Here is a 144,179-nt window from a genome sequence, read left to right on the forward strand (position 1 = left end):
GTCTTCAGTTATATTGTGACAAGCACAAATACTGTTTTTTTGTCCTTTGGTTCTATTGTAACAAGCACAATACTATCCCTTTCCTTCGCTTTCTTGTTTTCTGTTCTATTATGACAAGCACAAAAAAGCTACTCTTTTCTTCAATTATTTTGTGAACAGCACAATGCTCTATTGTGACAAGCACAATACTGTCATTTTTTGTCTTCAATTCTATTGTGACAAGCATAATACTGTCACGTTTTGTCTTCAATTCTATTGTGACAAGCAGAATACTGTCACTTGTCTTCAATCATATTGTGACAATCACAATACTGTCATTTTTTGTCTTCAGTTCTATTTTGACGAGTTTAAGAACATTTAGTATATAAAGATTTCAAATTTTAAAAACTTAAATTTTAAAAGTGTAATTAAAATAAATATTAAGATTTCGAACTGAAGACGTACTCAAAAATCTAAACATGTCCATGTTCGATGATCTCACAACAAAACATTCATAAAAACTATTAGTTTATTTGTTTTTTTTTTTAATATATATAAAGGGTCATAAATATTTTTGTGGGACCATAATTTAATAACTAAATCTAACCGTAAAGAAAAGTATATCTAAAAAATACAAAAAAAAATACAAGTATATGTACTTATATTATTGTGAAATTGTTTCAATGTCAAAAAAATCTTCTTTTGAGGCATTGTATAGTGTATAAGCTATGTAAAAAAATGTAAATGTTTATTTATTTTAATAATCAAATTATAATGTAGAAATTAATATTGGTAATTTATGAAAAAACAGTGTTATTGATGAATGAATTAGAATTGTATTTTGATGTATTTTGTAAAAATAGAGTTTATTTCAACGAAGCATCAGTCTTTGATAATCCATAAGTTATATTTAGTATAAAACCTGGAATCATACTATATTTGGAATAATCTCGTGATTTGCTGGTATGTTAAAATGAATCTCGTTCACGCTGGTATATTCATTGTTGATATGTTTACATAAATCCCTTGAATTGCTGGTATATCAGCGTGAATCTCGTGAATTGCTCGTATGTTTACACGAATCTCTTGAATTGCTGGTATGTTAACATGAATCTCGTTCACGCTGGTATATTCGTTGCTGATATGTTTACATTTCTTGAATTGCTGGCACGTCAACGTGAATCTCGCTGGTGTGTTAACATGAATCTCGTTCACGCTGGTATATTCATTGTTGATACATGAATGACATGATGAATGAATTACATGAATCTTGTCAATTGCTGGTATGTTCACGTGAATCACGTGAATTTCTGGTATGTTCATGTGAATCACATGAATTTTTGGTATGTTATTATATGAATCTCGTTAATTTATTACGTTTTAACTACCCATTTATCTCCGATGAATTTATTTAAAAATATATTTATATATTCACACTTATTGTATGATATTTCATATTATACAAATATACACATAACGGCTATCATGCTACTGTAGTAGATACTTGAATGTGACTAATGTTGAAATGGTATCCTTAAAATATATATTGTGCTATAATTAAAATGCAACTTTGTTTTAAAATCACTTTAAAATAGATATTTATATCACTATAAATATCTATTTTATAGTGATTTTAAAACAAAGTTACATTTTAATTGTAAAAATGGAAAATCACAAAGTTAATGCTTGAAATATGAATTATATTTATTGTGTGTTTAATATTAATAATTCACGTATATCAAAGTAAGAAAAAAATGTACATCATGTATATTTGGCATCTACTTTCTAGAATAACATGATGATTTAAATATAAAACACTTATTTAAGACCACTTTTGCATTTATTAATGTCAGCACGACTAGTTTAGACAACTACACATGTTCTCATCAACAGACAAAATACAAACTATATTATTTTTTGACATCTCATCAAAGATGAAGAAGAATATGGAAGTCTGGGCATTTACGGGGCTGACGACCGTCATAGGCCTGTAAATGCCCAGACTTCCATATTCTTCTTCATCTTTGATGAGATGTCCAAAAATTATACGAGAATAACTCCTGTAATTGGAGATAATCCAGATTTTGTGAACAAGTATTTGGACACACTCAAAATGTTGTAAAAAAATACAAAGTGTTAATATTTTCACCTATTGATAAAAACATTCCAAGATCTGGTCTTCTTCTTCTTCTTCTTATAATAGGCCTTACGGCCTGTTTTTAAGAGGGATTAGCCTCCTGCGACGTCGATTCCCAGCTATCGGCCCATCTCTTTGGTGGTCTGCCCGGGAGTCGTCTACCATGGGGTTGGCCGTACAATGCGATGTGGGGGAGTCTGGATGGTTCCATTCTCCTCACCAAGATCTGGTGTTTCTATCAATTAACTGAAGAGTGGTCTTATCGAGTGTTTTATTTTTATATATAAATGTTTCATTTTAATATATAAATGTTTCATTTTTATATATAAATGTTTCATTTTTATATTTAAATGTTTCATTTTTATATTTGAACGTTTCATATTTATCTTAAATGTAAATAAAAGATCTCTTTATCGAATTAACATATTAGGTCATTCATTATTATACATACGTCATTAAAACATTTACGTTTTAAAATGTAATTTCTGGTAAGTTCTTATTATATTAACCTAATCTCAAATATTAAAACTGTTACCTAAACTAATATCATATAAATAACTAGGTTATTTGTTAAAAACGTTATATTTCATAACCTACATAACCGAAACTGGCCTCTAAAATATAACCGAATACATTATAACGCTTTTAACCGGTTAATAATATAACCTAATGGGCGTTTGCCCACTACATGGAATTACACGGAATTTACGTCCGGCACGTCAGTTAGCGATTTTAAAACGATGATTGGCTTGTGCTTTTGTCCGTCTTTCTTCGAATCGGTGCTCTTGATCGATGCGTGAACACGTTGCGCGTAAATTCGATCACGCTTAACTGTCGTAGTTACTTTTATTTTTATAAACCGGACTGCCGGACGGTAAAATTCCGGGTAGTGGACAAGCGCCCAATGGCGGCTACAGACGGAGCCGGAATACATATGGCGGCTGTATTTTTTTTTCTGTATTGTCTCTGGTTTATCACGTTCACATATCGCTCGCTCCTTTCAAGAACGTCATAAATCAAAAAACTTGATTTTTCAGGAGAACGTTTTTAATGTTTAAAAATATAACACAATATATTAAAAATAAATATCAAGCCACTTACTGAACTTTTAACTGTGCAACAGATCTTTTTAGGTAAAACCTGAAGGTTTTTTCTCCATTTGAAAAATATTTAGTTTATTTTAAAAAAATAATTAAACAATACCTTTTCTTTAAAATGCAAAAACAACACTTTCTGCCCTGTAGCTGAAAATTGACAATTTTTGATTTATGACGTTCTTGAAAGGAGTGAGCGATATGAATTTTGGGATGACGAGAACTACTAATTCGTTAATATTACACCGCTCTTTGAATAATGGTTGAGTGGAAATACGATGACTGACCATTCTCTGTAAATGTCTTTGCACTGTTCCGTGTCTGTCTGCTGTGCTGGTCGGGGTTGTGGGCGTCTGTGTACCGGCCAACGTCGGGTCGGAATCGGATCTAGCTGACTAATTGAACTAAATACTAATCCCTTTCACTGCCTACACCGGGGTACTTCTAGAAAATTTGGCGACCGATTTACAAACTTGTATATATTCAGATTGGCAGTGACAGGGATATTGAAAGCTTTTAAATGTAAATTCACAGTAAAATCGGGATACAATTTTACATTGTTTCATATTTTCAATAAATTTCGCAACTTAGTTCATTTAAAAAAATGCTTTGCAAGAACAGATCTGTCAGGAAGCCTAGATGCTTCTGTATCAGATCTGGGCATGCGGTGGGACAGCTTTCAATACACCGCTCTTTCACATTTATGACACGAACGTCAACACGAAATCACCCGGCGTGTTAAAATTCTTGCGTGACGTGATCAGAGACAATACAGAAAAAAATTATAGCCGCCATATGCATTCTGACTCCGTCTGTACCAAACATAATACTTTATAATATAACGTTATAATGTTTGTAACCACTTAATAATACGTTATATTTACTGACCAAATAAAACAAGAGAATTTTCCTACTTTTAAAGTTACATTATATATATGTGGAGAATATTGAAGGAGGGCTGTAGACAATAATTTAAATGTACATAATATTAGATTTATAAATGTTTATGTAAATTTGAAGTTATAATTCAAATAATTTAATGTAATGTACCTTCATGATGCGGTATGAATGCTTAAAAGATAGACATATACAATATATCACCGTACATGTACGCCAAATGTTATTAATGATGTTTTGATGATTTGGTGCGTGTAATTTTACATTATTTTTTATATTTATTTCCGCCACTATAAAAACACAATGACCAACTTGTTGTTTTAAATATATTGTAGTCGTACAGGAGAAAGTGACCAACTAACAAAACGTAAAATGTTCAGGAGGGCCATTTAAGTCACTTTTGCTTGGCAAGAAAATAAACATCAATGCAATTAGTCATTTTTAACAAGTCAATACATTATACTTCCAAGTTTATAAAATCCTTTGGGATGTTTTTCAGGGCAATATTAAGCTAGTAAGATATCAAATAGACAATCATCCCGTTTTTGTAAAATATGCACTTGGTCACTTTTTCCTGTATGAGTACGATATATATAATACTACAGTCGAACCTGAATATAAGTGAAGCCGATGAGTTTAATGTTTTTATGTTTTTTTTTTAGTGTTTAAACTAAAAGAATTTTTAACTGCCTTTAAAACACAAAGGTTTGCTTTTAATGTTAGATACATAAAGGTTTTCTATTTAGTATATCTAGCCCATAGCTCCATTTTTTTAGATGGGTGTTGCATTTACTATTTACTTTGCTTTTTATGTACAAGGTATCCTAAGGTGGATTTTTGTTTCTCTTTAGCTAAAAACATGTTTTATTAACAACACAGATTAAGATTTGTGTTGGGAACAGGAGCGATAATCTAGTGTGGGCCAATCAGGAACTTGTCAGCATTTGCTCATTGCTGGGAGGAAACCACGTTGCACTCCTCAGGAGAAGCCGGACTGCTGACTGTCCTCAACAGGCCTTCCGTTCCACTAGAAGAGGGTTCGGCATTTTGTGTCCTAGCTTGGTTTATGGTACCAATGTCCTTCACTAGTTTTATCATGTATGATACCACCTCTCGTGAGAGAGGATATGAACAAACAGAGATCCGATGTGGGATTGGTCTTCGCCCAGGCTCCTGCAATGCCCCCGCAATACCCAGCCCAAAACTCCATTATAATCTATTACAACACCCATTACTACTTTAAAATCAGCTATTTCTTCGCCGAGATGCCCATTTTTTGGCCAGGGTTAAAAGAGATCTGGCTTAACCATTTTATTCCTCTGTAAAATGCATCATGGATATATGAGGGATCATATTTAATATTTTTTTAAAAGTCCCATTCCCATATATCCATATCCGACTGTATATTGACATTGATCCAATGAGTAAAAACTCGTTTAAAGAAACGTAGATTGGTATAATCAATCTGTCATTTTAAATCAGCTGTGAAAGGAAACCGCCGCCATATTGGAGATTATTTTTCAATATTAGGGATGGCCCCGTTTTTTAAATTCAGAAACATTTCTCAAATTCCCAGGTAGGTACTTGCTTAGTATATTTTGTAGTACAAGTACTACAAGATTTTTCATAGACTTCTCTGTAAATATAATAACAGGCCTTTAATTTTTAATAGATTATGATACTTATAATATGTAACCATATTAAAATATACAACTGAAACCTTTATATCAAAGTAATCAGTTTTATTTACCTATAAGAGTTTTCTATGGATGTTAGGTGACGTTGGTTAGAAGCTTTAAGCTTAACTCTCATTAATTTGTAATAAAAAACTACTCCATGAGAAATCATTTTATGTGTGTTAACTTTTAATAAATTTGGCTAAGCCGATAAATATATTTAAACTGCTAAAATATCTAAGTTAACTTGTGTGTAATGGGTGTTTTTTTTTTGCATAAATATTAGTAAATTATGAGTAACTAAAATAAAAATTTGATTGTTTAATCTGTTCACGGTTTTATTTACCTAAAACCGGTATTATCGCTCTCCCAATTTCATCAGTCCAGTAAAGGCAATTTGAAACTTTTCCAACCGGGTGGTTTAAAATCACTTTGGGTGGTTTAACACCACTTTGGGTGACATAAACCACATTGGGTGGGTGGTTTAAAACTACTTCGGTAAGTTCAAAACCACTCTGGGTGGTTTAAAACCATTTTTTTTATTAGTTTAGTTAGCTTATATTATATTTAATTCTAACTATTTTTACACTTGATTTACATCATATATTGTATATTTACATCTTCTTACAGTGAACAAAACATTTATTTTTAAATTCTTTCAGACTCTTTTTATTCTTCATACATTCAGGCATCTCTTCATACATTTTCAAACCCTTTTACATTATATAATACAATTTTGTGATTTTTCAAAAATGGAAGTGTTATTTCATCATTATTTCTAGTACTATGTTCATGAAAATTTTTGTTTAAAACTGTTTTTTCCAAAAATTATTTGGGTAATTTATCATAAAAAAAAATAAATATAAAGATAAACATATTATATATTAAAACACTATCCTTACCATCCATTGTTTACTTTGTGTAATACCACTTCTTTATGATTTTAAAATACAAAATATATTATACATTAGTCTCTTTTTTATAGGTAACCAGTTGAGTTCTTCTCTCATGTTTTCTTTGGGTAATTTAAAACCACTTTAGATGGGTTAAAAGTACTTCGGGTGGTTTAAAACTACTGCGGTCATATATCACCAATATTGGTCAAAGACAGTTGGCGATAACTGACTGTCGTTATATAGTATTTATTTAATGTGGCGCCCTGGAATGCGAACTGAAGCACAACACATCGCTCACTCCTTTCAACAACGTCATAAATCAAAAAACTTGATTTTCAGGAGATCGTTTTTAAAGTTTAAAAATATAATACAATGTATTAAAAATAAATATCAAGCCACTTATCGAACTTTTTACTGTGCAACAGCTCTTTTTAGGTAAAACCTGAATTATTTCTCTCCATTTGAAAAATATTTAGTTTATTTTAAAAAATAATTAAACAATACCTTTTCTTCAAAAATGCAAAAACAACACTTTCTGCCCTGTAGCGGGTAAATATTAAGTTAAAAATATGCCGCTTTTGCTGGGATATAGAACATTTTCTGGGCATTCCGAAAACACGCACAACTGAAAATTGTCAATTTTTGATATATGACGATGTTGAAAGGAGTGAGCGACATGTCACCTGTGATTACATCTGTAATACAGTGCCCTATACATCATTTGACGAGGAAAAGAGTTGATTACATAACATTTTTTAAATATATTTTTTGCTTAGTGCTTTTACTCTATATTTTTTGCCTTTAGTGATATTTTTAATGACTTGATGGTGGTTTTATGTACTATATGTTAAATTTAAGAATACGTAAATATCATTAGTTCCTTAGGAAAATGTATCGAGCTGGTCTCACCTGTACTTTTAAAATTATACCTATTATAAAACTAGCCAAAATATCATATATTTGTTTAGATAATAAGTACTTAGAGTATATACCGAGCAATGCGATGGATAATTGAAAAATTAAAAAAATATGGATACCAATATTTATTGTAATCTGTTTTAGCTTAAATGGTTATAGAAAATGTACCAACGCATTTTTTTAGATGATAATATTAAAATGTTTCATAGAATTAGTGGTAGAAGAAAAAAAATATTGTCAAAATGTTATTATTTTTTGTATGATGCTATATCAGTGGTTCTTAACCATGTTGGAGGTACCGAACCCGCCCAGTTTGATATGCGCGTTCACTGAACCCTTAATTGGAAACAAATATTGCTAGATTCACATATTCCTTTCAAATAATATACTAGATCTATTGGATAAATTAATATATCATACGTCGTATCATTTTTCATGATATTTGATATATTCCTTTCAAATAATATACTAGATCTATTGGATAAATGAATATATCATATGTCGTATCATTTTTCATGATATTTGATATATTCCTTTCAAATAATATACTACATCTATTGGATAAATGAATATATCATACGTCGTATCATTTTTCATGATATTTGATATATTCCTTTCAAATAATATACTACATCTATTGGATAAATGAATATATCATACGTCGTATCATTTTTCATGATATTTGATATATTCCTTTCAAATAATATACTACATCTATTGGATAAATGAATATATCATACGTCGTATCATTTTTCATGATATTTGATATATTCCTTTCAAATAATATACTAGATCTATTGGATAAATGAATATATCATACGTCGTATCATTTTTCATGATATTTGATATATTACTTTCAAAAAATATACTAGATCGTTTAGATAAATTAGTATGTCATACGTTGTACCATTTTTCATAATATTGTACAAGTCGGGTGTGTTTTGCCCCCTGCGGGACCCGGGAGGCTGACTCACCGAACCCCTAGGGTTCGATCGAACCCAGGCTAACAACCACTGTGCTATATGTATAAATATATCGCTCACTCCTTTCAAGAACGTCATAAATCAAAAAACTAGATTTTTCAGGAGAAGGTTTTTTAAATTAAAAAAATAAATATCAAGCCACTTATTGAAATTTTTACTGTGCAATAGATCTTTTTAGGTAAAACCTAAAGGTTTTTATTTTCATTTGAAAAATATTTAGTATATTTAAAAAAAATATTTAAACAATACCTGTTCTTCAAAATGCAAAAACCGTACTTTCTGCCCAGTAGCGGGTAAATATTAGGTTAAAAATATGCCTCTTTTGCTGGGATATAGTACATTTTCTGGGCATTCCGAAAACATGCAAAACTGAAAATTGACGATTTTTGATTTATGACGTCCTTGAAAGGAGTGAGCGTAATAAGCATTAGTTTTTAATTGTGTTAATATCCAGTAAACTAATGAGAGCCGAGGGATAAACATCCAGTCTGCTTTTTTAATCAAACAAATCATGTTTTGTATTCTCTGTCTTCTATACCCTTCATAAATTGTAAGTACTGTCTCTTCAGATACAGTTTAGTTTGCAAGAACTAAATACTAAAATATGACAGGACAAATAAATGAGCTATGTGACAAATCTTGATTGATATAAGATACTGAATCCATTGTGTCTATTAAATTGTTGTATCTTTTGTACTGTCAAGAACTCCACCACTCTTCGTCGTTAAGTATTACAGTTTAGTTTGGAAGAACTCCTCTTCGAATACAGTTTAGTTCACAAGAACTCACTACGCAAATACTTAAGTTTGCAAGAACTCAGATACGGTTTAATTTGCAAGAACTTACTCTTTACATAGTTTACTTTTCAAGAACTCTCCCTTCAGATACAGTTTAGTTCGCAAGAACTCTCCCTTCAGATAGTTTAGTTCGCAAGAACTCTCCCTTCAGATACAGTTTAGTTTGCAAGAAATCTCCCTTCAGATAGTTTAGTTCGCAAGAACTCTCCCTTCAGATACAGTTTAGTTCGCAAGAACTTTCCCTTCAGATAGTTTAGTTCGCAAGAACTCTCCCTTCAGATACAGTTTAGTTTGCAAGAACTCACTCCACAGATACAGTTCGGTTCGCAAGAACTCACTGCTCTGATATAGTTAAGTTCGCAAGAACTCACTCTTTAGATACTTTTGTTCGCAAGAACTGACTGCTTACATACAGTTTAATTCATAAGGACTCTCCCTTCAAATACTGTTTGGGCGTTTGTTCACTACACGAAATTACACTGAATTTTACCATCCGGCATATCAGTTAGCGTTTTAAAACGATGATTGGCTTGGATTGGCTTGTGCTTTTGTCCATCTTTCTTCGGATCGGTGCGTGAACACGTTGCGCGTAAATTCCATCACGCTAAACTGTCGTAGTCGCTTTCATTTTTCAAAACCGGACTGCCGGACGGTCAAATTCCGGGTAGTGGACAATCGCCCTTAAGTTCGCAAGAACTCACTGCTCAGATACAGTTTAATTTGCAAGAACCCACTCCTGAAATGCAGTTTAGTTCGCAAAAACTCGCTTTTTAGATACAGTTTATTCCACAAGCATTCTCCCTTCTGATACAGGTTAGCTCGCAAGAACTCACTGCTTAGATAGCGTAGTTTACAAAAAAACTCACTGCACAGACAGTTCAGTTGGCAAGACCTCACTTGCCAAGACTTAAATACACTTATCTAAAAAAAGGAGTCTTACAAAAACAATGTAGCGTAGTTGTGAAACACTCGACTACAAAGCTATCATCGCAGAGGTTCCATTCCCACCTATTGCAAAATGACTTCTATAGTTCATAATGCACTTTTTATATTTGTTCTCAAAATTATCTTCTATCTCCAAACAAGTCTCTGAAATAGAGGCTTCGTAAGTTATCCCTTTAGAAAAATATACATTAAAATAATTATCAAAATAATTTATTTGTAAACTGTACTCAATGTTAGTAGAATGTGTAAAAGGTATTTATATTATAAAGATATGATCTTTTAATGTTAACTTCTTAGAAAATATGGGTTTTCACTAATAGGATATATATATATATATATATATATATATATATATATATATATATATATATTTATAGAGTCCAAATTTATGTGGTTTTTATGTATGTACTTATAAGGCAAATACAAATATATATATATATGTAAACGCTTGTATTAACATATAAATATTTACTAATAAATGTACCCAAGCTAAGTGTTAGATGAAAAATATATAGATTGTTTTGTTATATAGTGTTTTTATTATCCTTTTGGTAAACTACTAGTATGGAGGATAACGAAACGCCAATACACATTCTCTACATTTGTGACGCACTCGCAAACCAAGTCACATCCTTGGAGGACCTCTACTGGACTCCGAGAAGGTGAAGCTCCTGCCACCAAGACAGGTTGTGAGTTACATGACTCACGTAGGTCTTGGCAGTGAGCTGTAATACAGAGAGAGGTCACCATTGACCTAATATGGTCACAGTGACATAAGGGATGCAAGATCCCTTGACCTCAAAATAAATATAATAAAAAAAAGTATTACTTCTTCTTGGTGTAGGTCTTGTGCCCTTGAGGTATTTTTTTACAAAAATGGCGCTATATAAGTTATCCAAATTTATTTATTATTATTATTGTGGCCTTTTTATGAAGGATAAGCCTCCTGCGATGTGGATTCCCAGCTGTCAATCCATCTCTTTGGTGGTCTGCCTTGTGCAGTGCGATGTGGGGGAGTCTGGATGGTTCCATTCTCCTCACACGCGCATACCATTGCCTCCTTCGTTGCCTTCCCCACCTAACGACATCTTCCATCTCGCATATTTCCCTTATCCTGGTGTTCCTTATTCCAACTCGAAGACTCTTGCCAGATATGCTCCTTAGAGTCATCATTTCCGACACTCTAAACGCGTTTTTTGTTACTGCGGTGTCCGCTCTGCATTTGATCCCATGTGTCATGATGGGTCACACAGGTTTTATATGTTTTTATTTTGCTGCCGATCTTCAAGTCAGGGTTTTTCCATATATAATTTTTCCTTTTATTTTTATCATACACATTTCTTGTTTTTATCCTCAACAGTACCAGATGTTCCAATGGTTAAATAAGAAAAAAATGCAATTTACAACATTTTGAGTGTGTCCAAAAAGCTTCTTTTCATCTCACCAATAGATGTCTCTAGTTGTAGTGATTCAAGAGCAATGTTACTCCTGTAATTGGAGGTAATCCAGATTTTGTGAACAAGTATTTGGACACACTCAAAATGTTGTAAATATATTATCTGGTCAAATTATAAGCTTAAATAATAAAAATGAAAATGATATTTTCTGGCGTTTCTCATGTGTGTGATTATAATCCAGGATTCGGACCTCACATACTAATAAAAGAGTTTCTGCTCAATAAAAAAGCATCTTTTCATCTCATCAATAGATGTCTCTTGTGAAGTTCTAGTGATTCAAGAACAAGGTTTCTAAATTGGTTCATTTATATATAGAACTTCCAAGAATTTGAGTAGTGTGGTTGTCAATAATGGGTAGAATTGGTGAATGTTACACGTGTGTAAAGTGATCACTTAAACCAGCCTATGACGGTCGTCAGCCCTGTAAATGCCCGGACTTCCATATTCTTCTTCATCTTTGATGAGATGTCAAAAAAGAAAATGCAAGACTAGGACAAGCATTATCGATAAAATTAAGAAAGGTGTGTTGAGATGGTTTGGGGATGTGGAAAGAATGAGTGCAGAAAGAACAGTAAAACAAATTTATGAGGCGAATGTAATTGGAAAAAGGAGCAGAGGAAGACCGAGAAAAACTTGGCACGATCAAGTATGCCAAATACTTGAAAGTGGTCAGGTTAGGAGTCAAAACAATAGGCGGGTATGTATGAGGAGATGCATGAATGTGGAAGAGGCGGAGAATGTTTGCAAGGACAGAGTGGTGTGGAGTTCTATTCTCTCTGCCTACCCTTGCGTAAGCGACGTTATGGTTAGTTAGTTGGAATAATACTTGAGTGATCAGGATCGCAGAAACGGGAAGGGTGAAATAAACAGGCAATTTAAAACTTTTCTCTTACTTTAATCATAAATACATTGCAAGAAACATATTCATAAAATGATCGGAAACAATTAAGTAAAAATTAATTAATTATACATATATCGTAAGTTGACGCATGCATTTTTCCCTTCCCAACCTTGCACGGGCGTACTGGCCGCTTCACAAACCAAACGTGGAAAAGCAGGCGTATAGATACATCATATACATATATATACTTTATATTCGAAGTCGATTCATTTACGTTATAAAGTTTCCCTTAGCACATATGACTTTGAAACTACATATTAGCGCATTCGGCAGTATCTACATATGGGACGATATATTACGGTTAGCTCCCCCATACAATTCATTTAAGTCCAATTTAAAATAATTCATAGAAAAATTCAGAATTAAATATTTTACACTAATTTGCCAGTCATATAATCGAACGGAAAAATTTCAACACTTGGCAATTTTGATTTTCAAATATATTCAACCCTTAGATAACTAAACTATATTTGTGGATTCATAGTAACTAAACATTCGTCAGGTGGACTACGCAATCAAAAACGTGAATATTGTCAAAAGTCTTCTTCTTCTTTTTGTAGATCCTAGGGATCTGTTTGTGCCTCCGCATGTCGCTCTTGGGATGTCGACTCCCAGCTGTCTTTCCATCTTTTCGGAGGTCTGTCTGGGGGTCTGCGTCCTTCAGGGTTACCTTGAAGGGCGATACGTGGAAGTCTGTCTTCTGACATTCTGTTTACATGATCATTCCAGTATCGCCTTCGTTGTCGTCCCCACCTCACGATATCCTCCGTCTTACACATGCTCCGGATGTCGGTATTTCTTACTCGGTCTCGCAATGTGTTTCCGGTTATGGATCGGAGAGTCTTCATCTCGAAGGTTCGAAGTCGAGATTTTGTCCTGGAAGTATCTGCTCTTGCCTCAATCCCATAAGTGGCTATTGGTCGAACACACGTATTGTATATTTTCATTTTACTTTCTATTCTCATGTGTTTGTTCCTCGTATTTTGTTCGCCTCCGTAGTGTAATGGTCAGCACGCTCGGCTACCTTTCTGGAGGTCCCGGGTTCGATTCCCAGGGGGGGTGAAATAAATATAAATGATTTTTTTCACTGTACTATTTATTCGATATCACCCTGGACTGGTACCTGAAGCGGAGGGCTGATCACCTTTCCTTCATGTGTAAACGATCAAGATAACACTGTGTTTGTATTACGCAGTGCCCTATGCACCATTGAGGTGCGGATAAGGGTTTAAAAAAAAAAAGTATTTACTAAAAAAAGTAACTGTTTACATGACACTTAAGTTTGGTTTATTAGGACTGAATGTAAGAGACATTTAACAATAAATCAGTATTCCGCAAACAAAGCCTGGCGGGTGCGGGGTGCAGGGAAGTAAGTGCACTTGACTTGCACCCAGAAGGGCGTCGTCGCGTGGACAAATGTTTAGTTATATAGGGTTAAAATTGAGTCAATTTAATGGAATCAATATTCGCTTCCAAAACTGGCCTTGTATATTATTATATAGAGTATATAACTGTATTGGCCATAGACTAACATGATTCACAATTGTATTGTCACAAGGAGCATAGATACTAATTTCAACTGTCAAATTCTCTTGTATCGCAATGAATTCATGCTGGTTAGTCTAGAAGGACAAGGTTCCAACTCATCTCACGGTTCTGCCCGGATAATTGATATTTATTTGTTTATTTTAAACCCTTATCTGGAGATAATCCAGATTTGTGAACAAGTATTTGGACACACTCAAAATGTTATAAAAAAATGTGTAATTGATATGTTTCAGTGGTTCCGGCATGTGAATTGAAGATATTTTTTTTTACTTATTGAGATAAAAGCTGAGATTACATAGGAATACAATGAGATTGTCATATCTCTAACCCTTATCCGCACCCAATGGTGCATAGGGCACCGCATCGTAGCGACGCAGTGTGATCTTGATCGTTAATTGCAATAAGGCGAAGTGATCAGCCCTGTGCTTCCTTGTATCAGTCGAGGGTAATATTAAATAAATTTGAGAGTCAAAATCGCACATATTTATTTTGATCCCCCTGGGAATCGAACCTCGGGACCTCCGGCACGGTAGCCAAACGCGATGACCACTACACTACGGAGGTAGACAAAATTGCTATTTAGTCACGAAAAAGTTTTAGTGTAATTTTAGTATATCCGCCTCCAGCGTGTTTAGCTACCGCGCTGGAGGTCCCGGGTTCGATTCCCAGGGGAGTAAAGGGGGGGGGTGAAAATAAATATTAGTGATTTCACACTCTAGTATTTATTTAATATCACCCTGAACTGGTACCTGAAGTACAGGAGTGATGATCTTACCTTCATGTAAGCAACGATCGAGATAACATTGCGTCAATACGATGCTGTGCCGTATGCACCATCGGGTGCGGATAAGGGTTTGAAGAAGATATGAAGATATGTAATTAAAAAAAACCTTTATTATCCTTGTAAAAATATAAATATTACATTTTACGTGCAGGAATGGTTGCACTATCTTTGAGATAATATTTTGTAAAAATAAACCAAATATTATTTTTAAATATTATATAAACGCCTCCGTAGTGTAATGGTCAGCACGCTCGGCTACCATTTTGGAGGTCCCGGGTTCGATTCCCAAGGGGGGTAAAATAAATATAAGTGATTTTTTCACTGTAATATTTATTCAATATTACCATGGACTGGTACCTGAAGCGGAGGGCTGATCACCTTTCCTTCATGTGTAAACGATCAAGATAACACTGCGTTTATATGACACAGTGCCCTATGCACCATTGGGGTGCGGATAAGGGTTTTATTATTATTATTATATAAACGCAACTGAAAAAAGTTGTGAGTTGGAGCCTTGTCATTCCAGGAAGGGAGGATGGGTCAATAAACTTCATCTCGTGTTAGTTACAAAGATTGGCAAATACTTCGTAAACATGATTCTTTTACGATAATAAAGCAACAACAACACGTCTCTAATTACAAAAAAAAAAAAAACATTCTTACATGACTCAAATTAAAATTTACATACAAGGTAAAGATGATTTGAAATTATAAGTACGCTGAACTCCCATTCACACGGTAGGTACATTCCGTGTAAATAAAAAATATATATCGTAGGTATACTGGTGATAAACGTTGACTCTAAAATCCTTGTTTGAATAATCCCTGTTATTTAAAGCTTTTAACCTGAATAAAATACCCGCTATTAAACTAAAAGCTGAATTTACTTTTAAAACCACATATATATGATATTTTAAACTACTAAGTGTATTTCTCCAGTTAACCGGATCCACGCGGCTCGCATAACCGTATGTGTTTTAACAAAACATGCCCCATACGCGGCTGACATAAGCGTTTGTGTTTTTACATTGCTCCAAGTTTCGAACCTCAGTTCAACTTGGAGGGATTTTTTCATGGTGTGGAACTTTGGATAAAATAATACGTCAATCCTTGGCCTTATGACATCTGTTGAAATATCTGACTTATAACTTGTAACATCACAAGGATAAATAAAAGAACAGATCCCTGATTTTTCTTGCGGTCGGCCATAATCATGCCCTATATCTGTCTCACTCTCGACGCTACGCATCGCCAGTGGGTAAGAGTGACACACGATGCGTGCTTTGATTTATTGATGTTACGATCTAATTTGTTTATGTTACGATATATTTCAAGAATAATGTGACACAAGTGTATTATAGAGTACCAAAAAGGCACAATGAATCCCATTGAACGTTTTTGTTTAGGAAAATAAATCCTTTCTTAACTAAGTACATGATAAAAGTAATCATTTAAAAAACGGCGAAATACCGCCGCGCACGGGCGTCTCTTAGGAACAAAGTTAACGCGGTTAAAAGGTTAATAGAATTTTGAAAACTTTATAATTTGCATCATTAAGTCAAATTGCATAAGTTTTTTTCGATATGAAGGTATTTATTTACTCTATATTCAAAACCACATATATATGATATTTAAACTACTTGTGTATTTTGCCAGTTTATAGAACGTTGAAAATTTTATTATACTGCATCAATAAGTCAAAATTGCATATTTTCGGGTTAACGTTTTTTGCCAGAGCACCCACAAAATATAACACGGAGCTCAGTGTATTCTTTTTAAAAATAATAATAATAAAAAATAGTATTATGTACTAGACTTCACTATTCACACATGATAACTAAATAATTTTAAGGGCTACAATAGAACATAAGATCACTCGGAAAAAAATAATTGAAATATAGACCGGAGTGTTAAAAATAATAACACCATAAAAAAAATCATAGCACTGTTATTTTTCGGGGCAGGTTGTCTAAGATCAATATTTCACTCCTTTCAAGAACGTCATAAAACAAAAAAAAATATTTTAGGAGAACGTTTTTAAAGTTTAAAAATTTAATACAATGTATTAAAAATAAATATCAAGCCACTTATTGAACTTTTTACTGTGCAACAGATCTTTTTAGGTAAAACCTGAAGGTTTTTTCACCATTTGAAATATATTTAGTTTATTTAAAAAAAATAATTAAACAATACCTTTTTTTCAAAATGCAAAAACAACACTTTCTGCCCTGTAGCGGGTAAATATAAAGTTAAAAAATATGCCTCTTTTGCTGGGATATAGTACATTTTCTGGGCATTCCGAAAACATGCACAACTGAAAATTGACGATTTTTGATTTATGACATTCTTGAAAGGAGTGAGCGATATGACCATTTTAGTATTGAAATTTTTTCTTGCATGCTAAAATTGCATAAGACTTTTGTGCAAAAATGGTCCATTTCATATTTAGCAGACATTGGCTCACAGAATCGCGGAACAAAAGTGGAACTGGGCAGGTCATGTGGCATTAATGTCTGAGGATAGATGGACAAAGACGATGCTCGATTGGAGGCCTAGAGGAGTGGGTAGACCCCAGACAAGATGGTCTGATGGCATTAGTAGAGTAGCGGGCCTGCACTGGAAGAGAGAGAACTGCGGAAGTCCAAGAGGGAGGGGTTTATTCAATACTGGACACAAGAAAAGGGGCGAAAATAATAAGTTTTTCCTAAAAAATGTTATATTTTAAATTACTTAAATTGCAAGCTACAACAAGGAGAGTTTCGCCTATACAACTTGTTCCTCCGTTAAGAATCGGGTAGCATTTTTTTTATTATCTTAATTTTTAAAGCTATTCTAGACATGACGACATGAAAATTTTCATTACCTTACGATGCTACCAGAGACATTTCTACCGTTTCCATCCTAGAAACGTTAACCTGACAAGGTATAAAAATATCGTTATTACAAAGATTCTTTTACGGAAAAATGTTTTCTTGTCTGTGGTCAAAAATTTGCGCAATTACAACTAAACGAGTGCGTGTGATGTCACACTTACATATTTGACAATGCGGAGATCCCTCAGTACTAGCAAGTTTATCATTGGATTTAACATATTCTTTATTTTTAAAAAAAAAAGATATATTTGTATTTTTATTATTGACACAAATATTTGAATTTCATCGTATTTTTGTGAGCATTAGCAGCTCATTATTAGAAATAGGTATCAAATTGTGGCAGAACCGAGAAACTCTGACGCAAGAGTCCGCGACACTAACCACGGGACCACAACCAGAAACAACATTTATTCTCTGTCCTACTCCTCATTACTGAGGGTTGTGTCCCTTGTGGAAGCAATGACTCTTCTCCGGTTATCCCTTGACTGCGCTGCACGTAGCGCTCCAACCACCGAGGTGCCTGCTGCTGCCTTAACTTGATCAACATTTTAACTCTTACCACTCTGTAGGCCAGACATTCTGGCCCGTATGATTCTAGTAGGCAGCTCCGTGGGCCACAATGTCTGGCCCACAGCAGGTATAACTTTAATCACTGATTTCTCTAACACCCAAAAGTATATTCTACCAAAAAATGTTTCAGATAAATACAGTTAATCATAATAAACACGGTCATACGAATTGCCAGACAGGTGTCCCAAAATAAGGGAACCAAAATATTTATTTTAATGGTAGAAAAATGTCGCATTTTTTTGATCAGAGTAGCTGATCAGTTATGAGAAAAAATGGTTAAAGTGGAAAGGGTTAAATGCTTGTTGACGGGTCTGGGTATTTTCCACTTGGGAGTTGTTACGACAAGACACCACAAGATGGACCCTCAGAATCTTGAGATAGAGACCTCGGGAGAATAAGAGAGGCGCCGGAAGACCTCGAAAAAGATGGTCCGACGACATAGCCGCTGTGGGGGGTAGAAACTGGCTGCAAGCAGCAACCGACCGGAGGAAATGGAAAGAAGGGGAAGAGTCCTATATCCAGCAGTGGAGGTCAGAAAGCTGGAGAAGTTATTTTTTCATTTGGACATCTCAACATAGATGAAGGATAATATGTCCGTCTGGGTATTTAAAGGTCTTATGACCTGTCATGACTGTAGTAACAATCAAGATAACACTGCGTGAATACGATGTGGTGCCCTATGCACCATTGGGTGCGGATAAGGGTTAGAAGAAGCAATATGGACATATACTATTGAATATTTCCTACCTTACCAAGGAGAATGCCAATTTTTTAAATGAAAATATTTTTTTCGTAATCCAATACCATAATATGCTCTCATATCCAGTTTTTGATAAGCTCAATGGAATCGCTCAAATTTCAGAAGTTTCTTCTACTTCTTTTAACCCTTATCCGCACCCAATATGGTGCATAGGGCACTGCATCACATAAAAGCAGTGTTATTTCGGTCGTTAAATACACTAAAGAAAGGTGCCTTTACACTAAGGGTTTACTAAAGGTTTTGAAAATAGATGCCCGAGGCGAATACCGGGTATAAAGTGGTATGACTTCGTCAGGAATGACGATGTGAGGAGAAGAACTCAACAGCCCCTCATACTGGAAGTCCTGAAGAGAAGAAGGTGGACATGGTTGGGACATGTCCTTAGAATGCCACCTGAGGGCATCAACCCCTCATGTCTCTTCTTCCAACCCCGAGGATTCCGGCGCCCCGGAAGGCCGCTGACGACCATTCACCGACTATACTCAGCGGAACTTCGAGACGCCGGACTGACCTGGGAGGAAGCCAAGGAGATGGCGCGTGACAGTGACTTGGAGACGACTCGTGTTGGCCATATGCTCCACCTAGGGAGCGAACATGGAAAGAAGAAGAAGACACTAAGGGAAATCAGCCTTTCACTTCAGGTACCAGTCCAAGGTCATATTAAATAAATATTGTATCAAAAAACACAAATATTTTTTTTAGACCCTCTTGGGAATTGAACCTGGGACCTCCGGCATGGTAGCAGCCTAGGACGCTAACCACCACACTATGGGGGGGCATATTAAGTTTAACGTGTGCATACGACGGTTTGGAGCACAGCTGTGTGAAATATGGTGACACAATTTTGTGACATGTATGATGAAACAAATCCAATTTGTTATGTAGTGTCTCATCCGTTCAAAAGTTACCGGAATGCGTGCGTGTGTAAGATTGGCTGAGATGTCTGGACGTATTCTGAGAATGTAAACCTGACAATACTGAGGGATCACCGTTACAAGGCATTTTGAATGTCGCCGTCCAAACGAGGAGTAATTTTAAAAAGTCACGAGACATTTCTATAAATGCAAAACTAAAAAAAAGTGTCTAATAATAAGAATTTTATAATAAAGTTGAAATATCTGTATTTATTCTGAAAAATGGGAAAGATAGTAAGAAATATCCGCAATGTTTGAAAATATGAGAGATGAAAATTCGCTGTTTTTTCTTTTTTTTTTAAAGGTTTTAGTCAAGGAGCTTCACAAATCGCTCACTCCTTTCAAGAACGTCATAAATCAAAAAACTTGATTTTTCAGTATAACGTTTTTAAAGATTAAAAATATAATACAATGTATTAAAAATAATGTCCGCCTCCGTAGTGTAATGGTCAGCACACTCGGCTACCGTTCTGGAGGTCCCGGGTTCGATTCCCAAGGGGGGTAAAATAAATATAAGTGATTTTTTCACTGTCATATTTATTCAATATTACCCTGGACTGGTACCTGAAGCGGAGGGCTGATCACCTTTCCTTCATGTGTAAACCATCAAGATGACACTGCGTTTATATGACGCAGTGCCCTATGCACCATTGGGGTGCGGATAAGGGTTTTATTATTATTATTAAAAATAAATATCAAGCCACTTATTGAGCTTTTTACTGTGCAACAGATCTTTTTAGGTAAAACCTGAAGGTTTTTTCTCCATTTGAAAAATATTTAGTACACTTAAAAAATAATTAAACAATACCTTTTCTTCAAAATGCAAAAACCACACTTTCTGCCCTGTAGCGGGTAAATATTAAGTTAAAAATATGCCTCTTTTGCTGGGATATAGGTACGTTTTCTGGGCATTTCGAAAACATGCACAACTCAAAATTGACAATTTTTGATTTATGACGTTCTTGAAAGGAGTGAGCGAAACGTGCCGGCTATGCAATTATTACAAAAATGGTGTATAATTCGGCTGTATCCAAAATTCAACACTCGGTTTGTATATTAAAAGCATTGTTAACTTTGTGGTATGGTAATATAACACTCTCCTTATCATTCATCGTTCACTTTGCGTAATACCACTTAAAGACAGTACTTCATGACTACCGGTTTCGAAATAACCATTCCCTTATCAAACCCTTCCCTTCACTTTAAACCCTTATCCACACCTGATGGTGCATAGGGCACTGCTAACTGCGGTGTTATCTTGATTGTTAACATGTGAAGGGAAGGTAATCAGCCCTCCGCTTCAGGTATCAATAACCATTCCCTTATCAAACCCTTCCCTTCACTTCAAACCCTTATCCGCACCTGATGGTGCATAAGTCACTGCTAACTGCGGTGTTATCTTGATTGTTAACACATGAAGGGAAGGCAATCAGCCCTCCACTTCAGGCATCAGTCCAGGGTGATATTGAAAAAGTATTAGAGTGAAAAAATCACTTATATTTATTTGACCCTCTCTGGGTATCGAACCAGGGACCTCCGGCACGGTAGCCGAGCGTGCTGACCATCACACTATGGAGGCGGACAAATGTAGACTAAAGTGAAATTTCTACAGTATCTTATTTATATAAATACGAGACAGTAGGAATTTCACTTTAATCTACAATTGACCTGATGGCGGAATGGTTATTCTGAAACCGGTATTCATGAAGTAGTGTTTTTAAGTGGCGTTACACAAAGCGAATGATGAATGATGAGGAAAAAGTGGTTAAAAACAACTTAGTTTTTAACCACTTTCTATTCAAACCGGTTGGACAAAAAAATACCGATAAAAAGTGGTTAAAAACAACTTTGTTCTTAACCACTTTCTATTCAAACATGTTGGACAAAAAAGTACCGATAAAAAGTGGTTAAAAACAAAGTTGTTTTTAACCACTTTTTATTCAAACAGGTTGGAGAAAAAAAGTGGTTAAAAACAAACATTTTGAGTGTGTCCAAATACTTCTTCACAAATCACAAGATTTGTTAAAAATACTCCTATAATTGGAGAAAAACCAGATTTGTGAACAAGCATTTAGACACACTCAAAATGTTGTAGATAAGTTCCATACTACACCGTGTAAAAAAAAAAAGCTAAAATAAACAAAAATATGGTGGATAGGTTTCTTTGTATAAAAATCAATTCAGGATATAAAAAAATAAAATTCATTATTTCTTATCGTATCTTAATTTTATTTTTAAAATAGTTTTAAAAAATCCAGGGTAACAAAAATGATTCAGCTAGTTCCCTATGCATACCTCTCTCTCATAGCACTGACCAGAAAGTATTCGGCTGTCCAAACTCAAAACACAGTACGGGACATTTTTTTGTAGTAGGTTTTTTTTTTGCATTGTTGGACCAAGTAGATTCTTTATAAAATCAAACAACTTTGTTTTAACCACTTTTTTATTGGTACACTTTATCCAACCGGTTTCGACAAGAACCTTGCCATCATCAGGGTTTATGTTTAATTTTAAAAAACATTGAAACATTGTGAATGTGAGAGGGAAAACAGAACAAGGACGACCGAAAAAGACTTGGCACGACCAGATCAATCAGAACCTAAAATCTGGCGGTGACAAAAGTCTGCGTAATCGGAGGGCATGTAGGACTAAATGTATGGATGTGAAGGAGACGAGGAGTGTATGTCAGGACAGAAGAGTGTGGCGTTCCATCCTCTCTGCCTACCCCTGCGGAAAATGGGCGTGGTGGTAGTAGTAGTAGTTGAAATACTCATAGTAAATTATCCACCTTACAAAAAACTTCCACGCGCTCCGTACACCATATGAAAATATTATTTAAAAAAACTGCTTAATCTTTATAGTGCATTGCGTAGTAAATACTTTCATATTTTCATATGGCGTACGGAGTGCGTGGAATTTTTTGGTAAGGGTAAGGTTAATAAACTATTTCAATGTTAATTAAAATTTAGTACATAAACCCTGATGATGGCAAGGTTCTTGTCGAAACCGGCTGGATAAAGCGTACCAATAAAAAAAGTGGTTAAAACAAAGTTGTTTTATTTTATAAAGTTTATAAAATGTCCCACAAAGTATCTGCGAAAAACATTCAAGAAATAAGTAGATTCTACTTGGACCAAAAATGCACAAAAAACGTACTAAAAAAAAATGTTTCTTACTGTGTTTTAAGTTTGGACAGCCGTACTTGCAAGGGATGTAGGAAATTACAAATTATTGCTAAGCATTGTCAAATGAATGTAAGCTTTCTTTTCTCTTTACATCGTTATTTCGAAATTGTATTAGGAAAAATGCGTAAAAATGGAATTCATTGCATCTTTTCGTCAGAAGAGATTGAATTGACAATATGATTAATAATACTACACACATGAAAGGTGTGTTATGTTCCTTCAAACCCTCATCCGCACCCCAACGGTGCATAGGGCACTGTATCATATAAACGCAGTATTATCTTGATCATTAACACACGAAGGAAAGGTGATCAGCCCTCCGCTTCAGGTACCAGTCCAGGGTAATTAATATTGAATAAATATTACAATGAAAAAATCACTTATATTTATTTGACCCTGGGAATCGAATCTGGGACATCCAGAACGGTAGCCGGGCGTGTTGACCGCGCTACGGAAGCGGACGGTGTTATGCTAATGAATTTAAAAAATATATGTATTTTTAAGTTAAATTTGATAAAATTAATTTGAATTTAAACTCAAAAAAAATTCCGTCTTGAAAAATGTCTGTTAATATATTTTATATTTTACTTGAGATGAAACCTCTATCGTTAAAGAGAGTGTTATATTACCATACCACAAAGTGAACAGTGAATGATAAAGAAAGTGTAATATTACCATACCACAAAGCGAAAGATGAATGATAAGGAGAGTGTAATATTACCATACCAAAAAGTGAACAATGAATGATAAGGAGAATGTTCCATGTCTGTTAATAACCAAACGGGGAGAGTCGGAATTACTATCCTTTTAGCTACAAGATACAGATATTTACCAAGATTCGATACATAAAAAAGATAACTTCTATGATACAATTTTGAACAACGTATAATAATATAAACACACTAGAATAGGAAAAAATAAGATTGCAGAGTTAGAAAAAAGATCCATCAAACTAAACACTTAACAACCGAGACGACACCGCATCGCAGTGCCCGGCGCGCCGTCGGGAGCGGGCAACGCGCGACAAAAGGAAGAAATCAAATACAGCGAAACCTCTATCTATCGTTTTTAAAGGGACCTATTGAAATTAATCATGAATGCGGGATTAAGAGGTCCATACACAAGGAGATACCATCGATTAAAGATACCATCCTCCCAATCTGCATAACCATTGCTAGGTTGAAATTCTAAGAAGATTACAAGTTTAAGCTGTAAATAAATGTATTTATTATGATAAAATACACGGCTGAACTGGACCACAAAAAAAATTTAAGTATATTGCATTGTCCGCCTCCGCCTCCGTAGTGTAATGGTCAGCACGCTCGGCTACCGTTCTGGAGGTCCCGGGTTCGATTCCCAAGGGGGGTAAAATAAATATAAGTGATTTTTTCACTGTAATATTTATTCAATATTACCATGGACTGGTACCTGAAGCGGAGGGCTGATCAACCTTCTTCCTTCATGTGTAAACGATCAAGATAACACTGCGTTTATATGACACAGTGCCCTATGCACCATTGGGGTGCGGATAAGGGTTTTATTATATTACTATTATATATTGCATTGTAAATAATCTGTGATTGACTTGTTTTTTTACGGTTTTATTTCCGTAAGTCAACAGCATATTTTCGGCTTGGCAAATGATATTTTTTTGGCATCAGTTATTGAATATGCGTAATAGAAAGTTTTCAATCTTTCAAAGAGTGTGCATGCTTCTGAAAATGAAGGTACAGGCAGCGGCTCCTCTTCATCAATATTGACCTCTTCTGTATCCGTCAGCCTTGCGTCACACAAGCTTTCCATAGTTTCTACCCCATACGTTGGAAAATTGTCATCGAACGTAACAAAATTAAGAAAAATGTAAAAAACGCAGACAAGATCGCTCACTCCTTTCAACAACGTCATAAATAAAAAAACTCGATTTTTCAGGTGATCGTTTTTTAAAATTTAAGAATATAATAAAATGTATTAAAATAAATATCAAGCCACTTATTGAACTTTTTACCGTGCAACAGATCTTTTTAGGTAAAACCTGAATGCTTTTTCTCCATTTGAAAAATATTTAGTGCATTTAAAAAAAATAATTAAACAATACAATTTATTCAAAATGCAAAAACAACACTTTCTGCCCTGTAGCGGGTAAATATTAAGTTAAACATATGCCGCTTTTGCTGGAATATAGTACATTTTCTGGGCATTCCGAGAATATACACATCTGATAGACGATTTTTGATATATGGCATTGTTGAAAGGAGTGAGCAATATATATCAAATCAAGCGTAATCCAAACGATGAATGCGATAAATGGTGATAGAGGAACAATCGATGCAATCTATTTTTGTATGAAATGAATTCGGGGTAGGAGAAATAAACGACACATCCGGGAAAACGATTATTCGAGGAACGATAGATAGAGGTTTCACTGTATTGACTATTAGACACAAAACAATTGATGAAAGCAACATGCGTTATCAAATTTCAAATTTAACCCTTCCCTTACGGTGCTAAAAACTTCCGCGTACTCGGTGATATGTATTTTGTACACCATATGAAAATTTCATATAAAAACGGGAAAAAGACCAATATATAGGAATATTTGTTGCCTTTATTGACCATAGTTGAATTTGAAATGTGACAATTTTATAATATTAGCTCTGATAATTATCGGTAAACGAGAAAAAAGACATCGTAAATAGTCGCAATAGCTAGCGTAGCGACACGACCGTTGCACACGACGGTCTGCGCACTACTAACCTTGCAACGACATGCGCGTATACACAAAGCAACGGCACGCGCTCAAACAATGAGAGACGTTTGTATATTGGTGATTTTACTAATGATTTTTTCACAAACTATTTATTTCCGTCGCTGCAAATAAATAAGTTTATATTATAATACCTTCATGTAATACATGATTATATTACGGAGGAATACTAATTTTTTTTTTTTTTTAAAAGAACCCCTATCCGCACCCCAATGGTGCATAGGGCACTGCGTCATATAAACGCAGTGTTATCTTGATCGTTTACACATGAAGGAAAGGTGATCAGCCCTCCGCTTCAGGTACCAGTCCAGTGTAATATTGAATAAATATCACAGTGAAAAAATCACTAATATTTATTTTACCCCATCTGGGAATCGAACCCGGGACCTCCAGAACGGTAGCCGAGCGTGCTGACCATTACACTACGGAGGCGGACACAAAAATTGTGAGCCCGTATCTATTATACTTCATATTGATATTCTCGTTTGAAAAGTGGAGTTGTAGTAAATACATATCACCGGGAGGGGAAGGTTAATAATGTTCCTTTGTCCGTCGCACTAATAGTTAAAAGTTCATCCATAATTTATATCCTACACTTGAAAAGTTTACGTCAATTAAAATATAGTTACACTTAAGACTATTACTTAATTTCCCTAATGAATGTGTTGTGTGGATTTGCCTCCGTTACCGTATCGGCCCGAACATACCGCGACGAAACCAAAATCGGAGCTCTCCAACGACCACGAATTTGAATCCACGGACCCGTGCGCGATGCTCCCGCAACCAGGCGTGGAGTAGTCCGATTTTGCCCGTTGAGAGCGAGCGAAAGGAGTGATAATTTTGTCATAATATAAAAATAAAATAAAATTTGTTTTTTTTTTACATTTTGATTTATTTATACAGGCATGTGAGAAAAAACATATTTGCAATGTATATTTTTTTTTTGTCTACAACACGTGTGGTCGCGTCATATTCGGGCCGATGCGGTAAGAGCGAACTGTTTTTATTATGTCCATCCGTGGTGGTGTTATTTTTTTTTTCTTTTTCTTTTTTTTTTTCGATACAACTTTGTACCCATTTTTACCGTCGGTGAAAAAATGCACACGTTGAATATGTTCAAACAGCTCATGACGATATCAACTGGAAAAAAGAAACAAAACACATTAGACAATTATAAATTATGCGATAATAAAATAAAATAACAACTATATAGTTTTTTCCACTTTCATTATATTTAACAATTGTGGTTTCGTCCACACCAACGAAAAAATTATGATTTTTAAAAAATGGTTAATTTTTTAATCCATGGTAAATAAAAATGGATATTTTTAAATTTTTTACATCGAAAAATGGTCAATTTTTAATTCTAAAGATGATTTTAAGGGTTAATTTTTTATCCGAAAGATGATTTAAAAAACCGGTTAAATTTTATATTACATATATAATAATAATAAAAACCCTTATCCGCACCCTAATGGTGCATAGGGCACTGCTTCATATAAACGCAGTGTTATCTTGATCGTTTACACATGAAGGAAAGGTGATCAGCCCTCCGCTTCAGGTATCAGTCCAGGGTAATATTAAATAAATATTACAGTGTAAAAATCACTTATATTTATTTGACCCCCCCTGGGAATCGAACCCGAGACCTCCAGAACGGTAGCCGAGCGTGCTGACCATTACACTACAGAGGCGGACAAAATTATAAATTATGCGATAATAAAATAAAATAACAACTATATAGTTTTTTTCCACTTCTATTATATTTAACAATTCGCTCACTCCTTTCAAGAACGTCATAAATCAAAATACTTGATTTTTCAGGAGAACGTTTTTAAAGTTTAAAAATATAATACAATGTATTAAAAATAAATATCAAGCCACTTATTGAACTTTTTACTGTGAAACAGATCTTTTTAGGTTAAACCTGAAGGTTTTTACTCCATTTGAAAATATTTAGTATATTTAAAAAAATTCATTAAACAAAACCTTTTCTTCAAAATGCAAAAACAACACTTTCTGACCTGTAGCGGGTGAATATTATGTTAAAAATATGCCTTTTTTGCTGGGATAAAGTACATTTTCTGGACATTCCGAAAACATGCACATCTGAAAATTGACGATTTTTGATTTATGACGTTCTTGAAAGGAGTGAGCGAATTGTGGTTTCGTCCACACCAGCGAAAAAATTATGATTTTTAAAAAATGGTTAATTTTTAATCCATGGTAAATGATTGGTAATAATCATGGTAATATTGTCCGCCTCCGTGGTGTAATGGTCAGCGTGTTTAGCTACCGTGCTGGAGGTCCCGGGTTCGATTCCCAGGGGGGGTGAAGATAAATATTACTGATTTTACACTGTAATATTTATTTGATATTACCCTAGACTGGTACCTGAAGCGCAAGAGTGATCACCTTGCCTTCATGTAAGTAATGATCAAGAAAACACTGCGTCAATTCGATGCAGTGCCCTATGCACCATTGGGCGCGGATAAGGGTTATAAGTAAGTATAAGTAAATAAAAATGGATATTTTTTTATCCTTTACATGGATAAATGGTTAATTTTAAAGATAATTTTAAGGGTTAATATTTTATCCTAAAGATGGTAAAAAAAAAATGATGACCAATTTTTAATCCTAAAGATTATTAAAAAAAATGGTTAATTTTTATCCTAAAGATGATTTTTAAAAAGTGGTTAGTTTGTATATTACATATATGATTTTTTTTAAATGGTTAATTTTGCTATCCTAAAGGATGTTTAAAAAAATGGTTAATTTTTTATCCTAAAGATTATAAAGAAATTGTTATTTTTTATCCTAAAGATGATTTAAAAATGGTTCATTTCTACCCCAAACATAATTTTTAAAATATTTATTTTTTCATCCTGAAGATGATTTAAAAAATGGTTAATTTTTTTCCTAAAGATTTTTTTTTTTAAATACTAATTTTTATCCAATTTTTTTTTGGGTACTGATTTACCACAACTTGACCAAATATGGAGATTATCAGTAAAGGTGATATGTCCCAACACATGGCAACCCTAATTTAGTTGTACATATATTAAAAGGGTCAAATAAATATAAGTGATTTTTCACTGTAATATTTATTCAATATTACCCTGGACTGGTACCTGAAGCGGACGGCTGATCACCTTTCCTTCATTTGTTAAGGATTAAGATAACACAGCGTATATTTATATTAGAGTGAAAAAATCACTTTGACGTTAACACATGTGAAAAAATCACATGTGTTAACGATCAAGATAACACTGCATTTATACGACACAGTGCCCTATGCACCATTGGGGTGCAGATAGGGGGTTTATTATTATATATAATAATAATAATAAAACCCTTATCCGCACCCCAATGGTGCATAGGGCACTGCTTCATATGAACACAGTGTTATCTTGATCGTTTACACACGAAGGAAAGGTGATCAGCCCTCCGCTTCAGGTACCAGTCCAGGGTAATATTGAATAAATATTACAGTGAAAAAATCACTTATATTTATTTGACCCCTCCTGGGAATCGAATCCGGGACCTCCAGTACGGTAGCCGAGCGTGCTGACCGTTACACTACGGAGGCGGACAAAAAATTTTTATATTAAAAGTTATTAGCAAATAAAAACCAGCAAAAGCTAAACTGGCAATACACAACGGAGTCCCGATCCAAACAGTAATGTATGGAAATGAAGCATGGAGTTGGCAAAGGTAGGAAGGATGAAAGTAGACTGAATTCAATCGGAATACCATCTCTCAGTGCGGCAATACCATGTATGCTAGATGTTCCAATGGTGATATAAGGAAAGAGTGCAAGGCCGAGATAAGCACCATCCATCAAATTAAGAAAGATAATTTGGGCATGTGTATCGGATGAGTGAAGAAAGAATAGTAAAATAAATTTATGAGGTGTGAATAGAAGCCCTCCGCCTCCGTGGTGTAATGGTCAGCGTGTTTAGCTACCGTGCTGGAGGTCCCGGGTACGATTCCCAGGGGGGGGGTGAAAATAAATATAAGTGATTTTACACTGTAATATTTATTTAATATTACCCTGGACTGGTTCCTGAAGCGCAAGAGTGATCACCTTGCCTTCATGTAAGTAATGATCAAGATAACACTGCGTCAATTCGATGCAGTGCCCTATGCACCATTGGGTGCGGATAAGGGTTATAAGTAATAATAAGTAAGAATAGAAGCAGAGGAAGACCATGGAAAACTTGGCATGTTCAAGTATCAATACTTGGGCGGGGCGGGAAGGCTGATATAAGAAGCATTTTTCAACACATTAACACGTTGTCGGCGGGACACGGCATTTATTTGGTTTAGAAATTGTGTCAATTTTAAGAAAGCGATATATTTTTGCGCTAATCGCGATAGGTCCGCCTCCGTAGTGTAATGGTCTGCATGCTCGCCTACCGTTCTGGAGGTCCCGGGTTTGATTCCCAGGGGGGTTTAATATATATAAGAGATTTTTTCACTCCAATATTTATTCAATATTACACTGGACTGGTACCTGAAGTGGAGGGCTGATCACCTTTCCTTCATGTGTAATCGATCGAGATAACACTGCGTTTATATGAAGCAGTGCCCTATGCACCATTGGGGTGCGGCAAGGGATTTATTATTATAGGCTAGAGTCTATTGTCCGAAGCGCTCGACTACAATGTGTCAAGAAAGGTGCGTTGAGACGGTTTGGACATGTGGAACACATGAGTGAAGAAAGAACAAATTTATGAGGCCAATGTATATGGAAATAGGAGCAGAGGAAGATCTAGGAAAACTTGGCATGATCAAGTATTACAAATACTTGGATGTGGTCAGGTCAGAAGTTGGAATAATCGGCGTGTATGTATGAGGAGATGCACAAATGTGGAAGAGCCAAAGATTGTTTGCAAAGACAGCTTGGTGTCGCGTTCCATTCTCTCTGCCTACCCCTACGGAGAAGTGCCATGACGGCTAGTTAGTTAGTTAGTTAAAATAGAAATATTACAATGTATTAGTGGTCAGGTTAGGAGTCGTAACAATCGGCGGGTATGTATGAGGAGATGCATGAACGTGGAAGAGGCGAAGAATGTTTGCAAAGACAGAGTGGTGTAGCGTTCTATTCTCTCTGCCTACCCCTGCGGGGAAGCGCCACGACGGCTAGTTAGTTAGTTAAAATAGAAATATTACATTTTATTAGTAGGTCACATTTTCACAATGAACGTCCCCTTGCATTCCACACCACCAAGCTTATGAAATTTTTGTACAAATAAATTAGAATAGATATATATATATATATACAACTTATTCCACAAAGACTATTTGTTAGATGTTAATTACCTATGTTTGTGTAGATTTAAAATTTTGCTTAGATTATTTATAGAAGCGACAGATTTAAGCTACTTTTTCTTGCAGTACATGCTTGCTAACTTTTTACTTTTTCATATTTTTTATGTTTTTAAGTTTTTAATTTTATTTAAAAAAAATAATATTAATATTTTTTGTTTTCTGATAGTCAAGCATGTTTTGTATTTTATATTAACACTATTATTCTAGTTGTACTTATAATACCTATACCCTTATACCCTTTACTACGACTAAATTATATTGTATACCAACACACAGGCCATGCCTTTGTGGGATCTTTTTTCGTATGTATATTCAAATTTTATTCATATTTTTTGTATTTGAATTTATGTCATGTAATGCAAAAGAATTTTAAAAAAAGAAAAAAAAATATTTATTTATATATATATTTTTTTTAGATATAATATTCAAAAAATTTAATATTCAAAGCCAAGTAGGGTGATGGGGGAAAGAGGGTTAAGTAAAAGATTAGAGGCGTTACAGCTGGGTTAGTACCTCCCGCAAGCAAACATATAATATTTACTTATGCGTGTAAAATTAAAATAATGTACCTTATAAAACGAGCTGTGTTTTGCAGTACATTATATATTTATACTTATATTTTCATCTCCAATTCATCATTTTATATTTAAATACACTGAAATAAAGAAAAAAATAAATATAAATATGGGAAAAATATATTAATTTTACATAACGGGTGGCCGCAAAATGAATCACCCTATCGGAGGGTGTTATGATCTTTGCTAATGGCGTCCTACGTCAATCATATTTATTTACAACATTTTGAGTGTGTCCAAATACTTGTTCACAAAATCTGGATTATCTCCAATTACAGGAGCCATTTTCATTTTTTTTTTTTTTTTGACATCTCATCAAAGATGAAGAAGAATATGGAAGTCTGGGCATTTACGGGGCTTACGACCGTCATAGGCTGGTTTAAGTGATCACTTTACGCACGTGTAACATTCACCAATTCTACCCATTATAGATTCGGATCTCACATACTAATATAAGAGTTTCTGCTTAATAAAAAGCTTCTTTACATCTCACCAATAGATGTCTCTAGTGAAGTTCTAGTGATTCGTGAACAAGGTTTCTAAATTGGTTCATATATATAGAACTTCCAAGAATTTGAGTAGTGTGGTTGTCAATAATGGGTAGAATTGGTGAATGTTACACGTGTGTAAAGTGATCACTTAAACCAGCCTATGACGGTCGTAAGCCCCGTAAATGCCCAGACTTCCATATTCTTCTTCATCTTTAATGAGATGTCAAAAAATAATCATATTTATCATTTGTGTACTTAAAGGCGGCAGCAAATTAAGGGTGAAGATAGAAGCAAAATTGTTCATCGAATTTCATATTTGAATAACTTTATTTTTTACTAAATTTAAAAAAACATTTTGAGTGATGTAAATTTGTATTAGGATCGTAATTTTTTTTTTCTGTGAAGTGGAAAATATGATATGCGTCAAGTGGCTGCCGCCAGTGATGATACACATTTCTCTCACTCCTTTCGTTAACGTCATATATCGAAAATCGACAATTTTCAGTTGTGCATGTTTTCGGAATGCCCAGAAAGTGTACTATATCCCAGCAAAAGCGGCATATTTTTAACTTAATGTTTACCCGCTACAGGGCAGAAAGTGCTGTTTTTGCATTTTGAAGAAAATGTATTGAATAATTATTTTTTTAAATGTACTAAATATTTTTCAAACGGAGAAAAAACATTCAGGTTTTACCTTAAAAGATCTGTTGCACAGTAAAAAGTTCAATAAGTGACATGATATTTATTTTTAATACATTTTATTATATTTCTAAACTATAAATCTCCTGAAAAATCAAGTTTTTTTATATATGACGTTGTTGAAAGGAGTGAGCGATTTGTGCCCGTTTATCAATCTGTTTGTATACTGCAACTGTTTAGTTCACAAATGTCAAATATGGTTGACGTACTATGCCATTTGCAAAAATTATAACATCTTCAAATAGGGTGATATTATTTGCGCCACCCTGTATTATAGAGTCCATTTTATCATCAAACTGTTGAAATATTTCATTGAATGTTATCAGGGGCGGTTTTGTTCATCAACCCCTGCCCCTAATTATACTCTGGCAGTCTGCCGCCCGACCCTCAGTATACTAATCACAAGTAGCCGCAACACCCAATTCCCATCTGTACAATGTTTGCAGGCGTCTCTCGCGCTCTACCTAAAGTAAGCAAATAGAACGCTCGCAAGCGTCTCCCGCTCTCTACCGACAGTATGGAAAAGGACCCTAATTATACTCTGGCAGTCTGCCGCCCGACCCTCAGTATACTAATCACAAGTAGCCGCAACACCCAATTCCCATCTGTACAATGTTTGCAGGCGTCTCTCGCGCTCTACCTAAAGTAAGCAAATAGAACGCTCGCAAGCGTCTCCCGCTCTCTACCGACAGTATGGAAAAGGACCCTAATTATACTCTGGCAGTCTGCCGCCCGACCCTCAGTATACTAATCACAAGTAGCCGCAACACCCAATTCCCATCTGTACAATGTTTGCAGGCGTCTCTCGCGCTCTACCTAAAGTAAGCAAATAGAACGCTCGCAAGCGTCTCCCGCTCTCTACCGACAGTATGGAAAAGGACCCTAATTATACTCTGGCAGTCTGCCGCCCGACCCTCAGTATACTAATCACAAGTAGCCGCAACACCCAATTCCCATCTGTACAATGTTTGCAGGCGTCTCTCGCGCTCTACCTAAAGTAAGCAAATAGAACGCTCGCAAGCGTCTCCAGCTCTCTACCAACAGTATGGAAAAGACGCTTTTAAGCGTTTCCCGCAAACAATGTGTTAAGCATTTTTACATATTTTATTACTTTTTTGAATTATGTACTTTTATATTACATAAATTCATTAATTAAATAATAAAATAATGCGACAATTTAATTTGTATTTTTGTGCATAGAACACAAGTAGTTTTTTTTTTTGCATTCTTTATTGATTCCAATTTTTCAAACTGAAAAAACTTTTTAACTCTGTAAACTCTTTAAATAAAAAATTAATAAAATATCCTGTTTTTTTTAGTTTTGTTTTCATGAAAAAAACACCAAGAAATGTTGGTTAAATAAATTATTTTGCATATTAAAAGCATTGTTAACTTTGTGCTGCGGTAATATAACACTCTCCTTATCATTCATCGTTCACTTTGTGTAAGATCAAATTTTAAGTGGTATTACACAAAATGAATGATGAATAAAAAGGAAAGTGATAATTAAATTATTTCTTATCTGCAAAAAACTAGTTCACATTAAACCCTTTCCGGTCCCCTAAAATTACATTCCAATTGAAGTTACATTCCAATTGAAAAAAATATTTTGTCCTCTACTCCACATACTGTTGTAATAGATACGAGTGACAAAAATGTAAGCTTGGAATTTAAATAAATAATACTAATGATGAAAAAAATGTCGAATAACATCCGACATGGGACCTAGGAGCAAAAAATCCAAGTCGAATGAGATTCACATTTCATTCAGAGTAAGGGTTGAAATACTATGTACCATTCATCAAAATATTATAAAACCTTCAACTAAGCTAATATAAACACAGTTTTTTTCCGTTCAATTTTCAACCTTCAAATTTACGTGAAAAATTACGCATTCAGCGATATCTGACGGCACAGTTTGATAATAAAATGGACGGCACAGCACGAAATCGTGCGCAGACATGCAAAGGCCTTCAAATATTAGGTATTGCGAAAGCTCGGGTGATAAACGATATAAGCGTGATATAAAAACAAAGTGTTAATTTAAACAAAACTTGCGGAGAAAGCGAAATTGCGTATCGTATGACAAAAACTACACAAACAAATATCTGGCAACCTAGATATTTAAAGGCCTGTGCATTCCAGAACAAAATAAATAAATAAATGAGAATAGAATAAAAGTATGTGTCACTTTTGCGTTCAGAATATAATTGATTGATTTGACGTTAACTTTGTGGAATGACAATGATTTTTAAAAATTAAACATTTTTAGTTATTTTTCATATTATTTTTTGACATCTCATCAAAGATGAAGTCTGGGCATTTACGGGGCTGGTTTAAGTGATCACTTTACACATGTGTAACTCGGACCTCACATACTAATAAAAGAGTTTCTGCTCAATAAAAAGCTTATTTTCATCTCACCAATAGATGTCTCTAGTGAATTTCTAGTGATTCAAGAACGTTTCAAAATTGGTTCATACATATAGAACTTTCAAGAATATGAGTAGTGTCGTTGTCAATAACGGGTAGAATTGGCGAATGTTACACGTGTGTAAAGTGATCGCTTAAACCAGCCCAAGACGGTCGTCAGCCCCGTAAATGCCCAAACTTACATATTCTTCTTCATCTCTGATGAAATGTCAAAAAATAATACGAAAAATTAAATTATTTTTTGAATTGGCGTTTAATTTGTAGAACTACATTATAATTTATGTACTAATTTTTAAATCAAACACAGACTTTTCGAGTCTACTGAGTTGTATTTCATTAACAAAAACAAATAAAAATCAATATTGTGACATTTCCAAACGAGTACTCGTTTGAAAATGCCATAACTAGGCGAAACAATTATCACAATATGAATTTTTTGTGTTTTTGTTAGTAAAATACAACTTAGGAGACTCAAAAAATCTGTGTTTGATTTAAAAATTAATATGTTTTGAATATTGAAAGCATCAACTTTGTGGATCATATTGATATATTATTTTGAGAAATAAAAAGACTTTGTGTTTTGATCCACTCACATTTTTCTTAACCAACTAGTTTGGGCAACAATCCGTTGCCCTCTTCAGGGTTTAAATTAAAGGAGGTGGAGGTGTTTACCGATTTGACAGTCGCTTTGATGAAGTCCTTCTTGTGCGCGAGGTCGAAGTCGGGGTAGTGGCTGTAGACCTGCTTGCACACCGTCTTCATGGTGATCTCCTCCAGGTTGGCCCCCTCCAGGATCTGCTTCACGTACTTCTTGATCTCCTCGTCCTGCCAAACGACACACAGACCCGTCAGCTAGTGAAAACCTACAGCCGAAAGTCACGCGGCACCCAAGATCATTTTGTGCTGTAGCCCAGTACAGTTTTGAGTCGTGTAACCCAATATGGTTTTGAGCTATGACACCCAATACCATTCTGAAATATGTCACCCAGTATAGTTTTGAGTCGAGTCACCTGATACAAACTTGAGCTATGTCGTCCCATACGTATTTGAGCTATGTCACCCAACACAGTGAGTCATGGTCACCCGATACAGTTTTGTGCAATGTGACCCAGTACAGTTTTGAGCGATGTCACCCAATACAATTTCGAGTCACCCAATACGATTTCGAGTCACCCAATATAGTTTTAAGCTGTATCACCCTACACAGTTTTGAGCTATATCAGCTAACACATTTCAGAGCTATATCCCCAATACAGTTTGGAGATTGAGATCATGTCGCCTAACACAGTTTTGAGCTGTATCACCCGACACAATTTTGAGTCGTGTCGCCTAACACAGTTTTGAGCTATATCACCCAACACAATTTTGAGCCATATCACCCAACACAATGTTGAGTCATGTCACCCAGCGCAGGTTCAAGTCGCGTCACCCTGATATGGTTTGGCACTCACGGTGGGCGGGTGCTTGCCCTTCTTGGCGGGGTTGAGCGGGCGGTCCTCCTCCTCGCTGCCGTCCTCCTCCTCGCTGGCCTCCTCCTCCTCGCCCTCCTCCTCCTCGCTGCCCTCCTCCTCCTCGCTCGAGGACTGCTTGCGCTGCTTGCCCTTGCCCGCGCCGCGCCCCGGAGCGACCGCCTTCTTGCCCACAGGCGCCACCGCCCCCTTCTTCTTGGCTGCAACACACAGAGAACGGAGCAAACTGTTATACGGCCATCGGTAGAAATGGACCTAGCAGATATGGACTGCGATGTCATTAATGTATTACAACTAGAGAAATATTACGACTTTCTTGCCCACCGGCGCGAGGGCCCCCTTCTTCTTGGCTGCGGACAGAACAGAGCAAACTGTTATATGGCCGTCGGTAGATATGGACCTAGTAGATATCCAAATAGATATGGATACCGTCCTCCCAATCTGCATAACCATTAGTATTTAATTTTTAGATGTTAATAATAATAATAAAACCCTTATCCGCACCCCAATGGTGCATAGGGCACTGCGTCATATAAACGCAGTGTTATCTTGATCGTTTACACATGAAGGAAAGGTGATCAGCCCTCCGCTTCAGGTACCAGTCCAGGGTAATATTGAATAAATATTACAGTGAAAAAATCACTCATATTTCTTTTTACCCCCCGGGAATCGAACCCGGGTCCTCCAGAACGGTAGCGGAGCGTGATGACCATTACACTACGGAGGCAAACATGGACAAAATGGGCTTTTACTAAAGAAAATCAATTATTTAAAATGTACAAATATATTGTTACGTTAGGACCAAATGTGGAGGTCAGTCACCACCCTAAGAGATGTTAGCAGATTGGTCTCTAAGAGATGGTAAGTAGGTTGGTCTCTAACCAGATCCACGCGGCTCGCATAACCGTATGTGTTTTCACAAAACATGCCCCATACGCGGCTGACATAAGCGTATGTATTTTTTTTAGTCCGCGCCATAATCATGCTCTATATCTGTCTCACTCTCGACGCTAGGCACCGCCAGTGGGTAAAAGTGACACACGATGCATGCTTTGATTTATTTATATTACGATATACTTCAAGAATAATGTGACACAAGTCGGCTGTCCAAACTCAAAACACAGTAAGGGACATTTTTTTGTAGTAATTTTTTTTTGCTATTTTGGACTAAGTAGATGCTACTTAGTCCAAAAATGCAAAAAAACGTACTACAAAAAATGTCCCTTACTGTGTTTTAAGTTTGGACAGCCGAAGTGTATTATAGAGTACCAAAAAGGCACAATGAATCCCATTGAACGTTTATGTTTAGGAAAATAAATCGTTTCTTAACTAAATACATTATAAAAGTGATCATTTAAAAAACGGCGAAATACCACCGCGCACGGCAGTCTCTCAGGAACAAAGTTAAAGCGGTTAAAAGGCTAAGAGACGGTAAGCAGGTTGGTCTCTAGGGGATGGTCACCTGGTGGAGGGGGTGGGGCTTTCCTCTTGGCGGCCACGGGCTTGGGCGGGGGCTTGGCGGGCGTGGCGGGCTTGCGGCCCCGCGCGGCCGGCGCGGCGGCCTTGGCCTTCTTGCTCGGCGGCTCCGACGTCAGGGGCTGAGGAGAATACACGGATAATCAACACGAGGAGTATAGTCAGGTCGTGACCTGATGTTGTAGCCTGTGTAGAGTTATTTCATTACCATCGTCACACATGCAATCAAGGGTTCGATTCCAATCCACTTACGTCTGAGTCCTGTCCTTCGGAATCGCTGCCGGCTTCCGAGCCGCTCTCACTCTCGCTCTCCTCCTCCGAGTCACTCGGGGGCTTCCTCCCTCGTCCCGCACTCCTCTTGGGGGCCCCCTGAAATGGAACAACACACTAAATCAATTCAAGCCGGAACGGAAGCATCACTAACATTAATTGAGTATGCTTCAATAAACCTATCCAAAGACTGAAAGAGATAAAAATAGGCTGAATGCGTTGGAGATGTGAACCGGTAGAAGAATGCTCAATATATCCTGGAGAGACCACAACACTCACTCCTTTCAAGAATGTCATAAATCAAAAAACTTGATTTTTTAGGAGAACGTTTTTAAAGTTTAAAAATATATAACACCATGTATTAAAAATAAATATCAAGCCACTTATTGAACTTTTTACTGTGTAACAGATCTTTTTAGGTAAAACCTGAAGGTTTTTTCTCCATTTGAAAAATATTAAGTTTATTTAAAAAAATAATTAAACAATACCTTTTCTTCAAAATGCAAAAACAATATTTTTTGCCCTGTAGCGGGTAAATATTAAGTGAAAAATATGCCTCTTTTGCTGGGACATACATTTTCTGGGCATTCCGAAAAGATGCACAACTAAAAATTGACGATTTTTGATTTATGATGTTCTTGAAAGGAGTGAGCGGCATCTCAAGCGACAAGGTACGGCGAATAATCCAGGAAAGAAGGCGCCTACTTGCGACTATCTCCAAGAGACAAGTGGATCGGGGGACAAGGGTTTCCTGCATCTGGTAATAGAGGGAACAAACGCCAGAGGACGCCCACGCCGCCAATACCTTTGCCACTTGTGCGAGGATATGGGCTGTTCGACGTATGAGGAGCTGATGATAGTGGCGCACTATAGACCGGAAAATTTATTGCTGCAGACCAATCCACATGATTGAGACCAAAGAGAAAAATATATCGTAGTCGTACAGGAGAAAGTGACCAACTAACAAAACGTAAAATGTTCAGGAGGGCCAAGAAAATAAACATCAATGCAGACAGTCATTTTTAACAGGTCAATATATTATACTTCCAAGTTAAAAATCCTTTGGGATTTTTTCAGGGCAATATTAAGCTAGTAAGATATCAAATAGTCAATGATCACGTTTTTGTAAGAAATGCACTTGGTCACTTTCTCCTGTATGACGATATATTAAAAAATTACTTATAACCCTTATCCGCACCCAATGGTGAACAGGGCACTGCATCGAATTGACGCAGTGTTATCATGATCATTACTTGCATGAAGGCAAGGTGATCACTCTTGCGCTTCAGGATTTTTTCAGGGCAATATTAAGCTAGCAATACATCAAATAGTCAATGATCACGTTTTTGTAAGAAATGCACTTGGTCACTTTCTCCTGTATGACTAAGATATGCTTCTATGTTGAGATATCAAGTAAGAGTTTGAATACGAGCATTGTTACCTTGCCCTTCTTGGCGGGGGGGCCCTTCTTAGGCCTGCCGCGCCGGCCCTTGGCCGCCGCGCTGCTCCTCCGACCGCCCCCTGACTTCCTCTTCCGCGCCACGACGCCGCCTTCGCCTCCCGCCGGGTCAAAGTCCGAGTCCGCATCCTGCCCGGAGCCGCTCGGATTGTATGAACCCTGGGAAAAGCGTCACTTTTTTGTCAGTGTTGTACTTAACTGATAAGACATTCGTTTGAAAATGTCACAACTAGGCGAAACAATTGTCACAAAATTGATTTTTACGTGTTTTTTTAATAATAAAATACATATTATTTTTTGACATCTCATCAAAGATGAAGAAGACTATGGAAGTCTGGTCATTTGCGGGGCTGATATTTTCTGGCGTTTCTCATGTATGTGATTTATAATCCAGGATTCGGACCTCACATACTGATATAAGAGTTTCTGCTCAATTAAAAAGCATCTTTTCATCTCACCAATAGATGTCTCTAGTGAAGTTCTAGTGATTCAATAACAATGTTTCAATAACAATGTTTCTGAATTGGATCATACATATAGAGCTTCCAAGAATTTGAGAAGTGTAGTTGTCAATAACGGGTAGAAGTGGTGAATGTTACATGTGAGTAAAGTGATCACTGAAACCAGCCTATGACGGTCGTCAGCCCCTTAAATGCCCAGACTTCCATATTCTTCTTCATCTTTGATGAGATGTCAAAAAATAATATGAAAATAACTCCTGTAATTGGAGATATACCAGATTTTGTGAACAAGTATTTGGACACACTCAAAATGTAAATAAAATACAACTTAGTAGAATCAAAAAATCAGTGTTTGATTTAACATTTAATACATAAAAAAATATTTTAAAATATTGTAGTTATGCATGTAAGATAAATGATGACTTACGTCAGATTCTGCTGAATCATCTCTGGCTACCTTGGGTCCTTTCACCTTGGTCTCCGGATCCGTCTCGTACTCCTCGTCTGAATAGCCTGGAACCAATTGTGGCCAGCTCATGACTAATGCGCACACTTACTGTCCATTTCAACCACTGGGACAAAGTGGATCCAGTCATGTAAATACGACTGGGACAAAGTACTATATCCAGTCATGTAAACATGACTAGGACAAAGTGCTAGATCCAGTCATGTAAACATGACTGAGACAAAGTACTAGTTTCAGTCTAATGTTTTCATGAGTGGGGCAAAGTGCTAGTTCCAGTCTAATGTTTTCATGACTAGGACAAAGTGCTAGATCCAGTCATGTAAATATGACCGGGACAAAGTACTAGTTCCAGTCTAATGTATTCATGACTGGGAAAAAGTACTAGTTCCAGTCTAATGTTTTCATGACTGGGACAAAAAACTAGATCCAGTCATGTAAATATGACTGGGACAAAGCGCTAGTTCCAGTCTAATGTTTACATGACCGGATAAAATAATAGACCAAGATCTTTATATGACATGACAAAAAAAGTAGACCTCATGAGATTATTCATAAATTATAAAATAAAATATAAAATCTGTGCTGGTTTGAAATCATCGCTTAAATCCTTAACTGCTGTGCCGTGGTCAAATTCAATGTATTTGACATTTTATAATTTTTCATTATGTATTTTAATACACAATAACAAATTATTTTTCATAATACTGCCTATTTTTCAAAAGGTAGTATAGAATAATTATTATTGATAAATAACATTTCTATAGTCTATATATTTAACGTATATACTGTAACATTTGGTGTGTCGAAGGTGAGAAAATGTTGAGGAACACTGGCTTAAATGACACTAACATACAAACTATTTTATGATTTGCTTGATGTTTATTTTACATAAATATCTTCAAACTGAAAACTGCATTCCATTATTGAACTAAACACTAGTCCCTTTCACTGCCTACACCGGGGGGTACTTGTAGAAAATTTGGTGATGGACTTACAATCTTGTATTTATTTAGATTGGCAGTGACAGGTATATTGAAAGCTTTTAAATGTAAATTCACAGTAAAATCGGGATAGAATTTTATATTGTTTCACATTTTCAATAAATTTCGCAACTCAGTTTTAAAAAATTGCTTTGCAAGAGTAGGTCTGTCAGTAAGCCTAGATGCTTCTGTATCAGATCTGTGCATGCGGTGGGACAGCTTTCAATTCCATTATTAGAATGTTTGTCGGGAATCCACAGTCCCAAGTTTCAACCAGATTATCGTATTGCACAGCGACAATGAGAGGCGGGGGATGGTACCTCTGTTGTGGACCTTGATGGCGGCGCTGCGGCGGGGGCGGCCGCCGGGCGTGTGCGCGTCGGCCGCGGAGGGGCGCTCCTTGACGGCCCCGCGGGCGTGCGGGGAGCAGTTCTTGGGCAGCACCAGGAACCCGATGACGCGCGTCGCCAGGTCACTCGGCCCCCCTGCACATGCAAGTACAACTTGTTAGGAGGGAAGGAACAATAGATGTTGGTTTATTGGCTAATAAATAAATATGAAAAATCACAAGACTATCGGTAACATTCTTATTGAAATCTGTAGAGAACTAAGGGAGATATGAAGGTTAAACTTAAGATTTTTTAATAAAAAGAAAAACGTGCGTTCTCGCATATCGCTATATATTTCAATGATTTGTCTGGTGAAAAATTGACATTGAGATAAGCTTGTGAAAATTTACTGTCTCAGTTTTTTGCCAATAGGGACAAGAGTTTCTACGATAGAGACATAATGAAATTACCTTCAAAATGGCAACAAGTTATCGAACAAAACGGTGCATATTTGACCTACATTGGATTATTCTAACTATGATAATTAAAGACTTCAATTTCACTCAAAAATAATGGATTTCTTTTAACTAGACCTAATATTTTAATTATAAAATGTAAAATCGCAAAGTTATCGCTTCAAATATAAATTATATATAAAATGTTTTTAGACCAATACCTCTCTTGTCTAGGTCCAGCATCTCGCAGAGCATGCGCAGCTGCTTGGGCTCCAGCTTCTGCACCTCCTCGATCTTGGCCTTGTACTCGGAGGAGTCCTTCTCAAACTCGTACCCCTTGAACTTCTTGATGTTCCGCTTTATGAGGTTCGTGCGGCACATTTGCTGCAACCACAATGTCGCACCGTCACAACACCATCGGACATCAAATTCGAATATATTAACACACTATCTGCGGGAAGGGTAATTTTACCTTTTCACTCGACTCATCGTAAATTGGGTGTAAGTTATTTTTACGCATGACTTTTGCGGCATCTTTAGATCTCATATTTTATTTATTGTTTCGGCATTAACTTTGTGGTAAGACATGTTACAATGATTAAAGAAAACACTTCGTTTTTTACCACTTGAGTTTTATTATAGACTACATGTTTCAGAAGTTAAATTTCCATCATTCAGGTCTGTATAATAACAGACCTGAATGATAGAAGTTTAACTTCTGAAACATGTAGTCTATAATAAAACTCAAGTGGTAAAAAATGAAGTGTTTTCTTTAATCATTTTAGATCTCATATCGATGTATACATTATGGTTAAATGCTATCACTATGAGTGCAAATCCGCCCGCAGATAGTGTGTTAATAAAAAGTGGTCAAAACAAAGTTGTTTTACTTTATAAAGTATAAGTTAATGGTGTGCGGGAAGTCCAGACTCACGTTATAGAGGAACTGGTGCAGAAACTTGAGGTCTTCGATCTTGAACCGGGAGATGGCCACCTCCACGTTGGGGATGTGTCCCAGCGGGATGCCCTTGCCGGCCGGCACGGGAACCGGTGGCTCTGTCGGCTGCAATAATGCACTCACGTTATTTTATGACATTTACAACATTTTGAGTGTGTCCAAATACAAAGATGAAGAAGAATATAAGAATAAGAATATAATAAGCATATGACGGTCGTCAGCCCCGTAAATGCCCAGACTTCCATATTCTTATTCATCTTTAATATTTTATGTCATCCTCTCCCCCTCGACTCATCACCTGATACCACTATCTGTGCGGGAATGTGGACAGTAGAAAGGAGGACTTAGTCATTGTCATTTTTTTATTTTTATAAAAAGAGAAATATTTGTTGAAATGCGGTCCCTCAGACGAATGTGTGGAAAATCATCGTATGACAGAATTAAAAACGAAGATATAAGAAAGGAATGTAAGGCTGAACGAGTAATAGTTGAATAGATTAGGAAGAATTCTTTACGGTGGTATGGACATGTGGAGCGAATGGATAACGAGAGAATGACTAAGAAAATATATGTGGCGAACGTGAGAGGGAAAACAGAACGAGGACGACCGAAAAAGACTTGGCACGATCAGATCAATCAGAACCTAAAATCTGGCAGTGTCAAAAGTCTGCATAATCGGAGGGCATGTATGACTAGATGTATGGATGTGAAGGAGGCGAGGGGTGTATGTTAGGACAGAAGAGTGTGGCGTTCCATCCTCTCTGAAGAGTTGAAGTTCAGTTTAAATATGTTTTGAATTTTATAATACTATTCCTAAAAAAAAATTTTTGCTGTATTGTAATCAGTTTTATTTTTTTATATTTATTCGCATGCCATAGGTTCGCCATCCCTGCTATATTATATATCGCTCACTCCTTTCAAGAATGTCATAAATCAAAAAACTTGATTTTTCAGGAGAATGTTTTTAAAGTTCAAAAATATAGTACAATGTATTAAAAATAAATATCAAGCCACTTATTGAACTTTTTACCGTGCAACAGATCTTTTTAGGTGAAACCTGAACGTTTTTTCTCCTTTTGAAAACTTTTCTTCAAAATGCATGAACAACACTTTCTGCCCCGTAGCGGGTGAATATTAAGTTAAAAATATGCCGCTTTTGCTGGGATATAGTACATTTTCTGGGCAATCCGAAAACACGCGCTACTGAAAATTGCCGATTTTTGATTTGTGACGTTCTTGAAAGGAGTGAGCGATATGATATTACTATAAGTGTTAAACGCTGCAGCGAGACTAATTTTCAGATTTCGTAAACACTTTCACATCACCTGCAGACAAGCCTCTAAACGTAGAGGGCTTTGCGGGATTTTATTCAAAAAATAAATGAAATGATCTCTTTACCTCTTTCTTCTTCTTTGGCTGTGGCGCTTCCTCCTCCTCTTCTTCCTCGCCCTCCTCCCCGTCCTCCTCTTCCTCCTCCTCCTCACCCTCTTCGTCCTCCTTGTCGCTTCCCTTCGGCTCCTTGGCCTTCTTCTTGGGAGGCGCCTTCTTGGCGTCCCTGTATAGAAAAAGAAAAAGTCCATCAGACTGACGCCAAGCGCTCTACTGCGCGGCCAGTAAAAGGGTCGCGCATAATTTTTTTTGTTCTTTATTTTAAATTCTTTTGCATTACATGACATAAATTCAAATACAAAAAAATATGAATAAAATATAAATATAAATACCCTACAACTACATTCACCTCATAAATTTGTTTGACCGATCTTTCGTCACTCATACGTTCCACATGTCCAAACCATCTCAACACACCTTTTTTAATTTGATCGATAATGCTTATCTCAGCTTTGCATTCCTTCCTTATTTCACTATTGGAACATCTATCATACATCGTTTTGTCACACATTTTTCAGAGAGATCGCATTCCGACTGCATTCAGTCTACTTTCATCCTGCTTTACATCCATACATTAGGGACTCCGTTATGTACTGCCAAGGGATCTCAAGTAACGTCACAGACTGTCGCCTAGTACCCAGGTAGCAGATTACCCTTCAACGCGTTTTATTTCACGCTGATAACAAACCCGTATATTGCCGTTTCCCGCCGATAACCAACAGTCGACAACAACGGCATTTGCCGTGTCCCGCAGTTGACCGACAGTCCACGAAAAACGGCAAATGCCGTGTCCCGCCGACAACGTGTTAATATATACAGCAAATAATCATAATTAAATTATACTCTTGGTGTTGGAGGTGCATGCTTCGAATTCCATGGACAGCTAGACGAATGAGTCCATCCGCCAGGAACTACGCTTGGATGGCTTGACTCTGGCTAATACCTGTACCCGACGGATTCTCCGTTTCTTTGGAAATGTTGCGCGTGGCAACGAGGATAGCCTGGAACGACTAGTTGTGATCGGTAGCCCGGAGGGAAATAGAAGGAGAGGAAGATCCCCACACGATGGACCGATCAAGTTAAGGAGGTTGGAGCGCTACGTGCAGCGCAGTCAAGGGATAACTGGAGAAGAGTCATTGCAAGGGTCACAACCCTCAGCAATGAGGAATAAGACGGAGAAGAAGAAATTATACTCACTTTTTCACTTCCCCCTCTTCCTCTTCACCCTCCTCCTCTTCTTCCTCGCCCTCTTCCTCCTCCTCATCCTCTTCCTCCTCTTCACTTTCCTGTAAATGATTATACATAGTTAATGACAGCAAAAAATAATTAAATCAAAATTACATTAGTTTGGTGTAGGCTTTGTGGCCTGTTTTTAAGAGGGATCAGCCTCCTGCCATGTCGGTTCCCAGCTCTTTGGCGGTCTGCCCGGGAGTCGTCTACCTTGGGGTTGGCCGTGCAGTGCAATGTGGGAGAGTCTGGATGGTTCCATTCTCCTCACATGCGCGTACGATTATCTTCTTTGTTGCCTTTCCCGCCTAAGGACATCATAATCTAACTAAATAATTAACTAACCATCACGCAGATCCCGACAGTGGTAGGCATAGAGAATAGAACGCCACACCACTCTTGTCTTTGCAAATATTTTTCACCTCTACCACATTAAATTGAAAAAATATTTAGACCAAAATTATGTTAACATATTCTAACTAAATAAGTGAGTTACCATAAGATTGCTTTGCAGGGCTAGTCACAGAGAATTGAACACCACACCTCTCTGTATATGCAAATGTTTTTCGCCTCTTCCTCATTCATACAACTCCTTGTATATACTCGTCGTTACCTTAATCCTTGATATTAAAAAAAAACAGCTTATTTTGAACCCGGGATCTCTAGCAGGGTAGCCTAGCACACTAACGACAACACTGCAGAAACGCAGATACAAAACTATGATAAACAATCAAAGACTAACTTCTTTAACACTTCCCTTATCATTCATCATTCACTTTATGTAATACCACTTTAATAAACACTTATTCATGACTACCGGTTTCGGAATAATCATTCCATTTAAGTATTAATTTTAAATCAAACACAGATTTTTTGAGTCTACTAAGTTGTATTTTACTAACAAAAGTACAAACGAATGTTTGATAATGCCCTAACAAGGCGAAACAATTGTCACAATATTAATTTTTTTATGTATTTTTGTTAATAAAATACAACCTAGTAAACTCAAAAAATCTGTGTAAAATTAATACATAAATTAAAATGGAGTTCTACAAATTAAACGACAAATCTATAAATATGAATCATTCCATCATCAGGTCATTAAAATAAAATTATTACAGTTAAAATTTTGAAAGAGAGAAACAACTAACCTCTTTTTTAGCTGCCTTCTTTTTCTTCAAATCTGGCTTCTTCTTGTCTCCGTCCGCCTCGTGCGCCTCGCCGTTCTCCGCCTTGGCCTTTGTCTTGATGTCCTTGACTTCCGCCTCGTCCTTCACGTCCTTGGACTTGGCGTCAGCATCCGCCGACTTCTCATCTGGACCAAATGGGTAAACAAATAACTTTTAACAAACGTCTGAGACATGGGATCAAGAGGAAGGCATTTTAATTTGTCGGCTCATCTTTTCCCCGCTCCAGGCTCGACGGCCCGAGACCGATTGACGACGTTTTAATCCATTTATTTTTTGTACATCATTATCATCTTTATCCTATTACTATTATTATTTTACATCGCTCACTCCTTTCAAGAACGCCGTGAATCAAAAATCGTCAATTCTCAGTTGTGTATGTTTTCGGAATGCCCAGTAAATGTGCTATTTCCCAGCAAAAGAGGCATATTTTTAACTTAATATTTACCCGCTACAGGGCAGAAAGTGTTGTTTTTGCATTTTGTAGAAAAGGTATTGTTTAATAATTTTTTTTAAATATACATAATATTTTTAAAATGGTGAAAAAACCTTCAGGTTTCACCTAAAAAGATCTGTTGCACAGTAAAAAGTTCGACAAGTGGCGTGATATTTATTTTTAATACATTGTGTTTTATTTTTAAACTTTAAAAACGTTCTCCTGAAAAAAAATTTATTTTTATTTATGACGTTCTTAAGTAACCAAATATAACCTTTGCAAGCGTCTCCCGCTCTCTACCAACAGTATGGAAAAGGACCCTAATTATACTCTGGCAGCCTGCCGTCCGACCCTCAGTATACTAATCACAAGTAGCCGCAACACCCAATTCCCATCTGTACAATGTTTGCAGGCGTCTCTCGCGCTCTACCTAAAGTAAGCAAATAGAACGCTCGCAAGCGTCTCCCGCTCTCTACCGACAGTATGGAAAAGGACCCTAATTATACTCTGGCAGTCTGCCGCCCGACCCTCAGTATACTAATCACAAGTAGCCGCAACACCCAATTCCCATCTGTACAATGTTTGCAGGCGTCTCTCGCGCTCTACCTAAAGTAAGCAAATAGAACGCTCGCAAGCGCCTCCCGCTCTCTACCAACAGTATGGAAAAGGACCCTAATTATACTCTGGCAGTCTGCCGCCCGACCCTCAGTATGCTAATCACAAGTAGCCGCAACACCCAATTCCCATCTGTACAATGTTTGCAGGCGTCTCTCGCGCTCTACCTAAAGTAAGCAAATAGAACGCTCGCAAGCGCCTCCCGCTCTCTACCAACAGTATGGAAAAGGACCCTAATTATACTCTGGCAGTCTGCCGCCCGACCCTCAGTATGCTAATCACAAGTAGCCGCAACACCCAATTCCCATCTGTACAATGTTTGCAGGCGTCTCTCGCGCTCTGCCTAAAGTAAGCAAATAGAACGCTTATAAGCGTCTCTCGCACTCTACCAACAGTATGCGAAAGGCGCTTTTAAGCATTTCCCGCAAACAATGTGTTAATTTCATTTGAATCTTTTTTTTGTACTGTGTTATTTCAAAATCGAGTTCAGAGTATGCTGTTTCGCAGATGGTTATTTTTTATTGTCATTTGAATGCTAACGAAACATTCCATACTAATATATGCTAACAACAGCAAAAAAACATGGATTTCTGAGAATGTTGAATGTTTATTTTTTCCCTATTTTCAAAACGTGTCGGACTGCACTTTGCATCCCAATTTATAAACTATATTAACTTAACTATATTAATAAAAATGGAAAGGTCCATTCGTACAAAATCATTTTTCAAAAACATTTATATTCAAATTTCAAATTCAAACTTTTATATTTAAAAAAAAAACATATTCAAACCTGTAGATGGAAGTATCTGTAGCTTCTGAAACTAGACATAACAAAACAAACTATACATTACAATATGATATTCAAGTGGTAAAAAACAAGTCTCATTTATAATTTAACACATTTTTGTGGGAAACGCTTAAAAGCTTCTTTTACATACTGTTGGTAGAGAGCGGGAGACGCTTGCAAGCGTTCTATTTGCTTACTTTAGGTAGAGCGCGAGAGACGCCTGCAAACATTATACAGATGGGAATTGGGTGTTGCGGCTACTTGTGATTAGTATACTGAGGGTCGGGCGGCAGACTGCCAGAGTATAATTAGGGTCCTTTTCCATACTGTCGGTAGAGAGCAGGAGACGCTTATAAGCGTTCTATTTGCTTACTTTAGGTAGAGCGCGAGAGACGCCTGCAAACATTGTACAGATGGGAATTGGGTGTTGCGGCTACTTGTGATTAGTATACTGAGGGTCGGGCGGCAGACTGCCAGAGTATAATTAGGGTCCTTTTCCATACTGTTGGTAAAGAGCGGGAGACGCTTGCGAGCGTTCTATTTGCTTACTTTAGGTAGAGCGCGAGAGACGCCTGCAAACATTGTACAGATGGGAATTGGGTGTTGCGGCTACTTGTGATTAGCATACTGAGGGTCGGGGAGCAGGCTGGCAGAGTATAATTAGGGTCGGGGTTGATGAACAAAACCGCCCGCAAACAAAGTGTTTATCGTGTCTTACCACAAAGTGAATTCCGAAACAATAAATGACATAAACTTAGCAGCCCTACACATACAAGGGCATGTGATATTACTAATAATAATCTTGGATGATTTATATAGCGCCATTTTCATAAAAAAAAAAACTAGATCAAGGGCGCTTATACAGGTATGGATTATCATATGAAAATGATAATGAGAAGTGATGCATGATACTATTATATCTTTTATTATATAACATTAAACCACGAGTGTAAGTCTCTCTCCAAGCACAAGAGCAGTCTCTTTTATGGAGAGGCACAGCAATCGAAATATAAAAGTTCTCCATATGTATAAATGATTCAAATGTATTATGTTATAAATAAAAATAATAAATATATTAAATGAATAAAAATGTCTTTATACCGTACTATTGCGCTAGCCCTGTGCCAAAAATATTCAATGCAAGACAGAGAGAGAGAACACGAACGAAAAAGTACATCACTTCCGTCCTAAAAGCACGTATTATGGCAACAACAAAAAAATCAGCTATGAATACAACAAACCTTGTTTTCATAATTCTGTAGGAAAAAAGATGATTTTTTTTCAACAGAATTAACTCGAGAAAATAACCCTAGAGTAGGGTGGTTAAAGAATGAGTGGTATTCTTTCTTGATCCTTACCTTCCTCTTCGGTTTTGTCATCGGCGTCTTCGTCCTTGGGGGCCTTCACTTCCCCGTTGTCCTTGGGAGCCTCCGCGCCCGCGGCCCCCTTGGACTCCTGGGAGGACTCATCCTCCGTGGAGACGTCTCCCGGCTTCTTGTCGTCATCCTGCACAGAGCAACACATCCAGTCAAGCATAGCAACGCATCATTCCGGCAACGTTACGGACCGAGAGGACCGAGAAGATCGAGAAGAAAAAAATCTAGTTTTGTGAAGGTAACACACTTATGTAACAGTATACACACGGGTCTACCAAACAATAAAATGACTCGACTGCAATCAGTGTTCAACGCAGCAGCGAGACTAATTTTTGGAATTTCTAAATTCAGTCACATCACCCCACTACTTCACAAACTCCACTGGTTACGCTTTCCCCAAAGGGTTGAGTATAAACTCTGCCTACTCATGTATAAATCAATACACAATATGGCTCCAGAGTATTTTAAGGAGCTGTGTATTCCAGATGAATTGGTTGACAGACGTCTCACGCTTCGATCGGCTACAACATCTGCAATGGGCAAAGTGATCTTACCAGCTCGCAACCAACGCACTAAATTTGGCGAGCGTGCCTTTGCTGCTGCGGGACCGACGGCGTGGAATGCTCTTCCACCAATGGTTAGAAATAGTGAGAGTGAGATGATCTTTAGAAAAAGACTAAAAACACATTTGTTTGCTAAATCTTTTCCACCATAATATTTTCCCCAATTCATTCACAGTGAAGCGCCCTTGAGGTATTATTTTACGAAAATGGCACTATATAAGTTATCCAAATTTATTATTATTAGAAGACGCTAAAAAACTACGCGACCGATGCGCTTTGTTGCGCAAAGAGCGTACGAATTGGGATCTTCGACTCTGACTACTATTAAATAATAAAAAAGAAAGCCTGAGGACGATCAATGTAGAGCTGAGAGCAGCCTTATCAACAATTGCTACAAATTTTTATCACCTGTGCTCTGTTAAGTAGGCTCACAATTTGCATTAAACATCACATGTTATATCGCTCACTTCTTTCAACAACGTCATAAATCAAAAATTGTCAATTTTCAGTTGTGCGTGTTTTGGGAATGCCCAGAAAATGTACTATATCCCAGCAAAAGCGGCATATTTTTAACTTAATATTTACCCGCTACAGGGCAGAAAGTGTTGTTTTTGCATTTTGAAGAAAATGTATTGTTTAATTATTTTTTTAGTAATTATTTTTCAAATGGAGAAAAAAACCTTCAGGTTTTATCTGAAAAGATCTGTTGCACAGTAAAAAGTTCAATAAGTGGCTTGATATTTATTTTTAATACATTGTATTAAAAATAAATATCAATATATAAATATATATCAATAAAATTTAATATAAAATTCAATATATAAATATATATCAATATATAAATATATATTTTATTGATATATAAATATATATCAATAAAATTTAATATATATATAATTGATCAGGTATGCCAAATACTTGAAAGTGGTCAGGTTAGGAGTCGTAACAATCGGCGGGTATGTATGAGGAGATGCATGAACGTGGAATAGGCGAAGAATGTTTGCAAGGACAGAGTGGTGTGGCGCTCTATTCTCTCTGCCTACCCCTGCGGGGAAGCGGCGTGATGGTTAGTTAGTTAGTTAGTTAGTTATACATTGTATTATATTTTTAAACTTTAAAAACGTTCTACTGAAAAATATTTTTTATTTATTTATGACGTTCTTGAAAGGAGTGAGCGATATGTTTTCAGATTTTATTAATTTTAATAATAAATCAATATTAAATTAACTCTGTTTTTATCTTTGGTGTACCTCTAAAATTTCTTGATTTGGCAGGTGTACCTTGAACAGAAAAAGTTTGCAGAACAAACACTGCGTTAGTCGTCAAGTTGGCAAACCTGTGCGGTGCGCTGTCATAGTCTGTGCGGGGGCGATGGGTAATGACGTTTACTGATGTTTTAAAATTTCAAATACTACTGTGAATCATGAGTACGACTTCTAAAGAAAATTCTGACATTTTCATAATGTCCGCCTCCGTAGTGTAATGGTCAGCACGCTCGGCTTCCGTTCTGGAGGTCCCGGGTTCGATTCCCAAGGGTGGTAAAATAAATATAAGTGATTTTTACACTGCAATATTTATTCAATATTACCATGGACTGGTACCTGAAGCGGAGGGCTGATCACCTTTCCTTCACGTGTAAAAACGATCAAGATAACACTGCGTTTATATGACACAGTGCCCTATGCACCATTCAGGTGCGGATAAGGGTTTTTTATGTATTATATTATATATTTAATATAAAGTCTGATTTGATTTTTTAAACGTCCAATTTGCTCTGTAAGGCGTCCAATACGGTTTGCAAAACCTCCAATTTGAAGTATAGGGGTGTCGGGTTTTGGTCCCGTGGTTAGTGTCGCGGACTCTTGAGTTCGTTGAGTGGGTTCGAACCCACAATTTTTATTTTTTTTCAAAACAAGAAAAATATTTGTGTTTTTATTATTTACAAAAATACTTAAATTTCAAACTATTTCTGTGAGCCGAAGCGGCTCATTATTAGAAATAGGTATCAAATTGTGGTAGAGTGGGTTCGAACCGAGAAACTCTGACTCAAGAGTCTGCGACACTAACCACGGGACCACAACCCGACATATTTGATATTTTTAATATATTTACTTTTATATTTACCTATTTTTAATAATGAACCGCTTAGGTTCACAGAAATAGTATAAAATTTAAATTTTTTTGTAAATCATAATCTCTCATTTTTATTTTTACCTCTGTTTAATTGTCATTACATTTATAGTAGATTTTAATCAAATAGAAAATTCTTGAAAATGATAAAAAAAAAAATTAAAAAAAACTGAAAACACTAGGAGACACTTTTAAGAATCTCTTCAAAATTTATATTATTATTAAATAAATAAATAAATAAAACTTAGGACACAGTCGTGAAGTTTGTCGCAGGTCAAGGTTGGTCACAATGCGAAACTCGTATTGGTAGCCTTGACATGTGAAATAAAACATTATCATAATATATATGAATTTAGACATTTTTGTTTACTTTTTTTTCATAATCCGAATCGAGTACATAATAAGAATTGCCAATCACACGTCATTCAATGCTTTAATAAAATTTATTTCAAACAATATTAATGATTTGAAGTTGCATACTAAAAAAAATAGCAGTCTTGTAAAATCGAAAAAAAATGCACCCGCATTTTTTATTGGTATATTTTGGAAGGTCGAATGTTTAAAAATGGAAGCCGAATTTTTTTGTGATTTTTTTTATCAATGCCAAATTATTTTAATACTTTTAATAAACACTGATACCAGAGGCCAAGGTCATGCAAAATTAATCAATGTCACGAAAAATAAAATGCATATTAACAAAGGCCACGCTTCAGGGCTGGGGGCGGGGGTGTATCAAAAAATAAACATTTTCCAAATTTTAAGCCAGAAAATCCACTTTCGTAACACGAAAACAACGGTGTAACAGATATTATTAATGAAAATGTAGAAACAAAGTTATCCTACATCGGCGCAATTCCCGCGTTTTGCGAGAAGCAACATCCCTTGTCAGCCATATTGAGGATCTAAGACGCAGGCAAACATTCACTGAATTACACTGAAATTAACACACTCCGATCAAAAACCGCATATCACAGATGACAAACGATAATCGCGCTTCAATTTTATAATACTTTATACCATTAACATACCTGTTTTTCACTTAATTTGACGTTATCGGTCTCGACCGACATTTTCAATTCCTTCGTTAAAAACGAAACCAAAGAGCGTCTATCTAGCCAATAACACTACGGCGTTTGGCTGCAGTCTTCGAAATCGACGTACGTTCCCAAAAAAATCAAGCCGCACTGACTCTACGAAAGAAGGAACGTACCCATGCGACGTAAGTCGTAGATACTATGTTTACTCTCGAACATTGGGCATGTCAGTGACCGAATTGCAGAAATGCTCTACTGATAAAAATAAACAATTATTCCTATTATATAAAGAAATTACTATTTTTTGAGGATAAATACACAGTCCAATATTACTGATCTACGAAAGAGATTTTTTTCCAAATAAAAAGCTAAGCATTTGATATGCATATATTGCATTTTCCACTATTCGGAAGGTCAATAATGTAGGCAATTTCGGCTAAAAAACACGCGGCCAAATAGAATTTCAATTCGAACCGCATGCCGGTAGTGTGACAATTTGGAAAAAAAGTATTTTATTATCATGATGATCGTTTTGTAGTGCCAGTAAATCTATTTATTTTATGATAAAGTGCCCATCTTCGATGTTGCCAGTATAATAAAAATTGGATACTCAAGTTAAATTTCATAGGATAATTATTAAGATATTATTGTACCTACTTAATTAGTATATTGCCATTGCACTAACTAAATCGATTTTCATCCTCTAAAATTAATTTTAGCGAATTACTAAACTCAACAAGACGAAACCCGGTCACTGGTCAAATAATATAAATGTAGAAAAAGCTATAAAGCTCTTTTTTAATTTTAAAAAATACTGATGCTCATTCATCTGCCTAGTATTAAAAAAAAAACTATATTTTCATACAGCGTTCATCATGACATGTAAAATGTTAAAAAAAAACTGAAATGCATTAGTTTTATAATTGTTTTATTCAAAAATATGTATGGAAAAACAAAAGTTCCAAAAATTTGTTTGTCATTATTAGTTCAATAAATTAAGGGTCATTTAAAACTCCTAAAAAATATTTATTCATGTGATATATTCTCGTCGGAACTAATGGAACGTCATGCAGTTATTTTATTTATTTATTTTTACAGGTAAAAATCAGTTTTGTTTGAAAAATGTGAAACTGGTACTTAAATTAGTATTAAAATTTTCTTACTAATTTTATGCTTTTTTTATTAGAAACACTTGCATTTTGATTTTTCTAATAAGGTAAAAAATATAAGCGAAAAATGTTAGACAACTAGTCCCGATTATTTGAAGGTACTTATTTACACAAATTATTATTTCAAGTAATATTTTCTTATTGCCACCCAGAGAAAACCGCTTCAAAGAAACCGTGTTTACAAGTGTCGCCGCTTTTGGCATAAAATTTTAGTCATTTTCCGGACGTCGTTCTGTGTGTTTATCGCGTCGCTCGTATGGCATGTACCTAATACAAACCAAAATTACGTGCAATTGTGAAATAGTTTGATGAATTGAATCATAATTGCCCGATAGTGTTTTTTTCTCGCGTATTTTTTATATTTTTGCCACCTGAAACTTGTAAATTTACGCGTTTAAATACTCGGAAGGCTGTCGGAGCTGTCAAAATACCGGTATCAATTTACACGTGAGTTTTATTTCATGCTTTAATTATATTTAAACCTTTTATTAAAATGGTGAGGGCGAATATATCGACGAATAAATTATATCCGATTTCTACTATGTCACCGCTCGCATCTATTTTAATCGGGCTTTTGCGTTTTCACAGCTCTTTTTTTTCTAAGCGTGACATAACAGATAAACGAATGAACATATATTTTGGTGACAGCATTAAGCAAATGAGTAAATTTATTCCGCTCATTCTATACACAAATGTAATACTGTTTCTAATTGTAATCTAGATTGTAATTAATGTCGGTAAAATTACAATATTGTTAACTTTTATATATGCAGACGGTGTAAATTAATTTCCTACATTCTTCGACTGTTTTCGTTTTTCCTCTGTCGGATTATTTTTATTTGACCTATTAATTTAAATATCCACCCATAACGTAACATGAACTTAAATCGTTGTACGAATTTTCGTAGTCCGAGGCATAATATACCTAGACCTAGTGAAAGGTTATTTTTTTATTATGGTTTCACGGTTAGTAAATATAATCCCGTGATCCCGGAGGTTTCTCATTCCTGTAAATCGCGGGATAAGAAGCTTTTAATTCCGGGATTTTATAACATACTTGAAATCGAATGTAATTAATTAATTATTACGTACTTTAAATCGAAGTAATTAATCTACGTAAATGCTATTTCTATTAAAAAAAAATTACAACAAAAAAATATGTAGAAAAATCAGTGCGCCCATCTACAAAAACAATTAAATAGTGAAGCTATGCATACAAATACATATTATATACAACATTTTGAGTGTGTCCAAATACTTGTTTACAAAATCTGGATTATCTCCAATTACAGGAGTCACTTTCATATTATTTTTTAACATCTCATTAAAGATGAAGAAGCATATTGAAGTCTGGGCATTGAGGGGGCTGACGACCGTCATTGGCTGTTTTTTTTTTTTTTTTTTTTTTACACGTGTGTAAAGTGATCACTTAAACCAGCCAATGACGGTCGTCAGCCCCGTAAATGCCCAGACTTCATTATGCTTCCTCATCTTTGATGAGATGTTAAAAAATAATATTACATATTTTAATAATATGTACGTATTTTTATACTTTTATATTTATAAGAAAAGGTATTTAATTTTTTTTTTAGATTTTGTTATCTCAACGTAGATGATGAAGAATGTAAAAGTATGGGCATTTACAGGGCTTATGACCTGTCATAGACTGGTTAAGTGATCACTTAACACACGCGCAACATTCACCATGATTGACAACCGTCCATGGTTTTACTCGTTCGTTCCATATGCCCAAACCATCTCAACACATTTTTCTCAATTTGCTGGATAATGCTTACTTCAGCCTTGCAATATTTCCTTATATTAATTACCATAGGAAAATCTACCATACACGGTTTGCCGCACTGAGAGATCGCATTCCGACTGCATTCAATCTACTTTCATCCTTCTTCCTCCAACTCCATGCTTCACTTCCATACATTAAGGACTCCATTGTGTACTGCCAGTTTAGCTTTTGCAGCTAGCCTTTTGTTTGCTACAACTGATTTCAATGCACCATTCACTCTGTTCGTAAATTAAAGTTATTAAAATAATCGTTCGTAATAATTGTACATCATTATCAAACGGTAGCTTTTAAATTAATCATTAATTTTTCTAATCAGACACATTTACAATCGGTCTCCAAGGCAGTGGTCGGCAAACTCATAGTCAACAGAGATAAATATCCACAGTACAACGATTGATGATTTCTATTGAGAGTTAAATTTGACTCCACGCTTCACTTTCATACATTCTTCTGCTGTGTCTGTCATGTCGGGTCCCCCTGACGTCGACTATAATTTGAGAGTAATCGTCCTTGTCTCGGGCAGCTCTAAACAGTCCTGATCCCCGTCCAGTCTGGTATATTCCTGGAGCCAGGAGATCTGCCTCCTGCCCACACCTCGTGGACCCTCCACTAGGTGCAATAGCTCGTACTTGTCTCCTCTCAGCACATGCCCCAGATAGGACATCTGCCGGACCTTGATATCAGTCTGTCTGCTCAACTGTCTCCCTGCTCTTGCTCTTTGGAGCACATTTCGCTCACTCCTTTCAAGAACGTCATAAATCAAAAAACTTGATTTTTCAGGAGAACGTTTTTGAATTAAAAAAATATGATACAATGTATTAAAAATAAATATCAAGCCACTTACTGAACTTTTTACTGTGCAACAGATCTTTTTGGGTAAAACCTGAAGGTTTTTTCTCCATTTGAAAAATATTTAGTTTATTTAAAAAAATAATTAAGCAATACCTTTTCTTCAAAATGGAAAAACAACACTTTCTGCCCTGTAGCGGGTAAATATTAAATATGCCTCTTTTGCTAGGATATAGTACATATTTTGGGCATTCCGAAAACATGCACAACTGAAAATTGACGATTTTTGATTTATGACGTTCTTGAAAGGAGTGAGCGATTTGTGTTGCTGACCATATCGGTCCATGGAATGAGCAGCATTCTACGATGTAGCCACATTTCGAATGCCTCAAATCGGTTCATAATACTCCATACATTAGGGCTGGAATATTATTTTCATCAATTGATTCGGCGGTCTTTCAGTTTTTTACTCTAATATTTAAAATATATAGAGAACAGAAGGGTAGAGAAGAAGAAGAAGATATTGACATTATTCATCGTCCGGTGGAATTTCGTCTCTACTCGACTAGGTCGCCTCTGCCGTCGACCGACGAGCCACTAACGATTGACTCTGACCTCGCGCTGTAACTGCGAAGGAAATCAAACAAAAAAACTGCGGTTTATATTTTTTTTTGTTTTTTGTAAATGGCTTATTGTTATTTTCCAAGGATTCCGTCGACTTGTCGTGTTATTGAGATTAAAGGTATTATTATAGAGGCATTTCGTAGGAATACAATAGGGTGACCGTATTAACCCTTAATAACTAAACATTCGTCTGGCGAAAACGTTAAAAACATGAAACTTAATCAAAAGTATTTATTAATAATAGGAACCGGTTACATGGCACTTAAGTTTGGTTTAATAGGAATTAATTTAACAATAAATCACTATTCCGCACAGCTACCACATATCGCTCACTCCTTTCAAGAACGTCATAAATCAAAAAACTTGATTTTTCAGGAGAATGTTTTTAACGTTTAAAAATATAACACAATGTTTTAAAAATAAATCAAGCCACTTATTGAACTTTTTACTGTGCAACAGATCTTTTTAGGTAAAACCTGAAGGTTTTTTTTCCATTTGAAAATATTTATTTTATTTTAAATAATAATTAAACAATACCTTTTCTTCAAAATGCAAAAACAACACTTTCTACCCTGTAGCGGGTAAATATTAAGTTAAAAATATGCCTCTTTTTGCTGGGATATAGTACATTTTCTGGCATTCCGAAAACATACACAACTACAATGTATTAAATTATAATACAATGTATTAAAAATAAATATCAAGCAACTTATTGAACTTTTTACTGTGCAACAGATCTTTTTAGATAAAACCTGAAGGTTTTTTTTTCCATTTGAAAAATATTTAGTATCTTTTTTAAAAAAAATTAAATAATACCTTTTCTTCAAAATGCAAAAACAACATTTTCTGCCCTGTAGCGGGTAAATATTAAGTTAAAAATATGTCTCTTTTGCTGGGATATAGTACATTTTCTGGGCATTCTGAAAACATGCATAACTGAAAATTGTCGATTTTTGATTTATGACGTTCTTGAAAGGAGTGAGCGATATGTCATTATTGTGCGATCCACAAATGGCATTGTATTTACAAATACAGTTTAGTTATCTAGGGATAAAAAAATTACTAACTACGACAGTTTAGCGTGATCGAATTTACGCGCAAAGTGTTCACGCACCGATCAAGAGCACCGATCCGAAGAAAGATGGATAAAAGCACAAGCCAATGCAAGCCAATTATCGTTTTGAAACACTAACTGACGTGCCGGACGGTAAAATTCCGTGCAATTCCGTGTAGTGGATAAACGCCCGTATTATCGATCCGAAATCGGCCAACACCGAAAGTAGATCACCACCTTTTTCGGTATAAAAATTAATGCGAATTCAGCGTTTTACTATTTCTGTAACCGGAACACGAGCAAGAAGGCTGTCCTAATTATTGTGAACTCAGCACGAAGGTCTTCCGTTCAATGTATGTTAATTTATGATTAAAACACTAAAAACAGTGATACACTAAATTGTGCCTAATATGGGTATTTTTCTAGAGGTGTACAAACTCAAATTGTCGGTGGCGCCCGCCGTGTGGCGTGTTGAGCCATCTTGTCGAGACCGCAGCTCTGTCACGTCAATGCCATTCAACTGAGGTATGAAGAAGTCAGTAATCATAGTACTGTAGCGCTCTCCATGTCTTTGCACTGTTCCGTGTCTGTCTGCTGTGCTGGTCGGGGTTGTGGGCGTCTGTGTACCGGCCAAAATAGCGTCGGATTCGGATCTAGCTGACTAACTGAACTAAATACTAATCCCTTTCACTGCCTACACCGGGGTACTTCTAGAAAATTTGGGGATGGATTTACAAACTTGTATTTATTTAGATTGGCAGTGACAGGGATATTGAAAGCTTTTAAATGTAAATTCACAGTAAAATCGGGATACAACTTTATGTTGTTTCACATTTTCAATCAATTTCGCATCTTAGTTTTTTTTAATTGCTTTGCAAGAGCAGATCTGTCAGGAAGCCGAGATGCTTCTGTATCAGATCTGGGCATGCGGTGGGACGGTTCTCAATGTAACGCTCTCCATTGACCGTAACATTCTGGCCGGCATCGTCCTTTTAAAAACATGCCAACGATTCCACCTGCCCATAAAGCACACCAAACATTGACTTTTAACGGATGTTATGGCGTCTCGACAAAGGATTATGGGTTTTCTCCACTCCAACTTCGGCAATCCCGCTTGTTGACATAGCCATTAACCATAAATGTGCCTCATCGGTGAACAAAATTTTGCGTTGAAAAAGAGAATCAAGCTGAATGTTATTTTCGGCCCATTCGCCAAACCTACGACGCGCATAATTGTCATTTTATATTATCAATACTATACGTCCGCCTCCGTAGTGTAATGGTCAGCATGCTCGGCTACCGTTCCGGAGGTCCCGGGTTCGATTCCCTGGGGGGTTTAATAAATATAAGTGATTTTTTCACTCTAATATTTATTCAACATTACACTGGACTGGTACCTGAAGTTGAGGGCTGATCACCTTTCCTTCATATGTAATCGATCTAGAGAACACTGCGTTTATATGAAGCAGTGCCCTATGCACCATTGGGGTGCGGTAAGGGTTTTATTATACAATATCGTATATTTCAATTGCCATTCCTCTACCTTACTATTGATGCCTGTTACAGCCAGAACTCTTTACTTTGTCTCTAAGTGACACTCCAGCTGACCATCTAAGCATTCCCATTTCAGCAGTTTCTAGTTGCCCAGAGTTATACATCGTCCAGCATTCGACAACCTTGTTTTTTTTGGTCTTCCTCTAGACGTCTTTCGAGGAAGATCCATTGCAATACCTGGTTCACAATGGATCTTTGTCAGACGGGAGTGATATCTAATCAAACATACTCAACCTATAAAGGATTGTATTAGACTCGTGAAGTGTTTATAACATCATCATTTTCTTTAGGTAAATTCGCCTTCGTAAAAACGTTATTTTCGTAAGTTGGCAATGAATGACGTCACAGAAACGATGGAATTATTTTAATATTGGTAATGTTGCTAAATTATTTGTTGATGTCTATGGTCCGCCCTCCCACCTCCCCATCCCCTCTTGTTCGTACCTCACAAATGGTAGTGTAGTGGTAAACAAACAATCCACACTACTACTATCACAGCTCTATAAACCATAGACAATAAACCATATGGCGTCATAAAACGTTCGATGACGAAAATTTGATGACGTAAGCGGACGCACGTTTCTCGTTTTATTCAAATATCTAAAGTTTAAACTTCAATATCTCCCTTAGTTCTCTACAGATTTCAATAAGAATGCTACCGATAGTCTAGTGATTTTTCGTATTAATTTATTAGTCAATAATCTTCCTGACAGAGGCCTATTTGATCAATATGTTTCTTAATATTTGCGAATCGCCCAGCGAAATCTGTTTGCGAATTCTTAGAAAGCCAAAAATCCAGTTTTAAGATTGGGCTGAGTGTACAATAAATAAAACATTACACTCGTACAAAACTAAAAAAAAAATGAAATAAAACCACTAAAATACTGGTTTAGACCAGTATTCACACTTCAGTGTGCGTACATTAATGACCAGCGAAATGTAATACTTGTATATGATATGAATTCGCGATAAAATCTATGCAAACACATTAATCTATGCAAATAAAAATGTCTGCCTCCGTAGTGTAATGGTCGGCACGCTCGGCTACCGTTCTGTAGGTCCCGGGTTCGATTTCCAGGGGGGTTCAAATAAATATAAGTGATTTTCCACTGTAATATTTATTCAATATTACCCTGGACTGGTACCTGAAGCGGAGGGCTGATCACCTTTCCTTCGTGTGTAAAAACGATCAAGATAACACTACGTTATATGACGCAGTGCCCTATGCACCATTTGGGTGCGGATAAGGGTTATATTATTTATTAATAAAAATGTAAATTTTTGTATGTTCAAAATCTGAAATTTTTATTTTTAACTAACTAACTAACTAACTAACCATCACGCCGCTTCCCCACAGGGGTAGGCAGAGAGAATAGAGCGCCACACCACTCTGTCCTTGCAAAAATTCTTCGCCTCTTCCACGTTCATGCATCTCCTCATACATACCCGCCTAACCTGACCACTTTCAAGTATTTGGCATACTTGATCGTGCCATGTTTTTCTCGGTCTTCCTCTGCTTCTTTTCCCGCTAACATTCGCCTCATAAATTTGTTTTACCGTTCTTTCCTCACTCATTCGTTCTACATGTCCAAACCATCTCAACACACCTTTCTTAATTTTATAGATAATTTATTTTTTATTTATTTAATATAATAAATAATAATAATAAAACCCTTATCCGCACCCCAATGGTGCATAGGGCACTGCGTCATATAAACGCAGTGTTATCTTGATCGTTTACACATGAAGGAAAGGTGATCGGCCCTCCGCTTCAGGTACCAGTCCAGGGTAAGATTGAATAAATATTACAGTGAAAAAATCACTTTTATTTATTTAATATAGTTACAAGAATTTTAATTCATGTTTTAGTTTTATACTTTTGATAATCTTTAAATTACAACATTTTGAGTGTGTCCAAATACTTGTTCGCAAAATCTGGATTATCTCCAATTACAGAAGTTATTTTCATATTATTTTTTGACATCTCATCAAAGATGAAGAAGAATATGGATATTCCATATTCTTCTTCAACTTCGATGAGATGTTAAAAAATAATATGAAAATAACTCCTGTAATTGGAGATAATCCAGATTTGTGAACAAGTATTTGGACACACTCAAAATGTTGTAAATAAATTATCTGGTGAAATTATAAGCTTAAAAAGTGAAAATGATATTTTCTGGCGTTTCTCATGTGTGTGATTATAATCCAGGATTCGGACCTCACATACTAATATAAGGGTTTCTGCTTAATAAAAAGCTTCTTTTCATCTCACCAATAGATTTCTCTAGTGCAGTTCTAGTGATTCAAGAACAATGTTTCAAAAATGGTTCATATATATGGAAGTTCCAAGAATTTGAGTGGTGTGGTTGTCAATAATGGGTAGAATTGGTGAATGTTACACGTGTGTAAAGTCTTCTTCTTCTTCCTCTTCTTTTTGTAGATCCTAGGGATCTGTTTGTGCCTCCGCATGTGTGTAAAGTGATCACTTAAACCACCCTATGACGGTCGTCAGCCCCGTAAATGCCCAGACCTCCATATTCTTCTTCATCTTTGATGAGATGTCAAAAAATAATCTTTAAATTAGTTACGCTGTTCTCTCCAATAAAGAGACTGAGCTCTTGTGCTTGGAGAGTTAATGCTTATGACCGAAATATGAAAAGAGGGTTTTTTGTGTTTTTTTTTTAATAACATGTATACTCTAACCTTATCTGCACCCAATGGTGCATAGGGCACTGCATCATAAAAACGCAGTGTTATCTTGAACGTTAACACATGAATGCAATATTAGAGTGAAAAAAATCGCTTTTATTTATTTTACCACACAGGGAATCGAACCCGTGACCTCCAGTACGGTAGCCCAGCGTGCTGACTATTACACTACGGAGGCGGAAAAAAAACACACAAATATCTTTTTTTAGTTAATGTTTTACTTAGTAAATACCACTATTTCTTAAAATCTACTGTGACACGTGTTTCGATGCACTCTGCATCATTTTCAAACACCGTATGACGGGTGTAATACGATGTTTGAAAATGATGCGGAATGCATCGAAACTCTTGTCACGGTAGATTTTAAGAAATAGAGGTATTTACTACGTAAAACATTAATTAAAAATGCATAGATTTTACCACAAAGTGACTGCCGAATCAATTAACAAATATATCAATGATTAAAGAAAACACTTCGTTGTTTACCACTTGAGTTTTATTATAGACTACATGTTTCAGAAGTTAAACTTCCATCATTCAGGTCTGTATAATAACAGTTATTATACAGACCTGAATGATGGAAGTTTAACTTCTGAAACATGTAGTCTATAATAAAACTCAAGTGGTAAACAACGAAGTGTTTTCTTTAATCATTGTAACGTGTCTTACCACAAAGTTAATGCCGAAACAATAAATAAAATAATAAATATATCTGTTCAAAAAACAAAACAGTTTGAGAGCAGCTGGCATAGGCCGTTCATAGATACCGGTACATCAATCAAATGCAGCGATTCAACTAACGAATGATTCGGATAACGATAAGGGAAATGAAGTTTACATGATGACAAGGCTTTATATTTATAATCAATCCACGATTGTAAAATTAAACATGGATCGGCTTATCGCGCCGAATTGAAAAGATTATGCAACATTTAATTAAGGCACATTAATCAATGACTCGCAAACATCCAGTGCATAAAGCGACCGGCCGCGCGAGGGGCCAGACGTGTTTCCACGAACATTTTTTTCAGAATACACCTTGGAATTTGTTTTTATTTTTAGATATAGAACTTCCACGAATTTGAGTAGTGTGGTTGTCAATAATGGGTAGAATTGGTGAATGTTACACGTGTGTAAAGTGATCACTTTAACCAGCCTATGACGGTCGTCAGCTCCGTAAATGCCCAGAACTCCATATTCCTCTTCATCTTTGATGAGATGTCAAAAAATAATATAAATAAGGAATTTAAAAAAAAAAAATATTTCAAAACATATTACATACATAAGTCATATACACATAATATAATATTCCCGATGAGTAATTTATATTTCTATTTTGGGACATGGGGTTAAGGTTAGGTTAGGTTAGGTTAATATAAACTAAACTAAATATAATAAACTTTTATGTCTACATTAATTGAATCATATTAAAATGTAGTTAGTAATGAAAAATTCAATGGACAAGTAAAATTATTTATTTTCAAACGACGATACACGGTTTCATAACACAAATCGATACTGACAGTCGTTATTATCATAATGCCGATTAAAAAGACCAGAAAGGGAAACTTCATTAATAATTACTTCGGAATTCATTATTATTGATGAGGCTCCAAACGTCAAAATTCCCGCCATCGTGAAAATGTCGGGGTTCAAGGCTAAACTGTGTTGCCATAACGATCGCCCATCAAGACAAAACCCTTCGCAACTGAATTAAACTAGGTACCTACTTACCATTTTTTTTTTCTCCTTAAAAAATTTTTTCTTCGTATTTTTATTCCGTTCTTAGCACGCAATGGTGCATTGGATCAAAAAATGCAGCGTTATCTTATCAGAGTGACGCGCGAGAATTCCTGGCGAAATTTATGGGAAGGGTACACGTGTGTAAAGTGATCACTTAAACCCGCTTATGATGGAACTTAAACCCTGTAGATTCAGGCATCTTCCAGTATGTAAAATATTGTAATTCGGTTAGGATCTTGCATACATTTCAAAGGGTCTTTGCTTAATAAAGCTTACTCAAATCAACCATAAATATATATATATATATATATATATATATATATATATATATATATATATATATATATATATATATGTATATATATATATATATATATATATATATATATATATATATATACATATATATATATATATATATATATATATATATATATATATATATATATATATACATATATATATATATATATATATATATATATATATATATATAATATATATATATATATATATATACATATATATATATATATATATATATATATATATATATATATATATATATATATATATATATATATATATATATATATATATATATATATATATATATATATATATATAAATATTTTTTTTTTTTAAATATATATATATATATATATATCCAATATTTCAGTGGCGTGGTTGTCAATCATAGATAGAATGTATGTCATCACCAGTCATCATCATCACCAGTCTGATGTATAATCATCACCAGTCTGATGATGTCGGTAACGACGAAACCCGGTCGCTGGTCAAATAAAAAAGTGGAAAAGCTAAAAATATTGGTTTTAATCTAATAATAAATTATAGATAGAATGGGTAATGTTACACGTGTGTAAAGTGATCACTGCCCTGTAAATACACATTCTTCTTCATCTATGTTGGGATGTATCTAACATAGATCATATGTTAATTGTGTTAGCCTTTGAACATATTAATATCGTAAATATCACGTCGTTAGTATCGGCAGTAACGCAAGCCGCTAAACGTGTGGAATTGTGTTTATTTCAATCGATATCGTCCATTGTCCACCGATAATAGCTGATGACTTGCGATTTCATATTGTCCTGGGACATTGAATGTATGGGTCGTAATATCGCTCACTCCTTTCAACAACGTCATATATCAAAAATCGTCAATTTACAGCTGTGCATGTTTTTTCGTAATGCTCAGAAAATGTACTATATCCCAGCAAAAGCGGCATATTTTTAACTTTATATTTACCAGCTACAGGGCGAAAAGTGTTGTTTTTGCATTTTGAAGAAAAGGTATTGTTTAATTATTTTTTTAAACATACTTAATATTTTTCAAATGGAGAAAAAACATTCAGGTTTTCCCTTAAAAGATCTGTTGCACAGTAAAATGTTCAAAAAGTGGCTTGATATTTGTTTTTAATAAATTTTATTATATTTTTCAACTTTAAAAACGATCTCTTGAAAAATCAAGTTTTTTGATATGTGACGTTGTTGAAAGGAGTAAGCGATATGTACAGTAGTGAGCAATGAAATGTATCCAGGCTTAAATTAAAAACATCATTAAAAAAGTGCTGTTTGAAAAATTTCCCCAAGACTAAATACAAAATTTCATGAAATCCATGCCAAAACGTATTGAAGCAGTAATAAAAAAGGAGAAACACTGTATTTTATGCCACAGAACGAATAATTTTTAAACATGTTTAGTAAACTCCCCTATAACGCTGAGATAGGTACCGCGTTATCGGAGGGGACGTTATAGGGAAATTGAGGTTTTAAAATTGTATTTCAACTTAAGATGACTCATTACAGTCATTTCCGATATTTAAAATGAAAAAATACAATTTAAAACATGAACCCCTAATAAAATTCCCGCAGTCTGATGGTTTCGGTTACGACGAAACTCGGTTGCTGGTCAAATAAAATTCATGTGGACAAAACGTCTTCAAACCCTTATCCGCACCCCAATGATGCATAGGGCACTGCATCATATAAACGCAGTGTTATCTTGATCGTTAACACATGAAGGAAAGGTGATTAACCCTCCGCTTTAGGTACTAGTCAATATTATGGAATAATACTAGGGTAATATTGAATAAATCTTCGAGTGAAAAAATCACTTATATTTATTTGACCCCCCCCCCCTGGGTATCGAAACCGGGACCTTCAGAACGGAAGCGGAGGGTACTGACCATTACACTACGGAGGCGGACATTAACAATTAATAAAGAAATTTATTATTTTGAGAAATAAAAAGACTTTGTTTTTGATCCACTCACATAAGACAGTGAATTACAGATTGGTGTGTCTTAACACATAACATGATAACACTGTGTTTATATAATGCAGTGCCCTATGCACCATTGGGGTGCGGATACGGGTTCGAATTGAATATCAAAGTTGTAGGGGGGTTAGTGTATATAACGAACTTTTGCATATAACGATCTGGCTCGTTATATAAGAGGCATCACTCTAATCCGATCGCCCATGGACTACCTTGAGTTGATAACGAATCACCGAACTGTTATCATAATACTGTTGCACTATCACACGTAAGATCACCGTAATGACTCAATAATTAAACTTGGCCCAGATTCGAGCCCAGACATCCTTGTCCTCAGTTCGTCGACGACAATAGTCCACGTTATATCGCTCACTCCTTTCAAGAACGTCATAAATAAAAAAAACTTGATTTTTCAGCAGAACGTTTTTAAAGTTTAAAAATAAATATCAAGCCTTATTGAACTTTTTACTGTGTAACAGATCATTTTAGGTAAAACCTGAAGGTTTTTTCTCCATTTGAAAAATATTTAGTATATTTAATAAAAATAATTAAACAATACCTTTTCTTGAAAATGCAAAAACAACACTTTCTGCCCTGTAGCGGGTAAATATTAAGTTAAAAATATGCCTCTTTTGCTGGGATATAGTTCATTTTCTGGGCATTTCGAAAACATGCACAACTGAAAATTGACGATGTTTTATTTAAGACGTTCTTGAAAGGAGTGAGCGATACGTATTATATATATACTAGCCTTATCTCTCTTCTGGGGTCGGTTTTATCGACTTCTGGATACTTCCATTTTCGGCTCCGTTATCAGGCTTGGTGTAAACACCGCGCGAAAGCTTATCACGTATTTTTTTATACGCAGCGGCGTTTCTTTCAACGTACGTGTTTTTTTTTTACATTGTCATTCTATTTATCACAAATCGCAAACCCGTCAATACCCACCGATGTACAGATATATATATATATATATATATATATATATATATATATATATATATATATATATATATATATATATATATATATATATATATATATATATATATATATATATATATATATATATATATATATATATATATATATATATATATATATATATATATACATATATATATATATATATATACATGCTGAAAGAGAGTAAGGTGAGAATCTATAAGACCTGCGTAAGACCGATTTTGACATACGGCACGGAAACAAGAGCCGACACCGCGAGAACAAAAAGCCTTCTTAGGACATCCGAAATGAAGACTCTACGACCCATTGCAGGCCTAACACAGATATAAGAAAAATCTGCGATGTTGAAGATGTTGTGCGATGGGGAAGAGAAAGAAGACGTTTCTGGAGAGATCATGTGAGAAGAGCGAGTTCGGATCGAGTGGTGAGGGTGGCAGCGGACAGCAGCATAGGCGGGATCAGACCCCCAGGAAGACCACCTAAACGATGGAAGGATAGCTGGTCTTCCACCTCCCAGGAGCGACCCGAGAATGACAGGACCTAGTCCTAAAAGAAGAAGAATATATATATATATATATATATATATATATATATATATATATATATATATATATATATATATATATATATATATATATATATATATATATATATATATATATATATATATATATATATATATATATATATATATATATATATATATATATATATATATATATATATATATATATATATATATATATATATATATATATATATATATATATATATATATATATATATATATTTTTTTTTTTTTCTTTTTTAACTATTCAATATATTATACTTCTAAGATTAAAATGCAATTCAGGGCAATATTAAGCTAATATCAAATAGTCAATGATCACGTTTTTGTAAAAAATGCACTTGGTCACTTTCTCCTGTATGACTACGATATATAGAACGTCCAAGAATTTGAGTAGTGTGGTTGTCGGCCACGTAAATGCCCAGACTTCCATATTCTTCTTCATCTTTGATGAGAAGTAAAAAAAAATTGATTTAAAAAATTAATATAATATTTAATCACACATATAATATCGATTTATCAGTCTTCCACGGGATCGAGTGGGTTAATTGAACACTTCATGTCACGCGCCAAGATAAGAGAGATAATTATATCGCTCACTCCTTTCAACAACGTCATATATCAAAAATCGCCAATTTTCAGTTGTGCATGTTTTCTGAATGCTCAGAAAAAGTACTATATCCCAGCGAAAGCAGCATATTTTTAACTTAATAATTACCCGCTACAGGGCAGAGAGTGTTGTTTTTGCATTTTGAAGAAAATGTATTGTTTAATTATTTTTTTAAATATACAAAAAAAAATTAAAATGGAGTAAAAACATTCAGGTTTTACCTAAAAAGATCTGCTGTACGGTAAAAAGATCAATGAGTGGCTTGATATATTTTTTAAAATCCTTATCCGCACCCCAATGGTGCATAGGGCAATGCTTCATATAAACGCAGTGTTATCTTGATCGTTTTGTCCGCCTACGTAGTGTAATGGTCAGCACGCTCGGCTACCGTTCTGGAGGTCCCGGGTTCGATTCCCAGGGGGGTTTAAATAAATATAAGTAATTTTTTCACTGTAATATTTATTCAATATTACCCTGAACTGGTACCTGAAGCGGAGGGCTGATCACCTTTCCTTCATATGTTTACGATCAAGATAACACTGCGTTTATATTATGCAGTGCCCTATGCATCATTGGGATGCGGATAAGGGTTTGAATAAAAAAAAGTTATCTTGATCGTTAATTCATGAAGGAAAGGCGATCAGCCCTCCGCTTCAGGTACCAGTTCAGGGTAATATTGAATAAATAATTACAGTGAAAAAATCACTTATATTTATTTGACCCCCTCTTGAAATCGAACCCGGGACCTCCAGAACGGTAGCCGAGCGTGCTGACTATTACACTACGGAGGCGGACACGGATTATTTTTAATACATTTGATTATTTTTTAAACTTTAAAAACGATCTCCTGAAACATATTTTTTTTTGTATATATGACGTTGTTGAAAGGAGTGAGCGATATTTGTATGAATAATTAGTTTTGTGTAATTAAAAATTTCTCGTGGCAACGTTTGCTTATATATAATGGCGTATTTAATATTTTATTTAACGACTTTATACGAGCGATAAACTTATTACTAACCGACTAACCATCACGCCGCCTCCGCGGGGATAGGCAGAGAGAATAGGATGCCATACTACTCTGTCTTTTCAGACATTCTTCGCCTCTTCCACATTCATAGAACTGCTCATACTTGACTTCTGACTTGATTACTGCCAAGTATTTGTTTACAGCAAAATGTTGTAAAATACACGTTGATAATAAGTAAACTACTGCTTCTACTACCATCACGCCGTTTCCCCGCAGGGGTAGGCAGAGAGGATGGAACGCCACACTCTTCTGTCCTGACACACTCCTCGCCTCCTCCACATCCATACATCTAGTCATACATGCCCGCTTCTTGACCCGGCCGCTTTCTAGTATTCGACATACCTGATTGTGCCAAGATTTCCTCGGTCTTCCTCTGCTTCTTTTTCCAACTACATTTGTCTCAAAAATTTGTTTAACTTTCCTTCCACACATTATCCACCTTTGGCACCATCTCCTGCAAATCTTATCTAATATTTTTATTTATTTATTAATATTGATTAAAAAAATGAATATGGTATTTTCTGGCGTTTCTCATGTGTGTGATTGTAATCCAGGATTCGGACCTCACATACTAATATAAGAGTTTCTGCTTAATAAAGTTTCTTTGCATCTCACCAATAGATGTCTCTAGTGCAGTTCTAGTGATTCAAGAACAATGTTTCAAAAATGGTTCATATATATGGAACTTCCAAGAATTTGAGTGGTGTGGTTGTCAATAATGGGTAGAATTGGTGAATGTTACACGTGTGTAAAGTCTTCTTCTTCTTCATCTTCTTCTTCTTTTTGTAGATCCTTCTTCTTCTTTTTGTAGAAGGTTTCTAAATTGGTTCATATATATAGAACTTCCGAGAATTTGAGTAGTGTGGTTGTCAATAATGGGTAGAATTGGTGAATGTTACACGTGTGTAAAGTGATCACTTAAACCAGCCTATGACGGTCGTCAGCCCCGTAAACGCCCAGACTTCCATATTCTTCTTCATCTTTGATGAGATGTCAAAAAATAATACAAAAAAGGCACCGCTGGCTACATATAGCTTTGCTGCGAGCCGCCCGCACGCTAATGATCAATTACGTAACATTAAAAACTACTACAGTATCGGGGAGAAATGTGAATTAATAGTTTTAACATCTTGTATTGGTCCATTGCCAGAATCTTTTTATACATTTGTCCAGAATCTCCGATAAGGCGTATTACTCGCGGGTCTGATTCATGACGAGTATACACGTCAAATCTACTATAGCCCATGATGTTGGTTGAAAGATGTGTGCGAAGATTCTCAGGATTTATTATTAGATTAAAACCAATATTTTTAGCTTTTCCACTTTTTTATTTGACCAGCGACCGGGTTTCGTCGTTACCGACATCTTCAGACTGGTGAGAGGCTATACAAATTGTTATGTTATATATAAAAGAAGAAATGGTAATCATGGTTATCAACTCCTGCCTTCTTTTATATATAACATAACAATTTGTATAGCCTCTCACCAGTCTGATGATGTCGGTAACGTCGAAACCCGGTCGCTGGTCAAATAAAAAAGTGGAAAAGCTAAAAATATTGGTTTTAATCTAATAATAAATCAAAAATGCAATTCCATCACGAAGTGTCAGTGGATAATATAGATTCTCAGGATCTTTGCACATTTGGGGGAGGGGGTATATGATGCAGTGCCCTATGCATCATTGGAGTGCGAATAAGGGTTAGAAGAATAATTTCCGACTGTCCGAATGAATTCGCTAACCTGATAAGCAAACGAGTTCTTGCCGAGAATTATTTTATTCTCAATATTATTAATATTTAAAGCATTTACTTTGTGGTTAGTCATTTTTACTTATTTACTTTTTTACAAAAATGTTAATAAAATTAGTATATAACCACTCACCGAGATTTTTACGTCTACCGGTTTCGAGACGTACCCGTCTCTTCGTCAGGACAATCACTAACACACCATGCAAACAATACAACAACAGGGTAGTAGCAAAAATCTCGGTGAGTGGTTATATACTAATTTTATTAACATTTTTGTAAAAAAATAAATAAGAGAATTATTTATGTAAATCGTTCGATTAGTCCCATCGCTGTGGGTATACATGTTTATTTTCTCTGCCAAGGCACCATTTTATGTTGGGTGTATTCCCACGAGCGTGTACGAACTTGACCGCAGATGTGTAAGGTCATGGTCTAGTATCGATTCACGCACACTCGCTCACTTTTACTATGTAGATATGATACACTGATAGCCGTTCGCGAACGAACGGCTCTCGACGATCCGATCACTAGTGGACCGAGTGACCGGATCCCCGGATTCATTTTCTGTTGTGTAAGATGAACAGTAAAATATTGCTATAACTGTTTGACGATTGCATATATAAATATTAGTGATATTTTTACATTATTTATTTAATATTATTTTTAAATAAATAATGTAGTGTAATGGTCCGCCTCTGTAGTGTAATGGTCAGCACGCTCGGCTACCGTTCTGGAGGTCCCGGGTTCGATTCCCAGGGGGGGTCAAATAAATATAAGTGATTTTTTCACTGTAATATTTATTCAATATTACCCTGGACTGGTACCTGAGGCGGAGGGCTGATCACCTTTCCTTCGTGTGTAAACGATCAAGATAACACTGTGTTCATATGAAGCAGTGCCCTATGCACCATTGGGGTGCGGATAAGGGTTTTATTATTATTATTATTACTTAGTAAATACCACTTTTTCTTAAAATCTACCTTGAAAATGATTTGACCACTTTTGACCATGTTTGAAAATGATGTGGAATGCATCGAAACACGTGTCACAGTAGAAGAAAAAGTGGTATTAACTAAGTAATACATTAATTGAAAATGGATTGATTTTACCACAAAGCGACTGCCGAATCAATTAATGAAATTATTTAATATAACCCTGGACTAGTTCCTGAAGTGCATGATTGATCTCACCTTGCCTTCTTGTAAGTAACGATCAAGAGAACACTGCGTCAATACTATGCAGTGCCCTATGCACCATGGGAACAGGACTGTTTGGAGCTGCCCGAGACAAGGACGATTACTCTCAAATTATAGTCGACGTCAGGGGGACCTGACATGACACACACAGAAGAAGAATGTATGGAAGTGAAGCGTGGAGCCAAATTCAGCTCTTGAAAGAAGTCATCAATCGTTGTACTGTGGATATTTATCTCTGATGACTATGAGTTTGCCGACCACTGCCTTGGAGACCGACTGTAAATGTGTCTGATTAGAAAAATTTATGATTAATTTTAATGCTACCGTTTAATAATGATGTACAATTATTACGAACGATTATTTTAATTACTTTAATTTACGAACAGAGTGAATGGTGCGCTGAAATCAGTTGTAGCAAACAAAAGGCTAACTACAAAAGCTAAACTGGCAGTATACCATGGAGTTCCTGATGTATGGAAGTGAAGCATGCTGTTGGAGAAAGAGGGATGAAAGTAGACTGAATGCGATATCCCAGTGCGGCAAAACCATGTATGCTAGATGTTCCAATGGTGATATAAGGTAAGAATGCAAGGCTGAGATAAGCATTGTCCATCAAGTTCAGAAAGGTGTGTTGGGATGGTTTGGACATGTGGAACGAACGAACGAGGAAGAACGATAAAACAAGTTCACTAGGCGAATGCGGTTGGTAATTCAAGCAGAGGAAGACCGAGGAAAACTTTACATGATCAAGTATTTCAACCCATAACCGGTGGACCATAGACATCAACAAATAGAGCCGCCAACAATTTAGCAATGACACCAATATTAAAATAACTCCATCGATTATGCGACGTCATTCATTGCCGACTTACGAAAATAACGTTTTTTCGCAGGCGAATTTTCCAAAAGAAAATGATGAATGAAAATATGAATTTTATCGGCTGTTATAAACACTCCACGAGTCTAATACAATCCTTTATAGGTTAAGTATGTTAAATTAAATTGTCAGCACGCTCGGCTTCCGTTCTGGAGGTCCCGGGTTCGATTCCCAAGGGGGGTCAAATAAATATAAGTGATTTTTTCACTGTAATATTAATTCAATATTACCCTGGACTGGTACCTGAAGCGGAGGGCTGATCACCTTTCCTTCGTGTGTAAACGATCAAGATAACACTGTGTTCATATGAAGCAGTGCCTTATGCACCATTGGGGTGCGGATAAGGGTTTAATTATTATTATTATATTTTAAATTAGATATTCCTGCCGTCTGACAAAGATCCATTGTGAATACGAGCATATGTGTATCAATCGGTCCTCTACTGTCGCCAACCTTCAACGCTAAAAAAACTGCAGTTTAAAAAAAAAAAAGCATTCACGCAACGATTTATGAGATTGTCAATGTTTCCTTGAATGTCGTTCGTAGATCGTAGCAGAGGCTAATGGTGTGATTAACATTTGCGATTTTTCATTGACGGAAAAAGATTTGAACTTTGATCGAAGGCTGGTTTGTTTCTGGTGTTTTTTTTTATTATTAAATTTTGTCTATGGCTGGAAGTCGGCTGTCAAAATATGGCGGTATTGTCATGATTTTGTGGACGATTAAAACTTTTTCTAAAACTGGAGACTTTCGGCTAATTATCCAGATTTGTGAACAAGTATTTGGACACACTCGAAATGTTGTAAATAAATTAACAGGTCAAATTATAAGCCAAAATAAATTGATTCCGCGGTCACTTTGTGGTAAAATCTAGCCATTTTACTAAATATTTTTCAAAAGTGATAAAAAACCTTCAGGTTTTACCTAAAAAGATCTGTTGCACAGTAAAAAGTTAAATAAGCGGCTTGATATTTACTTTTAATATGTTGTATTATATTTTTAAACTTTCAAAACGATCTCCTGAAAAATTAAGTTTTTTGATTTATGACGTTCTTGAAAGGAGTGAGCGATGTGTCAGACTATATTTTAAGAAAAAGTGATATTTACTGGGTAAATTGAAACCAATATTTTTTTAAATTAGAAATGTGTAAAATCTTCTTCTTCAAACCCTTATCTACACCCGATGGTGCATAGGGCACTGCATCATATAAACGCAGTGTTATCTTGATCGTTAACACAAGAAGGAAAGGTGATCAGCCCACCTCTTCAGGTAACAGTCCAGGGTAGTATTGAAAAAATATTAGAGTGAAAAAATCGCTTATATTTATTTGACCCCCCCCCATGGGAATCGATCCCGGGACCTCCAGAATGGTAGCCACGTGTGCTGACCATTACTTCTTCTTCTTCTTCATGAGCCCTCTGACCTCCACTGCTGGATATAGGCCTCTTCCCCTACTTTCCATTTCCTCCGGTCGGTTGCTGCTTGCAGCCAGTTTCTTCCTCCCAAAGCTACAACGTCGTCGGACCATCTCTTTTGGGGTCTCCATCGTAGAATCCTAGGGGTCCATCTTGTGGGCTCCTGTCTTGCTATGTGTATATATTGCTGACCAATACAGTAAATAAATAATAAAATTTAAAAAAATAATCTTCACAAAATGTTAAACACATTTTGTGTATTTTTAAGTGTGTAAATAGTGCTATGGTATTAACTACCACACCCTTAACGGGTAGTATTGTTTGCATGCTGTGGTAGTGATTGTCCTGACGAAGAGACGGGTACGTCTTCAAACCGGTAGACATTAAAATCTCGGTGAATGGTTACATACGAATATTATTAACATTTTTATAATAAAAAAATAAGTAAAAATAACTAACCACAAAGTAAACGCTTTAAATATTAACCCTTTCCACTCTGACCATTTTTTCTCATAACTGATCAGGTACCCTGATAAAAAAAAGCGACGTTTTTCTACCATTACAATAAATATTTTGGTTCGCTAATTTTGAGACACTCTGTCTGGCAATTCGTATGACCATGTTAATGAAGATTAACTGTATTTATCTGAAATATTTTTTGGTAGAATATACTTGGGTGATAGAGAAATCAGTGGTTAATGTTACCTGCGCCGGGCCAGACATTGTGGCCCACGGAGCTGCCTACTAGAATCATACAGGCCAGAATGTCTGGCCTACAGAGTGGTAAGAGTTAATATTATTGAGTATAACAAAAAATATAGTTAACAGTTTGTAGTAAAATAAATATTTTTTAATATAACCAGATTGTGATGACCCTTGATTTTATTTCGCGACAACGTCGACTGGAAGTCGGCAAAATTATCGTCTGCAAGTCCACCTTTGCGTGTCCGCGGACGGCGAGTGATCAATCTCTACGGACATTAACATTTATTTCGTCTTGCCCGAAGACCAGTCTCTTTTTGGGGTCGAGGCTGCCCACGCCGGTTCAGCGAACCTCGACACCGCGATGCGAGGGCGTGATCTCTCCGCGCGCCTCCATATTCGTCGTCTGAGGGACGCACGAATACCGAATCGTGACGAATGCCATGCTGAACCTAATCTCTGAGCATTCTCTGCAAATGTCTTTGCACTGTTCCGTGTCTGTCTGCTGTGGTGGTCTGGGTTGAGGAGGCGTCTGTGTACCGGCCAACGTCGGGTCGGAATCGGATCTAGCTGATCAACTGAACTAACTAACAAAGGTGAAGAAGAATACAGTTGAACCTCTCATAACGAGCATAATTCGTTCCAGAATCTTACTCGTTAAGCGAAACATTTTTTGTGTTGACTGGCGCGGATGTCCCGGCTCACAAGTTAATGTCGTGAAAAAGGGAGTTGACCTTTCTCTGTAACTCCTTATGCAAAGTGTTGCTCGTTAAAGGGGCAAAATTTTTACATTTTTTTACTCGTTATGAGAGGTTCCACTGTATTGAAGTCTGGGCATTTACAGGGCTTACGACCGTCATACATAGGCTTGGTGAAGTAATCACTTCGAGTAACATTCACCAATTCTACCCGTGATTGACAACCACACTACTCAAATTCTTGGAACTTCTATATATCGCTCACTCTTTTAACAACGTCATGTATCAAAAATCGCAAATTTTCAGTTGAGCGTGTTTTCGGAATGCCCAGAAAATGTACTATATTCCAGCAAAAGCGGCATATTTTAAACATAATATTTACCCGCTACAGGGCAGAAACTGTTGTTTTTGCATTTCGAAGAAAAGGTATGGTTTAATTATTTTTTTAAATGTACTAAATATTTTTCAAATGGAGAAAAACCTTCAGGTTTTACCTAAAAAGATCTGTTGCAAAGTTAAAAGTTCAATAAGTGGCTTGATATTTATTTTTAATACATTGTATTATGTCTTTAAACTTTAAAAACGATCTCCTGAAAAGTCAAGTTTTTTTATATACGACGTTGTTGAAAGGAGCGAGCGATATATGTAGTTCAATTTCGAAACATTATAAGCCAAAATAAAAAATGAAAAGGATATTTTTTAGCGTTTCTCGTTTATGTGAATATAATCCCGGATTTGGACCTCACATACAAATGAGCGAACAATGCGACGAGTATTGAATCGGACGAATTTTGAATTTCCACCTTAATTTTAATTATTGCAAATGTGCCCAATGCTGTTTCTTGGGCAAGTCGACACTCCGAATTTTCATTTCCTATTTCGAAAGCATTTTGTCCGCCTCCGTAGTGTAATGGTCAGCAAGCTCGACTACCGTTCTGGAAGTCCCGGGTTCGATTCCCAAGGGGGGTAAAATAAATATAAGTGATTTTTTCACTGTAATATTTATTCAATATTACCATGGACCGGTACCTGAAGCGGAGGGCTAATCACCTTTCCTTCATGTGTAAACGATCAAGATAACACTGCGTTAATATGGCACAGTGCCCTATGCACCATTGGGGTGCGGATAATGGTTTTATTATTATTATTATTTCGAAAGCAACTGAGGCACAACAACTTCCCGATACTAATTTATTCAAATATATGATTTTTATCGTATTGATAAATTAACCCCTAGACGTGCGATTTTCTTACATGTGATGGATTTCGCTAACTAATAATAGCTGCCTTTACACGTACGTGCTTTATCGCGAGATATTGTGCGCCCTGTCGCACGGATAAATCGGGCAAAATACCGCTGATAAGGTGCGTAGGTAAATGTGTTTTTAAAAAATGCCATGTGCTTTGAGGCGGTACGATAAGTGTGCAAACTTCTTGTTTGAATTGTTTTTTTATTTGGAAAACCAACAGAATATTTCATAAAAATAACATAATTTAATAAAATTAGAAAAATGACATTCCAATAAGAGGTTTTCACTTAAGTAATCAAAAAATAAAAATAAACTGTCATGTACATAAAAGTATAACTATATAATAAACTTACATTACATGTTTTTATCAAATAATAGAAATTTTCTTTATCAACTAGTCAAATAGACATCAACAATATTTCTCTTAAACGTATTTAAAAAAAAAAACAGTTCACTCAAGTTAGTTGATATTATACTTATATCATGTATAACTAAACTGACCATTTATTTTTGTCCTCAAAACGGGACATCTACCAATTTTTACGTAATAGTATGTATATTCAAGAAAACACATATTTTTTCATAGTATTTATGTATTCATGAAAGAAAAGCAATGTTGATAAAGAAAATAATAGGAATAAATAATATAAATATGAAAAAATTATGTTGTTTTATATTGGGACAGGCTGTCTAAAAACGGGACGGTCCCGTTCAAAACGGGACGTATGGTCACTTTATTTATAACTAACTAACTAACCATCACGTCGCTTCTCCGCAGGGGTAGGCAGACAGAAAAGAACGCCACACCAATCTGTCTTTGCAAGCATTCTTAGCATTTTCCACATTCATGCACCTTCTCATACATACTACATACCCGCCGATTATTCCGACTCCTGACCTGACCACTTAAGAGTATTTTAAATACTTGATCATGCTAAGTTTTCCTCGGTTTTCCTCTGCTCCTATTTCCGACTAAGTTCGCCTCATAAATTTGTTTTATCGTTCTTTCCTCGATTCACGTGGCCAAACCATCGCAACACACCTCAGCCTTGCATTCCTTCCTTATATCATCATTGGAACATCTATCATACGTGGTTTAGTCGCGCTGAAAGATCGCATTCCGACTGCATTCAGTCTACTTTCATCATTCTTTTGCCCATTCCACGCATTGGCAGAAAATGTTCAGTCATCGCATTTCCCACTCGACCACTCTATAATTCTTCTTCCTCTTTGTTTAGGACTATGTCCTGTCATTCTCCGATCGGCTCCTGTGAGGTGGAAGACCAGCTATCTCTCCAACGTTTAGGTGGTCTTCCTGGGGGTCTGCTACCTCTCACGCTGCTGTCCGCTGCTATCCTCACCACTCGAACCGAACTCGCTCTTCCCACATGATTTTTCCAAAAACGTCTTCTTTCTCTTCCTCATCGCACAACATCTTCAACATCGCAGATTTGTCTTATTTCAGAGTTTCTTACTCTGTCGCGAAGTGTTAGGCCTGCAATGGGTCGTAGAGTCTTCATTTCGGATGTCCTAAGAAGGCTTTTTGTTCTCGCGGTGTCGGCTCTTGTTTCTGTGCCGTATGTCATGAATGCTACATAGTAAAAATAAATCCCTTACCGCACCCAATGGTGCATAGGGCACTGCTTCAAATAAACGCAGTGTCATCTCGATCTATGAAGGAAAGGTGATCAGCCCTCCACTTCAGGTACCAGTCCAGTGTAATATTGAATAAATATTAGAGTGAAAAAATCACTTATATTTATTAAACCCCCCTGGGAATCGAACTCGGGACCTCCAGAACGGTAGCCGAGCATGCTGACCATTACACTACGGAGGCGGACTACATAAACAAGATCTATAATTCAACATTTATATTTAAATTAGATCAAATCACTTTCATTCTTCACAGTTTCTGGTATCTCGTCATACGTTTGGGAACGAGCCTCTGTGTAGACTGTAGACAACTCACGACAACGTGCGTCGACTCTCGCCCGCAAGTCCGCGCGGTGAAGCGCGTACGTGTAACGCCAGCTAAACGATTAATATGCGCAATGAACGGAATGACATGCATGCATAAAAATGAAATATGCATTCACTGAAACACGAAGTCTCGATGCAATAAATTACCCAATAGTAGCCATTGGGTAATTTAGTGCAATGAGGTTTAACTTAAGATATTGCAATTATTTATTTTTCATATTATTTTTTGACATCTCATCAAAGACGAAGAAGAATATGGAAGTCTGGTAATTTACGGGATTGACGACCGTCATAGGCTGGTTTAAGTGATCACTTTGCACACGTGTAACATTCACCAATTCTACCCATTATTGACAACCACACTACTCAAATTCTTGGAAGTTCTAAATACATATGAACCCATTTTGAAACATTATTCTTGAAATACTACATAGAACTTCACTAGAGACATCTATTGGCGAGATGAAAAGAAGCTTTTTATTGAGCAGAAACTCTTTTATTAGTAGGTGTGTGGTCAGGTTAGGAGTCGTAACAATCGGCGGGTATGTATGAGGAGATGCATGAACGTGGAAGAGGCGAAGAATGTTTGCAAAGACAGAGTGGTGTGGCGTTCTATTCTCTCTGCCTACCTTGCGGGGAAGCGGCGTGATGGTTAGTTAGTTAGTTAGTGTGAGGTCCGAGTTGTGGTAAGATGATTTGCCGAAATGGAAGCTTGGCTTCCGAAACTAATCGTCATGAAATAAACTCAAGTGGTAAAAAAAACAAGTGTTTTTTTTTAATAATCACCCTACATATATGTATGTATTTACGTACATTTATAAATTCACATACATAATCACTAAATATACACACACACACACACTTGTGTCGTATGTACATGTATGTATTTATAGGTATATCAATTGAATGGATTGGGTTTTTTGCTTGCCTGACCGCTGTCTTATCGTGTTTCTGGTTTTATGAATGATAAATATGCGAATATGGAATGCGAACTGTTTTTTAGCACCTTTAAAAACACAATCAACCGTGTACATTAGAGTGGGCCGTTGATGTATGAAAAGCATATATATATTTTTTTTTTATATCAAAGACAAATGGGTGTAACTAGACAAAAATATAAAAATCTTCTAGCATACAACTATAATACACGATTTACACACAACGAAGGTTTTATAGTCCCAAGAATTAACAATAAATAGGGAGTCCAACACTGCAATATATCGTTACAAACATTTTTAATTTGTTGCCGACGGAGGTTAGAGGTCAAAATAAAATATGGAACAAAGGCAAAATAAAATAATGAGTAAACGATCAAGAGTTAATTCTATGAAAATTGTAAAATAGTTGAGAATAATTTTTTCTCTCTTTTTTGTGTGTATATAAGGTTGAAATGGATAAAAACAATAAAAAAATGTATGTAAAAAGAACTCCACCGACAAGACACAAGGTGACTTGGTGGGTCTCTGCAAAAAATATTTTAAATATGTTTATAATTGTTCTTTTAAAGGAATGTATAAAATTTACATAAATAAAAAAAAAACAAACAAACTGAAAGTTAATTACACTTAAAATTCTAACACATATTAAAAGTACCGGGGTCTAAAAAAAAAACGGACAGCGCAACCGATATTTTGAGCGCCGCGCGCCGGCCTAATACCGATGGAAACAATGACTTACTGAAACAACGCTACCTATTTATAACAACGCAAAGTGCAACTTATGCCCTTATGTGCTTATTAAGTAAAGTATATTACATCTTTTAACATTTAATAAGACTGTCTATATTACTAAAATACGAAATGACAGCTGGTAAAGCGAGAAAAATGGCTTTTCCGAAAACTTTGAGCTCTGGTTGAGGGCCAAAAGTAGTATGGAATATTTTTTTAAAAATATTTCTTACGTTATATGCAATCCAAAATTAAACTTTTTTGACCCTTTGTCTTTGATATCTAAAAAAATAACTTTCTTCATACATCAACGCTCCACTCTAGTGTACATATACCAGTCAGGGGTCAGGGTAGGGTGAACAGAGATTAACTGACTACCTACAATAACTTTTAATTATTTTATTTTGATCACGCTAAACTGTCGCAGTCGCTTTCATTTTTCAAAACCGGACTGCCGGATGGTAAAATTCCGTGTAGTGCACAAGCGGCTTATGTCCGTAATTTATATTACTGATGGAGACACAGTCCTAACAGCTACGGCTTATGTCATACCGCTTATCATGTTCCTACTTAGGCTCCAACTTTATAAGTTTTATAGCCTATTTTTCTTGTGAGTGGGTTCACTCTTATGTTTAGAGTAACTATAATTTGATGTAATTCTTGAGTGAAAATTTTAGGGAAAAACTTGTAGTTTTTACTTTAAAATTTCAGTAGGTAGGTACTACCGGCGCATTTTATTTCATCATACTGGCAACAAGCAGCCCGACAGTAATTTTGAATTTCGTTCCAGATTCCTGAGTCTCCCGTTGCCCTCAGCGCCGCCAGCGGCCGCCGTCGGAAGCACCCAGCGGCGTGAAGTCAGTGTCGCAAAACTGACGTTAGAAAGCGCGGGAACTCGCGACAGGGGGGCGCGGCCGCCGGGAACATGAGAGAGCTGCTCTCGCTGCCCGGCCTGCCGGACGACGCCATCTACAAGGAGGTCGTCGTCATAGGTCCGTCTCGACAATGTTTCTAGAACAATCGAAAAGAGAACTTCAACAGACGCATAAATTCGTCCCGGCATTTGTCGATCCGCTCTCTCCCTCAGAATGTGACTTCGGGCGCGTTCGCCGGTTTCCGACGGTGATCGGGAATTTGTGGGGTTGCCATAATACAATATTGTCATTGATTTTCTATCTTTTTAAAAAAAAATATACCTCTTAGGTAGGTACTAACAAAATAGGTAGGTACTTAAAGGCCAACCCTACTGATAATTTGTATTTTCTGCTGAATATAATTCTTACTTGAAGTATTAAAAAAAATCTATTGTTTGTATAACAAAAGGAGGGAAGTTTAGACGAAATCCGTTAGGTGTTCAAGCCTTACATAGAATCAATGTCAAAAATTGATATAACCAAAATCGACCCTCGACAATACAATGGCAATATAAATGAAGTATAATATACCAAACCCTATTTTATTTGGCAGATATTTTATCCTGAAATATCAATATTTTCAGTTTATTAGTATGCGTATTAATTTCACAGATACTACTGACCCTTAAATGCATCAATGGGGCATAGGGCACTGCATCAATTTGATGTAATGTTGATTTGATAATTTATTATGTAAAGGCAAGGTGACCAGTCCTGCGCAGGTACTCAAGTCAGTGCATTTACAGAACTCATGACTTGTCTTTGGCTGGTTTAAGTGATCAATTTATATTTTAACCTAATTAGTGCAATGGTTAGCACATATGGCCACCAAACTGAAGGTCCCGGGTTCGATTCCCAGGGTGGGGTCAAATAAATAAAACTGATTTTTTCATTCTAATATTTATACATTACTACCCTGGACTGGTACCTGAAGCGGAGGGCCGATCACCTTTCCTTCATGTGTTAACGATCAAGATATCACTGCGTTTATATGATGCAGTGCCCTTGAATACCCTGGACGGTACCCGAAGCGGAGGGTTAATCACCTTTCCTTCATGTGTTAACGATCAAGATTGTTGCGTTTATATGATGCAGTGCCCTATGCACCATCGGGTGCGGATGAGGGTTTGAAGAAGAATTACACAAGTACAAAGGGCATGGTAGACCATTTTGTTGGTGTTTGGATGGACATAACTAGACAAACGTTTGAAAATATAGTTCAAATACATAAGTTAGTTTACAATTTTTTCTATGTGCTTGGTCCATTTGAATTGGCCTATTTTAACCTTTCCGGGAGTGCAAAAATTTATGTCCGACTTTCTCAGGGGAGTGGGTTCTTTTTACATGAATTTTTTTTTCGTTCAATCGATTTATGATGATGGTAGAAATTATGTTAGTATAATTTAAAAAAAACAAAACGAAATATTTTTCAATTATGACAAAATTACACACAAATATCCACAGATGTAATTTATTATTAGATTAAAACCAATATTTTTAGCTTTTCCACTTTTTTATTTGACCAGCGACCGGGTTTCGTCGTTACCGACATCATCAGACTGGTGAGGGGCTATACAAATTGTTATATTATATATAAAAGAAGGCAGGAGTTGATAACCATGATTTGAGAAATTAATTTAATTTGAGTGAATTTAAGTATTGTATGATATTCAAAATAATTTTTATAAAGGTTTTTTTGTATTGAAAGCACGATTTTACATAAAGTTATAATAGATTTTGATTTGATAGTTATAATAGATAGAGATAAAATCTATTATAACTTTATATAAAATCGTGCTTTCAATACAAAAAAACCTTTATAAAAATTATTTTGAATATCATACAATACTTAAATTCACTCAAATTAAATTAATTTCTCATAAAATTATATCAAATCATGGTTATCAACTCCTGCCTTCTTTTATATATAATATAACAATTTGTATAGCCTCTCACCAGTCTGATGATGTCGGTAACGACGAAACCCGGTCGCTGGTCAAATAAAAAAGTGGAAAAGCTAAAAATATTGGTTTTAATCTAATAATAAATTAAAAATGCAATTCCATCACGAAGTGTCAGTGGATTATATAAATCCACAGATGTCATTGCTATACAAGTTACATCATACTAACTGACAGACGGACTTCGACATTCATTAACGTCCACACTCCTTTAAGGAAAATTCGCACTGATGTTCATTTACGTCCATCCTCCCGGACAGGTTAATGTTATTCCCAGATATTTTGTCCACTTTTCGGTTTTCACTTACATCTCTGTATTCCTCTCCCTAGGCAATGGGCCGAGCGGCATCAGCGCTTCGCACCAGCTGGCCGGCAACTGGGCGCTGCTGCGGCCGGGCGCGGCGGAGCACCCCGACAGCATGCTGGGGGCGCGCCTGCGCGGGGCCCCCGCACGCGCCCTGCCGCTGCTGCCGCTGCCTGCCCTGGCCGAGGGGCTAGAGGGGCGCAGCACCAACCCCATACCGCTGCTGGTAAGGTCCTATTAAGGCTTTGCGAGAGTGGTCTGTCGGGAAGCCTAGAGCTTCTGTATCGGATCCAGGAATGTGGTTGTGAGCTTTCAATACATAATACAGTGAAACCTCTATCTATCGTTCCTCGAATAATCGTTTTCCCGGATGTGTCGTTTATTTCTTCTACCCCGAATTCATTTCATACAAAAATAGATTGCATCGATCGTTTCAATCCACCATTTTACCGCATTCATCGTTTGAATTATGCTACATATTTGATATAATGTTTTTTTTTTTCCCTTTTTTTTTAAATTTTCTCAATTTTGTTACATTTGACGACAATATTTTAACGTGTGGGATACAGACTATGGAAAGCTTGTGTGATGGATACAGCAGAAGAGGTCTGAAGATCTTTGGGTTCTGTTCAACTTTGTATTTTTTTTAAATAAATACATTTATTAACATCTAAAACTTGTATTCTTGAAATTTCCACCTACTAATGTTTATGCAGATTGGGAGGACGGTATCTTTACTCGATCGTATCTCCTTGTGTACTGACTTCTTTATCCCTCATTCATTGGTTTCTTGCATTCATAGTTAACTTCAATAGGTCCCTTTAAAAACGATAGATAGAGGTTTCACTGTATCCTATTATTTATCGATTCGGCATTAACTTTGTTGAATGACATGTTGATTATTAAATAAAAGTCTAATCATGAACAATTTAGAAAATTTAGAAAAACGAAAAAAATTTAATTCTGATGAAAACTTTAATTAATAATATGTTGTTTCAAAATACCTCAGCATTATTATATTCTTCTTCATCTTGTTATAAGCCTTGTGGCCTGTTTTTGAGAGGTATTAGTTTTTAAGAGGTGGTCTACCATGGGGTTGGGTTGGGAGGATATTTCAATGGTTATTTTATTCCACAAAGTTGATGCCAAATCTATAAATAATAGATAAGTGATGTTGCTTTACCGATCGAGGCGTGATATGTCTATCAATCAATTTGTCTGCGATACGCAGCTCTTTGAGATACCCTGGAGCCGTATTATGCATTGATTTATACATGAGTAGACAGAGTTAATACTTAGTTTATGCTTAACCAGCGCAGTTGGTGAATTAGCGGGGTGATCGGCTGTCCAAACTCAAAACACAGTAAGGGACATTTTTTTTGTAGTACTTTTTTTTTGCATTTTTGGACTAAGTAGATTCTACTTAGTCCAAAAATGCAAAAAAATGTCCCTTACTTTGTTTCAAGTTTGGACAGCCGCGATGTGACTGATATTATTTTTTGACATCTCATCAAAGATGAAGAAGAATATGGAAGTCTGGGCATTTACAGGGCTGACGACCGTCATAGGCTGGTTTAAGTAACATTCACCAATTCTTAACTTAAAATCCATAAAAAATTATCAAACCTTTAAAACTAAAATAAAATAACTTATAAGACTCACCCCTACCTAGACTCCATACCGAGGAATATTTTTTTTTTAAAATTTACTTTTATTAGTTTATTTTTAATTTTAATTTTAATTTACTTTGTTTATATAAAAAAAAGTAAAACGAAGTCCCTCTCTAAACACAAGTACCTACTTTATGTGAGAGGTAGAAACGTTATATTTGAAATGTATCGTATATTTACCAACTATTCTGTATTATTCAAATATGTATTTTGTAAAAAAAATACAAATTTCAATTTAAAAAAAAAAAAAAAAAAAATATATATATATTCTCAGTACTTTGTATATTAAACAATTGACTTATAACAAAACAATGTCTCACGTCAAGTTCACTCCGCGGAAAACTCAATTCTGTCAATTTAATAAACAAAACACACCATTTTTTAAGTAATTTGCGTTGTATTCCAAAGAGACATCTGTGTAAATTTGAATAATACAGCACTTGTTTAGTAGGTTGTAATTTTTAGTTCATTGTATTGTTTTTCTATGCCAATACAGCGTGTTTACACATAGTATTTATCAAGACATACATCATAGATGTGTCAACAAAGATGATGCATATTTTTTTTTAATACGAAGGGAATATTGAACATTTTTACATTTTAACCGTTTGACAGCTATCTTTCAAAATTCCAATACATTCTAAAACTGCTATAGAAAATTTGGGTATATAAAAAATAAAAAAATATATACTTATCTACTAAAAACTTTATAACTTCTCCAATATTACATCGATTTACATATAACTTTTAACATTTTGTAGATAAAGAATAAATGCAAACAACTGTTGAAGGCAATTAAAAGAAATATAAGTAGTATGTAATAAAAAAAAGGAAAGCTAAATAATTTTTTTTTTTAAAGTTTCACATTTATGTTTTCCTGCGCAAATTCCATGTAGCCCCTTCTCGCAACGACAACAGATAAGGTTGGAACGTTTTATTTCAGTCCACCTATTACTGCAGACCGCATACTGCCGTAAATGGCGTCCAGGCAGTTTTTCCAAAGCAAATGCTTTATTTTCCATATTTCTAAAGGTCATCCATTCTTCTTCGATTTGTCCAATAATAGCGGATGTTAATCGCAGCCGGGACATTTTTTTTTCTGAGGTGTTAGATTTGTATACGATATAGCCATTCAACACCATCCTTCCAAAAATGTTGAAAACCACCTTCTTCCAGAATTTGCAAGTTCTCCTCTCATCTAAGTAGGCATACAACATTTTGTCTGATTCATCTACCCCTCCCATATGTATATTATAGTGGTGAATCATACTTGGTTTTTCTTTTGTATACTCGTAAGAGCCTTTCTTTTTTTTTTTACTCTTACACTGTTCGAATTTGCATTGGAGGAAATCAGAATCACTGGATGCGGCTTCGTTTTTTTATCTTTGAATGAACACATCAAGATATTTTGATTAGAAAAATATTTTGCCACACCTACCTCAGCTTAAAAAAATATTTTTAAAATAAAAACTGATGTATAGTACTTTTTAGGCTTGAGAAAGTACACTTTTATTTTAAAAACACACGAGCGGCAAGAAACGACCTCCCATGCGGACCGACAAGCTAAAATGACAACGCGACCGCGCTGCGTAGCTGTTTTAGAGACGAAATATCGAAGCGCGACAGCGCCGCATAGCGGTCAAACGGTTAAACTACCGACAATAGTTTGAAAATGCCATAACAAGGCGAAACCATCGTCACAAATTTTGTTTTTATGTGTAAAAAATAATAAAATATAATTTTGTAGACTCAAAAATGTGTGTTTGAATTTGATTTAAAAATTGAGTTCTACAAATGAAACGCCAAATCAATAAATTAATATTGTTAACACACTTGGGACGGAAAAGATATTTCTACAATAATTTAAATAAAATCTTTAAACAATTTATGTTTTACTTGGTGAATACCATTATTTCTTAAAATCTATTGTGACACGGGTTTCGATGCACAATAGTTAGCTAAGACAGCGTCGACATAGATTGTTTCACATTCCTATACACAGGACCAACCTGCCGATGGTTATGCCTGCAGGAAGAGCTACCGCTATGTTGAACAATATCACATTGGATATTGATCTGTTCCATGTGTCCGAAGGAGTTTTCCGAAGCGGGATTCTTCTACACCTTGAAGTCTTCTCGCTTACTTTTAATATATACGCCTTGAATATTGTTTGTTATGTATATATTATTTTTTTGTTGAATAAATTGAAAAAATTTGTAATTTGTGATTGTGTGTATGATTTAAAAAAAATCTTCTCCTTTATCGCAACCAATGGTATATAGGGCACTGTATTGTATTGTATGATGCATTCCGCAACTTTTTCAAACACTGTGTTTGAAAGTGATGTGGAATGATTTTAGTTTATTTGAAGAAATAGTGGTACCAACTAAAACTTCTTCTTCGTCTTTTTCTAGATCCTAAGGATCTGTTTGTGCCTCCGCTTGTAGCTCTTGGGATGTTGACTCCCAGCTGTCTTTCCACCGTTTCGGAGGTCTGCCTGGGGGTCTGCGTCCTTCAGGGTTACCTTGAAGGGCGATACGTGGAAGTCTGTCATCTGACATTCTGTTTACATGATCATTCCAGTATCGCCTTCGTTGTCGTCCCCACCTCACGATATCCTCCGTCTTATACATGCTCCGGATGTCGGTATTTCTTACTCGGTCTCGCAATGTGTTTCCGGTTATGGATCGGAGAGTCTTCATCTCGGAGGTTCCAAGTCGAGATTTTGTTCTAGAACTATCTGCTCTTGCCTCGATCCCATAAGTGGCTATTGGTCGAACACATGTTTTGTATATTTTCATTTTACTTTCTATTTTCATGTGTTTGTTCCTCCACTTAAACTGAAATTGTATATTTTTTTTATTTTGCAGGTTGACAGTTTGATGCATCCAGGAGCCGACATGGGTTCCGAAGCCCTGTCCATGCTGGAGTGGAAGCACTATCCGGAAAGACAGGTGGGAGCCTTATATTTCTACTTCTTCTTCCATGAATACCCGCCTTTCTTGCACACTCGAAGAGGCGAGGTGTCAATCTGAGATTACTACTGTAGAAAATAACAATACACGTTCCATCTCAAGTTGTGGCATCTATAATATTGAATTATCATCCGTAGGCTGAATAATCCAATGTCTGTTAAAATATAATTAACCCTTCACTGCATAGTGTATCAAATTTATTACGTACCCAAAAGTTAGTGTTAAAACGGTCTTTAAAAATATAAGCAACCATTCTTTGTTATTCTTTAAAAATATAAGCAACCATTCTTTGTTATTCTTTAAAAATATAAGCAACCATTCTTTGTTATTCTTTAACCTTTTAAACGCGTTAACTTTGTTCCTAAGAGACGCTCGTGGCTGTATTTCGCCGTTTTTTAAATTATTACTTTTATCATGTATTTAGTTTTGAAACGATTTATTTTCCTAAACAAAAACGTTCAATGGGATTCATTGTGCCTTTTTGGTACTCTATAATACACGTGTGTCACATTATTCTTGAAATATATCGTAATATAAACAAATTAGATCGTAACATAAATAAATCAAAGCACGCATCGTGTGTCACTCTTACCCACTGGCGATGCGTAGCGTCGAGAGTGAGACAGATATAGGGCATGATTATGGCGCGGACTAATTACCGACCGCAAGAAAAATCAGGGATCTGTTGTTTTATTTATCCTTGTGATGTTACAAATTATTAGTCAGATATTTCAACAGATGTCATAAGGCCGAGGATTGACGTATTATTTTATCCAAAGTTCCACACCATGAAAAAATCCCTCCAAGTTGAACTGAGGTTCGAAACTTGGAGCAAAGTGAAAACACAAACGCTTATGTCAGCCGCGTATGGGGCATGTCTTGTAAAAACACAAACGGTTATGCGAGCCGCGTGGATCCGGTTAAAAATATAAGCAACCATTCTTTGTTATTACTGATTAGATATATTCATAACTCACGTATATACTTCATAATTTAACCAAAAGACGCGCTATGAACGCCAAAATAATAACTTCATTTGTCTCTCGAAGACGAACTGTCAATGCAGTCGTGCAGTCATGCAAAAAAAAGTCATGCAGTGAGGGGCAATATAATAAATATTTTGTTAAATATTTTTTTATATCTGAACGTACAGGGTATGGTTTGCTGCGTTCGGGCGATAATATAGCGGATGTATCGCATATGTTTGTACGGGAAGGGCGGTTAACCTTTAGACGCTCATTTGCATTGTGTGCAATAAGGGTAGCGCCCTGCCCGAGCATTTTTGTGAAATATTCGCGCGACTTGCTACCTACGCTTAGCTGCTTTGAAAATAATTGTATCTCTAAAATTGGTCGTCCTAGTTAGGTCAAATAAAAAGCTTGATAAAATAAAAAATCGTAACGTGTCAAAGTTCAAGTAGCCCCGTTCTACAGGTACTCAACCTAGAAGCTTTACCCATTGTTTCGGTGTGAGTGTAGGGTGTTTCATGGGAGATATTATAATATTTTTTATATTGAAATTTACTGTCACAAGTGATTTTTTCACTCTTATATTTATTCAATATTACCCTGGACTGGTACCGGAAGCGGAGGGCTGATCACCTTTCCTTCATGTGTAAACGATCGAGATAACACCGCGTTTATATGATGCAGTGCCCTATGCACCATCGGGTGTAGATAAGGGTTTGAAGAAGAAGATTTCACACATTTCTAATAAATAAATATTGGTTTTAATTTACTCAGTAAATATCACTTTTTCTTAAAATATAGTCTGGCACATCGCTCACTCCTTTCAAGAACGTCATAAATCAAAAAACTTAATTTTTCAGGAGATCGTTTTGAAAGTTTAAAAATGAAATACAATATATTAAAAGTAAATATCAAGCCGCTTATTTAACTTTTTATTGTGCAACAGATCTTTTTAGGTAAAACCTGAAGGTTTTTTATCCGTTTGAAAAATATTTAGTAAAATGGCTAGATATTACCACAAAGTGACCGCGGAATCAAGTTGTTTTGGCTTATAATTTGACCTGTTAATTTATTTACAACATTTCGACTGTGTCCAAATCTTGTTCACAAATCTGGATAATTAGCCAAAAGTCTCCAGTTTTAGTCTCCGTTTATATGATGCAGTGCCCTATGCACCATTGGGGTGCGGATAAAGGTTTGAATGAATTGTTACAAGGGTGAGAAAATTTAAAGGGCACCGGCACGTATAGTGTTAATTATTTTTTTATCTCTGACTTCCGACATTTATATAGCGCTGCAGTCATCTGCTAAACACTCGAATTATGGAAATATACCAAGAGATAAGGTATTTTTTTTACTTAATAGTAAAAAAATATTATCATATATCACAATGATGTAACACGGCTTCTGTCTTGCGACGTTTTAGATTCACTTGCCTTACGTAAGCCTCTTTCAAATTACAAATTTAAGTGATACTGTCATTACACTCTAAAACTTCTTTCTTTTTAGCATAGACTCAGATCAATTCCTGAATAAAACTGTACACATACAACATGTAAAGTTTACACACACACATACTCACACATACCCACTCTCTTTTCTTTTTTCTCTCTTAATATACAACAGTACCTATTCATAACATATGTCGCTCACTCCTTTCAACAACGTCATTTTAAAAAATCATAAATTTTCAGTTGTGCATGTTTTCGGAATGCCCAGAAAATGGACTATATCCCAGCAAAAGCGGCATATTTTTAACTTAATATATACCCGCCCCGCTACAGGGTAGAAAGTGTTGTTTTTGCATTTTGAAGAAGAGAAATAGTTTAATTATTTTTTTTGAATATCCTAAATATTTTTCAAATTGGAGAAAAAACATTCAGGTTTTACCTAAAAAGATCTGTTGCACAGTAAAAAGTTCAATAAGTGGCTTGATATTTATTTTTAATAAATTTTACTATATATTTAAAAAGGATCTCCCGAATAATCAAATTTTTTGATATATCGCTCACTCCTTTCAAGAACGTCACAAATCAAAAATCGACAATATTCAGCTGTGCATGTTTTCGGAATGCCCAGAAAATGTACTATATCCCAGCAAGAGTGGCATATTTTTAACTTAATATTTACCCGCTACAGGGCAGAAAGTGTTGTTTTTGCATTTCAAAGAAAAGGTATTGTTTAATTATTTTTTTAAACATACTAAATATTTTTCAAATGCAGAAAAAACCTTCAGGTTTTACCTAAAAAGATCTGTTGCACAGTAAACAGTTCAATAAGAAAAGTTCAATAAGAAAAGTTCAATAAGAAGTTCGAATCCCAGGGGGGGTTAAATAAATATAAGTGATATTTTCACTCTAATATTTATTCAAAAGTGCCCTGGACTGGTACCTGAAGCGGAGGGCTGATCACCTTTCCTTCGTGTGTAAACGATCGAGAAAACACCGCGTTCATATGATGCAGTGCCCTATGCACCATTGGGGTGCGGATAAGGGTTTGAAGAACCGTTTACCATTCTGCATGGGTAGAATGGTCAATCCCACACGTTTGTAAATAAGATAACTTAATCAGCCAATGGGCAGGTCGTAAACCCTGGAAATATCAAGACTTACATATTCTTCTTCATCTATATTGAGATATGAAAATGTAAAAATAAACAACTTTTTCCTGTGAAAAAAATTATCGGTGAAGGCTGTTTATTTTCCTAATTATTATTAAAGGTAAATTATTATTTAATTTCTTGAATAGGCGAATCGCTAAAGAAATATCTAGGTCACTATGAATGATATACTTCTTCTTCTTCTTCTTCTAATTGTAGGCCCTACGGCCTGTTTTTAAGAGGGATTAGCCTCCTGCGACGTCGATTCCCAGCTATCGGCCCATCTCTTTGGTGGTCTGCATGGGAGTCGTCTACCATGGGGTTGGCCGTACAATGCGATGTGGGGGAGTCTGGATGGTTCCATTCTCCTCACACGCGCATACCATTGTCTTCTTCGTTGCCTTCCCCACCTAACGACATCTTCGATCTCGCATATTTCCCTGATCTTGGCATTTCTCAATCTATCTCGAAGACTCTTGCCTGTTATGCTTCTCAGAGTCTTCATTTCTGACACTCTAAGCGTGTTTTTTGTGGCAGCGGTGTCTGCTCTACTTTCGATTCCATACGTCATGATGATATACTGTCTATCGTAAATCTTTAGAGATAAGGTATGCGGATGGAATAATCTACTAAATCAATTTGTTCTAAATTTCCGCGTGCGTATCATGTGAAAATTATTATTCTAATCTGGTATAAATCTCAGAATGTCAGAAATGAAGAGACTCTTAGAAGAATATCTGGCAAGACTCTTCTTCTCCGTCTTATTCCTCATTGCTGAGGGTTGTGACCCTCGCAGAAGCAACGACTCTTCTCCAGTTATCCCTTGCCTGCGCTGCACGTAGCGCTCCAACCACCGAGGTGCCTGCTGCTGCCTTAATTATTAAGGCAAGAGTCTACGAGATGGAAAATAAAATGGTGTTACTGCTAACGGTGCTGGAACACTTGTGATGAGGAAGACGGAAAGGCGCCAATGAAGACATATGTTTATTTATAAAAAAAATCACAAAGTTATAAAAATGATTAAAGAAAACACTTGTTTTTACCACTTGTGACAAGTATTAGGACACACTCAAAATGTTGTAAATAAATTGTCTGGTCAAATTATAAGGTTAAATAATAAAAATGAAAATGGTATTTTCTGGCATTTCTTTTGTGTGTGATTATAATCCAGGATTCGGATCTCACATACTAATATAAGAGTTTCTGCTTAGTAAAAAGCTTCTTTACATCTCACCAATAGATGTCTCTAGTGAAGTTCTAGTGATTCAAGAACAAGGTTCCTAAATTGGTTCATATATACAGAACTTCCAAGAATTTGAGTGGTGTGGTTGTCAATAATGGGTAGAATTGGTGAATGTTACACGTGTGTAAAGTGATCACTTGAACCAGCCTATGACGGTCGTCAGCCCCGTAAATGCCCAGACTTCCATATTCTTCTTCATCTTTGATGAGATGTCAAAAAATAATATTGATTTCTATACATTAATATTATATTATCAAATATATCATTAAAAAATACACTATGACACATCGCTCACTCCTTTCAAAAACGTCATAAATAAAAAATCTTCAATTTTGAGTTGTGCATGTTTTCGTAATGCCCAGAAAATGTACTATATTCCAGCAAAAGCGGCATATTTTTAACTTAATATTTACCCGCTACAGGGCAGAATGTGTTATTTTTGCATTTTGAAGAAAAGGTATTGTTTAATTATTTCTTTAAATATACTAAATATTTTTCAAATGGAGAAAAAACCTTCAGGTTTACCTAAAAAGATCTGTTTCATTGTAAAAAGTTAAATAAGTGGCTTGATATTTATTTTTAATACATTGTATTATATGTTTGAACTTTAAAAACGTTCTCCTGAAAAATCAAGTTTGTTTATTTATGACGTTCTTGAAAGGAGTGAGCGACATGCAAAATTACATAATTTTCAATATTCTTAATGATAAGACAATGTCCATTCGTTGCCTAGGCCAAGTTGTATTATCAATATTGAAATTAGGTGGAATATAAAATAATAAACCTTTGAATAGACCCATTCGGAAGAAACAAACGGTATATTGATTGATTTCATTACAGATCGACCATGTGGTGTTGGGGCGCGGGCGTCCCGGGGGCCTGTGGCACCGCCTGGACCCGCTGGTGGCCACGCTGAGCCCCGCGCGCTGGATGGGGCTCCCCGACCTGCCCGCCTCGCACTCGCACCACAGGGCCCCCGTGAGGGCGGTGGCCGCCTACTACGAGCGCTACGTCACCTGCACGGGGATACAGGTACCCGACCTGACCCAACCTAATCTAACATTCTTCTTCTTCGTCTTAGTCGTCATTACTGAGGGTTGTGACCCTTGTGGAAGCGATGACTCTTCTCCAGTTATCCCTTGACTGCGCTGCATGTGGCGCTCCAACCTCCTTAACTTGATCGGTCCATCATGTGAGGATCTTCCTCTCCCTCTCTTTCCCTCCAGGCTACTGATCACAACTTTACTTTATTCACTTGTTATTATTGTCTTTTAATTTTTCTTTGTAATTTGTTTTATCAATATTAAATAAATGTAAGTTTGTCATGTATATCGTAGTCATATAGGAGAAAGTGGCCAAGTGCATTGTTTTACAAAAACGTGATCATTGACTATTTGATATCTTACTAGCTTAATATTGCCCTGAAAAAATCCCAAAGGATTTAGGACGTATACCGAGGTTCCATTGTAAATTGAATTGAATTGAACCTAACCTGATATAACCGGACATGACGTGTGTTGATAGAATGTTTTCCTCGTTTATGAGTTTACGGGTTTTTGTTGATAGAGATTTCTAAATCTCTTCTAGGTACTGTCCGTTATCCTTTATACATCTCTTACGAGTCCGCAAGCGTAAAAAATTACCCGTCCGAAATGTGTTAGTTATTGATTGTCTTTTTGCAGAGGTTTTTCCGTAACCACACCATGGTGACGGCGGTGAGGCCCATCAAGCTGGTCGGGAAGGGAGACGGGGGCCTGGAGGCGGTCAGCCAGCCCGTGACCCCCGCTTGGTGTGTGTCCGGGTAAGGAACTCGTCCCCCCTTCTTCTTCCGATGCCGCATCGTGTCCCCCGACGTTGGCAATCACTCCGGAGAAAGGTTCTCTGTCATCAGCCGCTCGGAACAACTCCCCACTTATCTTATTCCGGCCCAATCTCTTATATTTCTCAGCCAGGATACTCGCATTCTTCCAACTCCTTTTTATTCCCTAAGTCAGGGGCTCCCAATCTTTTTCAGCCCGCGGCGCACTTACAAGCTTAGTATTTTGTCACGGCGCCCTCCATTAGTACGCTTTTTGGAATAGACATAGTGACATATATTTATAATAATTCAGAATTGAAACAGAGAACAACAAAAAAGAAAATATTTGTGGTCTCGGATAATGATAGAGCATTGACTCACGGCGCCCCTCTTTACTTTCTACGGCGCAGCAGGGCGCCGCGGCGCACACTTTGGGAACCCCTGCCTTAAGTGGTTCCTTTCACAATTAGTTGGAGGAAGGCATATTTCTCACTTCTCCGCACATATTCCAGGTACGAGGCATTGTGGTGTTTGAAAATGTTGCAGAATACATGGAAACACGTGTCACAATAGATTTTAAGAAATAACGGTGTTTACTGAGTTAAATTTAAATTAAAAAAGCAGACCTTTCGCCTCCTGCTTGACCAATTACATCTCAGGTTAAGCACAAAACATTGGTTTCTTGAATGTTTTCCGCAGATACTTTGTGGCACATTTTATAAACTTACAAAGTTATTTAATTTTATAAAGTTTACAAAACATAGGCACCGTGGCGTAGTTGGGTAGACGCTCGACTGCAAAACTGGCATCACTGGTTCAATTTCACCAAAAGAGATTAATTTTCAATTGGTCTGGATGTTCTGGATCGCATTTTGACTGCATTCAGTCTACTTACATCCTCCTTTTGCCAACACCATACTCACTCCCATACATTAGGAACTCCGCTGTGCACTTTACCAGTATAGCTTTATCTGAAAGGCTTTTATTTGCTGTAACTGATTTTAGTTATTTCCATCTGTGTACATTGAAACCTCTATCTATCGTTTTTTCAAGGGACCTATCGAAATAAACTAGGAATGCGGGAAAACAATAAATGCGGGTAAACAATCTGTATGACATACCAGTAACTCAAGTGTACTTTTTTGCAAATTTGCACAAAAATAGTTGATATTATTTTTTTGACATCTCATCAAAGATGAAGAAGAATATGGAAGTCTGGGCATTTACGGGGCTGACGACCGTCATAGGCTGGTTTAAGTGATCACTTTACACACGTGTAACATTCACCAATTCTACCCATTATTGACAACCACGCTACTCAAATTCTTGGAAGTTCTATATATATGAACCAATTTAGAAACCTTGTTCATGAATCACTAGAACTTCACTAGAGACATCTATTGGTGAGATGTAAAGAAGCTTTTTACTAAGCAGAAACTCTTATATTAAGAATTTGAGTAGCGTGGTTGTCAATAATGGGTAGAATTGGTGAATGTTACACGTGTGTAAAGTGATCACTTAAACCAGCCTATGACGGTCGTAAGCCCCGTAAATGCCCAGACTTCCATATTCTTCTTCATCTTTGATGAGATGTCAAAAAAATAATATGAAAATAACTCCTGTAATTGGAGATAATCCAGATTTTGTGAACAAGTATTTGGACACACTCAAAATGTTGTAAAAATAGTTGGTTTTAGAAAAAAAAAACGGTAATGGGTATCATGCAAATTGACAATAAAACCAATTGATAAGTATTCAAAATGGTTTATTTAAGAAAAACATAGACAATTGTTTACTATTTTAAATTTTTACAGTCAAAAATATCAAATTTGGAGCGTAATTCAAACGATGAATGCGATAAAATGATGATAGAGAAACGATCAATGCGATCTATTTTAGTATGAAATGAATCCGGGTTAGAAGAAATAAACGACACATCCGGGAAAACAATTATTCGAGGAACTATAGATAGAGGTTTCACTGTATTTAACAATGTAACTAACACCGTCATTCTGATGTGGTATAGTTGTATTATTATGGTCGTTGGGTCGCGGCAGTCAAGCATCGTCTGTTTCCAGGTACGACACCGCCAAGAAGGAGGCCTTCCACTACGTGTGCTCGCGCGTGGTGCTGGCCAGCGGGGCCTCGGACCGCCCCAACCCGCTGGGGGGCGCTGGGCTGCAGGGGGCCGTGCGGGCCCCCGCGCAGCTTCGCCGGGCCCTCGACGCCCTGCAGGAGGCTAAGGAGAAAGGTATGGTGCACACTCAAATGTTGTATTTTTTATTTATTGTTTCGGCATTAACTTTGTGGTAAGACATGTTACAATGATTAAAGAAAACACTTAGTTTTTTACCACTTGAGTTTTATTATAGACTACATGTTTCAGAAGTTAAACTTCCATCATTCAGGTCTGTATGATAACTAAAATATAAAATATAAAATTGTTCTATAAATAAGGAGAGGGGAAAGTAAGGGGAAGGGGTTAGTCAAGGGACGGAGTTTGAATACAAAGGAAAAATGGAAAGCAATGGTGAAGAATTTTGAAACAATATATTATTTAATAAATTATTATTAGAATAATAATAATTCTAATAATAATTTATTAAATAATATATTGTTTCAAAATTCTTCACCATTGCTTTCCATTTTTCCTTTGTTTTCAAACTCCATCCCTTGACTAACCCCTTCCCCTTACTTTCCCCTCTCCTTATTTATAGAACAATTTTATATTTTATATTTTAGTTATTATACAGACCTGAATGGTGGAAGTTTAACTTCTGAAACATGTAGTCTATAATAAGACTCAAGTGGTATAAAACGAAGTGTTTTCGTTAATCATTGTATTTTTTAATTTTAAATATTAAATTCAAAGATTTGAATCTACTAAGATGTATATTTAATTTTTAACTATCGTTTACCCGGCATGTGTTGCAATGCCACTAAAAAAAACCATTATCTATTTGATTCTTAATAGTAAAGAGTGAGTACCTACTTTCAAATCAAGATTTCATTTAGTGATAAATTTATATCAAAATCAAATTCTGTATTTGAAAAATGGACAGTATTTATTAAATATGTATGACTTTTTAAACTCCCACATACTTACAGTTTCGTATGGAGTTTTTTTTATGGTTAAAATACTTTTCACGTATTGTCATATCGTAGTCATACAGGAGAAAGTGACCAAGTGCATTTCTTACAAAAACGTGATCGTTGACTATTTGATATCTTACTAGCTTAATATTGCCCTAAAAAACATCCCTTAGGATTTTAAGCTTGGAAGGATAATATATTGACTTGTTGAAAATGACTAACTGCATTGATGTTTATTTTGTTGCCAAGCAAAAGTGACTTAAACGGCCCTCCTGAACATTTTACCTTTTGTTATATGGTCACTTTCTCCTGTACGACTATGATATGATTGTTTTAATACAATGACTTCCGCGAGGACATAAAGAAGATATTTCGAAAGTTTCAAACATTTCCTATGCTTAATATAGCAATGCATCAAGTACAAACAGACGGGACATTTATATATATATATATATATATATATATATATATATATATATATATATATATATATATATATATATATATATATATATATATATATATATATATATATATATATATAACGTGGTAATATTTTCCTTTTGAAAATTAAGTGTAAATAATATGTAAAGTGGGTGTATAATAATAAAATAAACAATGTGTTGCTTTGTAATTAAAGTTTATTCTTAATTTATCTTTATAATATATCTATCTATCTATCTATTTATTTGATTCTGACAGTTAATAATATTATCGGAAGTCTTTTGTTTTATTCTGAGCGACGCATGCGGCATCTGGTGGTAGAACTGTTTTATGTAGGTACTTTTTGTAAGTACTTAATAAAATGTATAGGTAGGTACCTAGTTATTTTATTACATCTCCCCCCTTGGGGATGAAAATTCATAGTAAAATTTTCACTCGTCCTCCGGATCATCTTCTTGTAGTGAAGGGACTGGTATAAGTTTAGTGATATGATAAAGTTTTTTTTTTTTTTTTTTTTTTTTTTTTTTTCTTTCTTTCTTTTTTTTTCTTTTCTCCGTTCTTTTTATCTTTCTTTTTTTTTTTTTTTTTTTCTTGACCCTTTTAAAGTAGACACAGTTTTTTTCAATCCATTTGTTTTTTTCTTTTGAATTCCTTCATTTTTATTCAGATCTCTTAAAGTATCTTCTAATATAACCAAATGTACAACTTTTAATTGTTCATCTCCATTTTCATTCAAGTTTAATACTGGATTCCTGCTTAGACAATCTACTTCTAAATTCTTCTTTCCTGGAGTATATTTTATTTTATCTTTCGTAGAAGTTTTTTCTACTTTATTTTTATTTTCATTTTTCAAGCACTGTTTCTGTGTTATTTGTATGTCTTCATTTTTATTCTGATCTTTTAAAATATCTTCTAATTTAACCAAATTTACTACTTTTAATTGTTCATTTGCATTTTCCTTCGATTCTAAAACTGGATTCCTGCTCATACAATCTGCTTCGAAATTCTTCTTTTCTGGAGTATATTTTATTTTATATTTTGTAGAATTTTTTTTCACATTATTTTTATTTTCATTCTTCAAGCACTGTTTCTGTGTAATTTGTAAATCTTCATTTTTATTATTAATCTTATCATCCTCCTTTGTTTTAAACCAGCACGTTGCTTCAGAGTGATATCGAGTTCCCTTATTTAAATTTTCACAAATCTTACATGGACTTTTATCTTTAATTTTATCACTAGTTCTTAGATTTCCACGTCTTCTTTGATTATCTTCTAATCGTTTTCTTTGATCATCTTCTAATTTTTCTCTCTCACTCCGAACATATTGTAGTAATTGTTTTAATACATCTAATGTTTCATCATCCATTTCCAATTAACAAAATTGTCGTTTTATAACGTGGTAATATTTTCCTTTTGAAAATTAAGTGTAAATAATATGTAAAGTGGGTGTATAATAATAAAATAAACAATGTGTTGCTTTGTAATTAAAGTTTATTCTTAATTTATCTTTATAATATATCTATCTATCTATCTATCTATTTGATTCTGACAGTTAATAATATTATCGGAAGTCTTTTGTTTTATTCTGAGCGACGCATGCGGCATCTGGTGGTAGAACTGTTTTATGTAGGTACTTTTTGTAAGTACTTAATAAAATGTATAGGTAGGTACCTAGTTATTTTATTACATATATATATATATATATATATATATATATATATATATATATATATATATATATATATTAAAATAAATAATAAAACCCTTATCCGCACCCCAATGGTGCATAGGGCACTGCGTCATATAAACGCAGTGTTATCTTGATTGTTTACACATGAAGGAAAGGTGATCAGCCCTCCGCTTCAGGTACCAGTCCAGGGTAATATTGAATAAATATTACAGTGAAAAAATGACTTATATTTATTTTTACCCCCCTTGGGAATCGAACCCGGGACCTCCAGAACGGTAGCCGAGCGTGCTGACCATTACACTACGGAGGCGGACTTATATATATATATATATATATATATATAGATAATCATAAAAATAAAAATTTGCAACAATTGTTTCGCCATGTGAATTCAGTTCATCATCTGTGGTTTGATAACTTCTGTGACAGTCTAAAAGCGTAGCGGTGATCTAATACTGCGTGCATTCTCCAGCAGGAGAGAACCCTCTGCCCGTGCTGGTCATCGGATCCGGCCTCAGCGCCGCGGACGCCATCCTGCGGCTGCGGAACAGCGGTCTTCCCGTGGCGCACGTGTATCGCGGAGCTTCCACCGCGCTCCGGAGCCTTCCCGCCGACCTGTACCCGGAATACCACCAGGTAGGTTCATGCCTCATCCCAGAGTGGCAAAATTGTTTAATGTATATAGAGGTGGGGACTGACTTCCATATTTGGTCGTAACGTAACATTCACGGCGAGCATCCAACATCGGATGGAGCACTCGGAATGCTGTATTGACTATGCGAATGCTCGCATAGTTACGTGTTACGTTACGACGAAATGGCTCCGGTCAGTCCCTACCATAAGGTGTTATACATCGTCCAGCACTCGGAGCCGTAGAGGAGTGTGGGTCTGACAATTGTTTTGTCAATGGTGCACTGAAATCAGTTATAGCGAATAAAAACATATCAGCGGAAGCTAAACTGGCAGTGCACAACGGAGTCCTGGTTCCAACTCTAATGTATGGAAGTGAAACATGGAGTTGGCAAAAGAAGGATGAAAGTAGACTGAATGCAGTCGAAATGCGATCTCTCAGAAGAATGTGCGACAAAACGATGTATGATAGATGTGCGAATAGTGAAATAAGGAAGGAATGCAAAGCTGAGATAAGCATTATCGATAAAATTAAGAAAGGTGTGTTGAGATGGTTCGGACATGTAGAACGAATGAGTGAGGAAAGAACGGTAAAACAAATTTATGAGGCGAATGTTAGCGGGAAAAGAAGCAGAGGAAGACCGAGAAAAACATGGCACGATCAGGTATGCCAAATACTTTTTTTTTTTTTTTATTAATTTTTTGGCAAAGCACCCAATTTTGGGTGATACCTGCCATACTAGTGATTTTACATACTTAAACAATATTTTTTTTTTATTCATTTTTTTGGGGTCACACGCTTTTGCCATACTTTTTTATATGTCTAATAATCGCACCGTTAACATTTTTTGAGTTCATTGACAATAGGTGTTGGACATTCAGCGGGAAGGACAAACCCTCAGACCGAATGTCCTGAATGAACTCGAGGTTAGGGAGTAAGGGGCAGTTGAAAAATATGTGGTCAGTAGTCTCATCCTCCTGTCCACACGCGCACAGCGAACAAGTTAGAATATTAATCTTTTTGAGGTCGGATGCAAGTACTGTGTGTCCGATCCTCAGCCTACACAGAAGGGACACATTCAGCTTGGGAATCTTAATTTTGCGGAACCAAGGGGATTTGGGTATCACGGGTTGGATTGACTTGTAATAGGATCCAGTGGATACTTGAAAGTGGTCAGGTTAGGAGTCGTAACAATCGGCAGGTATGTATGAGGAGATGCATGAACGTGGAAGAGGCGAAGAATGTTTGCAAGGACAAAGTGGTGTGGCGCTCTATTCTCTCTGCCTACCCCTGCGGGGATGCGGCGTGATGGTTAGTTAGTTAGTTAGTTATACTTTTCCCTTAAGAAGAAGAAGAAGAATATGGAAACACTCTCCTTATCATCCATTGTTTACTTTGTGGAATACCACTTTTATAAACACTTATTCCTGACTACCGAATAATTATGGAATGATAATCTGAAACCGATATTCACAAATGAGTGTTTATAAAAGTGGTATTACACAAAGTATACATTGGATGATAATGAGAGTGTTTTATTACCATACCACAATGCTTTTAATATACAAAAAAAGAATATGGAAATCATAATGATGATTGGTAAATTCACGTATTTATCTGTTTCTAGGTCCACGAGATGATGAAAACTGGAGTGTCCGGGAATAACCCTCTCTACACCGCCTTCCCGGACCACTCCATCCTGGAGATACACCAGAACGGGAAAATCATAGAGGAAGGCCACGATCCCACGGACATTATGTCCCAGCGGTCCGTCAAGCTGCTCAACGCCAAGACGAACGAGACTGTCGACATCGACGTGTCGCTCTGCGTCATCCTCATCGGCTCCCGGCCGGACCTCAACTTCCTCCCGGACAACTTCGAGAGCAGCTGCATCACCTGGAACCTGGAGAAGTCCGGACGGAAAGACCAGACCTTCGAGATGAGTCTCGCGGAAGAGGGGAACGGAAAACCGATTCCGCACCCGACGGAGATGTGCATCAAGTGCTCCTACAAGAACCAAAATAAGCCTAGGGCGAGGCAAAACGATTGCTTCCTGAAGACGCAGTGGTATAATTTCAAAGACATCGTCGGTGGACTGCAGAAGGCGCGCCAAGACGGGCGGAAGGAGGCTCAACCGACAAATGCAGACCCTACTAAACAAGACCTCTTGAAAAATGCTGTGGATAAGCTTAGCGTCAACAACGACCTCCAGGGAAGTGGCCTGGGACTCGGAGTGACCCCCGACAAGCCCATCGACTGCAGGAACAATCCCATTTTGATCGATAAAGCGTCCCACGAGGTGGTCAACGCGCCGAAGGGCCTGTACGTCCTGGGTCCGCTAGCTGGTGACAATTTTGTCAGGTTCATACCGGGCGGCGCTTTGGCGATTGTCAGTCACATTTGGAAAGAGAAAAAGGTCGAGTGAGGTGATCAATAGATGCATTCGTGTTATAGGTGTCTCGACTTGAAATGAAACTATCATTCTACCAATCTATCATTTTTATTTGACAAAAGATGGAGGTTTTTTTGCATATACAAGGACAACCTCCATGTTCTTTCGTATAAATGTGATAAATGAAAATGATTTGAATGATAATAATAAACGATAAAAACTATGCTTAGGCTTCCCAGCTCGTGCAACCTGGAATTCGGCTGGCTTAAGTGGTCACACTTGTGTAACACTCACTATTCTGTCAATTATGGATCAACCGTGTTGCATTGATTTTTTAAAGTTGTTTAAATGCAATGTATTGGATTCTTGCGGGTGGCTTTTAGTTATTTAATATATTTTGAAGTACGGCTGATAGTGGGCCCATCACTAGAGAAATTCGTGAAGTACAGTGACAGTACAGTACAGCAGTGTAAATGCATTTTACATGCGTTTTTGATTGACCCGAAGACCAACATGCACTAAAGGCCGGGGTAAAACAATTATTTTTGCAACATTTTGAGTGTGTCCACATACTTGTTCACAAATCTGGATTTTCTCCAATTACAGGAGTTATTTTTCATATTATTTTTTGACATGTCATCAAAGATGAAGAAGCATATGGAAGCTAAAATAATAAAAATGAAAATTATATTTTCTGGCGTTTCTCATGTATGTGATTATAATCCAGGATTCGGACCTCACATACTAATAAAAGAGTTTCTACTCAATAAAAAAGCTTCTTTTCATCTCACCAATAGATGTCTCTAGTGAAGCTCTGGTGATTCGAGAACAATGTTTCAAAATTAGTTAATATAAATATGTAGAACTTTCAAGAATTTGAGTAGTGTGGTTGCCAATAATGGGTAGAATTAGTGAATGTAAAGTGATCACTTAAACCAGCGTATGACGGTCGTCAGCCCCGTAAATGCTTAGACACTCATATTCTTCTTCATCTTTGATGAGATGTCAAGAAATTATTTTTGGTGTAAAACGTGGCTCTTTTACTCCTATTCAAAGAAGATTGATGTTTCATCAAGTTAAGACACCTTTAATATAGATATCGCTCACTCCTTTCAACAACGTCATAAATCAAAAAACTAGATTTTTCAGGAGAACGTTTTTAAAGTTTAAAAATACAATAAAATGTATTAAAAATAAATATCAAGCCACTTATTGAACTTTTTATTGTGCAACAGATCTTTTTAGGTAAAACCTGAATGTTTTTTCTCCATTTGAAAAATATTTAGTATATTTAAAAAAAATAATTGAATAATACCTTTTCTTCAAAATACAAAAACAACACTTTTTGCCCTGTACCGGGTAAATATTAAGCTAAAAATATGCCTCTTTTTCTGGGATATAGTACATTTTCTGGGCATTCCGAAAACATGCACAACTGAAAATTGACTATTTTTGATTTATGACGTTCTTGAAAGGAGTGAGCGATATATCATCCGTAGGGTGAATAATCCAGTATCTGAGAGAATGAATAATAATAAATAGGCACATTCATCACCGGTTTTATACTCTTATGAATTTTCTAATATGAAAGGATATTCCAATTATAGTCCCCTTAGTATCAAATTAACATACTTTAGCCGTTTTTTTTAATGCTTAAAATGTAATTATGTTTTTAAGTTATTTTATTCACAGACAGCTTATAACGCATTCGTTATTTCGGAACGTAACGTTACTTTTGTATCAATAACTTATTTTTCCATTTCGAAACACCGTTACATATTCAAACAGTTATATAACGCTTTGATCAGACTGTAGGAGCATTTAAATAAATAAAAAAAGGCAATACATAATAAGGACAAATTCGTCCGCCTCCGTAGTGTAGTGGTCAGCACGCTTGGTTACTGTACCGTAGGTCCCGGGTTCGATTCCCAAGGGGGGTCAAATAAATATAAGTGATTTTTTCACCGTAATATTTATTCAATATCACCCTGGACTCTGGTACCTGAAGCGGAGGGCTCATCACCTTTCCGTCATGTGTAAACGATCAAGATGACACTGCGTTTATATGACGCAGTGCCCTATGCACCATTGGGGTGCTGATAAGGGTTTTATTATTTATTATTATCATATATAATAAATTTATATCGTATATTTCTTCAAATTTTATTGAAAATATTTTACTTTCAATCTGGGTTCATAGGTAACGAAGACTGCTTTATACACATACTTAATTTTATTTAATTTCTATAAATAATCCCGCAAAAATGTGGGGCCAGTCGTTAAGGTGTTAATATTATGCATACTCAAATTCGAGCGTCGCCGCGCGTTCTTAATTTTCAATTTAATTAACGTTCTTAATTAATCTCAAATTATGTCTCAAACTTCAAAAGTGCAGAAAAAACTTGATTCCTTTTTCAAAGCAGGATTACTGGAAACTAGTCGATATCAAACAGCAACATCACTTCATGATGAGTGTCCAAAGACAATAAATAGAATTTTGTTTGTGTTTTGTATTGGTTATTTATACATGTAAAAGGAGTGTTCATATTTCGAAAAAAAGTTTTTCAATTTATTTTAAACCTATTTTTATTTAACCTTTTAACCGCGTTAACTTTGTTCCTAAGAGACGCCCGTGCGCAGCGGTATTTCGCCGTTTTTTAAATGATTACATTTATCATGTATTTAGTTAAGAAACGATTTATTTTCCTAAACAAAAACGTTCAATGTGCCTTTTTGGTACTCTAAAATACACGTGTGTCACATTATTGTTGAAATATATCGTAATATAAACAAATTAGATCGGAACATAAATAAATCAAAGCACGCATCGTGTGACACTCTTACCCACTGGCGTTGCGTAGCGTCGAGAGTGAAACAGATATAGGGCATGATTATGGCGCAGACTAATTACCGACCGCAAGAAAAATCAGGGATCTGTTCTTTTATTCATCCTTGTGATGTTACAAATTATTAGTCAGATATTTCAACAGATGTCATAAGAACAAGGAATAACGTATTATTTTATCCAAAGTTCCACAACATGAAAAAATCCCTCTAAGTTGAACTGAGGTTCGAAACTTGGAGCAATGTAAAAACACAAACGCTTATGTCAGCCGCGTATGGGGCATGTTTTGTTAGAACACATACGGTTATGCGAGCCGCGTGGATCCAGTTAACGGACTTTCGGCTTTAACGGACACCCCCTCCCCCTCAATTAGTCCATCATATCGAGATTTTACTGTACACATCACAATAATGTATTTTTAACATGTTTTATGAACGAATTTAGAGAATTCACCGATTGAATCTTTGAAATAACTTTTCGGCACGATGTACCATACTGACACATATATACACATATATTATTGTCAAAAGATTTAAAAATATGTATGCAAATTTAGGAGTATGTATAAACTGAGATATTTTGTACAATTTGATAACAACTGCTTATTTGGAAATTTTATTGTATTATGTATATACCGCTCACTCCTTTAACAACATCATATTTCAAAAAACTTGATTTTCAAGGAGATCGTTTTTAAAGTTTAAAAACGTTATAAAATGTATTAAAAATAAATATCAACCCACTTATTGAACTTTTTACTGTGCAGCAGATCTTTTTAGGTAACACCTGAATGTTTTTTCTCTATTTGAATTAAAATATTTAGTTTATTCAAAAAAATAATTAAACGATACCTTTTTATTAAATTGCAAAAACAACACTTTCTACCCTGTAGTGGTTAAATATTAAGTCAAAAATATGCCGCTTTTGCTGGGATATAGTACATTTTCTGGGCATTCATGCACAGCTGAAAATTGTTAATTTTTTATATATGACATTGTTAAAAGGAGTGAGCGATATGTGCAATTTTTTAATTTATATTTCAAAGCAGATGAAGAAGAATATGGAAGTCTACGGAATACGCAAGATCTTTAAGCGTCTCCCAGTATGTAAAATAATTTAGAAAGAATCTTGCATACATATGAAGGTTTCTGCTAATAAAGAAATCTTAATGTCAACCACAGATGGTGCCGAAGAAGTACATGCAATACGTTTTAAATTAAAGCATAAATACAGCTTCTAAAGAAATTTGGGAAGTGTGATTGTCAATCACGGCTAAAATGGTGAATGTTAATTAGAAAAAGCACAGACTTCCATTTTCTTCTTCATCTCTGTTGAAAAATCAATAAATAATCTCAACATATTTATAGATTGGCGTTTAATTTGTAGAATTCCATTATAATTTATATATATTAAATGTCAATCAAACACTGATTTTTTTTAGTGTACTAAATTGTATTTTATTGTTAAAAACACATGAAAAATAAAATTTGTGAGTCGTTTCGCCTTGTTATGGCATTTTAAACTCATTAGTTCAAAAGTGAATGCTGGGAACTAAGTTAATGGTGCACTGAAATCAGTTATAGCAAATAAAAACCTATCAGCGGAAGCTAAACTGGCAGTGCACAACGGAGTCCTGGTTCCAACTCTAATGTATGGAAGTGACACATGGAGTTGGCAAAAGAAGGATGAAAGTAGACTGAATGCAGTCGAAATGCGATCTCTCAGAAGAATGTGCGACAAAACGATGTATGATAGATGTGCAAATAGTGAAATAAGGAAGGAATGCAAAGCTGAGATAAGCATTATCGATAAAATTAAGAAAGGTGTGTTGAGATGGTTTGGACATGTAGAACGAATGAGTGAGGAAAGAACGGTAAAACAAATTTATGAGGCGAATGTTATTGGGAAAAGAAGCAGAGGAAGACCGAGAAAAACATGGCACGATCAGGTATGCCAAATACTTGGAAGTGGTCAGGTTAGGAGTCGTAACAATCGGCGGGTATGTATGAGGAGATGCATGAACGTGGAAGAGGCGAAGAATGTTTGCAAAGACAGAGTGGTGTGGCGCTCTATTCTCTCTGCCTACCCCTGCGGAGAAGCGGCGTGATGGTTAGTTAGTTAGTTCAAAAATGCCATAACAATGCGAAACAACTGTCACAAATTTTATTTTTGTGTTTTTAACAGTAAAATACAATTTAGTAGACCGAAAAAATCAGTGTTTGATTTTAACATTTAAAATATAAATCTTAATGTATGTATATTTGTTGAACATTTGTTTCTTGTACCCCTCTGCTTATATGGAATAAGAAAATTTGTTTAAATAAACTGTTAAATATTTTCTTCTGTATTGTAGTTAGAAGATAATGCTTTAGATCTTATTTGTGTACTTAATACATGAACAAAAATTAATTATTTTCCTGTGATAACCTGTTACTTTTTACTGTTTTTTATACATTGTAATCTACTATTGCCTTAAATCAAATAGCAACTATATCTTAACCATACAGTTATAGGAAATTATTTTATTTATGAAAATGAGTTATCTCCGGGTAAAGCATAATGGTGGAGACTGACCGCAGCGTTTCGTCGTAACATAACGTCGTAGCATCGCTCGCGGCGAGCATCACCGAGCATCCGAAACCATGGACGGAGTGCTTGGCTCGCTGTACCATCGTAACATGTTACGTTACGACGAAATGCTCCGGTCAGTCTTCACCCTAAGGATTCACTTTCCTAACAAGGCAAGCCGACTAATCCTATGATAGAGCAGTCAGTAATAACTGACTGCTATATTCGAGTAATTATTTAGCACACTGTATTTATTCAACACATTTTTAGTCATATAATTTATATTTGAAGCACTAACATTGTGATTTTCTATTTTATAATTAAAATGTAACTTTGTTTTAAAATCACTATAAATATTTTATTATAACTTAATTATAATGTCTACGGGTAGACATTATAATTAAGTTATAATAAAATATTTATACATAGTGATTTTAAAACAAAGTTACATTTCAATTACATTTTTAGTCATCCAACAACTGTTTTGTACGGAGTTTGTATTTACATTTGTTGATGAGAACATCTATAGTTTTAAAAACTAGTTTTATTTACTTTTTGGGAACAAATTATATTAACATATTGTTTGCGGGAAATGCTTAAAAGCGTCTTTTACATACTGTTGGTAGACAGCGGGAGACGCTTATAAGTGTACTATTTGCTTAAATTTATGGTTATGTTTCAAAAACAACATATTTTTTTGCGGATGTTCCAGTAGTCATTTTAACACATCGTTGTCGGGCGGTTTTTTCATCAATCCCGGCCCTAATTAGTATACTAATTAGGGTGATATATTAATTGCAAGTAACCGTAAACCCAATTCCCATCTGTACAATGTTTGCAGGCGTCTCTCGCGCTCTACCTAAAGTAAGCAAATAGAACGCTCGCAAGCGTCTCCCGCTTTCTACCGACAGTATGGAAAAGGACCCTAATTATACTCTGGCAGTCTGCCGCCCGACCCTCAGTATACTAATCACAAGTAGCCGCAACACCCAATTCCCATCTGTACAATGTTTGCAGGCGTCTCTCGCGCTCTACCTAAAGTAAGCAAATAGAACGCTCGCAAGCGTCTCCCGCTCTCTACCGACAGTATTGAAAAGGACCCTAATTATACTCTGGCAGTCTGCCGCCCGACCCTCAGTATACTAATCACAAGTAGCCGCAACACCCAATTCCCATCTGTACAATGTTTGCAGGCGTCTCTCGCGCTCTACCTAAAGTAAGCAAATAGAACGCCTATAAGCATCTCTTAAGGGTATTAATCCGCTCTCTACCAACAGTATGTAAAACAGTGTGTTAATAAGTAAATTAGAGTTGATCATTGCTAGGAAAGTGAGCCTCAAAATATAATATGTATTTAGTCACAAAATATCAATAATATTAAATAGAATATTTTATTAAATGGTGAAAATAATTATTTATGTGAAAATTCTCAAATTATCCCACATACTGAAATGGACTATTATAATGGACTATTTTTACTGTGAGCAAATGTCAGATTTAACATGCTTCTTCTCACCCTATCCGCACCCAATGGTGCATAGGGCACTGCATCAAATTAATGCAATCTTAAGTTGGTTGTTAATTGTACGAAGGCAAGGTGTTCAGTCCTGCGCTTCAAGTACCAGTCCAGGGTAATATGAAATAAATATTAGAGTGAAAAAGCACTTATGTTATTTTATCCCCTTGGAATCGAACCTGGGACCTCCAGCGTGGTAGCCAAACGCGGTAACCACTGCGCTGTGGAGGCGAACATTTGACATACCCTACATGCAAATGGCTGGCAAAACTTACTTCTAATTTGGAAATAAAATTAGCCATTTGGCTGGCAACACTTGCTTTCGATTTGGGAATAAAAGTAAGCCTTTGACTGGCGACGCTTTCGTTTAATTTGGAAAAAAGTAGCCATTGGCTGGCAACACTTTAATGTTCAAAGAAATCAATGATTTTTAGTTCTGAAATAAATCTCAACAAATTGATATTGGGTTTGTAATTTCCTTAGTTTAAAAAAATTGCAATAGTGCATTTTACTTTTTATTAAATATATATATGTATTTATGTATAATATGTAAATAATAAATGAGCATCACAACAATCTATTCTCTTGTTTCTTCTCACCCTTATCCTGATGGTGCATAGGGCACTGCATTGATTCAATATAGTGTTAGCATGAACATTGATCCGATTATTTTGAAGGACATAAAATATTTGTTAAAAGTTTGAATATAAACAAACAACAGTTCCAATAAAGTTGAAGAACCTGCTTCCACTATCTATAAAGTCATTAAATAACGAAACTATAAAAGAGCTATTCATAAATGGATAATGGAGGTGGGTAGATCTGAAATATATTGCATCTGGTTCTGGTTGAGTGCTGCAGAACAGCGTTTATTTAATATAATTTTGTACTTGAGTTATACATATTTATATATATATATATATATATATATATATATATATATATATATATATATATATATATATATATATATATATATATATTTATTATTATTTTTTTTTTTATTGGACACTGTCTATCCTCACTAGGTATTTGGAGATACCTGTTCTGAGGTAGGCAGGGTATGCTTATTCTTTTTATAATACAGCTTTATAATATTTTAATGATATTATAAAAGTGGTAAGACTGAAGTAATATGAAATAATAATTATAAAATGAAAGCAAATAGAGAGTCGAACTAAAAGAAAAGTAAAATCTAAAGGAGTAATATTATAAAATTAGAAAATAGGATTAGAAAATAGGATTATATAATTATAAAACACTGACACATAGATTAATCACACACAAACTTTTATTTGCTGCATCATTCGAACACGTCGTCTTTAATGGTCAGCGTGTTTAGCTACCGTGCTGGAGGTCCTGGGTTCGATTCCCAGGGGGGGGGGGGGTGAAAATAAATATTAACGATTTAACACTGTAATATTTATTTAATATTACCCTGGACTGGTTCCTGAAGCGCAAGAGTGATCATCTTGCCTTCATGTAAGTAATGATCAAGGTAACACTGCGTCAATTTGATGCAGTGCCCTATACACCATTAGGTGCGGATAAGGGTTATAAAAAAAACTATTATCTTTTCATACTATTTTATAAATGTATTTTTAAATGTGCCCTCGGTATGGGAAAATTCTGTTACTGTACATTATTGTAAATTTTAGCTTGTAAAAAATAATAAATAAGCTTTTGAGTTTCATGACTAGATTCCAGAACTATAGTTTGCATTTTCACCCGTTGATAGGAACATCTGTAGTTCTCAAAACTAATCAGAATGGTAAACTCAAAAATGGTATACAAGAGTTGGCAAAAGAAGGATGAAAGTAGACTGAATGCAGTCGAAATGTCTTCTCTCAGACGAATGTGTGGCGAAACATGATAAATGATATAAGCAAAGAATACAAGGCACTATTGATAAAATTGAGAAAGTATGTTGAGATGGTTTGGCCAAGCAAAGGTAGTAAAACAAATGCGATGCAAATGTAGTTAGAAATAGAGGCAGAGTAAGGACGAGAAAAACTTGACATGATCAAGCATTTTTCAAATACTTGGGCGTGGTCAGGTCGGGAGTCAGAATAATCGGCGGGTATATATGAATGTGGAAGAGGCGAAGATTGTTTGCAAAGACAGATTGGTGTAACGCTATACAGAACGCTCAATTTTCTCTGCGTACCCCTGCATAAGCGTTTTTTAGTTAGTTGAATTCTAACATTTTGAGTGTGTCCAAATACTTGTTCACAAAATCTGGATTATCTCCAATTACAGGAGTTATTTTCATATTATTTTTTGACATCTCATCAAAGATGAAGAAGAATATGGAAGTCTGGTCATTTACAGCATTTAAAAGCTTCCAAGAATTTGAGTAGTGTGGTTGTCAATAATGGGTAGAATTGGTGAATGTTACACGTGTGTAAAGTGATCACTTAAACCAGCCTATGACGGTCGTCAGCCCCGTAAATGCCCAGACTTCCATATTCTTCTTCATCTTTGATGAGATGTCAAAAAATATGTTGAATTCCATTTATATATAGGAAAGAGATTTTATCTATATTTATGTAAACCATATAGGTTTATGTATCATATATAACAAAATCCCACACATACTGGTTCAAAACACATTGACTCAAAGAGATTACCATAAGTAATGAGAAGGTATGACTGATGACTTTATATATATGCAAACCTCGCTTCCAAATCCTGCCACCTCCACGGCGCAGAGCCTTCTATAGCTTGCCTCACACACAGCAACTGGTAACTCCCTCCCACGACCTGTGGACTGGTGGGCTGCGGAGCCAGCTATCTCCATATTCCAGTCACTCCGCCCACGGCTGTGTTGGGAAAGGTAGGCGGCTTGAATGGCTGCCGAGAGAGATTAACTTGAGTATAAAACCTTCTGTGTCGCAAAAATATGGTATGATTATTGGTATTAAACGCTGATATTAGGAAAAGTAATTGATATAAATATATATATATATATATATATATATATATATATATATATATATATATATATATATATATATATATATATATATATATATATATATATATATATATATATATATATATATATATATATATATATATATATATATATATATATATATATATATATATATATATATATATATATATATATATATATATATATATATATATATATATATATATATATATATATATATATATATATATATATATATATATATATATATATATATATATATATATATATATATATATATATATATATATATATATATATATATATATATATATATATATATATATATATATATATATATATATATATATATATATATATATATATATATATATATATATATATATATATATATATATATATATATATATATATATATATATATATATATATATATATATATATATATATATATATATATATATATATATATATATATATATATATATATATATATATATATATATATATATATATATATATATATATATATATATATATATATATATATATATATATATATATATATATATATATATATATATATATATATATATATATATATATATATATATATATATATATATATATATATATATATATATATATATATATATATATATATATATATATATATATATATATATATATATATATATATATATATATATATAATATATATATATATATATATATATATATATATATATATATATATATATATATATATATATATATATATATATATATATATATATATATATATATATATATATATATATATATATATATATATATATATATATATATATATATATATATATATATATATATATATATATATATATATATATATATATATATATATATATATATATATATATATATATATATATATATATATATATATATATATATATATATATATATATATATATATATATATATATATATATATATATATATATATATATATATATATATATATATATATATATATATATATATATATATATATATATATATATATATATACAGTATCTACTCAATGAATTAGGGCCACGCAGAATTTCGCGCAATTTCTCAATTCAAACAGGAATAACTCAGAGAAAACCTTGAATAAAACAACATTGAATTTTATTTACACATGAACACTTTATTACGCTTAAATTATGCATATATTTTCATATAAATATAGTTAGTATTTAGTATTTCCACCTTTGGCAGAAATAACTGCCTCAATTCTTTTTGGCATACTTAAAATGCACTGTTTTATCATGTTTTTTGTTTCTTCGTCTTCTGACCAAATTTTTTGAATATTTTTTTTAGACAGTCTACTGTCGGATTTGGAAATGAGTATACCTTATTTTATAACATGCTCCATACGTTTTCTATAGGATTAAGGTCCGGAGAATTTCCAGGCCAGGGGAGCAAAGGCAGATTTTTGTTAGACAAAAATTTTATTATTGATTTAGCCCGGTGGCAAGGTGCCCCATCCTGCATGAAGGTGTATGGACCTTCTGTTGGGTCGAGTGTATGGTAGAAGGGCAATAAAATTCGTTCGAGGACCTGCTTATAGGAATTTTGGTTCATTGTTCCTTCCACGAAAAACAGCGGCCCAGGTAAATTGTTAATAATACATGACCATATCATTGTTGCAGGGGGGTGTTTGATAACTTTTACCACACAGGACTCATTGTAACGTTCCATTGGTGTTCTCCTGACAAATCGACGGCTCTCTGTCACGGCTTCTAACCGGCACTCATCACTAAAGATGACCTGAAAAATAATGAAAATTTAAGTTTAATTCAAATATATAAGTTTATTTACTAAAATGATATGTTGAAAATTCAATTTAAATAAATACCTTTTTCCAATCATCTACCGAGTAATTTCGATGTAGCCTGGACCATTTTAATCGATCCGCTTTCATTCGTGGTGTCAATTTTGGTACTTTTACAGGGCGCCTGCATTTCAGATTTACTTCGTAAAGACGTCGCCTCAGTGTTGATACCGATATATTTATACCCTCTTCTTCCAATTTGATTTTTAATGTTTTTGCTGATGCACTACGGTTTTCTAAGGCACTTTGAACGATTTTTCGATCAGTCCTCGGTGTTGTTTTTCTAATCCTACAACAGTTCTTTCGCCGATTGCTGGTGGCGGGTGACTGATTTTTTATGGATTTTGATATTCTGTCCACTGTTTGACGAGAAACGTTTACTTTTTTTGAAATTTCTCTATTAGATAGTATTTCTAATTTTAGTAGCATTATAACACTAGACTTTTTTTCCTCAGAAATGTCTTTACTTTTTCCCATTTTGTCCTTTTCAAAAAAAACACTTGTGTTTACAAAAAAAAATTATACTTTATGAACTAAAATTAAAAATTAAGTTTTTTTCACAAGACACGATAATTATATAACCTCTCTGAACAAAACAACAACCAGAACTCAAGAAACTTCACTAATAAATGAGATAGGACTATTTTTCGAACATTCAACTATCTGTCTACCTGTGCTAATTAGGGACCTTTCTCAGAAAAAGGGTTTGAAATTTTGTAAAGGCTTAAATAATCCAGGTATATTTTACATATTATTGAAGGTAATATACATGATATTAGATGTCAATAGAAAACTTAAAGTATTTATGTAAAATAAATATAATAATCCAAAAGATTTCAGAGTATTCTAAAAAATAATGGGTGGCCCTAATTCATTGAGTAGATACTGTATATATATATATATATATATATATATATATATATATATATATATATATATATATATATATCTCGTAGTCCTACAGGAGAAAGTGACCGACTACCAAAACGTAAAATGTTCGGGAGGGCCATTTAAGTCTATACTTTTGCTTGGCAAGAAAAAAAATACCAATGCAGTTAGTCATTTTTACTAAGTCATTAAATTATACTTCCAAATTTAAAATCCTTTGGGATTTTGTTCAGGGCAATATTAAGCTAGTAAGATATTAAACAGTCAATGATCATGTTTTTGTAAAACAATGCACTTGGTCACTTTCTCCTGCATGACAACGATATATATATATATATATATATATATATATATATATATATATATATATATATATATATATATATATATATATATATATATATATATATTTTTTTTTTTTTTTTTGTTTATTTTTGGCAAAGCACCCAATTCTGGGTGATACCTGCCATACTAGTGATTTTATATACTTAAATAATATTTTTTTTTATTGATTTTTTTTGGGGTCACACGCTTTTGCTATACTTTTTTAAATGTTTAATAATCGCACCGTTAACATTTTTCGAGTTCATTGACAATAGGTGTTGGACATTCAGCGGGAAGGACAAACCCTCAGACCGAATGTCCTGAATGAACTCGAGGTTAGGGAGTAAGGGGCAGTTGAAAAATACATGGTCAGCAGTCTCATCCTCCTGTCCACACGCGCACAACGAACAAGTTAGAATATTAATCCTTTTGAGGTGGGATGCAAGTACTGTGTGTCCGATCCTCAGCCTACACAGAAGGGACACATTCAGCTTGGGAATCCTAACTTTGCGGAACCAAGGGGATTTGGGTATCACGGGTTGGATTGACTTGTAATAGGATCCAGTGGATGTTATGGAGAACATTTCATTCCATTCCTCGCTTGCACCAGCTTTGAGCCCACTAAGGTAGTCAGGAATGGGAAGGGTGAATAGACTGGGAACCACGCCACAGTCCCGGGCTTCCTTGGCCATGGAGTCCACCCTCTCATTACCTGTAATTCCTATATGAGATGGAATCCAAACTATCGAGACAATTTTATTTTCAACATTAACCATATATAACATTCTTTTTATATCACAAAGAATATGATTATTTTTAAGGACAGAGTGATTATTATTTGAAGATAAAAGGTTCACAACGCTGAGAGAATCAGTAAAAATTACTGTCGGTGACAAGGATTGTTTAATAATTATTCTCAGAGCCTCTCTAAGGGCCACACATTCCGCTGTAAATATGGATGCTTCACGAGGTAATTGGAATTGCTCTTCTATATTAAGGGAAGGAATATATAATGCAGCACCACACGCTCCTACGGCACTTTTTGAGCCATCAGTATATACTGCAACGTGGTTAGGCCAAAGTTCTTCCAACTTTTGTATGAATAATCGTTTAACATAAGAGGCATTAAGAACCAACGAGGTCTTATCTATTCCAATAGAAAGAAATACATCAGGTTTATAAATAGCAGCTTCATATGAAATGTTATATAACGGAAGAGTGGCTTCAAGAGGACATGACATGGTGTTTACAATGTGATGCCAGGATCTACAGAGAATAGGAGGACTGTCAGTATTTTTGTTTGAGGTTGATTGAAAAAAAGCATGAAGAAGTTGAAGCCTCGGAAAAATTGGATGATTACTATCGTTAGTCCTATTGAGGATGAATTTGTTGGATAATAGTTTTTTCCTCAAAGAGTACGGCATATCAACACACTCCGCTTGTAAGGCAATCACAGGAGATGATTTCATTGCTCCCAAAATTAATCTGAGGCATTTATATTGTATCCTATCCAATTTAGATTGCAGATACTTTGGAAGAGGGTCCATTATAAAGCACGCATAATCAATATGACTTCGGACAAGAGCGCAGTAAAGCATGTTCATTGTAGTCGGGTGGGCACCCCACCACACTCTTGAAACTGCCCGTAGGATGTTAATATTCTTTTCACACTTAGCCACAATGTTTTCAATGTGTTTGTTCCATGACAGCTTATTATTCAATGTGACGCCCAAAAATTTTACATTGTCCTTCACAGGAATCCGAATTTTCCTCAATTTTATATTTAACTCGGGGATGTTACGCTTTCTAGAAAATACTACTATTTGGCTTTTGGACGGAGCCAATTCCAAATTACTTTCCTCGAACCATGCCCCGACGGGTTCCAGTGCCCTATTCAATACACTCGAAGCGCGAGGTGTGGATTTGTCTGATGTATACAGCACGAAGTCATCCGCATACTGCAAAATGGAGATTTCAGGGGGAATATGTGTTTGAAGATCCTGAGTGTAGATGTTAAATAACAGTGGACTCAATACCGATCCCTGTGGCAGACCTTTGTACACCGTTCTAATCACGGATCCTTTTGGAGTATCTATGGCAATATCTCTATTGCACATCATATTAAATATCAGGCAGCCAACACCACTGGAGATCCCGAGGGCATTCATTCTTTCCAGCAGTAATGGGAGAAGGACATTATCATAAGCACTACTTGCGTCCAAGAAGCAGGCGATTAAGTCGGTTTTACAGGACCGTGAAACATGGATATCAGTAACTAGTACACTTAGGTTGTCGATGCAGGATTTATTTTTTCGAAAACCAAATTGCCAGTGCGGTAGGAGGTTATTTCTCTCTACAAACCACTCGAGCCTAGTCTTTACCATGCGTTCCAGAATTTTGAGAAAACAACATGAGAGGGCAATTGGCCTGTATGAAGTTCCAAGGGATATATCCTTACCAGGTTTGGGGATCGGGACTATGATTTGTCTTTTCCAGGAGTCTGGGATTGTGCAAGATTTTAAAATGAGATTATACATTTTTAGGATTAGGATCATAAATGGTTTAGGAAAGTGTTTGAAAAAGGAATAGGGAATCATGTCATGGCCCGGAGAAGAATCTCCAGAAGATTGGATTGCCATCGATAATTCATCGAGTGAAAACGGAGATGTTAGGTAGTCAGCGCCTGGAAGGATTGGGGGTTCTCTAGGGAGTTCGGAAATACTGGGAACGTAAGATGGAGCAAGTTTCCCAACAAAATCCTCTATCCAGGATGTACATTTGGAAGTGTTCACCTTCGGAGAGTATGATCCTCTGAATCTTCTTATTGAATCCCACACATCCCCGAGTGGGGTTTCGGGAGACAAAGAGTTACAGAGATTTTGCCAACCCTGTCTTTTTTTTTTTCTAAGAAATTTTTTAGTTAGGGCCTGTACGTGTCTAACCTCCAAAAAGTTGTCAGAAGTTATATTTCTTTTATACTTTCTTATACTGGATGCTCTATTTTTAACCATTTCCGTGCATTCCTTATCCCACCAAGGAGGGGAGTACTTGTGCAAAACCTTTTTAGATATGGGGATAGCAACGTTGGCCACCTCGGTTACCAACTCGTGGATTTTGTTAGCTATTGTGTTGGGGTTGTTATTGTCACCATCGATCGACAGGGACTTGGACTTAGCATTCAATGAATCTTCAAAGATTTTCCAGTCAGCCCTACCGATCAAATAGTTAGATCTCTTGGGTTTATGATGACTGTGATTTGAGGAATTAATCATTTTGATGATGATAGGGAAATGATCACTGGAGAAAGGGTCACTCAATAGATTCCAAGAGGACAAGCTTGCCAGGTTGCAGGAACAGATTGAGATGTCCAAGGCGTTTTGGCTATGATTAGCCGGAGCAATACGCGTTGGATCACCATTGTTCAATATACATAAGTTTGATTCCTCCATGAAATCAACGATGGCCCTTCCTGCAGTGTCGGACGACGTACAGCCCCAGGACGTAGAATGAGCATTAAGGTCTCCCAAAATGTAGAAATTTGGGGAGAGACAACTCACGATAGATCTCCAGTATGATTGCTTAAATACGTTTCTGGGAGCTGAGTAAACGGAAACAATTGATAAATCTAGAATTTTTATGGCTAATATTTGCATTCTGGGATGTGATGGAAGTGGAATCAAATCGAAAATTAAATTATTTTTTATTAAGATAGCTACACCGCCCCTTCCGTCAAGGCGGTCGTCTCTGACACAAGAATAGCCAGGGAATGAGATAACTGAACCCGGAGAGAACCAGGTTTCAGATAGGGTCGCAATATCAATTTTGTGAGAGCGGATTAAAAGATTGATGTCATCTCTGTTGGATACTGCGCTACGACAGTTCCATTGGAGAATCGAAAGAGAATTAATTGAAGTGATTTGGGCCATTTTGTATGAAAGCTTGAAGGACAGGAATAATAATAGCAACGTTGGACGGTAAGGATTTTTGGGAGAGTAAGAGATCAAGTAATATGGTTAGAATGGATTTAGAGAAAGATTCATTAGAGAAGGCGAGACTCTGTGATAAACTTTCAGCAGAGTTTGAGTTGATGGCTGGAGAAGAGCTTTGATTGATAGCACATCCATCGGGTGATTGGTAATTTACCGAGCCATTGGGATGGATGAGAAGGGAGTTATGGTTGGATCGGTCGTAGCCGGGAATAAGAGGAGCTCTGGGAGTTTTGTATGTAAATTTGGCACGATTTTTTTGGGGAGCGGTAATTGTGGCGGGTAATGAATTGAGTGTAGCTTCACCATCTAAAGAGGATTTTGAAATGTTTTGAGAAGGATGTTTATTTGAGGATTTTAAGCTATCCGCATAGGATTTCCCCTTACTAAACGTCTGTTTAGAAGCTTCAAAATAGGAAATATTTAATTCTGACATATTTTTCTTAATCAAATTTTGGCGTATAAACTCTGGGCAATTACGATTGGTAGAAAAATGGTTGCCAGAACAGTGTATACAGCTGGCGTTTTCTAAGGAAGCGGAACATGACTCTCCTAGGTGGTTGGATCCACATTTGTAGCACCGAGGCTGGGAACGGCATACTGGTTTCGAATGACCAAATCTACAGCATTGAAAACATTGCATTGTGGGAAACATATAAAATTCCACCTCTACAGCGGAGTAAAAAAAGAAAATTTTTTTAGGGAGAATTTGTCCTTGAAACGTAAGCACGACTGTTTGGGTCGGTACCCATGTATGATTAGAAGAGTCTGGAGATGTTACTTTCCGAGAGAGACGGCGAGATTTGATAATTCTACCGCAATTATCTGGGAGGGTCACATTCTCCAGAATGTCCTCATGGGACCATTCTGTCGGAATGCCCCTAACCAAACCCATGCGTGACACCATATGATATGGGATGTATGCCTTGTAATTATTTTGATTGAGAATACCTTGTTTCTCTGCAAAACTATTTGCAGCCTCGAATGAATTAAGTTCTATGGCAATCCTATTGCGGCCAATAGCCCGTATACCACCTCGAGGTATGATTTCCTGTATTTTATTATTAAAAAGGAGTTTTCCTACCTCTAAGCTATTGATGGAGGAATTTTCTGCAATTTTTTGAATATAAACAATAAAAGGACCGACATCCTTTTCTGTATACAAATTTTTCATTGTTTCATCTCTCGAATGAGTGTTCATACTTACCTGCTTTGACGGTGGAGGACCTTCTTCAAAAGAATCTGCCTTAAGGGTTCGCTTATACCTCACCGTTGGGTGAATAATGGGCGAACCCACATTGGAGTAATCTTCAAATCTAGGATCTGGGGGATCTGGAGGTTTTTCACCTGCCTCCATATTTAATAAGTTTTAAAGTAAAAGACTTTGAATATAAAGAACAAAAAAAATATATAAAAAAATTATAAAAAAAAAAAAAAAAATATTATTGTTGCAAAAAAATGATTTATAACTTGAAATGTTTAAAAGGACTCTAGTTTTATAAATAAAGGGCACAGAAAACGATAGTTTTAATGCAAAACTATATAATTAATAAACTACGATAACATTTGGTTCACAAAACTTCGATTATATTATTTTTAAACACAAAAAACTAGGAGCACTATAACTAAGCAGTTGTATGTTTGACAGTTCGTCGTGTTCGTTGATATATATATATATACATATATATACATATATATATACATATATATATATATATGACAACGATATATATATATATATATATATATATATATATAAAGGGTCCGCCAAATAACTTTTTTTTTTTTTTTTGAAAATGCTATAAAAAACATCGAGTGTAGCTTCGGCTGTGTGGCACGTAGCGCCGTCCTGTTGAAACCAAATGTTGCCAATATCCTCCTCTTCAATTTTTGTGAACAAAAATCCGTTCAACATGGCCCGATAACGATCGCCATTGACTGTAACGGCCACTCCTTGCTCATTTTCAAAGAAAAATGGCCCAATTATGCCTCTGGACCAAAATCCGCACCAAACAGTGACTCGTTTTGGGTGTACCGGCTTTTCAATGTATGCGTGCGGGTTTTCTGTGCCCCAAATACGACAATTTTGCTTGTTTACATACCCGCCAAGATCAAAATGAGCTTCATCCGAAAAGATGATTTTTTTGGCAAAATCGGCATCTTCTGTAAGTCGATCGCAGGCCCACTCAGCGAAGCGAAAACGCATTGGATGGTCAGTTGGCTTCAACTCCTGAACCAATTGGACTTTGTATGGCGTCATACCAAGGTCTTTATGCAAAATTCGTCTCAATGATGTCTCCGAAATGTTCAATTGTTGAGAACGACGGTGAATTGATGTTGATGGCGCTTCACGCACACTTTCTGCCACAACATCGATATTCTCGGGTGTACGCACTGTTTTTGGCTTTTCACGCTTTGGTTTATCGATGAGGATGCCAGTTTCTTTCACTTTTTTCACAAGATAACGAACATACGGAGCTGACGGTGCTTCTCTTCTTCCAAAAACCGTACGCAATTTTCGCACACATTCTGCAACATTACCATGATTTTCAAAGTAATGTCGCAATATTTCCCAGCGTTGTTCAAGCGTATACACAACCATATTCGCTCAGCGGAAGGATAAAACTAATTATCTGTCAAATCAGACATGAGCTAAGTGTTACCATTCACGAAATAAGCACTAGTTGAAAAAAAAAACTTTAGATGGCGGACTCTATATATATATATATATATATATATATATATATATATATATATATATATATATATATATATATATATATATATATATATATATATATATATATATATATATAAATATATATATATATATATATATATATATATATATATATATATATATATATATATATATATATATATATATATATATATATATATATATATATATATATATATATATATATTTATATATATATATATATATATATATATATATATATATATATATATATATATATATATATATATATATATATATATATATATATATATATATATATATATATATATATATATATATATATATATATATATATATATATATATATATATATATATATATATATATATATATAAATATATATATATATATATATATATATATATATATATATATATATATATATATATATATATATATATATATATATATATATATATATATATATATATATATATATATATATTTATATATATATTCATATATATATTATCTAGATTACCGTCTCTATAAACGGTAATTTACTAGATAAATGAAAGGCCTTAATCGCAATAATATAATTCATTAAGCATCCGATTGTGCTGAGAATCGGTTGTTACCACACGCCCAATTTTTTTAAGAATTATAAAATATATTTTATAATTTATTTTTTAGGTTTTTTTTTCAAAACCATATAATTATTTCGAAGAAAAAAATTTTCAAACATTTTTTCAATACTAAAACGGTGTTTTAATGAAAAGTAAGTATTTATCGTATATTGGCTCTTATTAACGTTACGTACAACAAACCACTTATTTCATTCGAGTTACGCTTTAAAAAATGTAATGTTATAAATTACGTTTTTCTTTTTTTATTATTTAAACTCTTATTCGCATTCCCATGGTGCATAGGGCACTGCATCATATAAACGCAGTGTTATCTTGATCGTCAACATACCAAGGAAAGGTAATCAGCCCTCCGGTTTTACGTTTTTACCTCGATTATATTGATTGCTTTGAGCATATATTTATTCACCCTTTTTCGATTTCTAACGTTTAATAAATATTAATAAATAAATTCTCAATACAGCATCAGACTGATTTATATACGTCATCTAACAGGTAGTGGATGCGTTGAAAGAATTACGTTTTTCGTCAAATTTTAAATCAGTCGTTAAACGGCGTTCAAAGAGGCGAGCGTTCGCGTTACGGATCCAATAATTTCATTCAATTCTTTGGGAGAGTCATGAAAATCCATATCGGATAATTGGCTCGTAACAGTTATAGGAATAACATGTATATTTAACTGGTGTTACGGCCATTAACTGTGCGGGCCCAATGCAGGGGTTTCCAACGACTAATTGAAAAAATACACTATTATTATTTTTTTTTATATACATTTATTTAAATCACAATTTATACATATTTAGAACATTTTTTTTTGCAGAGACCCACCAAGCCACCTTGTGTGTCTTGTCAGTGGAGTTCTATTTTAATACATTTTTTATAGTTTTTAACGATTTTTACCTAATATAGACACAAAAAAGAGAAAAAATTAAGAACATAAACATTTTACAATTTTCATCAAATTAACTCTTGATCATTATTTACCCATTCCTTTATTTTGCCTTTGTTCCATATTTTATTTTGACCTCTAACATCCGTCGGCAACAAATTAAAAATGTTCGGAACGATATATTGCAGTGTTGGACTCCTATATTTATTGTTAATTCTTGGGACTATCATACTTTGTAATTAAATACAATTATATATATCGCAGTCGTACAGGAGAAAGTGACCAACTAACAAAACGTAAAATGTTCAGGAGGGCCATTTAAGTCACTTTTGCTTGGCAAGAAAATAAACATGAATGCAGTTAGTCATTTTTAACAAGTCAATATATTATACTTCCAAGTTTAAAATCCTTTGGGATGTTTTTTAGGGCAATATTAAGCTAGTAAGATATCAAATAGTCAATGATCACGTTTTTGAAAAAAATGCATTTGGTCACTTTCTCAACGAGAATATTGTATATATATGTATATGACTATGTTATATGTGAAATAATAAAAAATTAAAAAAAAAACAATTGAATTAAGAATTATTTCTTCATTTAAAATTTTCCAAATGACCTTTTTATAATCCGTAAATTATAAAATGCTCCACTTAATGATCTGTAATAAACCTTGCACATAATAATTTTCAAACACTTATCCGCACCCCAATGATGCATAGGGCACTGCATAATATAAACGCAGTGTTATCTTCATCGTTAACACATGAAGGAAAGGCGATAAGCCCTCCGCTTCAGGTACCAGTCCAGGGTAATATGGAATAAATATTAGAGTTAAAAAATCACTTGTATTTATTTGACCCACTTGGGAATCGAACCCGGGACCTCCAGAACGGTAGCCGAGCCTGCCGACCATTACACTACGGAGGCGGACAGAATGTCGCACATAATAAGAAAGGTAAATAAAAAATGCAATTTCCACCTAAAAATTGTTTATAAAATGGATTGGTAACCTCTGTTTAATGGAAACGAGTACCATTATGGTAACGAAGACGTCACAGTGGATGGTTCGCCAGTAGCTACTCGGAGTTCGGGTGTTTGGAGGTAGGTACTATACACTGCAAGCTGCAGGGACGACATACTTACACGACCGCTCTAACCTACAATTGTCATCAATCTGTTGCGGTTACCGATACCCATTTACCGGGGTAAATTGTAACATTACGCAGGTGATTCTGGTTAGGCTAGGTTAGGTTAGAGCTGCCCACAGGTCAGCTTCCCTGAGCTAACTGAAAACAGACCATAAACTACAAAATTCAATACAACATTTTGAGTGTGTCCAAATACTTGTTCACAAAATCTGGATTCTCTCCAATTACAGGAGTTATTTTCATATTATTTTTTGACATCCAAAACATACATACAGAACTTCCAAGAATTTGAGTAGTGTGGTTGTCAATAATGGGTAGAATTTGTGAATGTTACACGTGTGTAAAGTGATCACTTAAACCAACCTATGACGGTCGTCAGCCCCGTAAATGCCCAGACTTCCATATTCTTCTTCATCTTTGATGAAATGTCAAAAAATAAAAAATAAAAACAAAATTCAATTGTAAAAGTGTCTCAAATTGATATGAAACATGCTTCCTCCTTCCCTTTTCTATGGAAGAATATGGAAGTCGGAGCATCCCGGGACTTCTATTTATTTTCTTCACATGCCCAAACCATGTCAACAAGCCCTTTTTAATTTGCTGGATAGTGCTTATCTCAGCCTTGCATAATAATATTAATAATATTGCCATTTAATAATAATAAATCCCTTACCGCACCCCAGTGGTGCATAGGGCACTGCTTCATATAAACGCAGTGTTATCTCGATCGATTACACATGAAGGAAAGGTGATCAGCCCTCCACTTCAGGTACCAGTCCAGTGTAATATTGAATAAATATTAGAGTAAAAAAATCACTTATATTTATTAAACCCCCCTGAGAATCGAACCCGGGACCTCCAGAACGGTAGGCGAGCATGCTGACCATTACACTACGGAGGCGGACAATATTGCCATTTACTTATGAATAATTATTTACCATTTACTTGTGAAAGAGAGAAAGATATGACAGAACATATCGTACGCAATGAATCCCTGGAACAGGTGCAAGATTTTTTTATATCTAGGAAGCATGTTCACAAGGGATGGAAAAGTGGATAAGGATATTGAGAGAAGAGTGAATGCAGGGAATAGAACAAATGGTGCTTTGAACAGAGTGATTGCAAATAAAAATATGTCCATGGAAACCAAGCTAGCGGTTCACAACGGCGTGATGGTACCGACACTAATGTATGAAAGCGAATCATGGAACTGGCAAAGGAAGGACGAAAGCAGAGTGAACGCTGTTGAAATGCTGCAGACGAATGTGTGGAAAATCATTGTATGACAGAATTAAAAACGAAGATATAAGAAAGGAATGTAAGGCTGCACAAGGAATAATTGAAAAGATTAGGAAGAGTTCTTTCGGTATATATTTCGCCACATAAAAAGGCGATTCGATAAAGCTACGATCGCGTTCGAGTTGCATTCGCTGTTTTCCAAACAGGTCTTCAGCCTTGTGGTCCTCCCACGTGCGCCTGACTCACGTATCGCCGGTTCGCGTCCGCGCGTGGGTTCCCGAGGTAACTCAGTGTGGGGATGCCTCTTGTCGAGGCTTGTTAAGGCCTTACTCCCAAACATAGAATTCAATGAACGACCGGCTGCGCTAGACGTTACACGTCTCTCCACGCCGAATTAAAAAATATTTTATTTATTGTTTCGGCATTTACTTTGTGGTTAAACATGTTGAAATTATTAAAGAAAACACTTGTCTTTTTACCACTTGAGTTTAATGATGACAGCTAGTTTCGGAAGCTAAGCTTCCGTCTTCAGGTCTGAACGTTAAGTTTACGTTTAGACCTGAAGATGGAAGCTAAGATTCCGAAACTGGTTGTCATCATTAAACTCAATTGGTAAAAAAAACAAGTGTTTTCTTTAATACTTCAAAAAATATATACATATGGACAGATTTTTTAAAAATATTTATTGAAAAATATTTTTAGTTTTTTTTACTCCTTATTTTAATCCAAAAACCGTGATTATATATTATAATCACGGTTTTTGGATTAAATTCAACTTTTATTTACATATACATATATGATAATATGTGACGCGTTTCGTCTTATTAAGACGTTATGAAACGCGGTGTTTGATAATGTCTTAATAAGACGAAACGCGTCACATATTATCAAACAAGCTCCTCATACTCGCTCATACTCGCTCCTTTCAAGAACGTCATAAATCAAAAAACTTGATTTTTCAGGAGAACGTAAGTTTAAAAATATAATAAAATGTATTCAAAATAAATATCAAGCTACTTATTGAACTTATTACTGTGCAACAGATCTTTTTAGGTAAAACCTCAAGGTTTTTTCTCAATTTGAAAAATACTTAGTATATTTAAAAAAATAATTAAACAATACCTTTTCTTCAAAATGCAAAAACAACACTTTCTGCCCTGTAGCGGGTAAATATTAAGTTAAAAATATGCCGCTTTTTCTGGGATATAGTACATTTTCTGGGCATTCCAAAAACATGCACAACTGAAAATTGTCGATTTTTGATTTATGACGTTCTTAAAAGGAGTGCTCGATATATCACATGTAAATAAAAGTAGAATTTAATCCAATAACCGTGTTTAACTTTGGATATTAATATATCCAAAGTTAGGTAATCCTAATTCAAATTGTTAGGTAATCCTAACAATTTAATATGGAATTCTACCAACTGTCTGCAGTTACAATAAAAAAGTTATATTTTCAATACAAAAACGGTGTTGTAAGCAAAAGATTCAATGACGTTAAATATATTTTTTTTAATTGGATTTTTTTCAATAAATGTATTAAGAAGCCTGGCATAGATTTCGGAATGCCAAGATCATGAGAAGATCGAGAGAATAATACAATAAAGAGGTAGGGCCATACTACCATATATGGTCCATATGTCATACAGCCCACTGTCATGCTAATAGTACACCATTATAATCCTTATTACGCATTGTGTTTGAGGTTATATTATTATACATGCATATGTGCGTACTGTGATGCCTCGCCTAACGAAGACCTCGTATAACGAACATTTTTTTCATCAATTATGCCATGATATTTTCATTATATTGTTTATTTTTCAGTATTGTATAGAATAGTTATTATTACTAAATAAATACAATACAATTTATACGGACAAATACAATATTTCGACCATTGAAGGTCGATATATTGTATTTGTCCGCCTCCATAGTGTAATAATGGTCAGCACGCTCGGCTACCGCATCGAAGGTCCCGGGTTCGATTCCCAGGGGGGTTTAAATAAATATAAGTGACTTTTTCACTAAAATATTACCCTGGACTGAAGTGGAGGGCTGATCATCTTTCTTTCATGTGTTAACGATCATGATAACACTGTGTTTATATGATGCAGTGCCCTATGCACCATTGGGTGTGGATAAGGGTTTTTAGAAGAATTGTTATGGGGAAACGCGTTTCACATAACGAATTTTTCGCATAGCGAATTCGCTTCGTTGAACGAATTAAGTTCGTTATGCGAGGGATGACTGTAGTTAGGGGTGCCTCGTAGAGACGCTCCTGTGCCCATTGATACATTCTTCGCCCAGTCACTCGGAACGTTGCAAATGGTGACAGAAACTAAATTCGTGGCATTCTTTCAAATCTACATACTTATATATATTTTACTGTAATAACAGCCGGACAGTGTCTGGACTCAATTAACAGTTGACACATAAAGGAAAGACGGTCAGCCCTTCGCTTCAGGTACCAGTCCAGGGTAATATTGAAAAAATATTACAGTGAAAAAATCACTTAAATTTATTTGACCCCCCCCCTGGAAATCAACCCCGGGACCTCCAGTACGGTAGCCCAGCATGCTAACCATTACACTACGGAAGCGGACAAAAAATAGTGAGATACAAGACATAATATAAAGAAATAATGTGTTTTTTATTATTATTTATAAATAACTCTTACTATAATTAGATTATTTAAATTCCAAGTAGCATTAGTCATGTAAGCCTCCATTGCATTGCACAGCAATCATGTTGAATAGTGACCAAAATAGTCGTTAGTAATCTCTCTCCTGTCACCATAAATCTCAGTTTTGGGTCAAAGAATGCTAATCAAACGCCAATTTCTTCCGAAACGTCCCTGGAGAAAAACGGCTAAAGTCCTCTTCTTCTCCTTCATTTTGTAGATCCTCAGGATCTGTCTATACCTCCGCCTGTTCGGCTGTCCAAACTTAAAACACAGTAAGGGACATTTTTTGTAGTACGTTTTTTTTGCATTTTTGGACTAAATAGAATCTACTTAGTCCTAAAATGCAAAAAAACGTACTACAACAAAAATGTCCGTTACTGTGTTTTGAGTTTGGACAGCCGTGTTGCCTCTGGGATGTATATAGACTGCCAGCTAACTCCACTTTTTTGGAGGTCTGCCTGGGGGCCTGCGTCCCTCAGGAATTCCTTGAAGCCCGATACGTGGAAGTCTATTTTGATGAATGTGTATGAAGAAGAATGTGGAAGTCTGGATTAATTTATTATTTATTTATTTCAAAACATATTACATACATAAGTCATATATACATATAATATTTCCGATGAGAAATTTCTATTTCTCATTCTGGGACATGGGATTAACGTTAACAAGACTGGAATAAATAATACAGTAACAATATATATTTTTTAAATAATCAAAACTAATATACATGGCAAAATATAAAAACAATAAACAGGTATAACATAATAAATAGGCATAAGAAACATATTTAAAAGAAATAAATGAGAAAAACATAAGGTAAGAAACATATTCAAAATAAACAAATGAGAAAATATAAAAAACATAAGGTAAGAACAAAATAAGAAAATATGAACAACATAATCAATTAACATGACTCATAACCTGTCATAGGTTGGTTAAGTGATTACTTTACACACGTGCAACATTCACCATTCTACCCATGATAAGACAACCGCACTACTAAATTTTTTGGAACTCCTACATAAATATAAATATAATTATTAAGGCCCAAAATACGACAAATCGCAACTTATTTTTCTCTAAACCTAGGTGGTATATACACATATATATATATATATATATATATATATATATATATATATATATATATATATATATATATATATATATATATATATATATATATATATATATATATATATATATATATATATATATATATATATATATATATATATATATATATATATATATATATATATATATATATATATATATATATATATATATATATATATATATATATATATATATATATATATATATATATATATATATATATATATATATATATATATATATATATATATATATATATATATATACATACATATTTTTTTTTAATCGTGCGCGAAAAGACGTCCAACCTCTGGCGCGGTCGTCCGCGTTATAAAATTCAACATTTGAGATTAATTTCATGACACTACAACATACCTTTATGAGTTCACAACGTTCATCTTTGTAAAATTGAGAAAGCTTATATGTAGCAGAGACCCTTTTTTAAATGTAGGTATGCAGGATTTGAATCCCGGATTATTTTTATAAAAAACGCCTGAAAACGTGATTTTTATTTTCATTTTTTTTAAATTTATTAGTTGAATCTTTATCCGTTATTATTGTGAGCCGATTAGCATAATATTCACAGCATGTGTTCAGTGCTGAGTGTTGAACTCTCATTTCTACAATTTCCAATTTCTTCTGTATAAGTCTCTGTTACGTCTATTCGAACCTACTTCTTGTATCTCACTATCATAACACAACTACAATAGTACTCAGGGCTGGTACTTGCAAAATAATAAATATGTATATCGTAGTCGCACAGGAAAAAGTGACCAACTAACAAATCGTGAAATGTTCAGGAGGGCCATTCAAGTCACTTTTGCTTGGCAAGAAAATTAACATCAATGCAGTTAGTCATTTTTAACAAGTCAATATATTATACTTCCAAGTTTAAAATCCTTTGGGATTTTTTTCAGGGCAATATTAAGCTAGTAAGATAACAAATAGTCAATGATAACGTTTTTGTAAAAAATGCACTTGGTCACTTTCTCCTGTATGACTACGATATGTTTATAATTATATATACTATAATAAAATGAAGGCAGGTTGTACAACTTAATTGCATAATAATTAAATTTCTTTTGACCAAGAGAGGTATGTTCTTGGTTTTGTTTGATCCGATTTTGTGTTTCGAATCTTGTAGTTTTATGTATGTTACCATAATAAAGTGGTTGATTGTGATGTGTGTGCTTTGCTGGAGGGTGATTTCTTGTGTAGTGGGAGAGTTTTATATATATATATATATATATATATGTGTGTGTGTGTGTGTGTTTAGCTCATTCATTCATTGTATATTCTTTCTTAATTTCATTTTTTTCTAATATCAGTAGCACTAATTATAATATATACAACAATAACAATAACGCATATAAATAATTATACCATATTTAGTTAAGTTATAATAATAATACCAAAAGTATCGTTAGGTGGGGACGACAACGAAGGCGATACTGGAATGATCATGTAAACAGAATGTCAGATGACAGACTTCCACGTATCGCCCTTCAAGGTAACCCTGAAGGGCGCAGACCCCCAGGCAGACCTCCAAAAAGGTGGAAAGACAGCTGGGAGTCAACATCCCAAGAGCGACAAGCGGAGGCACAAACAGATCCTTAGGACCTACAAAATGAAGGAGAAGAAGAAGACCAATAATATTATTTTATATACAAATGCAAAATAATACATTTATTTGTTTTCAGCCGAGTAGGCACCACTTGTGATGACGCTGCACAGTGTATAGGTACCCATCGCTCTTCTTATCAATATTATTGTACCGTGTATGGGTACCTTACGCTCGGCGTATAATAATAATTGTACCGTGTATAGGTACCCAACGCTTGCTTATTAATATTATTGTACCGTGTATGGGTACCCAACGCTTGCTTATTAATATTATTGTACCGTGTATGGGTACCTTACGCTCGGCGTAATATTATTGTACCGTGTATGGGTACCCAACGCTCGGCTTATTATTATGCATTGTATTTCTCGTGGGCGGCGTCATCGGAGACGACCAAATATGGCGAAAGGCAGTGTGGCGCCTGCGTCTGCTGCGAATTATCAGGAATAATGTGTCGAGTACCTACCTAGGTACTAGGTACCTACTCGACAGCCGCTGGAGCGCGACAGGCAACACTAGCGCGAGAGAGAGATAATATAATTTTGTCAGAAAAATGATATAATTAGCGGTTTTTAACCCCTGCCTTATTGTGCATATAATAACGATTTTTTTTATTTATTTATTTTTCAGAACAGTTACATGAATACATTAACATTAATGTGTAACAAAAAACAGGTATTTGTAACACAAATAATTTCACATGTCACTCATTCCTTTCAACAACGTCATGTATAAAAAACTTGATTTTTCAGGAGATCGTTTTTTTAAGTTTAAAATTTTTATTAAATGTATTAAAAATAAATATCAAGCCACTTATTGAACTTTTTACTGTGCAACAGATCTTTTTAGGTAAAAATCTGAAGGTTTTTTCTCCATTTAAAAAATATTTAGTTTATTTAAAAAAAAAAATTAAACAATAACTTTTCTTCAAAAGACAAAAACAACACTTTCTCTCCTGTAGCGGGTAAATATTAAGTTAAAAATATGTCGCTTTTGCTGGGATATGGTACATTTTCTAGGCTTTCCGAAAACATACACAACTGAAAATTTACGATTTTTATATATGACGTTGTTGAAAGGAGTGAGCGATATGTAGTTTAATATAAATACCTGGATGAGGGAAGGGAGGGAGGAAAAGGGTAAGTTCAAAGCTCCAAGATAAATTATGTGAAAATTGGGACACACTACGATATGAATATTGACTTACTATGTACGCGATCTCAGTACTGATAATGTCAAATAGAACATATAAAAAAATATTTAATAAACCCCCCCCCCTGGCTATCGAACTCGGGACCTCGTGCTGACCATTACACTACGGGACGGACCGTAATTATTATTAATTTAATTAATTAAACCATATCCGCTCCCTAGGTGGAGCATATGGAGTCCACAAACTGTCTCCAGGATTTTCTGTCGGCTGCCAGCTCCCTTGCATCCTCCCAAGTCAGATCCGCGTCCCGAAGCTCTGACGAGAACTCCCGACGAATTGTCAGCAGTGGTCGTCCTGGGCGGCGCGAACCTGATGCCTTGTAAGAGGCAAGCTTGATTAAGGCTCTCAGGAGGCATGCGGAGTATATGGCCAAGCCATGTACTCTGCATGCCATTTATTATTATAGTCCCCATTATTATAAATATAGTGCCCTATGCACCATGTTTGAATTTAAGGACTAGATAAGAAAGAGGAAGAAGGGTCGGGTGACATCGCTACAAATTAGCGTGAAATGGAGGACACGCGAACTGATCACGGAATATACTCATTTGCGCTGTAATTTAGCGTTCCGCTTCCTGAAAACTGAATTTTCAGGCGAGCGACCGTCGGCGTGACTCACCGGTGACATCATGGCAGGATGACGTCACCCATCCCACCCACCCCACCCGAAAGGCCCGCTCATAATGACGTCACCCACCCCACCCTACACTACCCGAAAGGCCTACTTCATGTTGAACCGATTGCCATTGCATATTAATACAAGCAATAAGTACATTTTTAGATTATTTTGTATTTTTTTTTAAATTATTTAATCAAGGATATAATAGTGTTTTTTCTTTGCATATTTTTTGTGTTTTCGTGTACTAGAATTACATGCTATTATTTTTTAAAGTATTTTAATATTTTCTATATTTTTGATTTCCGTAGCGAGGTTTACAATATTTGAATTGCCATTCTAGTTTTTTTTAAATGTTTTATATATATATATATATATATATATATATATATATATATATATATATATATATATATATATATATATATATATATATATATATATATATATATATATATATATATATATATATATATATATATATATATATATATATATATATCTACCTTTATACTGTAAATTGTTATTGTATCTATTGTATGTAATGTATATAATCTAATAATAATTTTAAAAAAAAAACAAATAATAATAAAATGAAAACATTGTATTAACATGCAAGTATTTCAGCTCAACACAGGCAATGCCTAAATAGCCGTAATACATATTACGGTAAAAAAATGTCTGTATCTATAAAATAAATAAATAAATAAATAATAATTTTGGATATATTACCCACCAATTAAATATGGAATTCCACCAACTGTCTGCAGTTACAATAAACAAGCTTGGGTGATTTTTTGAAGTGAATTGAAAATTTTAATAAACGGATATTAACACACATTACATATAATATACAATATATACATATACCACATGTAACAATGATTAAAGAAAACACTTGTTTTATACCACTTGAGTTTTATTAAAGACTACTAGTTTCGGAAGCTAAACTTCCATCATTCAGGTCTGAACAATAACAGAAATAATAATGTTATTATTCAGTCCTGAATGATGGAAGTTTAGCTTCCGAAACTAGTAGTCTTTAATAAAACTCAAGTGGTATAAAACAAGTGTTTTCTTTAATCATTGTAACATGTCTAACCGCAAAATGCCGAAACAATAAATAAAATACCACATGTAATGTGTTAAATAAATTTCGCATCCAAAAAAGAGATTAAATACACAAAAAAAAGCCATGTTTTTTGGATTCTGTTAAATGTCTCGGTTTGACTGGGGCGACTCTTCCACCCTTTCACATTGAAGAACGTTTATTTATTTACAACGGGGATGTTTTTATGACTCACGGCTTGATATAAAACGCAGTTCTCACATTAACCTCCGTACTAAGCGCAAAGGGTGTAACTGACATTCGTACATACATATCGAAATTTGAGTAGTGTGGTTGTCAATGATGGGTAGAATAATGAATGTTGCACGTGTATAAAGTGATCATTTTAAACGGACTATGACAGGTCATAGGTCTTGTAAAAATTCAACCATGCTTTTCTTCATCAATGTTGAGACATCAATATAAAAATTGAAATATCGCTCACTCCTTTCAAGAACGTCATAAATCAAAAATCGTCAATTTTCAATTCTGTATGTTTTCAGAATGCCCAGAAAATGTACTATATCCCAGCAAAAGAGGCATATTTTCAACTTAATATTTACCCGCTACAGGGTAAAAAGTGTTGTTTTTGCATTTTGAAGAAAAGGTATTGTTTAATTATTTTTTCAAATAAACTAAATATTTTTCAAATGGAGAAAAAACCTTCTGGTTTTACCTAAAAAGATCTGTTGTACAGGAAAAAGTTTAATAAGTTGCTTGATATTTATTTTTAATAAATTTAATTATATTTTTAAACTTCAAAAACGATCTCCTGAAAAATCAAGTTTTTTGATAAATGACGTTGTGAAAGGAGTGAGCGATATAATATTACCTCTTCGGCGGTTGGCCGGCGAATGAGTTCTGTCTTTGCGAATATCCCCTCAAATGTAATTTTAAAGGTTATTCAATATGATTAGATAACCTCGGGTCGCCATGCAGAGATTATGGAGTATTTTCACAACTCGTGTTTTAACACTTTAACCTTTAGGTTAAATGACTCATTTTCCTATTCGCTGTGTAGATACCCCCTCTGCGGTTAGTGCGGCCGTATCTGTGTGGCCAGACGGATCGATACTGTTGGGACGAGTACTATTTCTAGGTACCTACTTCTGCAATACATTTACCTATGTAGGTACGATTTGCTCTATGGAAGTGACTGTTTTTATTTGCTAGCGGAAACAGTTCGAGAAAATGGCGACGCCATGATGCCTTCCATTTCGTCGATTTGAAAAAATATATTAAAACATAATATCTGCTGCTTTGATTACTGCAGTATGGATGAATTACAATATAAAAACTAACTATCACACCGCTTCCGCAGGTAGGCAGAGAGAATCGAATGCCACACTACTCTGTCTTTGCAAATATTCTTCGCCTCTTCTACGTTCATCTCCTCATACATACCCGAAGATTATTACGACTCCTGACCCAGCGGCTTTCAAGTATTTGACATACCTGTTTATTTTGACCCCCCTGGGAATCGAACCCAGTACCTCCAGCACGGTAGCCAAACGCGCTAAACACTGCATTACGGAGTTGGATAAGCCGTTATTTCATTTCAGTAATACATGTCTTATAATTGATCAATGAAATATTATTGGATAGTTACCCATTGTCGAACGTTTGACTCGAACTGCTATGGTTTTTCTACTTCTTTTTTTTTAAAATTATTTATATATATATATATATATACATATATATATATATATATATTATTTATATATATATATATATATATATATATATATATATATATATATATATATATATATATATATATATATATATATATATATATATATATATATATATATATATATATATATTTTGAGTGTGTCCAAATACTTGTTCACAAAATCTGGATTATCTCCAATTACAGGAGTTATTTTCGTATTATTTTTTGACATCTCATCAAAGATGAAGAAGAATATGGAAGTCTGGGTATTTACGGGGCTGACGACCGTCATAGGCTGTAATTAATAAAAAGCTTCTTTACATCTCACCAATAGATGTCTCTAGTGAAGTTCTAGTGATTCAAGAACAAGGTTTCTAAATTGGTTCATACATATAGAACTTCCAAGAATATGAGTAGTGTGGTTGTCAATAATGGTTAGAATTGGTGAATGTTACACGTGTGTAAATCCCCCAGTTTTGTATGTAGTTCAAGTCTTTTTTATGTGACTCACTGTGGAACGTATCTATCGCATAAAAAGAGACCCAAGTGTATGTATTTCTTTATAATTTTATTTACTAATAATAATATTGATGCTACATATGAATATATTGATACTACGTGTCAATATATGAATAGCTATGTATCAGTTTAATGTGTTTACTGGTTTGCTGTTGCCTTAAAGCACTTATAACTACTTTAGCTCTAAATTAAATCTGCCTATTAACCTTCTTAACTTTTGCTATATTTTATTCTTGCTGTTTACTTATAACTCATTCAACATTTGTGAAATTTTGTAATTGGAATGTTACAATTACCTGTTTTATTTGTTATTCATTATTGTAAATGCATTTATGTTAATGTTCTGTTCAATTTCTAAATAAATAAAATAAAATAAATTATCCAAGTCTCCCATAACTGTCACAACTCCGCCATCTTAGTTTTTCTCTGTCGCTCTCTGCATTATCGGCGGAACACTTTTCAAATTCAAAAATCAAAGAATACATTTCTTTTCGTTTACATGGGTAGGTAGGTACCTACTCTGTGTTCGTACGTGGTCAGGTACCATCTTGCGCGAGTACTTACTTTGCTTATACGACATCTAGATTCTCGGAATTGCCGCGCGGCCCATATTAGGCCTGCATTTCGTAATCTCAATTTAGCCAGAATTGGAGATCTCCTTCCCCGCAATATGTAAACCTGTATGGCTTTTAATAATAAAATGTCGAGAAGTTCGAATGTCGCCATCTTGTCGCAGCAAGTAGGTGCGTGCAACTAAGCAGGGTCGCCAATGCTGCTTGTTTAGAATGACAAAAAATGTCATCAACTACTTGGCGATGTATTTATTTATACAGCGGAACAGTGCCCAATTATTTTCCGCGTCATTTATTTGACCTTTTCAAAAAGTTATTGTGGAAACAGTTGACTTAAAGTTGACTTTAAGCCTTGGTTCTAGTGTTGCACGCAAGTCAACTAGCAAGTTTGTTGGTTTGGGAGTGGAGGGAGGGGGGTTTGGTCGGGGATGCAAGATGAAACGAGCGTATATAAAATGATATAGGCGTCTTTAATAATGAACGAATTAATCAAGAAACCTAAATGACAAGTAGATGCTCGAATGACAAGAGATGATGACAAATCGTAGAAAAGAAATAAAAAGTTTTTATAAATATTAGAGATGACGAGACAGGCTTAAAAAGAAAAGACGTCCCTCTCGCGGGGAGAGCGGACTGCGTCGGGGAATGTTTTTATATTCGGACAGGAAATGTACAAATTGTTAAATATAAAAAGTTGACGCGCGATGATGGTGACGGATGACAGCGGGCGGCGCAGTAGGAAATAAAGGAAGCTGCTCGCTCCGGCGGTCGAGGGTGGCGAAGGTGTGGGAGCTTAGTTCTCGTCCACCTCGGCCTCCTGCTCCTCGTCGAACTCGGCCTCCTCGTCGGCGGTGGCCTCCTGGTACTGCTGGTACTCGGACACGAGGTCGTTCATGTTGGACTCGGCCTCGGTGAACTCCATCTCGTCCATGCCCTCGCCCGTGTACCAGTGGAGGAAAGCCTTGCGGCGGAACATGGCGGTGAACTGCTCGGAGATGCGCTTGAACAGCTCCTGGATGGCGGTGGAGTTGCCGATGAAGGTGGCGGACATCTTGAGGCCGCGCGGCGGGATGTCGCACACGGCCGTCTTCACGTTGTTGGGGATCCACTCCACGAAGTAGGAGGAGTTCTTGTTCTGGATGTTGAGCATCTGCTCGTCCACCTCCTTCATGGACATGCGGCCGCGGAAGATGGCGGCCACGGTGAGGTAGCGGCCGTGGCGCGGGTCGCAGGCCGCCATCATGTTCTTGGCGTCGAACATCTGCTGCGTGAGCTCGGGCACGGTGAGCGCGCGGTACTGCTGCGAGCCGCGCGACGTGAGCGGCGCGAAGCCGGGCATGAAGAAGTGCAGGCGCGGGAAGGGCACCATGTTGACGGCCAGCTTGCGCAGGTCGGCGTTCAGCTGGCCCGGGAAGCGCAGGCAGGTGGTCACGCCCGACATGGTCAGCGACACCAGGTGGTTCAGGTCGCCGTACGTGGGCGTGGACAGCTTGAGCGTGCGGAAGCAGATGTCGTAGAGGGCCTCGTTGTCGATGCAGTACGTCTCGTCCGTGTTCTCCACCAGCTGGTGCACGGACAGCGTGGCGTTGTAGGGCTCCACCACGGTGTCGGACACCTTAGGCGACGGCACCACGGAGTACGTGTTCATGATTCTGTCGGGGTATTCCTCGCGGATCTTGCTGATGAGCAGCGTACCCATGCCGGAGCCGGTGCCGCCGCCCAGCGAGTGCGTGAGCTGGAAGCCCTGCAGGCAGTCGCAGGACTCGGCCTCCTTGCGCACCACGTCCAGCACCGAGTCCACCAGCTCGGCGCCCTCCGTGTAGTGGCCCTTGGCCCAGTTGTTGCCGGCGCCGGACTGCCCGAACACGAAGTTGTCCGGTCGGAAGATCTGCCCGAAGGGTCCGGAGCGCACGGAGTCCATGGTGCCGGGCTCGAGGTCCACTAGGATGGCGCGCGGGACGTACTTAGAGCCGCTGGCCTCGTTGTAGTATACGTTGATGCGCTCCAGCTGCAGCTCCGAGTCGCCGTGGTAGGCGCCGGTGGGGTCGATGCCATGCTCGTCGGAGATGATTTCCCAGAACTGCAAACAAAAGAGAAACCTCATCAGTCGCGCCTCGCCATTTCTACGCTCTCCGGTCTACTTTCCTCACCCTCGCGCAGAACCGGTTCCTACCCCCTATATATTCCCTAACATTCCCTATCTAATCAAGCAGCGCAGGTAGGGGACGGCAGGTGCCCGGTGACAGGTACGACCAGACATACAAATGGCGTCGCATGACCGGAGTAGCGCCCGGAGCCGTTTGATTTACCGCCGCCGTTTACGAAAAACTCGCAAATGTACTTCATATTACGTAACGCGAATATAATTATCGCTGTAACACGGTCACCGGTGCAGGATCGCCATGTACGGCAAAATATGTATGCACAAAGCGGAGGCACGCTATGAATCAGCCCGAATGATGTCATTCGTATTCCAGTCGGGCGATCGAATAAGGTACCCGTGGCAAAAAATGCCTCTAACATTATTATCCGTCACACACACATAACTCCAACCTTTTTTTTTTAATATTTAATAATTGCCTTAAAAAATTAACCTTGCGTTATTATGTACAAGGATTTATAGCATACTTAGTTTATTTATATGTCTTAAAAATGATAGTGGATGTATACATGTAGTTCATAATAAATTAATAAGGTCACAATAGATTCAATATTTTATATCAATCAAGATTTGTCACATAGCTCAGAACTTCTATATTCTTCTTCATCTTTGATGAGATGTAAAAAAAAAATATAAGTAATTTTTACTTTGATATTTATTATCGTGAATAATTGTGGGGTGATTTTAAGACAACGTCTGGGTAGTTTGGTCAGCATGACGCATGCCATAAGTCAATTCCTTCATTGTTATTCATTTGGGCGATAGAACGCCGGAGGAAGTATGACTCCGTCGGACGAATAATAAAATAAACAATCCCGAACGTGACGCGCGTGCGACCGGCGCGCGTACTGTCTTCCGAGAGGAAAGCCGAATGGAGAGCGGCCTATTGTATTGCACACGTTGACAATGAAGTATGAATATGGACCATTATTCAAAGCGCCGAGAGATCGATGAGAAAAATTAGAGAAATATTCTAAAACTCACTAATTGATTCGGCTGTCACTTTGTGGTAAAATCTATCCATTTTTAATTAATGTTTTACTTAGTAAATATCACTTTTTCTAAAAATCTACTGTGACACGCGTTTCGATGCACGGTGTTTGAAAATGACGCGGAATGCATCGAAACACGTGTCACGGTAGATTTTAAGAAAATGTGGTATTTACTAAGTAATACATTATTTTTTGACATCTCATCAAAGATGAAGAAGAATATGGAAGTCTGGGCATTTACGGCGCTGACGACCGTCATAGGCTGGTTTAAGTGATCACTTTACACACGTGTAACATTCACCAATTCTACCCATTATTGACAACCACACTACTCAAATTCTTGGAAGTTCTATATATATATGAACCAATTTAGAAACCTTGTTCTTGAATCACTAGAACTTCACTAGAGACATCTATTGGTGAGATGTAAAGAAGCTTTTTTATTAAGTTGAAACTGAAAATACTTGTGAACAAGTATTTGGACAC

The 144,179-nt window shown here is 35.6% G+C and overlaps 3 protein-coding genes across 7 annotated transcripts in view; 1 reads left to right on the top strand and 2 right to left on the bottom strand.

The window, feature by feature from the left end:
* Window positions 1-26,945: 26,945 nt before the first annotated feature.
* Window positions 26,946-54,752, bottom strand: LOC148301606 (uncharacterized). Of its 4 annotated transcripts, none has more exons than XR_015838774.1 (16): window positions 54,672-54,752; window positions 50,933-51,080; window positions 47,701-47,864; window positions 46,520-46,608; window positions 45,332-45,488; window positions 43,910-44,038; window positions 43,197-43,359; window positions 42,512-42,676; window positions 41,173-41,249; window positions 40,267-40,443; window positions 38,808-38,924; window positions 38,542-38,677; window positions 37,062-37,279; window positions 36,283-36,435; window positions 31,982-32,067; window positions 26,946-27,218 (listed from the first exon to the last, which is right to left on the bottom strand). XR_015838774.1 is itself a non-coding variant. In XM_088273004.1 (15 exons), exons 1-15 carry the CDS (start codon window positions 54,711-54,713, stop codon window positions 27,204-27,206), a joined length of 1,950 nt encoding a protein of 649 aa, XP_088129130.1. In that variant the 5' UTR covers window positions 54,714-54,752; the 3' UTR covers window positions 26,946-27,203. The 4 variants fall into 4 exon arrangements, 2 of the variants coding, with proteins under 2 accessions (XP_088129130.1, XP_088129129.1); XR_015838773.1 differs by having other exon boundaries at window positions 41,173-41,258; XM_088273004.1 differs by lacking the exon at window positions 31,982-32,067.
* A 1,286-nt stretch (window positions 54,753-56,038) lies between these two features.
* LOC148301607 (oxidative stress-induced growth inhibitor 1-like) lies at window positions 56,039-107,664 on the top strand. Of its 2 annotated transcripts, none has more exons than XM_088273005.1 (9): window positions 56,039-56,293; window positions 83,926-84,127; window positions 86,341-86,540; window positions 90,855-90,938; window positions 96,610-96,801; window positions 97,452-97,570; window positions 99,646-99,818; window positions 103,267-103,430; window positions 105,053-107,664. In XM_088273005.1, exons 2-9 carry the CDS (start codon window positions 84,061-84,063, stop codon window positions 105,848-105,850), a joined length of 1,797 nt encoding a protein of 598 aa, XP_088129131.1. In that variant the 5' UTR covers window positions 56,039-56,293; window positions 83,926-84,060; the 3' UTR covers window positions 105,851-107,664. The 2 variants fall into 2 exon arrangements, with proteins under 2 accessions (XP_088129131.1, XP_088129132.1); XM_088273006.1 differs by having other exon boundaries at window positions 56,058-56,293; window positions 103,270-103,430; window positions 105,053-107,027.
* Window positions 107,665-140,987: 33,323 nt separating this feature from the next.
* LOC148301608 (tubulin beta-1 chain) overlaps window positions 140,988-144,179 on the bottom strand; it is a 19,777-nt gene continuing 16,585 nt past the window's right edge. The window contains exon 2 of the mRNA XM_088273007.1: window positions 140,988-142,620. Coding sequence (XP_088129133.1) covers window positions 141,334-142,620 — 1,287 coding nt within the window. The 3' untranslated portion in view covers window positions 140,988-141,333. The remainder of the gene's footprint in view (window positions 142,621-144,179) is intronic.

This window comes from Brachycentrus maculatus, unplaced genomic scaffold, assembly GCF_059751285.1.
Source record: "Brachycentrus maculatus isolate JH-2025_06_01 unplaced genomic scaffold, ASM5975128v1 h1tg000536l, whole genome shotgun sequence".
NCBI classification, from domain to species: domain Eukaryota; kingdom Metazoa; phylum Arthropoda; class Insecta; order Trichoptera; family Brachycentridae; genus Brachycentrus; species Brachycentrus maculatus.

Coding starts and splice junctions, on each gene's coding strand:
- LOC148301606 (XM_088273003.1), bottom strand. CDS start 54,713: ATGTCGGTCGAGACCGATAACGTCAAATTAAGTGAAAAACAG. Junction 44,039..45,331: donor AGCCAAAGAAGAAGAAAGAG/GTAAAGAGATCA, acceptor GCATTATTGCAG/CCGACAGAGCCACCGGTTCC. Junction 37,280..38,541: donor AGCCCCACCCCCTCCACCAG/GTGACCATCCCC, acceptor TGTGTGTTGCAG/CCAAGAAGAAGGGGGCGGTG.
- LOC148301607 (XM_088273005.1), top strand. CDS start 84,061: ATGAGAGAGCTGCTCTCGCTGCCCGGCCTGCCGGACGACGCCATCTAC. Junction 97,571..99,645: donor CCCGCTTGGTGTGTGTCCGG/GTAAGGAACTCG, acceptor GTCTGTTTCCAG/GTACGACACCGCCAAGAAGG. Junction 99,819..103,266: donor GCAGGAGGCTAAGGAGAAAG/GTATGGTGCACA, acceptor TGCATTCTCCAG/CAGGAGAGAACCCTCTGCCC.